Consider the following 109,216-nt stretch of genomic DNA (forward strand, 5'->3'; position numbering starts at 1 on the left):
TTCTTTTCACCAAATACTTTTTTACTTGTACTTGAGTACATTTTGGATGACTAATTTTAATTTTGTAATATTATTTTGAAGTAACACTACTCTTACCTGAGTAAATTGTTTGGCTACTCTACCCACATACTCTCAGTATGATATACTGGTTAATCTTAATAAACGCACGTTACTTAAATTTTATTATAATTCCGTTTGCACGTCACCAACAATATTCAAGATGACAACAAAACCTTTAGATAAAACAGAGCGACAGCTCTATCTACTGTTAACACTCTGTACTACAACACAATTGATGCCTGACCCCAGAAATAATGAACAGAAAATTCTGATTTTTTTTTTTTATCAATTTGAAAAGTTTACGAGGTCATTAAGCAAAATATATCTATTAAAAAATATATGCGTATATGTTCTCTAATTTGTATCAGAAATGATACATTAATCATTACCTGCAGTTCTAGTGGGGAAAAACACAAATAAGATTAAACACAATAAGGTTTTAAACACTTTTTTTTACAGCAATGAAGGCCAGAAATGGTTGTATCCAATTTCATACATTTGCCAATATGGGGATAAATCTTGAATATTCCAGAAACAAAATTTTAATAAGACCTATAAGTCTATTCACTCTTGACCACATGAAAACAACAGCAAGTGTAATGTGAGCGTTATTCCAATAGCAAAGTTCAGGATCAATAATGTCCCAAAAACCTCAACATGAATAGCTTTGGTGAGAAATGAGATACAGTAGCACAGAAAAACGGTACCATTTAGTGGTAACATTCATTTACTGCAATGCCCAATCTATTTTAATCCAATTCATTTATTTAGTATTCTGGTTGAGCATAATATGTTCAACGTCAAAGTGAAATTGAACATTAAAATTGGTCATCAAAAGTCACCACACTTCCAAACTAATTTCTCATCTTGGGATGAGCAGGATGCATCCTAGGGCAGCTTTAAAGGGATTTGTCCAGACACAATCAGTGACCAGTGTTGTTCAAGAATAGATGCGTTCCCATTCATAGGGTTTGCCATTCTTCTAAGGGCGTAGCTACCTAATCCAGGACAAAACCATTAGGCAACACTTCAGCACACAGGAAGAGATAGATTGACATTTTGTATTTAAATTACTGAGTAGGCTACTTCACCATGCATGCAAATGCAAGTGAGTAAATAGGTGGGTTGTTTGTGTATTTTTGTTTTCAATTTTACACAAAATATGCATAAAGTCTACCACATGAGAATCAAAATCATTTTCTGGACGTCTGAACAAAACTGGGGCTGTGTTGATAAGGCCTGTAACGCTAAATAAAATGCTAATACGGTGAGACCACTAGATGGCGATACAATTTTGTGTCAGTGCATAGATTCAGATGGAAAATAATACAAGGAAGTCATCAAAAAACAAGTGGAATGGGACTGTAAAATTAACTAAAGCCGCAGAGTCACGTGGTAGCATTTACTGCTATTTATTGAATTGAGAAAAAAAATAAATAAACAAGAGCAAGTATTTACTAGCAAGTGAAAGGTAAATATTTATCTTATGAGGGCAACTACTTTTATTATGCTACTTTTACTTCCTTTTTTTTGCCAGAGACGCCAACAGTGGCTCTCCCAGTTTCACCAATGAGACATCACAACAAAAAAATCACATGACCCCATTATACCAATCAGCATCAACCTTGCCGTTCTATGATCACGCCAGTCTGTTCAATCATGTGGCGGTTTTAAAGCACAAATAAGTATTTGACATCGAGTGTGGTTGTCAACATGACTCGAAGGTGCAGATTTTATTTGTCACCGATTGACCACGGAAAATCGGAGATAGGATGGTTTTAGTTTCCTAATAGGAAATACAGTTCCTACACTGGCGACGTAACCCAAATTTCCACGTAAATCAGCATTAACCCTTTAAGTACCTCTAAATCTCAGAATAACTATACAAAAAGTCCAAAAGTATTTTAGTTTGTTTAATGATTGGAGGATACGCTGCCCTCCGGTGGCAGCGTTGGGTCTGGCTGGACTGTCGCCTTATGACTGAGGAGCAGACTCTCATCTGAAATGGGTAAAGGACAGCTGACAGCTGCGCTCTGGTTTGGTCCACATATATGTTTGTGTATGCATTTGTAATTATGTTTAGACCAACAGTTTGTGGAGTTACGTGTGAGCGATTTGCTATGAGAATTGTAAATACGATAGCATTCAAACTAGCGGACATTTGTTAGGCAAATTAGGCTAATTTAATCTACTAAATTCACATATTGCTCAGACTAGATGGACGTTTGAACACCAATTGTTTTGTGTCAAGGGTTTTATTGTTAAAATGCATGTCGTTATAAACATAGGTGTTCATATGTGTGTTACAGCTTTACTTGTAAAGTAAAAAAAAAGATACTGTAAGGTACAATAAGGTATTGTTTACACGACTGAAACAAAAACCAACTGGAGACAAAATACGGACGAGACTCTGTCGTCGTTAAATCGAAATCACCTAAGTCGAGTACATCGTAATCCGGAGACTACCTGTTTCCTCCAATAGAGGAATCTTTGGAGGAATAATGCTTAATTTCTCTATTTTCTTTCTCTTGCCGGAATTCAATGTTTTTTGTTTTTGTTTTGGCTTAATGTGGTTATGTAATGTGTTATGGTCAAGTATAATAATGACAATTCATATCAATAACCTTGTGCTGAGAAAAAAATATTGTTTAAAAAAAAATTTTAATCATACATTATAAGCAGTTACTCGCAATGTTACTCATTACTTGACTATTCTTTTCACCAAATACATTTTTTACTTGTACTCGAGCACCTTTTTTGGATGACTACTTTTACTTTTGAGTAATTTTTTTTTTTTTAAGTAACGCTACTCTTACTTGAGTAACATTTTTGGCTAATCTAGCCACCTGTGATTATAAAAAATAATTTGAAAATATAAATAATATACATGATTTGTATGAAGCGGATTAATCATGACAAATGTTTGAATAGAAGAAAATTTGGATACCATTATGTAGTCAATGTTCACACTTTGGGGGATTTAAATTAGTAAAATAATGTTTGAATACGATGAATTACACACACAAAAAACAAGAAACTACTTCCCAAATTACTGTCAACATTTGCTGTTTGAGTTCCATAAAGTAGGACCACTGCAAGTCATTAAAATTAGTCATGTTTATTCTCTTCCATTGTTCCATGATAAACTGCTTCACAGTATGCTAGTGCTCATATACATCATCTAATAGTTTAAAACACACAGAAAATGATGTTTTTGTTGATTCCTGACTGAATGTTTTTTAGCCTTTTGCAAACAAATACAAGATTATCCTCATCCGAGGTGTGAATGTCCTGCCCATCTCGGACACTTCATAGCTCGTCAGCTCTACAAAACCTACAAATGGTGTTGAATGGCCCAAGAATCTCCTCACATGCTAAGCAGCTTCTCTTTTCGTCAGTTTGCCAATGGGGTTTCTCCTAATCCAACTTGTTTTCACGGTCTTACTGGGAAGCAAGAGTTGGCACATTAGCACTACATTAATTGGAACAAAAGATGTGCATTCCCGAAACTCACTTTCTGGTGTGAATGACATCCTGCAAAGTCCCCCTAAAATTCCAAATGGGTGCAAAATCTACAGAAAGGGAAACTTTAGTTATGCTTTCTTTCTTTCTTAGAATAAATTCTGCAGCTGCTGATTGACACATTTAAAGCAAATATGTCATTTATTTGGGGGCGCTCTTTTAATTCATGTAACTGTAAATAGGCTCAATTAGTTTTCAAACCAAATTGCAATTTTTGATTTAATATATGGTGGGCTATATGTTAGAAATTCTATTTGTATGTTGCCTATAAGCAGTGTTGTTTTTGGCAGCCCTTTTAATTTTCGTCCTAGTCTTTTGGATGAAAAAACGTATTAGTCTTCGTAATATTTTAGTCATCTCAAAATGTCTTTGTCATCGTCTAGTTTTAGTCGACGTTTACTAAAAAAATGTTTTCCTCTGTAAAACTTAAAAATACTCCCCAAAAAATATAGACACAAATGTTTCCAACTATTTCGAATGAACATTGACAGACGAGCACATATTGTAGCATCTACAAGAACAACACCAACTTGGTGATTACACACACTCAGCAGGAAAATAGTACGTTATTTTCAATTAATTATACCCACCTGGACGCCACGAAATGCATGTTAAATAAAGTTGTATGAGAGTTTAAGAGGACGTTCGCCGTTAGCATTAGCCTAACGCGAATGCTATGCTAACGTTACGAGTTATATTTAGTGTGTGATGATCACTCAGCACAGACTTTTAAAAGCTAAAGCAACACTGCATATTCTCTCTGGCCAAGAAAACAAATCTTACCGTGTGTGCAAGCCAGCATGGAGACTGGAGACGACACAATGGTGAGTCTGGGCAGCACGTCACGAGTGACACAACCAGACACTGATGGTAGCAGGCGAACCACACATAAAATGTCACACATAGTGAACATGTGACGAATAACATTCATCAAACGAAAACTGGCATTCATCTCGTTATGTTTTAGTCTCCCAAACGACGTTTTTAGCTCCTAATCAGTGTTGTTAATAATGGCGTTAAAGTATAACAGCGTTTCTAACCACGTTATTTTTGCCAGTAGTGAGTAATCTAAATAACTAATTTTCCCATCTTTGCAACGCCGGTACAGTTACAGAGGACGTGAAGGCGTACGTTACTAAAATTTGGTTGAATGACGAGAGATGTCAGAGACACAGAGAGAGCAGAGCTGGAGGCGGGAGGGGGTTGTGACACCATTGCAAACGCGATGCTAGGTGGCTCGGAGCGTTAGCATAGCAATGTTCTCACTAGCTCAGGTGGGTACAAATAATAAAAAATAATGGACTGTTTTCCTGTTGAGTATGCATTATCAACACCAAGTGCATGCTGACCTTGTAGATGCTACAATTTAATAATATTATTTGTTTTTTACTACCAAAATTCGTCACCTGCTCGTTTCTTGAATGACGTATCCCTAAACCGTATGTAATTTTTTTGTGTGTTTTAAATCAAAACAACTAGAGCAAAGATAGGAGACGGAAGAGATTCAGCGCCTCCACAGCATATTGAAAAATGTATCTATATATACTGTATTAGGGGTGTGATGCAAGTCACGGTTCAGTACGAACCTCGTACGGGGGTCACGGTTCGGTGCGGGTTCAGTACATCAGGACGAACAAAAAGGCTTTTTTTCTCACAGCATTTGAAAGTTAAAGTTTGAATGCCATTACACTCAGAGAAATTTAAGCAAAAATGTAAAAAGTGGGACCCATCTTTTTTTTTTTTTTAATCAAAAAGACAGTTCAATTCAATCAGTTAGTATAAGCTGGAAAACACTCAGGTGACTTGAAGTTCCACTCTGAGACCCCAATTTGGCCAAATTTCAAAATTGTCCAATATGCATGTGTGAAACATCATTGGGAAGCTTAAAATCTCGATTTTCTGGGGGAAGATAAATTTTGAACAGGAGGGCATTTCAAAAAATAACAATTTTTTAAACAGCAAAAACCTAACTGGAGGTGAGAGCACGCGAGAGCATAATTAAAGACGCCATGATTTTAATGAGATATTATCGCGTACTTACCTCTTTTCAATCCAAAAACTCCATGTGGCATGTATCACCGAGTGTCAAGACACAGCTGTGAATGGCCATAGCCGGATTTGGGGGGGATTTTATGGGTGAAACACGGTAATATAGCAAGGGTCGCAATGCAGAAATCGCAGAAATCAAGGAGTGGTCGAGATTTTCATTTTCATATATCTACCCTTTTAAACATTTTGTTTTTCAATTTTTCTTTGTTTGGATCGATTATTTATCATCAAAAATATTGAGGGAAATGCGACAGTAACGAACAAAAATACAATTAAGCGATAGTTATGAGGTAGATATCTGTGACTTATTTACAGCCGCTAATTTTTTTTCATTGTGACGTAATTTGTTTAAAAGTTTAAAATATGGGCGAGAATAATTTTTTAAACTAAATATTAGACATCAATTAATGATTCTAAGATAAAAATGACAGACATTTTGAATAATAAATACAATTACTTACCTTCTTTGTATGGCTAGGTTGAAACGAAAGTGTGACGTCTGTTAACGGGGGGTTACAGGGTAAAACAGAGAAATTTAACAACTATAATGTAGTTCGGGGGCTTAATGCGCCATGAATCTTCTATGGCAGCATATTGTTCTATCAAACACAACAGTTCTTTTGGCTTAAAATACAGCAGTTTATTTTAAAGAGGGGTGCAAGAGCAGAAACTGCTGTTTTTTCCGCCATAAACATATTTGATGTGAAAGACATTATAGAAAGGCTCATGTAATAACGCATAGAAAAATGAAAAGTAACGCGAGTTACTTTGCCGAGTAACTAATACGCTTCCATTGAGGTAACTGAGTTACTAAAGTGATTAAGTTTTGGGAGAAGTAATTCTTTAAAGTAAGATTAACAACACTGCCTGTAAGTAATTGTTTATTGCATGTAAGCTTCAATCGAATTTACTACCCAATACCCATTCTTTATTACTGATTCTTTATAAGAATCATCCAGTATCCATCAGTACTTGTTATAAATTGCAGTTTACTAATGATGATTAGATGAACACTGCATTTTATTCGTACTACTTTAGAAGGCGTCTTCTAAAACACAAAAATCATGCGTAAATCTTGCATAAACTTTACACGTTAAATTGATTTGATCGTAAGGATTATTTGCTGTGCATAGACGAGACCCTCCCCAACCCCCCCCCGCGGCGATCAGTCATTCTGCCCTCAGATAACGCGTCATTCCGTTCTCGATTACGCAGCGGGATTTACATGAAACTGTTAATTGTTTGCTCTTCAAATAGAGTCAGCCTGGAGCCAGTAGTCTGCCACAAGTTAAGGACCAACTCTCTGAGCGCCCACCCCCAACCCCTATCTCTACCTCTCCGTCCTCCATCAGCATGACAAAGCACTGGCCGGGGCACAACCTGATGGCACCACCCGCTCTCTCCCACCTGGACTCAAGCGGGGATGCGCGGATAAACTTTCCGCTCGGCAACGCAACACGGAGCTCCACAGTCCGGGACTGGGGCCACCAGACTCAAATGATCCCCCAGCACCGGCCGGCGAGCTTCGAAAAGCCCGCAGTTGCGCACTCGCTCAGCGGAGCACTCATGGATAAACTCGTAGCACCCGAGCCGTCGTACGGGAGCGCTCACGATGCCGACCCGAAACCCGAAGCGGCTCCCCGGGGTGCGTGGAGCGGTGACCGGGAGGCGACCGGTTCACGAGCCGGCAAGAAGAAAAACTATCAGCGGTACCCCAAACCACCGTACTCGTACCTTGCGATGATTGCCATGGTGATTCAACGCTCCCCAGAGAAGAAGCTGACTTTATCAGAGGTAAACACGAGTGTAAAACATGCACGTGTTAGGTTGTTAACACCCCATATCGCTTTGGGTGTGTTTTACGCACGAATGTGTTTGACTTTAGCAAGTAAATAAAAGTAGCACTTTCTTCAAAAAAACAAGATCCAGTTGTTACCGATAGTGACGACTGCCAGTCATGCCATTATTAGGGTTGCTGTGATAAGCTTAAATTGCAGTGAAACCAGTTGCTTATATGTATCAGAAGCTGGATAAGATACATGCATCTCAATGTGTCTCAAATAGTGGTGGATGAAGTACTCACTTTTTTTTTTTTTTTTTACTGGAGTACAAAATACAGGTGCAAAAAATTACTAAAGTAAAAGTATCTTAGAAAAAAAAATCTCAAGTAAAAGTACTTGCTTTAAAATATATTTTACAAGTAAAAAGTAAAAGTATTTTCTCCCGATGCAAAAATGTAATATATATATATATATATACATATATACTGCCAATGGGACAACCCATTGGCAGTGTATCAAATATTTGTTCTCCCCACTGTATACGCACATATATATATATATATATATATATATATTAGGGCTGCCAAACGATTAAACTTTTTAATCGAGTTAATTAAAGCTGAAAAATGAATTAATCGTAATTAATCGCAATTCAAACCATCTATAAAATATGCCATATTTTTCTGTAAATTATTGTTGGAATGGAAAGATAAGACACAAGACGGATATATACATTCAACATACGGTACATACCTAAGTACTGTATTTGTGTCTTGTAACAATAAATCTATGGAGGTAGTTGCTTCAATCAATTAAAAAGTTGCTTGAATCAAAAATGTTGTTTCAATCAAAAAAACTTGACTTAAAAAAAAAAATGAAATCAAAGAAAAATAGTTTTCAAATATTTTTTTGGGAGTTTCAAATTTATTTTTGCAAACACATTTTTTTTTTATTGAAGTGACTTTTTCTTCGATTGAAAATATATACTTTGATTGAAGCAACTTTTTATTTGATTGAAGCAACTTTTTTTTGGATTGAATAATAAAGACACAAATCGACCTCCATATAAATCAACAAGATGGCATTAACATTAATAACATTCTATTAAAGTGATCCATGGATAGAAAGACTTGTAGTTCTTAAAAGATAAATATTAGTACAAGTTATAGAAATTTTACATCAAAACCCCTCTTAATGTTATCGTTTCAATAAAGTTTGTAAAATTTTCAATCAAAAAATAAACTAGTAGCTCGCCATTGTCGATGTCAATAATTACACAATGCTTATGTGGTGCTGAAACCCATAAAACCAGTCGCACCCAAGCGCCAGCAGAGGGCGACAAAACACCGAAACACAAGTAACAAGTGGACATTACACTGTGCTGTCATTTTATTCTGTTTGAGCGGGGCATGTGCGTTAAATGCGTCAAATATTTTAACGTGATTAATTTAAAAAATTTATTACAGCCGTTAACGCGATAATTTTGACAGCCCTAACATATACATATATATATATATATATATATATATATATATATATATATATATATATATAATGATAATATTAAAATAAGGCAGTTTATTTTAAATAGGGGTGCAAGAGCAGGAACTGCTTTTTCAGCCTTGTCTGTGTTTTCTGCCATATAGCTTTTTGGCATGTGTGTTCAATGTTTTTATTCAGATTTAGCATTGGAAAGAGATACATATAAGAAATGTTTTTTTTCACTTTTTCCCAAAGTATAATTAAAAAAAATATATATATATACTGTATATATACATATATACACATATATACATACACACACACACACACACACACACACACACACACACACACACACACACACACACACACACACACATACAGTATATATATATATATATTTTTTTTTTAAATAAATGGTTTTTCACTTCAAATGTAATACTTATGATAAGTTTTAAACATGTTACTGTCCCAACGACTTAGTATTTTTAAACAAGAATAAAGTAGAAAAATGTTTGGCTTTATTGAATGCTTCAATGAGTGAGTCTACTCAAATCCTCTCAAGCTGCTCACTTACACACAACGAGTTGCCCTAACAACTTTTTAACGAGTTAAACGATGATTGACAAATGCGGCGATTTTGAAGTTTGTGACTCTGGCAAGATCAAACACAAACATCAGTCAACATCGTTAACTTTAATAAGCAATTCTAGTGCAGCGCCTGACGAACAAAGAGCAGGGAGAGGGAGGGAGGTAATGAGATTGAGTGTGAGACTACATTAGGCTTGAGACAGTTCGTCTAATTTTTTGTTTTTAATTGAAAAAAAATCTGCGATGGACTGAGGGCGCAAAGTTTGAGACGCGAAGTAGTCATAGTAGTATACATACAGAGATCTGAGTCAATATTGAATAAAATAACCAGAAAATTAATCGACTGCTCAGTTTTATTTAAAACTGTGCAGAATGGAAAAAAACAAGCAATACAATTGACTACACTGTAAACAGTAGCTTAACAACATCAAAACTTAGCTTAATGGCAGATTGCAAGCAACTATAAGGTACATGCTGCCACCTACTGTACATGAGTGTGGTGGTTTTTATTGGTCAACATCTTGTTCACCTGCCTAATCTTGCTTGTACTGATGTTGCTGCCTCTAGTGCTCGGTTCCGGTATAGTTACACGGGGCTTATGGGTTGTGCAGGAGGCATGAAAACGAAACTATCAATTCCCAATGAGAAAAAAAAAGAAAACAAACAAAAGTAACGTATAACACAGGCGACAATTTGATAAGTAGTGGAGTAAAAAGTACAGATACCTGCTGTGAAATGTAGTGAAGTGAAAAGTACCACTTCATTTTTGTACTCAAGTAATGCACAGATACACAAAAATGTACTTAAGTACAATAACAAAGTATTATTACTTCGTTACATTCCACCAGTGCAAATATAAGATTGACTCAGAAGTACTTGTTTGTCAATACCAAGTGAAATTGTCAGTGTCATGTGACTCATTTCTCATTGTATTGACTGATGCTTTGTTGGTTTGGTTTCAGATTCTGAAGGAGATCAGCACCCTCTTTCCATTCTTCAAGGGGAACTACAAAGGCTGGAGGGATTCTGTGAGACACAACCTTTCTTCGTATGAGTGTTTTGTCAAGGTATGTATAAGAACAACTTTCAGTGCCCTCCATAATTATTGGCACCCCTGAAAAAGATGTGGTTTTTAGCTTCTAATTTTTTCTTTTTAATTCAAATAATATGGGACCTTATTGGGAAAAAAAGAGAAAACTCCAACCTTCAATACAAGTGCATTCATTCAGTGGGGAAACAATCCCACATAAAGAAAAAATTATTTGACATCAATTAATGTGTGTCACAATTATTAGCACCCCTGGTGTTCATACTTTGTACAACCCCCTCTTGCCAACAAAACAAGGTCTGGGGACTGAGATGGCCATGGGAGGAGCTTGATTTTGTGTCTGGTGAACCATTTCCGTGTAGATTTGGCCATATGTTTAGGGACATTGTCTTGCTGAAAGAGTGGGTGTGTCCTGAGGTACAGACCAGAATGCAGTCGTTAATAAATTATTTATTATTTTTGTGATGCCCGGTAGCAAATGAGCGATGGCCCGGTACCGGTACCGGTCCCCAGCCCGGTGGTTGTGGACCCCTAGGTTAGGAGGCTCCAGATTAGTATTTCTTAATGTGTTTCTCCTATGTTATTGAAATCCAATGTTGGTGGTACTTGACAAGCAAAGCTTTCAATTATATCAGAAATTTCCTTAAACTATTTTTATTAAAGTAAGTTTTTGCTGTTTTCAGACAATTTAATTTGCACGAGCTCACTGTACTGAAACTATGGCCATGCTACGTCGATGAATTTTCTCCTAAAAACTCAAACCAGTTTGAAACTTCTATTTACTGGAGTTGTCCACTGTGAAGTGTGAATATTCATTATCCATTCATGTTTCCACGCACAGGTGTTGAAAGATCCCAGCAAGCCCCAGGGTAAAGGTAACTTCTGGGCTGTGGAGCTAAGTTGCGTTCCTTTGGAGCTCTTAAAGAGGCAGAACACGGCCGTGTCACGACAGGATGAGACCATCTTTGCTCAGGATCTGGCCCCTTACATTATGCAGGGACACAAGCCGGAATCTGAGCCAACTCCACCCACTGATCCGGTGACCACCGTACCTCCCGTGCGCCAACAGAACCTCTCCCCACCCCAAGAGGACTTGTTCCGACCCAAGCTGGATTCATCCTTCGCTATCGACTCTTTGCTCCACAGCCTTCACCCCAATGGTGGCTCGGGGGATGTGGACATGGGCATGAGAGACTGTTGGGGCGAATCTGAGCACCCTCATTTATCGCCACCTCCGCGCCCCCGCTACGCCTCTTCCGCTCGCAGTGTTTCTGCTAGTTCAGCTAGCCCAGCCTCCACCTCTTCGTCTTCCTCTGAAGAAGACTGGAAGGGAGCCTCCCTACATGGGAAGCGCCTCCCACCAGATGGTCAAGCCGGTTACGAGGAATATAAACCTCCGCTACAAAAGTCCGCAAGACGTGATGCCACCACTGCCCCTTGGGAGCTGCCCACCTCTTATGCAAAATACGCGCCACCCAATGCAGTCGCTCCGCCAAGCATGAGGTTCAACAGTGGGCCTCTCATGCCCCTACATGGCGGACTTCCTCTTTACAGCTACGGGAGCTCTCACGTTGCGCCCGGTCATTTTCTAAGCCATACTTACTGGCCCATGCTCCCCAGCGGACGAGTTTCCGTCCAACCTCCTCCTCTCATCATGGACTTGGACAACATGCTGCAGTCCGTGCCACCAAATAAAAGTGTGTTCGACGCACTAATGGCACCCAATCAAAACTCGCATTACCAACCACCCAGTCAGTACACCTTGCAGAATGGTTCGCCCCTAAACCGGTATCATCAGTATTGACTGCTTTGAGCTATTGACTCTTTTAAACGGTCACTTTACCGCATGCAAACCACATGACATTTCATCCACTGAAACATGACCTCCACTTCAGAAAAAGTACTCATCATCGAAGAACCTACCTCAAATTGTACAAGCTAGCATATCTACCTCAACCTTACAAGGACAACAATTAGCGTGAACCCACATACAGCTTCATCACTTCAGTTTTTCTTATGGGTAAAGGCCTTTTCACACTAGTGTCAGCCCAGTGTACGGCAAGCGCAAAAGGGAAGGAGCCGCGTTTCCGTTCCCACGTAAAATCTGATTTAAGATTTTTTCTTCCCAAATGTATCTAGCTCTACAGTTTTTGACCAAATAAGATAATTTACACATAAAAAAGGCCAGGACGGTAAGGGACATAAAAGTTGTATACGGAATTTGCCAGAAAAAAATTCGCCAAAAACTGTCCCATTCATTTCTAATGGGATGCCATTGACAGCCACGTACGTCCAAATTTCCCATTCATTTTCAATGGCAGGAAAACATAGATCCTTGTGATTTTCGACCATTTATCATGACAGCCCATTGACATTCAACTGGCGCCCAATTAAGTCAATGCCATTGATAGCCATGCATGTCCATGCCATTGACGGCCATGTACGTCCAAATTTCCTATTCATTTTCAATGTCAGAAAAACCTGTGTGGTTGTGTTTTTTTTTAAAAATTTTTATTTTTTTTTTAACCAAAATCTTAAGTACAACCCATTGAAATTCAATTGGCGCCCAATTAAGTCAATGCTACTGATAGCCATGCACGTCCATGCCATTGACGGCCATGTACGTCCAAATTTCCCATTCATTTTCAATGGCAGAAAAACCTGTGTAGTTGTGACTTTTTACCAAAATTTTAAGTACAACCCATTGAAATTCAACTGGCGCCCAATTAAGTCGATGCCGTTGATAGCCATGCACGTCCATGCCATTGACGGCCATTTATGTCCAAATTTCCCATGGCAGAAAAACCTGTGTAGTTGTGACTTTTTACCAAAATCTTAAGCACAACCCATTGAAATTCAACTGGCGCCCAATTAAGTCGATGCCATTGACGGCCATGTACGTCCAAATTTCCTATTCATTTTCAATGACAGAAAAACCTGTGTGGTTGTGTTTTTTTTTTAACCAAAATCTTAAGTACAACCCATTGAAATTCAACTGGCGCCCAATTAAGTCGATGCCATTGATAGCCATGCACGTCCATGCCATTGATGGCCATGTACGTCCAAATTTCCTATTCATTTTCAATGTCAGAAAAACCTGTGTGGTTGTGTTTTTTTTTAACCAAAATCTTAAGTACAACCCATTGAAATTCAATTGGCGCCCAATTAAGTCATTGCTACTGATAGCCATGCACGTCCATGCCATTGACGGCCATGTACGTCCAAATTTCCCATTTATTTTCAATGGCAGAAAAACCTGTGTAGTTGTGACTTTTTACAAAAATCTTAAGCACAACCCATTGAAATTCAACTGGCGCCCAATTAAGTCGATGCCATTGATAGCCATGCACGTCCATGCGACTGACGGCCATGTACGTCCAAATTTCCCATTCATTTTCAATGGCAGAAAATCCTGTGTTGTTTTGATTTTTTACCAAAATCTTAAGTACAACCCATTGAAATTCAATTGGCACCCAATTAAGTCAATGCTACTGATAGCCATGCACGTCCATGCCATTGACGGCCATGTACATCCAAATTTCCTATTCATTTTCAATGGCAATAAAACCAGTGTGGTTGTAATTTTTTTTTAACAAAACCTTAATTACAATCCTTTGAAAACTGGTGCCCAAGTAAGTCCAAAAGTTCATTACTTCAGGAAGCTTTGATTAGTCATTACTGCTCCCTTGGGAGAGACAATCAACCTCTGCTGCAACCTGCTGTCAACACTGTTGTCGTACAACATGCCTCCTAGCATGCATTGCAGTGCTACAGATTTAAACAAAATTCATGTTCCGTGCTAATTATTTCTTCAGTTACTGTTCCAGTTGTTTCATTAATTGCTAATTATGGTATTTGGTAACACTTTGTTTGACATGGCGCCATAAACTATCATGAGACAATCATAATTATGACATGACACTGTCATGAGCATTAGTGAATGCTTATGACAGATGTCATTTAGTGTCATACGGCAAATGATCTCACTTTTGAATGGATGTAAAAGACCCGAGCTGGACTCGTGACGCCGCTGTCAAATAAAGTGCCATCTATTAACCCAAATACACCAACAAATAAGCCACAATGGACTATAAGCCGCAGGATTCAAAATGAGGAAAAAAGGAGCGGCTTATAGTCTGAAAATTACGGTAATTTCACTATAAATTTGCGTCTAATGAGGGGTCAACCTCACGGAAGTCCTTATTTGCACTGTTTTTCTTCTTAGTGAGAGAATTTCTGACAGCTGAATGTCTTTTGTATTGAATTTTATGTGTGTATTCATCTTTAAACAGGGCTTAGAAAGCAGCTGTAATGCTCAGGTATATATTTTTTTCGGAAAAATTGGGCAACTACCTCATGTTTTAATGCTGTCAACAATACAAGCTTGCTGTGGGTTAACGTGCACTCTTTTGTCTATCAAATTCTTATAAATGTCAACAAGTGTCGACAGATGAATGTTTTTTATTATTAGATTTTTGTTCTAAACACTTCACTCAAGGCGGTCTTCAAGGGTGAATGTCATAGAGAATGTAAGGGTGCTGAACAGGGTCTAAAATAAAATACTACTTTAATACAAATGTCTTGTTCAGTGTTGTTTTCTTCTCCATATGAAGGTTAAACTTCAAAACAATCCTGAAAACAAATGCAGTAATTAAAGTATTTTGGTGTACAAGTCAAATATTGCAGAAATGTCATTAGATTGCTTTCCATTCAAAAATTGACATGTAATCTTGCTTAGGCCTGAATTAGTCCCGTTTGTTGATACAACAGCTCTTGTGAGCTTTGAGCTGATAAACTAAACGAGATAATTCTAGGCAGGCTCAAAGGAGGGCATGTCTCCAAAATGAATAGTGTCACAGATGGCATTTGAGCACAGGAATTGAGATCCATAAACAGGGAAGTTATCTTTGATCAAGCGTCCGCGGGCTCCGAATTGGAATTTGCCGCTCGTGCAAAGAAACCATCTGATTTACATCCAAAACCCAGCAGCCGTCAACCTCCTGCTGCTTCCTCCGCAGTGGTCGCTATCTCTTTATCAGCAGCCTACGCATGCCTGCACTCCCTCACCATGCGTCCCCCTGCATCATTCCTCAACCAAAAAAAAAGGGAGGAGGGAAACGACACTGCCCCCCGTCCACCACACCCAAATACAAAACAATGCCGGGCAATACCTCAGCAATCACTCACTCATTCAAATGTACGACTTTTCCTTGTTGCGCTTAGTTACAAGATTAAACACAATCAAATATTCACATGGAAGTTCAAGAGAGGAGCATGCATTTCGTAACATGTCTAAAGTGTTAACCTTGGAAATTGAAATGAATATATGTGGATGTCGGTCCAAGGACAAGAACTGCTGTAGGGTGTTTATGCAAAATCACAAATAATTCATTTTTCTTGAATTAAAAAAAAATTGTCCCAATTTTTTTTTTTGGGTGTGTATTGTGTTGAATCTATCGGATGATTTTGGGTCAAAAAATATGACCACCAATCGAGATTTTTGTATGAGTATTTTTGCAGATCCATTTGAAAAATGAATAGGAGCCGATGCTAGGTTTTGTGGGCATTGAATGCGCCACTGAAAAGGAACGGCGAAATGTTTTTGCCAAATTTTGGTGGAACTATGTTTTGGGACAAAGAAAATGAATAAGACTTTTATGTACATGATTTCTGGAGTTTTTGTGCAAGTAGGACAAACAATGTGGAATGTATACAGTGGGGCAAATAAGCATTTAGTCAACCACCAATTGTGCAAGTTCTCCTACTTGAAAAGATTAGAGAGGCCTGTAATTGTCAACATGGGTAAACCTCACCGATGAAAGACAGAATGTGGAAAAAAAACGAAAATCACATTGTTTGATTTGGAAAGAATTTATTTCCAAATTAGAGTGGAAAATAAGTATTTGGTCACCTACAAACAAGCAAGATTTCAGGCTGTCAAAGAGGTCTAACTTCTTCTAACGAGGCTCCACTCATTACCTGTATTAATGGCACCTGTTTTAACTCATTATCGGTATAAAAGACACCTGTCCACAATCTCAGTCAGTCACACTCCAAACTCTACTATGGCCAAGACCAAAGAACTGTCGAAGGACACCAGAGACAAAATTGTAGACCTGCACCAGGCTGGCAAGACTGAATCTGCAATAGGTAAAACACTTGGTGTAAAGAAATCAACTGTGGGAGCAATTATTAGAAAATGGAAGACATACAAGACCACCTATAGTCTCCCTCGATCTGGGGCTCCATGCAAGATCTCACCCCGTGGCGTCAAAATGATAACAAGAACGGTGAGCAAAAATCCCAGAACCACATGGGGGGGGACCTAGTGAATGACCTACAGAGAGCTGGGACCACAGTAACAAAGGCTACTATCAGTAACACAATGCGCCGCCAGGGACTCAAATCCTGCACTGCCAGACGTGTCCCCCTGCTGAAGAAAGTACACGTCCAGGCCCGAGAGAGCATTTGGATGAACCAGAAGAGGACTAGGAGAATGTGTTATGGTCAGATGAAACCATAATATAACTTTTTGGTTGAAACACAAGTTCTCGTGTTTGGAGGAGAAAGAATACCGAATTGCATCCGAAGAAGACCATACCCACTTTGAAGCATGGGGTTAGAAACATCATGCTTTGGGGCTGTTTTTCTGCAAAGGGACCAGGACGACTGATCTGTGTAAAGGAAAGAATGAATGGGGCCATGTAACGAGAGATTTTGAACAACATCCATCAGCAAGGGCATTGAAGATGAGAGGTGGCTCGGTCTTTGAGCATGACAATGATCCCAAACACACAGCCAGGGCAACAAAGGAGTCGCTTCGTAAGAAGCATTTCAAGGCCCAGGAGTGGCCTAGCCAGTCTCCAGATCTCAACCCCATTGAAAATCTGTGGAGGGATTTGAAAGTCCGTGTTGCCCAATGACAGCCCCAAAACATCACTGCTCTAGAGGAGATCTGCATGGAGGAATGGGCCAAAATACAAGCAAGAGTGTGTGAAAAGCTTGTGAAGAGTTACAGAAAACATTTGGCCTCCGTTATTGCCGACACAGGGTACATAACAAAGTATTGAGATGAACTTTTGGTATTGACCAAATACTTATTTTCCACCGTGATTTGCAAATAAATTCTTTAAAAATCAAATAATTTGATTTTCTGTTTTTTTTTTTTCCCACATTCTGTCTCTCATGGTTGAGGTTTAACCAAGTTGACAATTACAGGCCTCTCTAATATTTTCAAGTGGGAGAACTTGCACAATTAGTGGTTGACTAAATACTTATTTGCCCCACTGTATATGGTTCCGTCTCCATTCGAACAATGTCGCAATTCCGCATGAAAACAATGTAGTATTCATGCCAGGCCTTAGGGGGCAGTGCAGATTTACAAGGCGACAGCGAATGATGCAATTTGACCTCCTCAGGCCGGATTGCCCGCCCACTCCAAGCAATGGCATTTTCTTTTGTTCAAAAAGGCACAAAAATGTAAACATTCACCATTTTTACATTAAAAATATTATAAAACCAGTAAATTAAAGCTGACGTTCCGTCAGATTTGCTGTTTTTAATGTTTAGTAGCACTGCTGCGCACGCCCGTGTACGAGTGCTGACGTTATAGGTGCGGTCCCGCAGCGCGGCAGCTTTTGATATGCATGCGGAGCAAGCCCCCCTCAATCCCCCGCAATCTAATTCTTCCACTTTGGAGGCAGGATTCCAAGGTTTGCTTCTTTGCCTTCCGTCTTCGCCGACACCATACGAACGCGAGGCCACTCCGCATCACAGTCATTGCGTCTTCGTGTCGCAGAGTCGCCATGTAAACTGCCCGTAACTCGAGTATTCGATTAGAAAAAAAAAGATTTGAATTAAATTTTGCTGCTTCGAGTATTCGTTTAGTTAAAGTGGCGTTGTGATGGTTTGTTTTGAAAGTGTTTGCATTTAGTTTTATTGATTTGGGTGGATACACTGCCCTCTAGTCTGCTTCATTTCACGTGGCTGAATCCAGCTGCTCCCTGTTAAGACCAACAAAAGCTAAGTTTTTGTCAGTGCTAATGTTTTTTTAATGCATTCGTAATTTAGTTTATAGGTATATTCGGCTGTTTACATTATTATTTACATTGTTATTTTTTTAAACCCCCTCCCCGCTTTTGAGGTATATCGCTGTTGTCTCCTTGAAAAGTAGCTCACCCCTGATTTAGCCTATTATGGAACATGCATTGTATAAAAAAACGAAGAGGAATTTCATGCGTCCGTTTTTGTGTCACGCTGTCTTTGAATAGAAGTCAAGAAAAATCACATTTATTTATGTAGCTCTTAATCACAACAGAGTCGAAAGGGGCTTCACAGGCCCACATTTGACAATGAATGAATGATATGCCCCTGATGTAAGCCTCCCAAATGGGCAAAGAAAAGCTCAAAACCCCATTTAGGAGATAAAAAAAGAAGAAACCTTGAGAAGGGACCACAGAAACTCCACCTTTGAACACATAATCTTGTCATTCCATAGTTTCCGCTCTGTCACACTCCCTCTTGTGCCATGCGGTAGTCAAAGACACTGCCTCTCTCAGCGAAAGTGTCATTCAAGCGCCTGCGCTTTGTCTGGGGTCTTCCATTAGTTTCGTCTTCCTTCCCATACCCCCCTGCTCCAGGGGTGTATAGGCAGAACATGTCCTATAGCGGGGGAAACGCACACATGCGAAATTGATTGAGATGATGGATTCTGATTAAACAGATTAGATTATTTGGATATTGTTCTATTTGGATGTGTGAATCTCTAAAGTTAAAAAACTTCTGTTTTAATGCCAGTGTTGTATCTAATCACAAATTACAAGTCAATATTAAAGAGATTTTAATGTCATACCCCAGGTTCAAGGCTCACGCTGGTTTTTGCACCCAGATTGAGAATTCTACCGTCAACTTTGTGAAGCAGGTTCAATCCTGCAGCACCAGCTTCACCGCCTTGATCAAAAGAGAAAGAGAGTTTGACAATTTTCAACAAATACAGTGGGGCAAATAAGTATTTAGTCAACCACCACTTGTGCAAGTTCTCCTACTTGAAAAGATTAGAGAGGCCTGTAATTGTCAACATGGGTAAACCTCAACCATGAAAGACAGAATGTGGAAAAAAAAATCAGAAAATCACATTGTTTGATTTTTAAAGAATTTATTTGCAAATCATGGTGGAAAATAAGTATTTGGTCAATACCAAAAGTTCATCTCAATACTTTGTTGGCAATAACGGAGGCCAAACATTTTCTGTAACTCTTCACTCTTCGCTTGGTGTAAAGAAATCAACTGTGGGAGCAATTATTAGAAAATGGAAGACATACTAGACCAATGATAATCTCCCTCGAGCTGGGGCTCCATGCAAGATCTCACCCCGTGGCGTCAAAATGATAACAAGAACGGTGAGCAAAAATCCCACAACCTCACGGGGGGACCTAGTTAATAACCTACAGAGAGCTGGGACCACAGTAACAAAGGCTACTATCAGTAACACAATGTGCCGCCAGGGACTCAAATCCTGCACTGCCAGACGTGTCCCCCTGCTGAAGCCAGTACACGTCCAATCCCGTCTGCGGTTCGCTAGAGAGCATTTGGATGATCCAGAAGAGGACTGAGAGAATGTGTTATGGTCAGATGAAACCAAAATAGAACTTTTTGGTAGAAACACAGGTTCTCGTGTTTGGAGGAGAAGGAATACTGAATTGCATCTGAGGAACACCATACCCACTGTGAAGCATGAGGGTGGAAACATCATACTTTGGGGCTGTTTTTCTGCAAAGGGACCAGGACGACTGATCTATGTAAAGGAAAGAACGAATGGAGCCACGTATCGAGAGATTTTGAGTGAAAATCTCCTTCCATCAGCAAGGACATTGAAGATGAGACGTTGGGGCTGGGTCTTCCAGCATGACAATGATCCCAAACACACAGCCAGGGCAATAAAGGAGTGGCTTCGTAAGAAGCATTTCAAGGTCCTGGAGTGGCCTAGCCAGTCTCCAGATCTCAACCCCATAGAAAATCTGTGGAGGGAGTTGAAAGTCCATGTTGCCCAACGACAGCCCCAAAACATCACTGCTCTAGAGGAGATCTGCATGGAGGAATGGGCCAAAATACCAGCAACAGTGTGTGAAAAGCTTCTGAAGAGTTAACGTTTGGCCTCCGTTATTGCCAACAAAGAGTACATAACAAAGTATTGAGATGAACTTTTGGCATTGACCAAATACTTATTTTCCACCATGATTTGCAAATAAATTCTTTAGAAATCAAACAATATGATTTTCTGTTTTTTTTTTCCACATTCTGTCTCTCATGGTTGAGGTTTACCCATGTTGACAATTGCAGCCTCTCTAATATTTTCAAGTAGGAGAACTTGCACAATTAGTGGTTGACTAAATACTTATTTGCCCCACTGTATATTATGAAAGCAGGTTCAGCGTACTTACCCTCAAGGCCGTAAGGGCGCATGGCTCGCCTCTCACTCAGTACAGACAGGACCACTTTGTCCCTGAACAACAGTTTACGAATCACGCCGTCCCCTCCACGGTATTTTCCTGCACCTCCCGAAGAGGGTCGCAGGGAAAAATGCTCCAAAATCACTGGGTACCTATAAGCATAACAATCATTTAGTTTACAGATGTAACTGATAATTATAATTTCTGATAATTGTGTGGATTCAATTTTGTTTCAGTATGCAATGCTGCTTGTTAAAGGTACCTTTGTGGAAAAACAGGCCTAAACTATGTTTTGATTTTCTAACGTGCTATAAATCTTTTTTCTTTTTTTTTTTTTTTTTTGCACAACAAACCCAGAAAAATGAGTCAAGCCCAACCTCACAAAATCATACACGGCAAATTTATAACATATCAATCAGATTATTTTTCTTGAATCTTTTCAAATCATTTTCTTTATCTTCTTTGAGTGTTAAAGAGAAGTTAACAGATGAATGCACTGCTTCCGTTATTTTCTGTTTCGCCCCCCAAACTCTCTGCCACCACTGTAAATAGTGTAATTTGTCTATAAAATTATTATTATAAGTACACCTCTGCATAACATTGTGTCATTGTGTCCCCTTTTTATATTAAAGTAAAAAAAGTAGGGCTGTCAAAATTATCGCGTTAACGGGCGGTAATTAATTTTTGAAATTAATCACGTTAAAATATTTGACGCAATTAACGCACATGCCCCGCTCAAACATTAAAATGACAGCACAGTGAAATGTGTACTTGTTGTGTTTGTCGGAGTTTTGTCGCCCTCTGCTGGCGCTTGGGTGCGACTGATTTTATAGGCTTCAGCTCCCATGAGCATTGTGTAAGTAATTATTGGCATCAACAATGGCGGGCTACTAGTTTATTTTTTGATTGAAAATTTTACAAATTTAATTAATACGAAAACATTAAGAGGGGTTTTAATTAGGACTGTCAAACTTATCGCGTTAACGGGCGTTAATTTTTTAAAATAATCACGTTAAAATATTTGACGCAATTAACGCAGATGACCCGCTCAGACAGATTTAAATGAGGGTACAGTGAAACGCTCATTTGTTAATTGTGTTTTATGGAGTTTTGCTGCCCTCTGCTGGCGCTTGGGTGCGACTGATTTTACACGCTTCAGCTCCCATGAGCATTGTGTAAGTAATTATTGACATCAACAATGGCGGGCTACTAGTTTATTTTTTTGAATGAAAATTTTACAAATTTTATTAAAACGAAAACATAAAGAGGGGTTTTAATATAAAATTTCTATAACTTGTACTAACATTTTTCTTTTAAGAACTACAAGTCTTTCTATCCACGGATCGCTTTAACAGAACGTTAATCATGGTAATGCCATCTTGTTGATTTATTGTTATAATTAACAAATACAGTACTTATGTACCGTATGTTGAATGTATCTATCCATCTTGTGTCTCATCTTTCTATTCCAACAATAATTTACAAAAAAATATGGCATATTTTATAGATGGTTTGAATTGTGATTAATTGCGATTAATTACGATTAATTAAATTTTTATTCTTTAATTAACTCGATTAAAAATTTTAATCGTTTGACAGCCTTAGTTTTAATATAAAATTTCTATAACTTGTACTAACATTTATCTTTTAAGAACTACAAGTCTTTTATCCACGGATCGCTTGAACAGAATGTTGATAATGGTAATGCCATCTTGTTGATTTATTGTTATAATAAACAAATACAGTACTTACCGTAATTTTCGCACTATAAGGCGCACCTGATTATAAGCCGCCACCCACCAAATGTGACAGGAAAACGGCATTTGTTCACAAATAAGCCGCACTGGACTATAAGCCGCAGCTGTCCTCACTGTATTATGGGATATTTACACCATAAGATAATAACCGGTCACACTTCATTAGATAGCGGCATCATACGACGGTCAGAAGACCAAATGAACCACCATAAAGATTTAAACCAATTGTTTGCAAAGCTTCATTGCTTCAAGAAGCTTCATTTGGCCGTCACTGCTCCCTTGTGGGAGACGGTCAATCTTTTATGCCACCTGCTGTCAACACTGTTGTTGTCCAACATGCCTCCTAGCATGCATTGCAGCGCAACAGATGTAAATAACAATCAAATTACGTTTTTAAATGTTCTGTACTAATTATTTTTCAATTACTGTTCCTGTTGTTTAATTAATTGCTATGGTATTTGGTAACACTTTATTTGACAGTGGCGCCATAAGGCTGTCATTAGACAATTAGACATAATTATGACATGACACTGTCATGAGCATTAACAAATGCTTATAACAGTTATCATTTAGTTTTGTTCAGCAAATTATCTCACTTTGAATGGATTTAAAAGATCCAAGCTGGACATAAATGGAGTTGGTAACATAATTTTCTGGATGACACCTAATGACATCTGTCATAAGCATTCAGTAATGCCCATGATAATCTCATGTCATAACTATGACAGTGTTATGACAGTCTTATGACGCCGCTGTCAAATAAAGTGTTACCAAATACCATAACAAGCAATTAATGAAACTGGAACAGTAAATGCATAAATAATTAGCATAGAACATGAATTTTGATTGTTACTTACATATGTAGTGTTGCAATGCATGCTAGGAGGCATGTGTTGCCAATTAACCCAAATAAATCAACAAATTAGCCGCACTGGACTATAGACCCTACCCACGTGACGTCACAACTCCGCTCTCCTGAATGGTACCGCCCAATTGTCCGTCAAAACATAGTGTTAACCTGTTACGGCTACGTACATTCCTCCTATTTACGGCGTGTTTTTCTGCTCCTTAACATTAATAATCAAAATGGTGAAGGCGTGTGTGGCTGTTGGTTGCACTAACAGAGAAGACGGAAGGAGAGACTTGAAGTTTTATCTTATTCCGAGGGATCCAAAGAGGAGAGCGAAATGGACGGCTGCAATTCGACGTGAAAACTGGGCACCACAAAATCACCACAGACTATGTAGTAGTCATTTAATATCCGGTAAGATGCATTTAAGATATACTTAGAGGGTTTTGGGCTGACAAATAACCACAATTAAGATCATTGCTAGGCTAATCGCCGACAACATACACGTATGTATGTAGTGAGAGTGCTATCGCTAAACCATATAAACATTAAAAGCCTTAACTCCATTGACAAACGACATGAAATACATTAGACTTGACAGTGGATGTTAGCAAGAACAAAAGATTTTGAATTGAAAATTTCGTAACTCACCTTTCCAAGCACAAGATAGATTCCTGCCGAATTTTCGTGGACGAGGACCTGTTTCACCCAACCAGCAACGAAGTATTTATAAGCCTCCAAGCTCTTGAAGTTTTTCAAATTTTCGTGAGAATAGGCTGATTTTGTGTGGACAAGATAATTGTAAATATCAGCGTAGCAGATGTCAGGCAGACAGGGCGAAGACAGTGGGTCGAAAAACATCGATTTGGGCATCAAATATGGATCTGGCGACTGTATAGAACGAAGCTTTTCCACATAACGCCTTTTATGCAACACATCCAGTGAGTTTACGGCATCAGAAAGCACCGGGTCTTCCATGAAATGCATTTTAAATTCCTCGATCAATTGAAACCAATGCTAATACAGAGACAAAATGACGGACAAGTGGGCGGAACCATACAGCGAGCACGTGGTTTTGTGACGTCGGTGGGTAGGGTCTATAAGCCTCAGGATTCAAAATGAACGAAAAAAGAAGCGGCTCATAGTCCGGAAATTACGGTATGTACCGTATGTTGAATGTATATATCCATCTTGTGTCTCATCTTTCTATTACAACAATAATTTACAGAAAAATATGGCATATTTTATAGATGGTTTGAATTGCGATTAATTACGATTAATTAATTTTTAAGCTGTAACTAACTCGATTAAAAACTTTAATCGTTTGACACCCCTAAAAAAAAAAGTAATATAGATCAACTTATGATAAAGTATAACTATAGACTTCATATTGATATTGACGTGACACAGGGTGCAGGGCCGATTAATAGGGGGCCTGCATTATTGGCGTGGCCGTCAAAGCTGACTGAGTGGAATCAGAGACAAAAAACTTTTTATCGTTGAAAATTCTTGTGAATAAATGCTTAAATCCCTGAATTCTTTAAAGATATGGATGCAAAACAGCCGTGATTCTTGGTTAAGGTCAACAACAACAACAACAAAAAAATGTGCAGTTAGCATTTATTTTACGTAAATATGTCGAAGTACGATGCTAGTCTGTTAGTCAATGTGGCGGCCGCCAATGTAAACAGAGCTTTTTTCGTTGCAAATTATTGTGAATAAATGCTTAAATCCCTGAATTCTTTATAGGTACGGAGATAAAACAGTCTCGATTTTTGGTTGAAAGCAAAAGAACCGCGCAGTTAGCATTTACAGTGGGTTCAGTCAACCACTAATTGTGCAAGTTCAGTTCACTTTAAGTCAGAGGTTCCCTTTAAGAACATTTCTGACAAACAAGCTATTTTTTAAGATTAAATATACTAATTAATTGTTTAAAATAAATCTGTTAATATTTTTTTTAAGCTAGCTATTTTTATATTTCAAGAAATCTAAGCAAGTAAAATTTACTTGAAACACTGGCAGACAATTTCACTTACACCGAAAACAAGGGAATTTAATTTTAAAGAGGTGTGTTTTTCCAGTGTACCTACCGAAAAACAACTTATACTGCGAATTTGGGCATTTGTATGTACAGGCTCAAGGGCAGCCAGATATACAGACCACAGAAGAGTGGCCCTTGAGGGCACTTTCCACATCTGCAAAGGTTGGTTGCCATTCTTCTCTTAAGGTACACAGTGCACACAGCATTGTGTCCTGATTTTCCTTGCAGGCTGAGGGTATTGCTGCATCTCAGACTGTTATATCTTGGCAACAATGACTGTTCAGCTTGAGGGACAAGGTCATCTTGAAATTGCTGAGATCAAAAGCATGTGGCCACTCTTTTCATGAAGTTTATAGGACTTTCACACAGCACTCGATTTCCACAATACAAAGGCAGAAAAATTGCAGTTTTCAGTCGACAACTATCAGGGCTAAGAATGGGTTTGAGGTTATTTATTAGGAGTGGGAACCTCTTGTTACCTCATGATAGGATACGATTTGCGATGCAAAGCTCACGATAACGATCTGACGATACAACGATTATCGATACGCTGGTCATGAAATCATTCTAGGATATTCTACAAACAACTAATAAACAGAAGATTCTTCTGTGAATCGGAATGAGTTTATCACTAGTAGACGTCCAATCCATTTGAAGCGGGAGGGTGGCAGCGAATGAACGAATGTTCATTCGCTGCCACCCTCCCGCTTCAAATGGATTGAACGTCTATGGCCGTCATTGGCAGCCAGTGCCAGGCAGTAAGGTCATTTTGGGCCATTTAAGGTCATTTACCTGTTGATTTTCAGTTACTTCCTGTTGATTTTGGGGTATTTTATAGGTCACTTCCTTTTTATTTTGAGTTACAGAACAGCAAGTGACCTGTAAATGCCCCGAAAATCGGACAGAAATGCTCTGGTTTCGAATTACTGCTGCAATGACTGATCGATTACCTCGTGTATTCGATTAGGAAAAAAAAGATTCCAATTAAATTTTGCTGCTTCGAGTATTCGTTTAATTAAAGTGGCGTTGTAATGGTTTGTTTTGAAAGTGTTTGCATTTATTTTTATTGATTTGGGTGGCTACACGGCCCTCTAGTCTACCTCATTCCACATGGCTGAATCCATCAGCTACCTGTTAAGAACAGCATGAGCTAAGTTTTTGTTTGAGCTAATGATTTTTTTTAATACATTCGTAATTTAGTTTGAAGGTATATTTAGCCATTTTTTGTAGGAATGTGTCTGAGCCATTTGTTAAGAGCATTGTAAAAAGCGTTAGCATTTTATAGCATTTAAGCTAGCGGACTTTTGCTATGTAAGTTAGCCATTTGTTCTTTTGTTTTACATTGATCCTGTTTCTTTTTTTTAATACAGTGGGGCAAATAAGTATTTAGTCGACTACTAATTGTGCAAGTTCTCCCACTTGAAAATATTAGAGAGGCCTGTAATTGTCAACATGGTCAAACCTCAACCATGAGAGAATGTGGAAAAAAAACAACCCAGAAAATCACATTGTTTAAAGAATTTATTTGCAAATCATGGTGGAAAATAAGTATTTGGTCAATACCAAAAGTTAATCTCAATACTGTACTTTGTTATGTACCCTTTGTTGGCAATAACAGAGGCCAAATGTTTTCTGTAACTCTTCACAAGCTTTTCACACACTGTTGCTGGTATTTTGGCCCATTCCTCCATGCAGATTTCCTCTAGAGCAGTGATGTTTTGGGGCTGTCGTTGGGCAACACGGACTTTCAACTCCTTCTGCAGATTTTCTATAGGGTTGAGACCTGGAGACTGGCTAAGCCACTCCAGGACCTTGAAATGCTTCTTACGAAGCAACTCCTTTGTTGCCCTGGCTGTGTGTTTGGGATCATTGTCATGCTCAAAGACCAAGCCACGTCTCATCTTCAATGTCCTTGCTGATGGAAAGAGATTTTCACTCAAAATCTCTCGATACGTGGCCCCATTCATTTTTTCCTTTACACAGATCAGTCGTCCTGGTCCCTTTGCAGAAAAACAGCCCCAAAGCATGATGTTTCCACCCTCATGCTTCACAGTGGGTATGGTGTTCCTCGGATGCAATTCAGTATTCTTTCTCCTCCAAACACGAGAACCTGTGTTTCTACCAAAAAGTTCTATTTTGGTCTTATCTGACCATAACACATTCTCCTAGTCCTCTTCTGGTTCATCCAAATGCTCTCTCGGGCCTGGACGTGTACTTTCTTCAGCAGGGGGACACGTCTGGCAGTGCAGGATTTGAGTCCCTGGCAGCGCATTGTGTTACTGATAGTAGCCTTTGTTACTGTGGTCCTAGCTCTCTGTAGGTTATTAACTAGGTCCCCCCCGTGTGGTTGTGGGATTTTTGCTCACCGTTCTTGTTATCATTTTGACGCCACGGGGTGAGGAGGGAGTTGAAAGTCTGTGTTGCCCAACGACAGCCACAAAACATCACAGCTCTAGAGGAGATCTGCATGGAGGAATGGGCCAAAATACCAGCAACAGTAAGTGAAAAGCTTGTGAAGAGTTACAGAAAACGTTTGGCTTCCGTTAATGCCAACAAAGGGTACATAACAAAGTACTGAGATTAATTTTGGTATAGACCAAATACTTATTTACCACCATGATTTGCAAATAATTTTTTAAAAATCAAACAATGTGATTTTCTGTTTTTTTTCCCACATTCTGTCTCTTATGGTTGACGTTTACCCATGTTGACGATTGCAGGCCTCTCTAATATTGTCAAGTGGGAGAACTTGCACAATTAGTGGTTGACTAAATACTGTATATACCGTGTGAGGCTCAGCTCAGGTATTTTCATTTTTTTTATGTTCCTTATCTGATTACTCGATTATTTGAACTAAATAGTTCATCGATTAATCGACTACTAAAATAATCGATAGCTGCAGCCCTATTTCGAATGAATGAACGTTCCCACTCTAAATGGATTGGGCGTCGAGCACCGTCAATGGCAGCCTTAGAGTTACCTGAGACACTATTATGGTGGAAGATTTTGGTAGCAACTTGTTGGTCCCATTTTTTTTAAACATTATCACCTTTTTAAAACGATATCTCGATTCTTGGCAGGAGCATATCGATAACCTTTTGGGATACAAAGTATCATGATATATCACCATTTCGATATTTTGTCAGACACCTATTATTTGTACAGTATTTCCCCACAATTTACGGGAACTTGCTGTGAATTGTGAAAATTTTGTTAGCCTTGTGCAAAAGATCGGTAATAATCCCTGGTGCCCTCGGTCAGTTTAAGTGTGGCTCACGTTTTACCTCTTTTCCAAAATCTCTGGGTCAGTGATGCGAGTGTTGGTCATATGAGTGTGAACACCACTTCGGCCATTCCAGCTTGGCCCTGCCCCGGCACCTCCGGCGACAGTCTCGTAGTAGCCAACCTTCTCGCTGCCAAATGAAACGTTGTTCATGCAACCCTATCAACAATGATGTGGGTTGTCAAGTAGTATCACTTTAGAAAATCAATACGATCGTATCGCGGTCATCCTCACCTGAGAGGCGGCGCAGACCTCAAATGCCTTGAAAATGACATCCACAACTCTCTGAGATGTGAGCACGTTCCCACCAACCACAGCAGCATTCTCAGAGGGCTGCAGGATGGAACCTGGGGGGATGATGACTTTGATTGGGGCAAGACACCCCTAAAAAACAGAAAAGATCTTTTCTGGTTATGCTAAATGTGTCACAAACAATCCAAATTAAGCATGAAAGAATAACCGGACCTGATTGAGTGGGATGTCCTGTCCAACCATGCAGCGTAAGCAGTAGATGAGGGCAGAGAGGGTAATCGCTCGTGGAGCATTGCAGTTTCCCCAAACCTCTGTGCCTGTCCCAGTGAAGTCAAACACAGCAGTGCCCTGCAATGGTTAAAGACCTTTAATGTAGGGCTGCAGCTATCGAATATTTTAGTAATCGAGTAATCGACTGAAAATTCTATCGATTAATCGAGTAATCGGATATAACAAATATATTTTTAGGTGAAGAGCAATTATAAATATACATGACAAAACAAGACATTTCATCTAATCTTGAACCATTTTCAGTCAATCAATGTCTTTATTTTCGATGTATATTGTTGAAAACAGCCAACAATTGCATCTCAGGTATAACTAGAATTTTAAAAAAAAGACTAATTCCCTGCTACTATATATATACTATATATATACTATATATATATATGTAACGGGTACACGCAGGTCCAATGTGGAGCGTGGAAACCTCCCTGCCGATTCCTTCATGTAAGGACGCTAGCGGCTGTGCCATTGGCTTGAGTTTTATTGGCGCAGTGGTTACCGTCCTTGCCTGCCGAGTGGAAGCGTCGTGGCGCGCGGGTTCGCGTCCTGGCCTGGTCAGAGGTGGGAGCGGAACGCGGGGCGGCGCTGACACACCGGTTACACACACACATATATATATATATATATATATACACACCTAAAAATGCCTTTACGCTTGATAACACACATCACTTAGAAGTTAGGATTTTTTCCCTCGTGTTTCAATTGAATTTCTATTTGTGTCAAGCCATTTTTAAGTTCTAGTTAAGTATTAAGTTACTCTAAACTGTAAGACCTGATAGGATTTTGAGTTTTTGCAGTGTTCAAAATAAATGTATGATACAGGCTGTATTGGAGCACATTAGGGAGGGTTTTATCCAGCAATGACTACTGAGCTAAAATTGATAGTTAGCATTATTGAGTTTTTATTTTACACCCTCATCACTCCACAACGCTATGTTATGTTAAAGCCTGTATGTAAGACACGTTAGCCACGCATCGAAAGTGGTCATAATTAATAGAAACCTAGCCCTCCGCAGGGCTAACGTTACGTGAGCTAGTAGCGACAGTAACATTAATCTTATTTATTAGCGCTTAGCGCTCTTTATTAGCGCTTAGCGATCTACTGCTTTAAGATGGCGGCTGTTTACTACGCTGCCCAGACGTGGCCGAGTCTGTCATTTTGGATCTAGTTCAACATACATGTGATTTCTATGAGACTCATCAGACGCAACCTGCTACCTACTAGCATTGTGCGGGCTAGTATTTAGCAACGTCGGTGTCGTTTGTAGCGGCTGTCGGCTGCAGTAAGTTTTTTTTTTTTTGCTTATTCCTCTACACACGTGACATCAGCGCGTTGTCCCGCATTAAAAGTAGTCCGAGCAAAACGTGACGCTTAGAGCTGTCAAAATAAACGATTACTCGAAGTGAATAAAATTACTCGGATCAGTTTTTAAACTCAAGTTACTCGAGTTGCTGGAGTATTCGTTTCAGCTCTACTTTAATGCTAACATATTCATGCTGGAACCGATTCCACGCTAGTTTTAAACGAAAGCTTAAAGAGCACCATGGATAGAAAGATATGCAATTCTTGAAAGATAAATGTTAGTATGACATACTAATAATAATAATTTGACATTAAAACCCCTCTTAATGCTTTAGTTTTAATAAAATTTGTAAAATTAGTTGAACTAGTAGGTCGCCATTGTTGATGATGACACAATGCACTCTGAGAGGCAGACGAACGGAAAAAACAAGGCAATCATGCAACTAGCAACGAAGGGATATTTGTAAAAACTGGCAAAAAAATGGCAGCAAGTCAATTTCTTGGCAAGCCGCCTAGGATCGGTTTAAAGACAATGCTGATGAGCTGGAATTGGATGCAGGTACGACGTTGGGAACTCATCCCACAGCTCTGAGACAAAATAATCTGACCAGCAGCAGAATGTGACAAAATCATGCCAGTCGTCATACTAGCTTCACTTGCTAGCTAGCACAGCTATTCTCCCAGTCCAGCCCAACCATCACCCCCAGCATGCATTGCGCACATAGAACATGTCAGCCTCCGTAGGTCAAAACCTGCACTAAATATTTTAGTTTTTTAAATCAATGGCAATAATATATGTGATTTTATAACACATTTTCGTAAAAGAGAACAATTGTGGTTTATTAAATAGAGCCGACAAGACTTTAAGTCCGAGGTTCCCTTTAAAATTGTCTGTAGGCTGTTTCTTAACTACACATTCACTTTCTGGAGTCCGTACATGCAAGTGCAAGTTTTTGTGAACAACATCTTGATGCAATAAGTCTGTTCAGGTGTCAAACACATGGCCCGGGGGCCAGATCTAGCCCTTCACATCCTTTTGTGTGGCCTGATTCTTGTTTCTGCTGAAAATAACAAAACTTGTGTTCCTACAAGTACCATGTGTGATTCTGGACTTTTAAGAACAGAATTAAAACTAATTCCAGGTCAAGTTTTACGGACAACCTCACAAAAAATTCAATTCTTTATGTGCAAGAGCACAAGCCGTTGAATCGCAGTCGGAACAATTGTGACTTCATTTTTATTTACCGTGCGATTAACTCACATACTGCTTCTCGCAACAGGCTTATATGCCAACTACAGATGGAACAGTGAAAGAATCCAATTGTAACTAGAAACTGCAATTTCGGGAGAAATTACACACCTTGGTCTTTCCTCTGTGGAGATACAGATCTTAGCCCCACTCAGGTCTATCAATAGAATGGATCATAATGCCAGTCATTGGCACTAAACATAGTTAAAGCCATTAGAAAAGATTGGGAGAATTGGACGTCCATGTCCGTCAATGGCAGCACCCTCCATAATTGTTAATGGAATCGGGGAAGTTTGGGGGACACGTCCTATTGATATCTAGTCATTTTCTGTTGATTTGGGAAAAAATTCCCATTGAAAATGAATGGGAAAAATTTTGGACGTCCATGGACGTCAATGGTATCAACTTACATAAGCGTCAATGGAATCCAAGTACATTGGCATCAATAAAATGAACAAACATGAAGAAATGCCATTGGAAATGAATGGGAAGTTTGGACGTCCATGAACGTCAATGGCATCACCCTCCATAAGCGGCAATGCAATCGGGGACATTTGGGGGACACGTCCTAATGATATCTAGTCATTTTCTGTTGATTTGGGGAAAAAAAAAAAAAATCCCATTGAAAATGAATGGGAAAAATTTTGGACGTCCATGGACGTCAATGGTATCAACTTACATAAGCGTGAATGGAATCCAAGTACATTGGCATCAATAGAATGAACAAACATGAAGAAATGCCTTTGGAAATGAATGGGAAGTTTGGACGTCCATGGACGTCAAAGGCATCACCCCCCATAAGCGGCAATGCAATCGGGGACATTTGGGGGACACGTCCTAATGATATCTAGTCATTTTCTGTTGATTTGGGGAAAAAAAAAAAATTCCCATTGAAAATGAATGGGAAAAATTTTGGACGTCCATGGACGTCAATGGTATCAACTTACATAAGCGTCAATGGAATCCAAGTACATTGGCATCAATAGAATGAACAAACATGAAGAAATGCCATTGGAAATGAATGGGAAGTTTGGACGTCTGTGGACGTCAATGGCATCACCCTCCATAAGCAGCAATGCAATCGGGCACATTTGGGGGACAGGTCCTATTGATATCTAGTCATTTTCTGTTGATTTGGGGAAAAAAAAAAAAATTCCCATTGAAAATGAATGGGAAAAATTTTGGACGTCCATGGACGTCAATGGTATAAACTTACATAAGCGTCAATGGAATCCAAGTACATTGGCATCAAAAGAATGTACAAACATGAAGAAATGCCTTTGGAAATGAATGGGAAGTTTGGACGTCCATGGACGTCAATGGCATCACCCCCCATAAGCGGCAATGCAATCGGGGACATTTGGGGGACACGTCCTAATGATATCTAGTCATTTTCTGTTGATTTGGGGAAAAAAAAAAAATTCCCATTGAAAATGAATGGGAAAAATTTTGGACGTCCATGGACGTCAATGGTATCAACTTACATAAGCGTCAATGGAATCCAAGTACATTGGCATCAATAGAATGAACAAACATGAAGAAATGCCATTGGAAATGAATGGGAAGTTTGGACGTCCGTGGACGTCAATGGCATCACCCTCCATAAGCAGCAATGCAATCGGGCACATTTGGGGGAAACGTCCTATTGATATCTAGTCATTTTCTGTTGATTTGGGGAAAAAAAAAAAATTCCCATTGAAAATGAATGGGAAAAATTTTGGACGTCCATGGACGTCAATGGTATCAACTTACATAAGCGTCAATGGAATCCAAGTACATTGGCATCAATAGAATGAACAAACATGAAGAAATGCCATTGGAAATGAATGGGAAGTTTGGACGTCCCTGGACGTCAATGGCATCACCCTCCAAAAGCAGCAATGCAATCGGGGACATTTGGGGGACAGGTCCTATTGATATCTAGTCATTTTCTGTTGATTTGGGGAAAAAAAAAAATTCCCATTGAAAATGAATGGGTAAAATTTTGGACGTCCATGGACGTCAATGGCAGCACCCCCCATAAGCGTCAATGGAATTGGGGACGTTTGGGATATACGTCCTATTGATATCTGGTCATTTTCTGTTGATTTGGAGAAATTTAGTTTTTTCCCCATTGAAAATGAATGGGAAAAATTTTGGACGTCCATGTAAGTCAATGGCGGCACCCTTCATAAGCGTCAATGGAATTGGGGAAGTTTGGGGGACACGTCCTATTGATATCTGGTCATTTTCTGTTGATTTGGGGTAATTTTGTTTTTTCCCCATTGAAAATGAATGGGAAAAATTTTGGACGTCCATGGCAGTCAATGGCATCGACATCCATATAATCAATTGAATCCAAGTACATTGGCATCAGTAGATTCGACATGCATGGCCGTCAATGGCATCAATGCAATGTAAATTCCATTGGAAATCCCACTGGAAGTGAATGGGACTTTTCCCATTCGAAATGAATGGGATAGTTTTTGGCAAATTTCCGAGGAAGCGTAATTTTTTTCCAAATTCTGTATACAACTTTTATGCCCCTCACCGTCCCGGAATTTTTGATGCCCAAATTATGTGATTTGGTCAAAAATTGTAGGACTAGATACATTTTGAAACTTTTTTTTTTTTCACGGAAAATTGCCGTTTACGGACGAACGGAAAAATTTTCGGGGCCATTTGTAAAGTTTCCTGTGTCACGCGAAAATTCCGGTCGTACCGATACTTGAACGGTGCCGATCGGTCTAACGGTTCGGGCTGTGAAGCGCGCGTTTTTTTTCCATTCAAAATGAATAGGAAAGTTTTTGGCAAATTTCCGGGGAACCGTAAATTTTTGCCAAATTCTGTATACAACTTTTATGCCCCTCACCGTCCCGGAATTTTTGATGCCCAAATTATGTGATTTGGTCAAAAATTGTAGGACTAGATACATTTTGAAACTTTTTTTATTTTTCGGAAAATTGCCGTTTACGGGCGAACGGAAAATTTTTCGTGGCGGTTTGAAAAATTCCCATCGTCACACGAAAAATCCGGTCGTGCCGATACTTGAACGGTGCCGATCGGTGCTACGGTTTGGGCTGTGCGTTGGCTCAAAAAAACGCGGAGAATTATTGAATAATAATAATAAAGTTGTACAATAACATTACCTTGTTCTTTCCCTTGGAAAGACCAAGGTAATTTTTGGGCAGAGTTGTCTTATATTAATGATAATAATGACCAATAAAAGCAATTTACACAAATATCAGACACTACTGACATCAATTTTGAGTCAGTATGCATGTTGCCTTCAAAATGAATGAACAAGCCTTTTGCCTTCGTGCAAGGGCTGATCACAGCTTAAAACAGTAATTATACTTATTGATCATTCGACATCAACTAAAAACTAGAAACTGCAATTTCGGGAGAAATTACACACCTTGGTCTTTCCTCTGTGGAGATACAGATCTTAGCCCCACTCAGGTCTATCAATAGAATGGACCATAATGCCAGTCAATGGCACTAAACAAAGTAAAAGCCATGAGAAAAGATTGGGAGAATTGGACGTCCATGTCCGTCAATGGCAGCACCCTCCATAAGCGTCAATGCAATCGGGGACATTTGGGGGACACGTCCTAATGATATGTAGTCATTTTTTGTTGATTTGGGGGGGAAAAAAAATTCCCATTGAAAATGAATGGGAAAAATTTTGGACGTCCATGGACGTCAATGGTATCAACTTACATAAGTGTCAATGGAATCCAAGTACATTGGCATCAATAGAATGAACAAACATGAAGAAATGCCATTGGAAATGAATGGGAAGTTTGGACGTCCATGAACGTCAATGGCATCACCCTCCATAAGCAGCAATGCAATCGGGGACATTTGGGGGACACGTCCTATTGATATCTAGTCATTTTCTGTTGATTTGGGGAAAAAAAAAAAATTCCCATTGAAAATGAATGGGAAAAATTTTGGACGTCCATGGACGTCAATGGTATCAACTTACATAAGCGTCAATAGAATCCAAGTACATTTGCATCAATAGAATGAAAAAACATAATTAAATGGCATTAGAAATGAATGGGAAATTTGGACGTACATGGCCGTCAATGGCGGCGCCCTTCATAAGCGTCAATGGAATTGGACTAGTTTGGGGGACACGTCCTTTTGATATCAGGTCGTTTTTTTGTTGATTTGGGGGGGAAAAAAATTCCCATTGAAAATGAATGGGAAAAATTTTGGACGTCCATTGACGTCAATGGTATCAACTTACAATGGAATCCAAGTACATTGGCATCAATAGAATGAAAAAACATAATTAAAAATAAATGGGAAATTTGGACGTCCATGGACGTCAATGGCATCACCCTCCATAAGTGTAAATGGAATTGGGGAAGTTTGGGGGACACGTCCTATTGATATCTAGTCATTTTCTTTTGATTTTTGGAAAAAAAAAAAAATTCCAATTGAAAATGACTTTGATGCGGGAGGTCGTAGGATCGAACCTCTGTCAATACCAAGTTAGCTTTTGTCAATGCCTGTATCACATACATGATAACTTTATATACATATCACACAACACTGCATTTAGCAGATGGATAGCTCAGTGTTAATATCGCTGACCTTGGTACGAGAGGATGGTGGTTCGATCTCCGGTCAGTTTCCTACTTTATGCGTATACCTCAGAGTGGATTGGACGTCGCCGACGTCAAAAGAGCGGATGACGCCAACGTCCATCGAGAGGACGGCGCCGACGATCAACGAACGGATGGTGACGACGTCCAACGAGCAAACGGCGGCGACGTCAAAAGTTAGCGCGAGAGGCTGACGTCACCGACGTCAAAAGAGCAGATGATGCCGACATCCCACGTGGGACAGTGACAACGTTCAACAAGCAAACGTCAAAAGTGCAGAATGCGATGTCCAAGACGTCAAAAGAGCAGATGACGCCGACGTCCCCGACGATCAACAAACGGATGGTGACGACGTCCAACGAGCAAACGGCGCCGACGTCAAAAGTTAGCGTGAGAGGCCGACGTCAAAAGAGCAGATGACGCCGACATCCCATGTGGGACAGTGACAACGTTCAACAAGCAAAAGTCAAAAGTGCAGAATACGATGTCCAACGAGCGGACGTCATCGACGTCCAAGACCTCAAAAGAGCAGATGACGCCGACGTCCATCGAGCGCACGGTGCCGACATCTCACGTGGAACAGTGACGACGTTCAACAAGCAAACGTCAAAAGTGCAGAATGCGCCGTCTAACGAGCGGACGTCACCGACGTCCAAAGTGCAGAATGCGCCGTCCAACGAGCGGACATCACCGACTTCCAAACTGCTGACGGCGCCGACGTCCAACGAGCGGACGTCACCGACGTCCAAAGTGCTGACGCTGCCGACGTCCAACGTGGGACAATGACGACGTTCAACAAGCAAACGTCAAAAGTGCAGAATGCGCCATCTTACGTCCAACGAGCGGATGGTGACGATGTCAAAAGAGTGGACGACGCCGACGTCCAAAGTTTGGCGACGTCCAACGAGCGGACGTCACCAACGTCCAAGACGTCAAAAGAGCAGATGACGCCGACGTCCATCGAGAGGACGGTGCCGACATCTCACGTGGAACAGTGACGACGTTCAACAAGCAAACGTCAAAAGTGCAGAATGCGCCGTCCAACGAGCGGACGTCACCGACGTCCAAAGTGCTGACGCTGCCGACGTCCATCGAGCGGACGGTGCCGACGTCCAACGTGGGACAATGACGACGTTCAACAAGCAAACGTCAAAAGTGCAGAATGCGCCGTCTTACGTCCAACGAGCGGATGGTGACGATGTCAAAAGAGTGGACGACGCCGACGTCCAAAGTTTGGCGACGTCCAACGAGCGGACGTCACCGACGTCCTAATTGCTGTCGCTGCCGACGTCCAAAGTGCTGACGCTGCCGACATCCAACATAAAGACGGCGCCGACTTCCAACGAGCGGACGGCGCCGACGTCCAATGAGCGGACGGTGATGACGTCCAACTAGCAAACGTCGCCGACGTCCAACATGCGGATGACGCCGACGTCCAGTCGACGAAGTCCAACGTGCGGATGACGCCGACGTCCCATAAATTCCCATTGAAAATGAATGGGAAAAATTTTGGACGTCCATGGACGTCAATGGTATCAACTTACATAGGCGTCAATGGAATCCAAGTACATTGGCATCAATAAAATGAAAAAACATAATTAAATGCCATTAGAAATGAATGGGAAATTTGGACGTCCATGGACGTCAATGGTATCAACTTAAATAAGCGTCAATGGATACCAAGTACATTGGCATCAATAGAATGAACAAACATGAAGAAATGCCATTGGAAATGAATGGGAAGTTTGGACGTCCGTGGACGTCAATGGCATCACCCTCCATAAGAGGCAATGCAATCGGGGACATTTGGGGGACACGTCCTATTGATATCTAGTCATTTTCTGTTGATTTGGGGAAAAAAAAAAAATTCCCATTGAAAATGAATGGGAAAAATTTTGGACGTCCATGGACGTCAATGGTATCAACTTACATAAGCGTCAATGGAATCCAAATACATTGGCATCAATAGAATGAACAAACATGAAGAAACGCCATTGGAAATTAATGGGAAGTTTGGACGTCCGTGGACGCCAATGGCATCACCCTCCATAAGCAGCAATGCAATCGGGGACATTTGGGGGACACGTCCTATTGATATCTAGTCATTTTCTGTTGATTTGGGGAAAAAAAAAATTTCCCATTGAAAATGAATGGGAAAAATTTTGGACGTCCATGGACGTCAATGGCAGCACCCTTCATAAGCGTCAATGGAGTTGGGGACGTTTGGGGTATACGTCCTATTGATATCTGGTCATTTTCTGTTGATTTGGAGAAATTTAGTTTTTTCCCCATTGAAAATGAATGGGAAAAATTTTGGACGTCCATGGAAGTCAATGGCGGCACCCTTCATAAGCGTCAATGGAATTGGGGAAGTTTGGGGGACACGTCCTATTGATATCTGGTCATTTTCTGTTGATTTGGGGAAATTTAGTTTTTTCCCCATTGAAAATGAATGGGAAAAATTTTGGACGTCCATGGCCGTCAATGGCATCGACATCCATATAGTCAATTGAATCCAAGTACATTGGCATCAGTAGATTCGACATGCATGGCCGTCAATGGCATCAATGCAATGTAAATTCCATTGGAAATCCCATTGGAAGTGAATGGGACTTTTCCCATTCGAAATGAATGGGATAGTTTTTGGCAAATTTCCGAGGAAGCGTAATTTTTTTCCAAATTCTGTATACAACTTTTATGCCCCTCACCGTCCCGGAATTTTTGATGCCCAAATTGTGTGATTTGGTCAAAAATTGTAGGACTAGATACATTTTGAAACTTTTTTTTTTTTCACGGAAAATTGCCGTTTACGGGCGAAGGGAAAATTTTTCGGGTCCGTTTGAAAAATTCGCATCGTTGCGCGAAAATTCCGGTCGTGCCGATATTTGAACGGTGCCGATCGGTCAAACGGTTCGGGCTGTGCAGCGTGCGTTTTTTTTTCATTTAAAATGAATAGGAAAGTTTTTGGCAAATTTCCGGGGAACCGTAAATTTTTGCCAAATTCTGTATACAACTTTTATGCCCCTCATCGTCCCGGAATTTTTGATACCCAAATTATGTGATTTGGTCAAAAATTGTAGGACTAGATACATTTTTTAACTTTTTTTTTTTTTCGGAAAATTGCCGTTTACGGGCGAACGGAAAATTTTTCGGGGGATTTTGAAAAAGTCCCTGCGTCGCGCGAAAAATCCGGTCGTGCCGATACTTCAACGGTGCCGATCGGTGGTATGGTTCGGGCTGCGCGGCGCGCCGAAAAAACGCGGAGAATAAGATGAAGATATAATAAATAATAACTAGAAACTGCAATTTCGGGAGAAATTACACACCTTGGTCTTTCCTCTGTGGAGATACAGATCTTAGCCCCACTCAGGTCTATCAATAGAATGGATCATAATACCAGTCATTTGCACAAATCAAAGTAAAAGCCATTAGAAATGAATGGGAGAATTGGACGTCCATGGACGTCAATGGCATCACCCTCCATAAGCGGCAATGCAATCGGGGACATTTGGGGGACACTTCCTAATGATATCTAGTCATTTTCTGTTGATTTGGGGAAAAAAAAAAAATCCCATTGAAAATGAATGGGAAAAATTTTGGACGTCCATGGACGTCAATGGTATCAACTTACATAAGCGTCAATGGAATCCAAGTACATTGGCATCAATAGAATGAACAAACATGAAGAAACGCCATTGGAAATTAATGGGAAGTTTGGACGTCCGTGGACGTCAATGGCATCACCCTCCATAAGCAGCAATGCAATCGGGGACATATGGGGGACACGTCCTATTGATATCTAGTCATTTTCTGTTGATTTGGGGAAAAAAAAAAAATTCCCATTGAAAATGAATGGGAAAAATTTTGGACGTCCATGGACGTCAATGGTATCAACTTACATAAGCGTCAATGGAATCCAAGTACATTGGCATCAATAGAATGAACAAACATGAAGAAATGCCATTGGGATTTAATGGGAAGTTTGGACGTCCATGAACGTCAATGGCATCACCCTCCATAAGCGGCAATGCAATCGGGGACATTTGGGGGACACGTCCTAATGATATCTAGTCATTTTCTGTTGATTTGGGGAAAAAAAAAAAATTTCCCATTGAAAATGAATGGGAAAAATTTTGGACGTCTATGGACGTCAATGGTATCAACTTACATAAGCGTCAATGGAATCTAAGTACATTGGCATCAATAGAATGAACAAACATGAAGAAATGCCATTGGAATAAATGGGAAGTTTGGACGTCCCTGGACGTCAATGGCATCACCCTCCATAAGCAGCAATGCAATTGGGGACATTTGGGGGACACGTCCTATTGATATCTAGTCATTTTCTGTTGATTTGGGGAAAAAAAAAAAATTCCCATTGAAAATGAATGGGAAAATTTTTGGACGTCCATGGACGTCAATGGCAGCACCCCCCATAAGCGTCAATGGAGTTGGGGACGTTTGAGGTATACGTCCTATTGATATCTGGTCATTTTCTGTTGATTTGGAGAAATTTAGTTTTTTCCCCATTGAAAATGAATGGGAAAAATTTTGGACGTCCATGGAAGTCAATGGCAGCACCCCCCATAAGCGTCAATGGAGTTGGGGACGTTTGGGGTATACGTCCTATTGATATCTGGTCATTTTCTGTTGATTTGGAGAAATTTAGTTTTTTCCCCATTGAAAATGAATGGGAAAAATTTTGGACGTCCATGTAAGTCAATGGCGGCGCCCTTCATAATCGTCAATGGAATTGGGGAAGTTTGGGGGACACGTCCTATTGATATCTGGCCATTTTCTGTTGATTTGGGGAAATTTTGTTTTTTCCCCATTGAAAATGAATGGGAAAAATTTTGGACGTCCATGGCCGTCAATGGCATCGACATCCATATAGTCAATTGAATCCAAGTACATTGGCATCAGTAGATTCGACATGCATGGCCGTCAATGGCATCAATGCAATGTAAATTCCATTGGAAATCCCATTGGAAGTGAATGGGAACTTTTCCCATTCGAAATGAATGGGATAGTTTTTGGCAAATTTCCGAGGAAGCGTAATTTTTTTCCAAATTCTGTATACAACTTTTATGCCCCTCACCGTCCCGGAATTTTTGATGCCCAAATTATGTGATTTGGTCAAAAATTGTAGGACTAGATACATTTTGAAACTTTTTTTTTTTTCACGGAAAATTGCCGTTTACGGACGAACGGAAAATTTTTCGGGGCCATTTGTAAAGTTTCCTGTGTCACGCGAAAATTCCGGTCGTGCCGATACTTGAACGGTGCCGATCGGTCTAACGGTTCGGGCTGTGAAGCGCGCGTTTTTTTTCCATTCAAAATGAATAGGAAAGTTTTTGGCAAATTTCCGGGGAACCGTAAATTTTTGCCAAATTCTGTATACAACTTTTATGCCCCTCACCGTCCCGGAATTTTTGATGCCCAAATTATGTGATTTGGTCAAAAATTGTAGGACTAGATACATTTTGAAACTTTTTTTATTTTTCGGAAAATTGCCGTTTACGGGCGAACGGAAAATTTTTCGTGGCGGTTTGAAAAATTCCCATCGTCACGCGAAAATTCCGGTCGTGCCGATACTTGAACTGTGCCGATCGGTGCTACGGTTTGGGCTGTGCGTTGGCTCAAAAAAACGCGGAGAATAAGATGAATAAATAATAAGTACAACTAGAAACTGCAATTTCGGGAGAAATTACACACCTTGGTCTTTCCTCTGTGGAGATACAGATCTTAGCCCCACTCAGGTCTATCAATAGAATGGATCATAATGCCAGTCATTGGCAAAAAACAAAGTAAAAGCCGTTAGAAATGAATGGGAGAATTGGACGTCCATGGACGTCAATGGCGGCACCTTTCATAATTGTTAATGGAATCGGGGAAGTTTGGGGGACACGTCCTAATGATATCTAGTCATTTTCTGTTGATTTGGGAAAAAAAAAAAATTCCCATTGAAAATGAATGGGAAAAATTTTGGACGTCCATGGACGTCAATGGTATCAACTTACATAAGCGTCAATGGAATCCAAGTACATTGGCATCAATAAAATGAACAAACATGAAGAAATGCCATTGGAAATGAATGGGAAGTTTGGACGTCCATGAACGTCAATGGCATCACCCTCCATAAGCGGCAATGCAATCGGGGACATTTGGGGGACACGTCCTAATGATATCTAGTCATTTTCTGTTGATTTGGGAAAAAAAAAAATTCCCATTGAAAATGAATGGGAAAAATTTTGGACGTCCATGGACGTCAATGGTATCAACTTACATAAGCGTCAATGGAATCCAAGTACATTGGCATCAATAGAATGAACAAACATGAAGAAATGCCTTTGGAAATGAATGGGAAGTTTGGACGTCCATGGACGTCAATGGCATCACCCCCCATAAGCGGCAATGCAATCGGGGACATTTGGGGGACACGTCCTAATGATATCTAGTCATTTTCTGTTGATTTGGGGAAAAAAAAAAAATTCCCATTGAAAATGAATGGGAAAAATTTTGGACGTCCATGGACGTCAATGGTATCAACTTACATAACCGTCAATGGAATCCAAGTACATTGGCATCAAAAGAATGAACAAACATGAAGAAATGCCATTGGAAATGAATGGGAAGTTTGGACGTCCCTGGACGTCAATGGCATCACCCTCCATAAGCAGCAATGCAATCGGGGACATTTGGGGGACAGGTCCTATTGATATCTAGTCATTTTCTGTTGATTTGGGGAAAAAAAAAAATTTCCCATTGAAAATGAATGGGTAAAATTTTGGACGTCCATGGACGTCAATGGCAGCACCCCCCATAAGCGTCAATGGAATTGGGGACGTTTGGGATATACGTCCTATTGATATCTGGTCATTTTCTGTTGATTTGGAGAAATTTAGTTTTTTCCCCATTGAAAATGAATGGGAAAAATTTTGGACGTCCATGTAAGTCAATGGCGGCACCCTTCATAAGCGTCAATGGAATTGGGGAAGTTTGGGGGACACGTCCTATTGATATCTGGTCATTTTCTGTTGATTTGGGGTAATTTTGTTTTTTCCCCATTGAAAATGAATGGGAAAATTTTTGGACGTCCATGGCAGACAATGGCATCGACATCCATATAGTCAATTGAATCCAAGTACATTGGCATCAGTAGATTCGACATGCATGGCCGTCAATGGCATCAATGCAATGTAAATTCCATTGGAAATCCCATTGGAAGTGAATGGGACTTTTCCCATTCGAAATGAATGGGATAGTTTTTGGCAAATTTCCGAGGAAGCGTAATTTTTTTCCAAATTCTGTATACAACTTTTATGCCCCTCACCGTCCCGGAATTTTTGATGCCCAAATTATGTGATTTGGTCAAAAATTGTAGGACTAGATACATTTTGAAACTTTTTTTTTTTTCACGGAAAATTGCCGTTTACGGACGAACGGAAAAATTTTCGGGGCCATTTGTAAAGTTTCCTGTGTCACGCGAAAATTCCGGTCGTGCCGATACTTGAACGGTGCCGATCGGTCTAACGGTTCGGGCTGTGAAGCGCGCGTTTTTTTTCCATTCAAAATGAATAGGAAAGTTTTTGGCAAATTTCCGGGGAACCGTAAATTTTTGCCAAATTCTGTATACAACTTTTATGCCCCTCACCGTCCCGGAATTTTTGATGCCCAAATTATGTGATTTGGTCAAAAATTGTAGGACTAGATACATTTTGAAACTTTTTTTATTTTTCGGAAAATTGCCGTTTACGGGCGAACGGAAAATTTTTCGTGGCGGTTTGAAAAATTCCCATCGTCACGCGAAAATTCCGGTCGTGCCGATACTTGAACTGTGCCGATCGGTGCTACGGTTTGGGCTGTGCGTTGGCTCAAAAAAACGCGGAGAATAAGATGAATAAATAATAAGTACAATAAAGTTGCACAATAACAATACCTTGTTCTTTCTTTCAGAAAGACCAAGGTAATAAAGTTGCACAATAACAATACCTTGTTCTTTCTTTCAGAAAGACCAAGGTAACTAGAAACTGCAATTTCGGGAGAAATTACACACCTTGGTCTTTCCTCTGTGGAGATACAGATCTTAGCCCCACTCAGGTCTATCAATAGAATGGACCATAATGCCAGTCAATGGCACTAAACAAAGTAAAAGCCATTAGAAAAGATTGGGAGAATTGGACGTCCATGGCCGTCAATGGCATCACCCCCCATAAGCGGTAATGCAATCGGGGACATTTGGGGGACACGTCCTAATGATATCTAGTCATTTTCTGTTGATTTGGGGAAAAAAAAAAAATTCCCATTGAAAATGAATGGGAAAAATTTTGGACGTCCATGGACGTCAATGGTATCAACTTACATAACCGTCAATGGAATCCAAGTACATTGGCATCAAAAGAATGAACAAACATGAAGAAATGGCTTTGGAAATGATTGGGAAGTTTGGACGTCCATGGACGTCAATGGCATCACCCCCCATAAGCGGTAATGCAATCGGGGACATTTGGGGGACACGTCCTAATGATATCTAGTCATTTTCTGTTGATTTGGGAAAAAAAAAAAAAAATCCCATTGAAAATGAATGGGAAAAATTTTGGACGTCCATGGACGTCAATGGTATCAACTTACATAAGCGTCAATGGAATCCAAGTACATTGGCATCAATAAAATGAACAAACATGAAGAAATGGCTTTGGAAATGATTGGGAAGTTTGGACGTCCATGGACGTCAATGGCATCACCCCCCATAAGCGGTAATGCAATCGGGGACATTTGGGGGACACGTCCTAATGATATCTAGTCATTTTCTGTTGATTTGGGGAAAAAAAAAAAATTCCCATTGAAAATGAATGGGAAAAATTTTGGACCTCCATGGACGTCAATGGTATCAACTTACATAACCGTCAATGGAATCCAAGTACATTGGCATCAAAAGAATGAACAAACATGAAGAAATGCCATTGGAAATGAATGGGAAGTTTGGACGTCCCTGGACGTCAATGGCATCACCCTCCATAAGTAGCAATGCAATCGGGGACATTTGGGGGACAGGTCCTATTGATATCTAGTCATTTTCTGTTGATTTGGGGAAAAAAAAAAATTTCCCATTGAAAATGAATGGGAAAAATTTTGGACGTCCATGGACGTCAATGGTATCAACTTACATAAGCGTCAATGGAATCCAAGTACATTGGCATCAATAAAATGAACAAACATGAAGAAATGCCATTGGAAATGAATGGGAAGTTTAGACGTCCATGAACGTCAATGGCATCACCCTCCATAAGCGGCAATGCAATCGGGGACATTTGGGGGAAACGTCCTAATGATATCTAGTCATTTTCTGTTGATTTGGGAAAAAAAAAAAAAAATCCCATTGAAAATGAATGGGAAAAATTTTGGACGTCCATGGACGTCAATGGTATCAACTTACATAAGCGTCAATGGAATCCAAGTACATTGGCATCAATAAAATGAACAAACATGAAGAAATGGCTTTGGAAATGATTGGGAAGTTTGGACGTCCATGGACGTCAATGGCATCACCCCCCATAAGCGGTAATGCAATCGGGGACATTTGGGGGACACGTCCTAATGATATCTAGTCATTTTCTGTTGATTTGGGGAAAAAAAAAAAATTCCCATTGAAAATGAATGGGAAAAATTTTGGACGTCCATGGACGTCAATGGTATCAACTTACATAACCGTCAATGGAATCCAAGTACATTGGCATCAAAAGAATGAACAAACATGAAGAAATGCCATTGGAAATGAATGGGAAGTTTGGACGTCCCTGGACATCAATGGCATCACCCTCCATAAGTAGCAATGCAATCGGGGACATTTGGGGGACAGGTCCTATTGATATCTAGTCATTTTCTGTTGATTTGGGGAAAAAAAAAAATTTCCCATTGAAAATGAATGGGAAAAATTTTGGACGTCCATGGACGTCAATGGTATCAACTTACATAAGCGTCAATGGAATCCAAGTACATTGGCATCAATAAAATGAACAAACATGAAGAAATGCCATTGGAAATGAATGGGAAGTTTAGACGTCCATGAACGTCAATGGCATCACCCTCCATAAGCGGCAATGCAATCGGGGACATTTGGGGGAAACGTCCTAATGATATCTAGTCATTTTCTGTTGATTTGGGAAAAAAAAAAAAAAAATCCCATTGAAAATGAATGGGAAAAATTTTGGACGTCCATGGACGTCAATGGTATCAACTTACATAAGCGTCAATGGAATCCAAGTACATTGGCATCAATAAAATGAACAAACATGAAGAAATGGCTTTGGAAATGATTGGGAAGTTTGGACGTCCATGGACGTCAATGGCATCACCCCCCATAAGCGGTAATGCAATCGGGGACATTTGGGGGACACGTCCTAATGATATCTAGTCATTTTCTGTTGATTTGGGGAAAAAAAAAAAATTCCCATTGAAAATGAATGGGAAAAATTTTGGACGTCCATGGACGTCAATGGTATCAACTTACATAACCGTCAATGGAATCCAAGTACATTGGCATCAAAAGAATGAACAAACATGAAGAAATGCCATTGGAAATGAATGGGAAGTTTGGACGTCCCTGGACGTCAATGGCATCACCCTCCATAAGCAGCAATGCAATCGGGGACATTTGGGGGACAGGTCCTATTGATATCTAGTCATTTTCTGTTGATTTGGGGGAAAAAAAAAATTTCCCATTGAAAATGAATGGGTAAAATTTTGGACGTCCATGGACGTCAATGGCAGCACCCCCCATAAGCGTCAATGGAATTGGGGACGTTTGGGATATACGTCCTATTGATATCTGGTCATTTTCTGTTGATTTGGAGAAATTTAGTTTTTTCCCCATTGAAAATGAATGGGAAAAATTTTGGACGTCCATGTAAGTCAATGGCGGCACCCTTCATAAGCGTCAATGGAATTGGGGAAGTTTGGGGGACACGTCCTATTGATATCTGGTCATTTTCTGTTGATTTGGGGTAATTTTGTTTTTTCCCCATTGAAAATGAATGGGAAAAATTTTGGACGTCCATGGCAGTCAATGGCATCGACATCTATATAGTCAGTTGAATCCAAGTACATTGGCATCAGTAGATTCGACATGCATGGCCGTCAATGGCATCAATGCAATGTAAATTCCATTGGAAATCCCATTGGAAGTGAATGGGACTTTTCCCATTCGAAATGAATGGGATAGTTTTTGGCAAATTTCCGAGGAAGCGTAATTTTTTTCCAAATTCTGTATACAACTTTTATGCCCCTCACCGTCCCGGAATTTTTGATGCCCAAATTGTGTGATTTGGTCAAAAATTGTAGGACTAGATACATTTTGAAACTTTTTTTTTTTTCACGGAAAATTGCCGTTTACGGGCGAAGGGAAAATTTTTCGGGTCCGTTTGAAAAATTCGCATCGTTGCGCGAAAATTCCGGTCGTGCCGATATTTGAACGGTGCCGATCGGTCAAACGGTTCGGGCTGTGCAGCGTGCGTTTTTTTTTCATTTAAAATGAATAGGAAAGTTTTTGGCAAATTTCCGGGGAACCGTAAATTTTTGCCAAATTCTGTATACAACTTTTATGCCCCTCATCGTCCCGGAATTTTTGATACCCAAATTATGTGATTTGGTCAAAAATTGTAGGACTAGATACATTTTTTAACTTTTTTTTTTTTTCGGAAAATTGCCGTTTACGGGCGAACGGAAAATTTTTCGGGGGATTTTGAAAAAGTCCCTGCGTCGCGCGAAAAATCCGGTCGTGCCGATACTTCAACGGTGCCGATCGGTGGTATGGTTCGGGCTGCGCGGCGCGCCGAAAAAACGCGGAGAATAAGATGAAGATATAATAAATAATAACTAGAAACTGCAATTTCGGGAGAAATTACACACCTTGGTCTTTCCTCTGTGGAGATACAGATCTTAGCCCCACTCAGGTCTATCAATAGAATGGATCATAATACCAGTCATTTGCACAAATCAAAGTAAAAGCCATTAGAAATGAATGGGAGAATTGGACGTCCATGGACGTCAATGGCATCACCCTCCATAAGCGGCAATGCAATCGGGGACATTTGGGGGACACTTCCTAATGATATCTAGTCATTTTCTGTTGATTTGGGGAAAAAAAAAAAATCCCATTGAAAATGAATGGGAAAAATTTTGGACGTCCATGGACGTCAATGGTATCAACTTACATAAGCGTCAATGGAATCCAAGTACATTGGCATCAATAGAATGAACAAACATGAAGAAACGCCATTGGAAATTAATGGGAAGTTTGGACGTCCGTGGACGTCAATGGCATCACCCTCCATAAGCAGCAATGCAATCGGGGACATATGGGGGACACGTCCTATTGATATCTAGTCATTTTCTGTTGATTTGGGGAAAAAAAAAAAATTCCCATTGAAAATGAATGGGAAAAATTTTGGACGTCCATGGACGTCAATGGTATCAACTTACATAAGCGTCAATGGAATCCAAGTACATTGGCATCAATAGAATGAACAAACATGAAGAAATGCCATTGGGATTTAATGGGAAGTTTGGACGTCCATGAACGTCAATGGCATCACCCTCCATAAGCGGCAATGCAATCGGGGACATTTGGGGGACACGTCCTAATGATATCTAGTCATTTTCTGTTGATTTGGGGAAAAAAAAAAAATTTCCCATTGAAAATGAATGGGAAAAATTTTGGACGTCTATGGACGTCAATGGTATCAACTTACATAAGCGTCAATGGAATCTAAGTACATTGGCATCAATAGAATGAACAAACATGAAGAAATGCCATTGGAATAAATGGGAAGTTTGGACGTCCCTGGACGTCAATGGCATCACCCTCCATAAGCAGCAATGCAATTGGGGACATTTGGGGGACACGTCCTATTGATATCTAGTCATTTTCTGTTGATTTGGGGAAAAAAAAAAAATTCCCATTGAAAATGAATGGGAAAATTTTTGGACGTCCATGGACGTCAATGGCAGCACCCCCCATAAGCGTCAATGGAGTTGGGGACGTTTGAGGTATACGTCCTATTGATATCTGGTCATTTTCTGTTGATTTGGAGAAATTTAGTTTTTTCCCCATTGAAAATGAATGGGAAAAATTTTGGACGTCCATGGAAGTCAATGGCAGCACCCCCCATAAGCGTCAATGGAGTTGGGGACGTTTGGGGTATACGTCCTATTGATATCTGGTCATTTTCTGTTGATTTGGAGAAATTTAGTTTTTTCCCCATTGAAAATGAATGGGAAAAATTTTGGACGTCCATGTAAGTCAATGGCGGCGCCCTTCATAATCGTCAATGGAATTGGGGAAGTTTGGGGGACACGTCCTATTGATATCTGGCCATTTTCTGTTGATTTGGGGAAATTTTGTTTTTTCCCCATTGAAAATGAATGGGAAAAATTTTGGACGTCCATGGCCGTCAATGGCATCGACATCCATATAGTCAATTGAATCCAAGTACATTGGCATCAGTAGATTCGACATGCATGGCCGTCAATGGCATCAATGCAATGTAAATTCCATTGGAAATCCCATTGGAAGTGAATGGGAACTTTTCCCATTCGAAATGAATGGGATAGTTTTTGGCAAATTTCCGAGGAAGCGTAATTTTTTTCCAAATTCTGTATACAACTTTTATGCCCCTCACCGTCCCGGAATTTTTGATGCCCAAATTATGTGATTTGGTCAAAAATTGTAGGACTAGATACATTTTGAAACTTTTTTTTTTTTCACGGAAAATTGCCGTTTACGGACGAACGGAAAATTTTTCGGGGCCATTTGTAAAGTTTCCTGTGTCACGCGAAAATTCCGGTCGTGCCGATACTTGAACGGTGCCGATCGGTCTAACGGTTCGGGCTGTGAAGCGCGCGTTTTTTTTCCATTCAAAATGAATAGGAAAGTTTTTGGCAAATTTCCGGGGAACCGTAAATTTTTGCCAAATTCTGTATACAACTTTTATGCCCCTCACCGTCCCGGAATTTTTGATGCCCAAATTATGTGATTTGGTCAAAAATTGTAGGACTAGATACATTTTGAAACTTTTTTTATTTTTCGGAAAATTGCCGTTTACGGGCGAACGGAAAATTTTTCGTGGCGGTTTGAAAAATTCCCATCGTCACGCGAAAATTCCGGTCGTGCCGATACTTGAACTGTGCCGATCGGTGCTACGGTTTGGGCTGTGCGTTGGCTCAAAAAAACGCGGAGAATAAGATGAATAAATAATAAGTACAACTAGAAACTGCAATTTCGGGAGAAATTACACACCTTGGTCTTTCCTCTGTGGAGATACAGATCTTAGCCCCACTCAGGTCTATCAATAGAATGGATCATAATGCCAGTCATTGGCAAAAAACAAAGTAAAAGCCGTTAGAAATGAATGGGAGAATTGGACGTCCATGGACGTCAATGGCGGCACCTTTCATAATTGTTAATGGAATCGGGGAAGTTTGGGGGACACGTCCTAATGATATCTAGTCATTTTCTGTTGATTTGGGAAAAAAAAAAAATTCCCATTGAAAATGAATGGGAAAAATTTTGGACGTCCATGGACGTCAATGGTATCAACTTACATAAGCGTCAATGGAATCCAAGTACATTGGCATCAATAAAATGAACAAACATGAAGAAATGCCATTGGAAATGAATGGGAAGTTTGGACGTCCATGAACGTCAATGGCATCACCCTCCATAAGCGGCAATGCAATCGGGGACATTTGGGGGACACGTCCTAATGATATCTAGTCATTTTCTGTTGATTTGGGAAAAAAAAAAATTCCCATTGAAAATGAATGGGAAAAATTTTGGACGTCCATGGACGTCAATGGTATCAACTTACATAAGCGTCAATGGAATCCAAGTACATTGGCATCAATAGAATGAACAAACATGAAGAAATGCCTTTGGAAATGAATGGGAAGTTTGGACGTCCATGGACGTCAATGGCATCACCCCCCATAAGCGGCAATGCAATCGGGGACATTTGGGGGACACGTCCTAATGATATCTAGTCATTTTCTGTTGATTTGGGGAAAAAAAAAAAATTCCCATTGAAAATGAATGGGAAAAATTTTGGACGTCCATGGACGTCAATGGTATCAACTTACATAACCGTCAATGGAATCCAAGTACATTGGCATCAAAAGAATGAACAAACATGAAGAAATGCCATTGGAAATGAATGGGAAGTTTGGACGTCCCTGGACGTCAATGGCATCACCCTCCATAAGCAGCAATGCAATCGGGGACATTTGGGGGACAGGTCCTATTGATATCTAGTCATTTTCTGTTGATTTGGGGAAAAAAAAAAATTTCCCATTGAAAATGAATGGGTAAAATTTTGGACGTCCATGGACGTCAATGGCAGCACCCCCCATAAGCGTCAATGGAATTGGGGACGTTTGGGATATACGTCCTATTGATATCTGGTCATTTTCTGTTGATTTGGAGAAATTTAGTTTTTTCCCCATTGAAAATGAATGGGAAAAATTTTGGACGTCCATGTAAGTCAATGGCGGCACCCTTCATAAGCGTCAATGGAATTGGGGAAGTTTGGGGGACACGTCCTATTGATATCTGGTCATTTTCTGTTGATTTGGGGTAATTTTGTTTTTTCCCCATTGAAAATGAATGGGAAAATTTTTGGACGTCCATGGCAGACAATGGCATCGACATCCATATAGTCAATTGAATCCAAGTACATTGGCATCAGTAGATTCGACATGCATGGCCGTCAATGGCATCAATGCAATGTAAATTCCATTGGAAATCCCATTGGAAGTGAATGGGACTTTTCCCATTCGAAATGAATGGGATAGTTTTTGGCAAATTTCCGAGGAAGCGTAATTTTTTTCCAAATTCTGTATACAACTTTTATGCCCCTCACCGTCCCGGAATTTTTGATGCCCAAATTATGTGATTTGGTCAAAAATTGTAGGACTAGATACATTTTGAAACTTTTTTTTTTTTCACGGAAAATTGCCGTTTACGGACGAACGGAAAAATTTTCGGGGCCATTTGTAAAGTTTCCTGTGTCACGCGAAAATTCCGGTCGTGCCGATACTTGAACGGTGCCGATCGGTCTAACGGTTCGGGCTGTGAAGCGCGCGTTTTTTTTCCATTCAAAATGAATAGGAAAGTTTTTGGCAAATTTCCGGGGAACCGTAAATTTTTGCCAAATTCTGTATACAACTTTTATGCCCCTCACCGTCCCGGAATTTTTGATGCCCAAATTATGTGATTTGGTCAAAAATTGTAGGACTAGATACATTTTGAAACTTTTTTTATTTTTCGGAAAATTGCCGTTTACGGGCGAACGGAAAATTTTTCGTGGCGGTTTGAAAAATTCCCATCGTCACGCGAAAATTCCGGTCGTGCCGATACTTGAACTGTGCCGATCGGTGCTACGGTTTGGGCTGTGCGTTGGCTCAAAAAAACGCGGAGAATAAGATGAATAAATAATAAGTACAATAAAGTTGCACAATAACAATACCTTGTTCTTTCTTTCAGAAAGACCAAGGTAATAAAGTTGCACAATAACAATACCTTGTTCTTTCTTTCAGAAAGACCAAGGTAACTAGAAACTGCAATTTCGGGAGAAATTACACACCTTGGTCTTTCCTCTGTGGAGATACAGATCTTAGCCCCACTCAGGTCTATCAATAGAATGGACCATAATGCCAGTCAATGGCACTAAACAAAGTAAAAGCCATTAGAAAAGATTGGGAGAATTGGACGTCCATGGCCGTCAATGGCATCACCCCCCATAAGCGGTAATGCAATCGGGGACATTTGGGGGACACGTCCTAATGATATCTAGTCATTTTCTGTTGATTTGGGGAAAAAAAAAAAATTCCCATTGAAAATGAATGGGAAAAATTTTGGACGTCCATGGACGTCAATGGTATCAACTTACATAACCGTCAATGGAATCCAAGTACATTGGCATCAAAAGAATGAACAAACATGAAGAAATGGCTTTGGAAATGATTGGGAAGTTTGGACGTCCATGGACGTCAATGGCATCACCCCCCATAAGCGGTAATGCAATCGGGGACATTTGGGGGACACGTCCTAATGATATCTAGTCATTTTCTGTTGATTTGGGAAAAAAAAAAAAAAATCCCATTGAAAATGAATGGGAAAAATTTTGGACGTCCATGGACGTCAATGGTATCAACTTACATAAGCGTCAATGGAATCCAAGTACATTGGCATCAATAAAATGAACAAACATGAAGAAATGGCTTTGGAAATGATTGGGAAGTTTGGACGTCCATGGACGTCAATGGCATCACCCCCCATAAGCGGTAATGCAATCGGGGACATTTGGGGGACACGTCCTAATGATATCTAGTCATTTTCTGTTGATTTGGGGAAAAAAAAAAAATTCCCATTGAAAATGAATGGGAAAAATTTTGGACCTCCATGGACGTCAATGGTATCAACTTACATAACCGTCAATGGAATCCAAGTACATTGGCATCAAAAGAATGAACAAACATGAAGAAATGCCATTGGAAATGAATGGGAAGTTTGGACGTCCCTGGACGTCAATGGCATCACCCTCCATAAGTAGCAATGCAATCGGGGACATTTGGGGGACAGGTCCTATTGATATCTAGTCATTTTCTGTTGATTTGGGGAAAAAAAAAAATTTCCCATTGAAAATGAATGGGAAAAATTTTGGACGTCCATGGACGTCAATGGTATCAACTTACATAAGCGTCAATGGAATCCAAGTACATTGGCATCAATAAAATGAACAAACATGAAGAAATGCCATTGGAAATGAATGGGAAGTTTAGACGTCCATGAACGTCAATGGCATCACCCTCCATAAGCGGCAATGCAATCGGGGACATTTGGGGGAAACGTCCTAATGATATCTAGTCATTTTCTGTTGATTTGGGAAAAAAAAAAAAAAATCCCATTGAAAATGAATGGGAAAAATTTTGGACGTCCATGGACGTCAATGGTATCAACTTACATAAGCGTCAATGGAATCCAAGTACATTGGCATCAATAAAATGAACAAACATGAAGAAATGGCTTTGGAAATGATTGGGAAGTTTGGACGTCCATGGACGTCAATGGCATCACCCCCCATAAGCGGTAATGCAATCGGGGACATTTGGGGGACACGTCCTAATGATATCTAGTCATTTTCTGTTGATTTGGGGAAAAAAAAAAAATTCCCATTGAAAATGAATGGGAAAAATTTTGGACGTCCATGGACGTCAATGGTATCAACTTACATAACCGTCAATGGAATCCAAGTACATTGGCATCAAAAGAATGAACAAACATGAAGAAATGCCATTGGAAATGAATGGGAAGTTTGGACGTCCCTGGACATCAATGGCATCACCCTCCATAAGTAGCAATGCAATCGGGGACATTTGGGGGACAGGTCCTATTGATATCTAGTCATTTTCTGTTGATTTGGGGAAAAAAAAAAATTTCCCATTGAAAATGAATGGGAAAAATTTTGGACGTCCATGGACGTCAATGGTATCAACTTACATAAGCGTCAATGGAATCCAAGTACATTGGCATCAATAAAATGAACAAACATGAAGAAATGCCATTGGAAATGAATGGGAAGTTTAGACGTCCATGAACGTCAATGGCATCACCCTCCATAAGCGGCAATGCAATCGGGGACATTTGGGGGAAACGTCCTAATGATATCTAGTCATTTTCTGTTGATTTGGGAAAAAAAAAAAAAAAATCCCATTGAAAATGAATGGGAAAAATTTTGGACGTCCATGGACGTCAATGGTATCAACTTACATAAGCGTCAATGGAATCCAAGTACATTGGCATCAATAAAATGAACAAACATGAAGAAATGGCTTTGGAAATGATTGGGAAGTTTGGACGTCCATGGACGTCAATGGCATCACCCCCCATAAGCGGTAATGCAATCGGGGACATTTGGGGGACACGTCCTAATGATATCTAGTCATTTTCTGTTGATTTGGGGAAAAAAAAAAAATTCCCATTGAAAATGAATGGGAAAAATTTTGGACGTCCATGGACGTCAATGGTATCAACTTACATAACCGTCAATGGAATCCAAGTACATTGGCATCAAAAGAATGAACAAACATGAAGAAATGCCATTGGAAATGAATGGGAAGTTTGGACGTCCCTGGACGTCAATGGCATCACCCTCCATAAGCAGCAATGCAATCGGGGACATTTGGGGGACAGGTCCTATTGATATCTAGTCATTTTCTGTTGATTTGGGGGAAAAAAAAAATTTCCCATTGAAAATGAATGGGTAAAATTTTGGACGTCCATGGACGTCAATGGCAGCACCCCCCATAAGCGTCAATGGAATTGGGGACGTTTGGGATATACGTCCTATTGATATCTGGTCATTTTCTGTTGATTTGGAGAAATTTAGTTTTTTCCCCATTGAAAATGAATGGGAAAAATTTTGGACGTCCATGTAAGTCAATGGCGGCACCCTTCATAAGCGTCAATGGAATTGGGGAAGTTTGGGGGACACGTCCTATTGATATCTGGTCATTTTCTGTTGATTTGGGGTAATTTTGTTTTTTCCCCATTGAAAATGAATGGGAAAAATTTTGGACGTCCATGGCAGTCAATGGCATCGACATCTATATAGTCAGTTGAATCCAAGTACATTGGCATCAGTAGATTCGACATGCATGGCCGTCAATGGCATCAATGCAATGTAAATTCCATTGGAAATCCCATTGGAAGTGAATGGGACTTTTCCCATTCGAAATGAATGGGATAGTTTTTGGCAAATTTCCGAGGAAGCGTAATTTTTTTCCAAATTCTGTATACAACTTTTATGCCCCTCACCGTCCCGGAATTTTTGATGCCCAAATTATGTGATTTGGTCAAAAATTGTAGGACTAGATACATTTTGAAACTTTTTTTTTTTTCACGGAAAATTGCCGTTTACGGACGAACGGAAAAATTTTCGGGGCCATTTGTAAAGTTTCCTGTGTCACGCGAAAATTCCGGTCGTGCCGATACTTGAACGGTGCCGATCGGTCTAACGGTTCGGGCTGTGAAGCGCGCGTTTTTTTTCCATTCAAAATGAATAGGAAAGTTTTTGGCAAATTTCCGGGGAACCGTAAATTTTTGCCAAATTCTGTATACAACTTTTATGCCCCTCACCGTCCCGGAATTTTTGATGCCCAAATTATGTGATTTGGTCAAAAATTGTAGGACTAGATACATTTTTAAACTTTTTTTATTTTTCGGAAAATTGCCGTTTACGGGCGAACGGAAAATTTTTCGTGGCGGTTTGAAAAATTCCCATCGTCACACGAAAAATCCGGTCGTGCCGATACTTGAACGGTGCCGATCGGTGCTACGGTTTGGGCTGTGCGTTGGCTCAAAAAAACGCGGAGAATAAGATGAATAATAATAATAACTAGAAACTGCAATTTCGGGAGAAATTACACCTTGGTCTTTCCTCTGTGGAGATACAAATCTTAGCCCCACTCAGGTCTATCAATAGAATGGACCATAATGCCAGTCAATGGCACTAAACAAAGTAAAAGCTATTAGAAAATATTGGGAGAGTTGGACGTCCATGGCCGTCAATGGCAGCACCCTCCATAAGCATCATTGTAATTGGGGACATTTGGGGTACACGTCCTATTGATATCTGGTCATTTTTTGTTGATTTGGGCAAAAAAAAAAAATTCCCATTGAAAATGAATGGGAAAAATTTTGGACGTCCATGGACGTCAATAGTATCAACTTACATAAGCGTCAATGGATACCAAGTACATTGGCATCAATAGAATGAACAAACATGAAGAAATGCCATTAGAAATGAATGGGAAGTTTGGACGTCCATGGACGTCAATGGCATCACCCTCCATAAGCAGCAATACAATCGGGGACATTTGGGGGACACGTCCTATTGATATCTGGTCATTTTTTGTTGATTTGGGGAAAAAAAAAAAATTCCCATTTAAAATGAATGGGAAAAATTTTGGACGTCCATGGACGTCAATTGTATCAACTTACATAAGCGTCAATGGATACCAAGTACATTGGCATCAATAGAATGAACAAACATGAAGAAATGCCATTAGAAATTAATGGGAAGTTTGGACGTCCATAGACGTCAATGGCATCACCCTCCATAAGCAGCAATACAATCGGGGACATTTGGGGTACACGTCCTATTGATATATGGTCATTTTTTGTTGATTTGGGAAAAAAAAAAAAAATTCCCATTGAAAATGAATGGGAAAAATTTTGGACGTCCATGGACGTCAATGGTATCAACTTACATAAGCGTCAATGGATACCAAGTACATTGGCATCAATAGAATGAACAAACATGAAGAAATGCCATTAGAAAAGATTGGGAGAGTTGGACGTCCATGGCCGTCAATGGCAGCACCCTCCATAAGCATCATTGTAATTGGGGACATTTGGGGTACACGTCCTATTGATATCTGGTCATTTTTTGTTGATTTGGGAAAAAAAAAAAAATTCCCATTGAAAATGAATGGGAAAAATTTTGGACGTCCATGGACGTCAATGGTATCAACTTACATAAGCGTCAATGGATACCAAGTACATTGGCATCAATAGAATGAACAAACATGAAGAAATGCCATTAGAAATTAATGGTGAAGTTTGGACGTCCATGGACGTCAATGGCATCACCCTCCATAAGCAGCAATACAATCGGGGACATTTGGGGGACACGTCCTATTGATATCTGGTCATTTTTTGTTGATTTGGGGAAATACAAAAAATTCCCATTGAAAATGAATGGGAAAAATTTTGGACGTCCATGGACGTCAATGGTATCAACTTACATAAGCGTCAATGGATACCAAGTACATTGGCATCAATAGAATGAACAAACATGAAGAAATGCCATTAGAAATTAATGGGAAGTTTGGACGTCCATGGACGTCAATGGCATCACCCTCCATAAGCAGCAATACAATCGGGGACATTTGGGGTACACGTCCTATTGATATCTGGTCATTTTTTGTTGATTTGGGGAAAAAAAAAAAATTCCCATTGAAAATGAATGGGAAAAATTTTGGACGTCCATGGACGTCAATGGCAGCACCCCCCATAAGCGTCAATGGAGTTGGGGACGTTTGGGGTATACGTCCTATTGATATCTGGTCATTTTCTGTCGATTTGGAGAAATTTAGTTTTTTCCCCATTGAAAATGAATGGGGAAAATTTTGGACGTCCATGGAAGTCAATGGCAGCACCCCCCATAAGCGTCAATGGAATTGGGGAAGTTTGGGGGACACGTCCTATTGATATCTGGCCATTTTCTGTTTATTTGGGGAAATTTTGTTTTTTCCCCATTGAAAATGAATGGGAAAAATTTTGGACGTCCGTGGCAGTCAATGGCATCGACATCCATATAGTCAATTGAATCCAAGTACATTGGCATCAGTAGATTCGACATGCATGGCCGTCAATGGCATCAATGCAATGTAAATTCCATTGGAAATCCCATTGGAAGTGAATGGGACTTTTCCCATTCGAAATGAATGGGATAGTTTTTGGCAAATTTCCGAGGAAGCGTAATTTTTTTCCAAATTCTGTATACAACTTTTATGCCCCTCACCGTCCCGGAATTTTTGATGCCCAAATTATGTGATTTGGTCAAAAATTGTAGGACTAGATACATTTTGAAACTTTTTTTTTTTTCACGGAAAATTGCCGTTTACGGACGAATGGAAAAATTTTCGGGGCCATTTGTAAAGTTTCCAGTGTCACGCGAAAATTCCGGTCGTGCCGATACTTGAACGGTGCCGATCGGTCTAACGGTTCGGGCTGTGAAGCGCGCGTTTTTTTTCCATTCAAAATGAATAGGAAAGTTTTTGGCAAATTTCCGGGGAACCGTAAATTTTTGCCAAATTCTGTATACAACTTTTATGCCCCTCACCGTCCCGGAATTTTTGATACCCAAATTATGTGATTTGGTCAAAAATTGTAGGACTAGATACATTTTGAAACTTTTTTTATTTTTCGGAAAATTGCCGTTTACGGGCGAACGGAAAATTTTTCGTGGCGGTTTGAAAAATTCCCATCGTCACGCGAAAAATCCGGTCGTGCCGATACTTCAACGGTGCCGATCGGTGCTACGGTTTGGGCTGTGCGTTGGCTCAAAAAAACGCGGAGAATTATTGAATAATAATAATAATAATAACTAGAAACTGCAATTTCGGGAGAAATTACACACCTTGGTCTTTCCTCTGTGGAGATACAGATCTTAGCCCCACTCAGGTCTATCAATAGAATGGACCATAATGCCAGTCAATGGCACTAAACAAAGTAAAAGCCATGAGAAAAGATTGGGAGAATTGGACGTCCATGTCCGTCAATGGCAGCACCCTCCATAATTGTTAATGGAATCGGGGAAGTTTGGGGGACACGTTCTATTGATATCTAGTCATTTTCTGTTGATTTGGGAAAAAAAAAAAAATTTCCCATTGAAAATGAATGGGAAAAATTTTGGACGTCCATGGACGTCAATGGTATCAACTTACATAAGCGTCAATGGAATCCAAGTACATTGGCATCAATAAAATGAACAAACATGAAGAAATGCCATTGGAAATGAATGGGAAGTTTGGACGTCCATGAACGTCAATGGCATCACCCTCCATAAGCGGCAATGCAATCGGGGACATTTGGGGGACACGTCCTAATGATATCTAGTCATTTTCTGTTGATTTGGGAAAAAAAAAAAAATCCCATTGAAAATGAATGGGAAAAATTTTGGACGTCCATGGACGTCAATGGTATCAACTTACATAAGCGTCAATGGAATCCAAGTACATTGGCATCAATAGAATGAACAAACATGAAGAAATGCCTTTGGAAATGAATGGGAAGTTTGGACGTCCATGGACGTCAATGGCATCACCCCCCATAAGCGGCAATGCAATCGGGGACATTTGGGGGACACGTCCTAATGATATCTAGTCATTTTCTGTTGATTTGGGGAAAAAAAAAAATTTCCCATTGAAAATGAATGGGAAAAATTTTGGACGTCCATGGACGTCAATGGTATCAACTTACATAAGCGTCAATGGAATCCAAGTACATTGGCATCAATAGAATGAACAAACATGAAGAAATGCCATTGGAAATGAATGGGAAGTTTGGACGTCCCTGGACGTCAATGGCATCACCCTCCATAAGCAGCAATGCAATCGGGGACATTTGGGGGACAGGTCCTATTGATATCTAGTCATTTTCTGTTGATTTGGGGAAAAAAAAAAATTTCCCATTGAAAATGAATGGGTAAAATTTTGGACGTCCATGGACGTCAATGGCAGCACCCCCCATAAGCGTCAATGGAATTGGGGACGTTTGGGATATACGTCCTATTGATATCTGGTCATTTTCTGTTGATTTGGAGAAATGTAGTTTTTTCCCCATTGAAAATGAATGGGAAAAATTTTGGACGTCCATGGAAGTCAATGGCGGCACCCTTCATAAGCGTCAATGGAATTGGGGAAGTTTGGGGGACACGTCCTATTGATATCTGGTCATTTTCTGTTGATTTGGGGAAATTTTGTTTTTTCCCCATTGAAAATGAATGGGAAAAATTTTGGACGTCCATGGCCGTCAATGGCATCGACATTCATATAGTCAATTGAATCCAAGTACATTGGCATCAGTAGATTCGACATGCATGGCCGTCAATGGCATCAATGCAATGTAAATTCCATTGGAAATCCCATTGGAAGTGAATGGGACTTTTCCCATTCGAAATGAATGGGATAGTTTTTGGCAAATTTCCGAGGAAGCGTAATTTTTTTCCAAATTCTGTATACAACTTTTATGCCCCTCACCGTCCCGGAATTTTTGATGCCCAAATTATGTGATTTGGTCAAAAATTGTAGGACTAGATACATTTTGAAACTTTTTTTTTTTTCACGGAAAATTGCCGTTTACGGACGAACGGAAAAATTTTCGGGGCCATTTGTAAAGTTTCCTGTGTCACGCGAAAATTCCGGTCGTGCCGATACTTGAACGGTGCCGATCGGTCTAACGGTTCGGGCTGTGAAGCGCGCGTTTTTTTTCCATTCAAAATGAATAGGAAAGTTTTTGGCAAATTTCCGGGGAACCGTAAATTTTTGCCAAATTCTGTATACAACTTTTATGCCCCTCACCGTCCCGGAATTTTTGATGCCCAAATTATGTGATTTGGTCAAAAATTGTAGGACTAGATACATTTTGAAACTTTTTTTGTTTTTCGGAAAATTGCCGTTTACGGGCGAACGGAAAATTTTTCGTGGCGGTTTGAAAAATTCCCATCGTCACGCGAAAATTCCGGTCGTGCCGATACTTGAACTGTGCCGATCGGTGCTACGGTTTGGGCTGTGCGTTGGCTCAAAAAAACGCGGAGAATAAGATGAATAAATAATAAGTACAATAAAGTTGCACAATAACAATACCTTGTTCTTTCTTTCAGAAAGACCAAGGTAATAACTAGAAACTGCAATTTCGGGAGAAATTACACACCTTGGTCTTTCCTCTGTGGAGACACAGATCTTAGCCCCACTCAGGTCTATCAATAGAATGGATCATAATGCCAGTCATTGGCAAAAAACAAAGTAAAAGCCGTTAGAAATGAATGGGAGAATTGGACGTCCATGGACGTCAATGGCGGCACCTTTCATAATTGTTAATGGAATCGGGGAAGTTTGGGGGACACGTCCTAATGATATCTAGTCATTTTCTGTTGATTTGGGGAAAAAAAAAAAATTCCCATTGAAAATGAATGGGAAAAATTTTGGACGTCCATGGACGTCAATGGTATCAACTTACATAAGCGTCAATGGAATCCAAGTACATTGGCATCAATAAAATGAACAAACATGAAGAAATGCCATTGGAAATGAATGGGAAGTTTAGACGTCCATGAACGTCAATGGCATCACCCTCCATAAGCGGCAATGCAATCGGGGACATTTGGGGGAAACGTCCTAATGATATCTAGTCATTTTCTGTTGATTTGGGAAAAAAAAAAAAAAATCCCATTGAAAATGAATGGGAAAAATTTTGGACGTCCATGGACGTCAATGGTATCAACTTACATAAGCGTCAATGGAATCCAAGTACATTGGCATCAATAAAATGAACAAACATGAAGAAATGGCTTTGGAAATGATTGGGAAGTTTGGACGTCCATGGACGTCAATGGCATCACCCCCCATAAGCGGTAATGCAATCGGGGACATTTGGGGGACACGTCCTAATGATATCTAGTCATTTTCTGTTGATTTGGGGAAAAAAAAAAAATTCCCATTGAAAATGAATGGGAAAAATTTTGGACGTCCATGGACGTCAATGGTATCAACTTACATAACCGTCAATGGAATCCAAGTACATTGGCATCAAAAGAATGAACAAACATGAAGAAATGCCATTGGAAATGAATGGGAAGTTTGGACGTCCCTGGACGTCAATGGCATCACCCTCCATAAGTAGCAATGCAATCGGGGACATTTGGGGGACAGGTCCTATTGATATCTAGTCATTTTCTGTTGATTTGGGGAAGAAAAAAAAATTTCCCATTGAAAATGAATGGGAAAAATTTTGGACGTCCATGGACGTCAATGGTATCAACTTACATAAGCGTCAATGGAATCCAAGTACATTGGCATCAATAAAATGAACAAACATGAAGAAATGCCATTGGAAATGAATGGGAAGTTTAGACGTCCATGAACGTCAATGGCATCACCCTCCATAAGCGGCAATGCAATCGGGGACATTTGGGGGAAACGTCCTAATGATATCTAGTCATTTTCTGTTGATTTGGGAAAAAAAAAAAAAAAAATCCCATTGAAAATGAATGGGAAAAATTTTGGACGTCCATGGACGTCAATGGTATCAACTTACATAAGCGTCAATGGAATCCAAGTACATTGGCATCAATAAAATGAACAAACATGAAGAAATGGCTTTGGAAATGATTGGGAAGTTTGGACGTCCATGGACGTCAATGGCATCACCCCCCATAAGCGGTAATGCAATCGGGGACATTTGGGGGACACGTCCTAATGATATCTAGTCATTTTCTGTTGATTTGGGGAAAAAAAAAAAATTCCCATTGAAAATGAATGGGAAAAATTTTGGACGTCCATGGACGTCAATGGTATCAACTTACATAACCGTCAATGGAATCCAAGTACATTGGCATCAAAAGAATGAACAAACATGAAGAAATGCCATTGGAAATGAATGGGAAGTTTGGACGTCCCTGGACGTCAATGGCATCACCCTCCATAAGTAGCAATGCAATCGGGGACATTTGGGGGACAGGTCCTATTGATATCTAGTCATTTTCTGTTGATTTGGGGAAAAAAAAAAATTTCCCATTGAAAATGAATGGGAAAAATTTTGGACGTCCATGGACGTCAATGGTATCAACTTACATAAGCGTCAATGGAATCCAAGTACATTGGCATCAATAAAATGAACAAACATGAAGAAATGCCATTGGAAATGAATGGGAAGTTTAGACGTCCATGAACGTCAATGGCATCACCCTCCATAAGCGGCAATGCAATCGGGGACATTTGGGGGAAACGTCCTAATGATATCTAGTCATTTTCTGTTGATTTGGGAAAAAAAAAAAAAAATCCCATTGAAAATGAATGGGAAAAATTTTGGACGTCCATGGACGTCAATGGTATCAACTTACATAAGCGTCAATGGAATCCAAGTACATTGGCATCAATAAAATGAACAAACATGAAGAAATGGCTTTGGAAATGATTGGGAAGTTTGGACGTCCATGGACGTCAATGGCATCACCCCCCATAAGCGGTAATGCAATCGGGGACATTTGGGGGACACGTCCTAATGATATCTAGTCATTTTCTGTTGATTTGGGGAAAAAAAAAAAATTCCCATTGAAAATGAATGGGAAAAATTTTGGACGTCCATGGACGTCAATGGTATCAACTTACATAACCGTCAATGGAATCCAAGTACATTGGCATCAAAAGAATGAACAAACATGAAGAAATGCCATTGGAAATGAATGGGAAGTTTGGACGTCCCTGGACGTCAATGGCATCACCCTCCATAAGCTGCAATGCAATCGGGGACATTTGGGGGACAGGTCCTATTGATATCTAGTCATTTTCTGTTGATTTGGGGAAAAAAAAAAATTTCCCATTGAAAATGAATGGGTAAAATTTTGGACGTCCATGGACGTCAATGGCAGCACCCCCCATAAGCGTCAATGGAATTGGGGACGTTTGGGATATACGTCCTATTGATATCTGGTCATTTTCTGTTGATTTGGAGAAATTTAGTTTTTTCCCCATTGAAAATGAATGGGAAAAATTTTGGACGTCCATGTAAGTCAATGGCGGCACCCTTCATAAGCGTCAATGGAATTGGGGAAGTTTGGGGGACACGTCCTATTGATATCTGGTCATTTTCTGTTGATTTGGGGTAATTTTGTTTTTTCCCCATTGAAAATGAATGGGAAAAATTTTGGACGTCCATGGCAGTCAATGGCATCGACATCTATATAGTCAGTTGAATCCAAGTACATTGGCATCAGTAGATTCGACATGCATGGCCGTCAATGGCATCAATGCAATGTAAATTCCATTGGAAATCCCATTGGAAGTGAATGGGAACTTTTCCCATTCGAAATGAATGGGATAGTTTTTGGCAAATTTCCGAGGAAGCGTAATTTTTTTCCAAATTCTGTATACAACTTTTATGCCCCTCACCGTCCCGGAATTTTTGATGCCCAAATTATGTGATTTGGTCAAAAATTGTAGGACTAGATACATTTTGAAACTTTTTTTTTTTTCACGGAAAATTGCCGTTTACGGACGAACGGAAAAATTTTCGGGGCCATTTGTAAAGTTTCCTGTGTCACGCGAAAATTCCGGTCGTGCCGATACTTGAACGGTGCCGATCGGTCTAACGGTTCGGGCTGTGAAGCGCGCGTTTTTTTTCCATTCAAAATGAATAGGAAAGTTTTTGGCAAATTTCCGGGGAACCGTAAATTTTTGCCAAATTCTGTATACAACTTTTATGCCCCTCACCGTCCCGGAATTTTTGATGCCCAAATTATGTGATTTGGTCAAAAATTGTAGGACTAGATACATTTTGAAACTTTTTTTATTTTTCGGAAAATTGCCGTTTACGGGCGAACGGAAAATTTTTCGTGGCGGTTTGAAAAATTCCCATCGTCACGCGAAAATTCCGGTCGTGCCGATACTTGAACTGTGCCGATCGGTGCTACGGTTTGGGCTGTGCGTTGGCTCAAAAAAACGCGGAGAATAAGATGAATAAATAATAAGTACAACTAGAAACTGCAATTTCGGGAGAAATTACACCTTGGTCTTTCCTCTGTGGAGATACAAATCTTAGCCCCACTCAGGTCTATCAATAGAATGGACCATAATGCCAGTCAATGGCACTAAACAAAGTAAAAGCCATTAGAAAAGATTGGGAGAATTGGACGTCCATGTCCGTTAATGGCAGCACCCTCCATAAGCGTCAATGTAATTGGGGAAGTTTGGGGGACACGTCCTATTGATATGTAGTCATTTTCTTTTGATTTTGGGAAAAAAAAAAAAATCCCATTGAAAATGAATGGGAAAAAATTTGGACGTCCATAGACGTCAATGGCAGCACCCCCCATAAGCGTCAATGGAAGCAGGGAAGTTTGGGGGACATGTCCTATTGATATCTGGTCATTTTCTGTTGATTTGGTGAAATTTTGTTTTTTCCCCATTGAAAATGAATGGGAAAATTTTTGGACGTCCATGGCCGTCAATGGCATCGACATCCATATAGTCAATAGGATCCAAGTACATTGGCATCAGTAGATTCGACATGCATGGCCGTCAATGGCATCAATGCAATGTAAATTCCATTGAAAGTGAATGGGAACTTTTCCCATTAGAAATGAATGGGAGAGTTTTTGGCAAATTTCTGGGGAACCGTAAGTTTTTTCCAAATTCTGTATACAACTTTTATGCCCCTCACCGTCCCGGAATTTTTGATACCCAAATTATGTGATTTGGTCAAAAATTGTAGGACTAGATACATTTTTAAACTTTTTTTTTTTTTCGGAAAATTGCCGTTTACGGGCGAACGGAAAATTTTTCGTGGCGTTTTGAAAAATTCCCATCGTCACGCGAAAATTCCGGTCATGCCGATACTTGAACGGTCCCGATCGGGGCTACGGTTTAGGCTGTGCGTTGGCTCAAAAAAACGCGGAGAATAAGATGAATAAATAATAATAATAACTAGAAACTGCAATTTCGGGAGAAATTACACACCTTGGTCTTTCCTCTGTGGAGGTACAGATCTTAGCCCCACTCAGGTCTATCAATAGAATGGATCATAATGCCAGTCATTGGCACAAAACAAAGTAAAAGCCATTAGAAATGAATGGGAGAATTGGACGTCCATGGACGTCAATGGCGGCACCTTTCATAATTGTTAATGGAATCGGGGAAGTTTGGGGGACACGTCCTAATGATATCTAGTCATTTTCTGTTGATGTGGGAAAAAAAAAAAAAATTCCCATTGAAAATGAATGGGAAAATTTTTGGACGTCCATGGACGTCAATGGTATCAACTTACATAAGCGTCAATGGAATCCAAGTACATTGGCATCAATAAAATGAACAAACATGAAGAAATGCCATTGGAATTAATGGGAAGTTTGGACGTCCGTGGACGTCAATGGCATCACCCTCCATAAGCAGCAATGCAATCGGGCACATTTGGGGGAAACGTCCTATTGATATCTAGTCATTTTCTGTTGATTTGGGGGAAAAAAAAAAATTCCCATTGAAAATGAATGGGAAAAATTTTGGACGTCCATGGACGTCAATGGTATCAACTTACATAAGCGTCAATGGAATCCAAGTACATTGGCATCAAAAGAATGAACAAACATGAAGAAATGCCATTGGAAATTAATGGGAAGTTTGGACGTCCGTGGACGTCAATGGCATCACCCTCCATAAGCAGCAATGCAATCGGGGACATTTGGGGGACAGGTCCTATTGATATCTAGTCATTTTCTGTTGATTTGGGGAAAAAAAAAAAAATTCCCATTGAAAATGAATGGGTAAAATTTTGGACGTCCATGGACGTCAATGGTATCAACTTACATAAGCGTCAATGGAATCCAAGTACATTGGCATCAATAGAATGAACAAACATGAAGAAATGCCATTGGAATTTAATGGGAAGTTTGGACGTCCATGAACGTCAATGGCATCACCCTCCATAAGCGGCAATGCAATCGGGGACATTTGGGGGACACGTCCTAATGATATCTAGTCATTTTCTGTTGATTTGGGGAAAAAAAAAAAATTCCCATTGAAAATGAATGGGAAAAATTTTGGACGTCCATGGACGTCAATGGTATCAATTTACATAAGCGTCAATGGAATCCAAGTACATTGGCATCAATAGAATGAACAAACATGAAGAAATGGCATTGGGATTTAATGGGAAGTTTGGACGTCCCTGGATGTCAATGGCATCACCCTCCATAAGCAGCAATGCAATTGGGGACATTTGGGGGACACGTCCTATTGATATCTAGTCATTTTCTGTTGATTTGGGGAAAAAAAAAAATTTCCCATTGAAAATGAATGGGTAAAATTTTGGACGTCCATGGACGTCAATGGCATCACCCTCCATAAGCGGCAATGCAATCGGGGACATTTGGGGGACACGTCCTAATGATATCTAGTCATTTTCTGTTGATTTGGGGAAAAAAAAAAAATTCCCATTGAAAATGAATGGGAAAAATTTTGGACGTCCATGGACGTCAATGGTATCAATTTACATAAGCGTCAATGGAATCCAAGTACATTGGCATCAATAGAATGAACAAACATGAAGAAATGGCATTGGGATTTAATGGGAAGTTTGGACGTCCCTGGATGTCAATGGCATCACCCTCCATAAGCAGCAATGCAATTGGGGACATTTGGGGGACACGTCCTATTGATATCTAGTCATTTTCTGTTGATTTGGGGAAAAAAAAAAATTTCCCATTGAAAATGAATGGGTAAAATTTTGGACGTCCATGGACGTCAATGGCAGCACCCCCCATAAGCGTCAATGGAGTTGGGGACGTTTGGGGTATACGTCCTATTGATATCTGGTCATTTTCTGTTGATTTGGAGAAATGTAGTTTTTTCCCCATTGAAAATGAATGGGAAAAATTTTGGACGTCCATGTAAGTCAATGGCGGCACTGTTCATAAGCGTCAATGGAATTGGGGAAGTTTGGGGGACACGTCCTATTGATATCTGGTCATTTTCTGTTGATTTGGGGTAATTTTGTTTTTTCCCCATTGAAAATGAATGGGAAAAATTTTGGACGTCCATGGCAGTCAATGGCATCGACATCCATATAATCAATTGAATCCAAGTACATTGGCATCAGTAGATTTGACATGCATGGCCGTCAATGGCATCAATGCAATGTAAATTCCATTGGAAATCCCATTGGAAGTGAATGGGACTTTTCCCATTCGAAATGAATGGGATAGTTTTTGGCAAATTTCCGAGGAAGCGTAATTATTTTCCAAATTCTGTATACAACTTTTATGCCCCTCACCGTCCCGGAATTTTTGATGCCCAAATTATGTGATTTGGTCAAAAATTGTAGGACTAGATACATTTTGAAACTTTTTTTTTTTTCACGGAAAATTGCCGTTTACGGACGAATTGAAAAATTTTCGGGGCCATTTGTAAAGTTTCCTGTGTCACGCAAAAATTCCGGTCGTGCCGATACTTGAACGGTGCCGATCGGTCTAACGGTTCGGGCTGTGAAGCGCGCGTTTTTTTTCCATTCAAAATGAATAGGAAAGTTTTTGGCAAATTTCCGGGGAACCGTAAATTTTTGCCAAATTCTGTATACAACTTTTATGCCCCTCACCGTCCCGGAATTTTTGATGCCCAAATTATGTGATTTGGTCAAAAATTGTAGGACTAGATACATTTTGAAACTTTTTTTATTTTTCGGAAAATTGCCGTTTACGGGCGAACGGAAAATTTTTCGTGGCGGTTTGAAAAATTCCCATCGTCACGCGAAAAATCCGGTCGTGCCGATACTTCAACGGTGCCGATCGGTGCTACGGTTTGGGCTGTGCGTTGGCTCAAAAAAACGCGGAGAATTATTGAATAATAATAATAATAATAATAAAGTTGCACAATAACAATACCTTGTTCTTTCTTTCAGAAAGACCAAGGTAATAATAATAAGTACAATAAAGTTGTAGAATATCATTACCTTGTTCTTTCCTTTGGAAAGACCAAGGTAATAAAGTTGCACAATAACAATACCTTGTTCTTTCTTTCAGAAAGACCAAGGTAACTAGAAACTGCAATTTCGGGAGAAATTACACACCTTGGTCTTTCCTCTGTGGAGATACAAATCTTAGCCTCACTCAGGTCTATCAATTGAATGGACCATAATGCCAGTCATTGGCACTAAACAAAGTTAAAGCCATTAGAAAAGATTGAGAGAATTGGACGTCCATGTCCGTCAATGGCAGCACCCTCCATAATTGTTAATGGAATCGGGGAAGTTTGGGGGACACGTCCTATTGATATCTAGTCATTTTCTGTTGATTTGGGAGAAAAAAAAAATTTCCCATTGAAAATGAATGGGAAAAATTTTGGACGTCCATGGACGTCAATGGTATCACCTTACATAAGCGTCAATGGAATCCAAGTACATTGGCATCAATAAAATGAACAAACATGAAGAAATGCCATTGGAAATGAATGGGAAGTTTGGACGTCCATGAACGTCAATGGCATCACCCTCCATAAGCGGCAATGCAATTGGGGACATTTGGGGGACACGTCCTAATGATATCTAGTCATTTTCTGTTGATTTGGGGAAAAAAAAAATTTTCCCATTGAATATGAATGGGAAAAATTTTGGACGTCCAGGGACGTCAATGGTATCAACTTACATAAGCGTCAATGGAATCCAAGTACATTGGCATCAATAGAATGAACAAACATGAAGAAATGCCATTGGAAATGAATGGGAAGTTTGGATGTCCGTGGACGTCAATGGCATCACCCTCCATAAGCAGCAATACAATCGGGGACATTTGGGGTACACGTCCTATTGATATCTGGTCATTTTCTGTTGATTTGGGGTAATTTTGTTTTTTCCCCATTGAAAATGAATGGGAAAAATTTTGGACGTCCATGGCAGTCAATGGCATTGACATCAATATAGTCAATTGAATCCAAGTACATTGGCATCAGTAGATTCGACATGCATGTCCGTCAATGGCATCAATGCAATGTAAATTCCATGGGAAATCCCATTGGAAGTGAATGGGACTTTTCCCATTAAGTGAATGGGAACTTTTCCCATTCGAAATGAATGGGATAGTTTTTGGCAAATTTCCGAGGAAGCGTAATTTTTTTCCAAATTCTGTATACAACTTTTATGCCCCTCACCGTCCCGGAATTTTTGATGCCCAAATTATGTGATTTGGTCAAAAATTGTAGGACTAGATACATTTTGAAACTTTTTTTTTTTTCACGGAAAATTGCCGTTTACGGACGAACGGAAAATTTTTCGGGGCCATTTGTAAAGTTTCCTGTGTCACGCGAAAATTCCGGTCGTGCCGATACTTGAACGGTGCCGATCGGTCTAACGGTTCGGGCTGTGAAGCGCGCGTTTTTTTTCCATTCAAAATGAATAGGAAAGTTTTTGGCAAATTTCCGGGGAACCGTAAATTTTTGCCAAATTCTGTATACAACTTTTATGCCCCTCACCGTCCCGGAATTTTTGATGCCCAAATTATGTGATTTGGTCAAAAATTGTAGGACTAGATACATTTTGAAACTTTTTTTATTTTTCGGAAAATTGCCGTTTACGGGCGAACGGAAAATTTTTCGTGGCGGTTTGAAAAATTCCCATCGTCACGCGAAAATTCCGGTCGTGCCGATACTTGAACTGTGCCGATCGGTGCTACGGTTTGGGCTGTGCGTTGGCTCAAAAAAACGCGGAGAATAAGATGAATAAATAACTAGAAACTGCAATTTCGGGAGAAATTACACACCTTGGTCTTTCCTCTGTGGAGATACAGATCTTAGCCCCACTCAGGTCTATCAATAGAATGGATCATAATGCCAGTCATTGGCAAAAAACAAAGTAAAAGCCGTTAGAAATGAATGGGAGAATTGGACGTCCATGGACGTCAATGGCGGCACCTTTCATAATTGTTAATGGAATCGGGGAAGTTTGGGGGACACGTCCTAATGATATCTAGTCATTTTCTGTTGATTTTGGGAAAAAAAAAAAAATCCCATTGAAAATGAATGGGAAAATTTTTGGACGTCCATGGACGTCAATGGTATCAACTTACATAAGCGTCAATGGAATCCAAGTACATTGGCATCAATAGAATGAACAAACATGAAGAAATGGCATTGGAAATGAATGGGAAGTTTGGACGTCCATGGACGTCAATGGCATCACCCCCCATAAGCGGCAATGCAATCGGGGACATTTGGGGGACACGTCCTAATGATATCTAGTCATTTTCTGTTGATTTGGGGAAAAAAAAAAATTTCCCATTGAAAATGAATGGGAAAAATTTTGGACGTCCATGGACGTCAATGGTATCAACTTACATAAGCGTCAATGGAATCCAAGTACATTGGCATCAAAAGAATGAACAAACATGAAGAAATGCCATTGGAAATGAATGGGAAGTTTGGACGTCCCTGGACGTCAATGGCATCACCCTCCAAAAGCAGCAATGCAATCGGGGACATTTGGGGGACAGGTCCTATTGATATGTAGTCATTTTCTGTTGATTTGGGGAAAAAAAAAAATTCCCATTGAAAATGAATGGGTAAAATTTTGGACGTCCATGGACGTCAATGGCAGCACCCCCCATAAGCGTCAATGGAATTGGGGATGTTTGGGATATACGTCCTATTGATATCTGGTCATTTTCTGTTGATTTGGAGAAATTTAGTTTTTTCCCCATTGAAAATGAATGGGAAAAATTTTGGACGTCCATGTAAGTCAATGGCGGCACCCTTCATAAGCGTCAATGGAATTGGGGAAGTTTGGGGGACACGTCCTATTGATATCTGGTCATTTTCTGTTGATTTGGGGTAATTTTGTTTTTTCCCCATTGAAAATGAATGGGAAAAATTTTGGACGTCCATGGCAGTCAATGGCATCGACATCCATATAATCAATTGAATCCAAGTACATTGGCATCAGTAGATTCGACATGCATGGCCGTCAATGGCATCAATGCAATGTAAATTCCATTGGAAATCCCACTGGAAGTGAATGGGACTTTTCCCATTCGAAATGAATGGGATAGTTTTTGGCAAATTTCCGAGGAAGCGTAATTTTTTTCCAAATTCTGTATACAACTTTTATGCCCCTCACCGTCCCGGAATTTTTGATGCCCAAATTATGTGATTTGGTCAAAAATTGTAGGACTAGATACATTTTGAAACTTTTTTTTTTTTCACGGAAAATTGCCGTTTACGGACGAACGGAAAAATTTTCGGGGCCATTTGTAAAGTTTCCTGTGTCACGCGAAAATTCCGGTCGTGCCGATACTTGAACGGTGCCGATCGGTCTAACGGTTCGGGCTGTGAAGCGCGCGGTTTTTTTCCATTCAAAATGAATAGGAAAGTTTTTGGCAAATTTCCGGGGAACCGTAAATTTTTGCCAAATTCTGTATACAACTTTTATGCCCCTCACCGTCCCGGAATTTTTGATGCCCAAATTATGTGATTTGGTCAAAAATTGTAGGACTAGATACATTTTGAAACTTTTTTTATTTTTCGGAAAATTGCCGTTTACGGGCGAACGGAAAATTTTTCGTGGCGGTTTGAAAAATTCCCATCGTCACGCGAAAATTCCGGTCGTGCCGATACTTGAACTGTGCCGATCGGTGCTACGGTTTGGGCTGTGCGTTGGCTCAAAAAAACGCGGAGAATAAGATGAATAAATAATAAGTACAATAAAGTTGCACAATAACAATACCTTGTTCTTTCTTTCAGAAAGACCAAGGTAATAAGTACAATAAAGTTGCACAATAACAATACCTTGTTCTTTCTTTCAGAAAGACCAAGGTAATAATAAGAACAATAAAGTTGCACAATAACAATACCTTGTTCTTTCTTTCAGAAAGACCAAGGTAATAATAAGGCGAATAAAGTTGCAGAATAACAATACCTTGTTCTTTCCATAGGAAAGACCAAGGTAATGATGCTTGGGATTCGTTATGTGCGCAGAGCATTTGCATTCAGGATGCAAAAATGTATTGAACATTAAATGATTGGAAAATAATGAATCATCAACTCAAAACATACTGTATAACTACTACGTTACCAGAAAAAATAGTCCCTAAGAAAAGTAATGAAATACAAAAAAATTGAGTAAAACCTGAGCAAAATGCATCTTGGGAATCGTCGTTGCATCTGCATGTCCTATGATTGCCTGAGTGTATTTGTAATGGGTAAGTCGATCCCTAGTGGCTCTATGGGGTAACTACACTACACACAATTTAATTGTGAATGATTCTTTTTATTTAATCATGGACATTTTGGCTCATTTCAATTTGCATTATTTACATAGGACATTTATTTCCGATAACTACAGTTGAAGTTCTGTAATTTTTCACAGAATATTTATTTGCAAACCCTTAAACTTGTTACATTTATCATTAATAAAGTTAAGCACAGCAATTATGCCTATTGACTATTAGATGTCTCCAAAATAAGATGTTTGGGATTTGTTATGTGAGCAGCATCATTATTAAAGTATCCAATGTGGCATCACAATACAACTAGCAATAAAACGTTAAGTGTATATATTGGTACCGGTTTGGTATCGGATTTTTGGAGTTGGCCAATATCGGGATATCGTTAATCGGTTACAAAGTCATTATCGGACAACTAATCATTGACGCCATTTTGGCTCACAAAATAGAAAAAGACACTAATCGTAAAATTGTGTCCCACCCCACTTTCCTCAAAAACAACACAAGTATTTAATGTAAAACTGCCTTGCTATTTTAGCTAATGTTATTTAAGTTGTTAGGATGCTGTAAAAAAGGATCATTAGGAAAAATAAAGTTAGTGGGTACTTTTGCACGATTTGGAAAGCAGCCAGTAAGAAATTAAATCTAGTGGTGATGAAATACGAAGCCTAATTAAGATATTTCTTGAGGATAAAAAATGAGCGTTATGCCAAAGCAAAACAAACAATACCTGACAAACACTACATCCATAGGCGGATCTACTATTCAGGCAAAGTAGCCAATTGCCTTAGGCCCCCAACCAGCTGCCCTTGCCCCAAAGAGCAAGGGCTTGGGCCACCGGAGCCAGCAGCACCACCAACTATTCGTCATGTATAATTATGTCAGCATACCAAACAAACAAATAAAAAAACAAAAAAGAAATCTATTTGAATGCTGCATTTATATTACCCCCCCCACACACACACACACACGCACTACAATGGACTGTTCGACGACGACGGACTGAGAATCAGTCGCTTAGCTTCATTTAGCGCCGTTTATCTTCGCTCAGCTCCGTTTAGCATCGCTTAGCTGTTTGTTAGCCTCACTTAGGTCTCCCGCGTTTTCACGCCACTAAGCTCGCTATTTTTACAGCATACTTGCAACTATGCACGTCGGCTATCGTTTATTTCGAACACATGAGCGAACGTGCTCTCCATGAGAGCCAAAGTGCAGTGAGCGAGGGAGAAGTTGAGAACAGGTCGCTAATGCCTCTTTTAACCTTCTTCACACCGAAAATAAAATACACGACAGCACACCCTGTGGCGAAACAATGCAGTACAGTTCCAATCAGTCATGCAATAACACTCAACAGCTGGTTAACAGCATTTGCTAACGAATTTTTTTTTAAAATCTATTAGTGACACCACAAGCAATGACGAAGAATGTTTTTTTTTTTACGGAGTGTAAAGCTTTTGGTTAGCGGTTCAGCGAACGTACATCCGGTGAACATTTCAAAATAAAAGCATGTCATGTTCGTCATATAAATAACGATTTCTGGAGTTAATCCCACATACCTCAGAATTAATATTATAATATGTAGAGTAAATACTACAGAATACAGATTTTGCACTAAGAATAGCTTTCAAATGACACTCTATGACAAATATGACTGGCAATGAATAATTATTATAACTATTATACTACTATTATATTTCAGATTTTTTTTTTTTTAAGAATTGTTTTGAATAATGTTGGAAAGGCAAAGTCAGTGTTCTGAATCTGTTTACTTTCCATTCTTTTACACTAGTAAATGCTATCAGCATTCAACCTCATTGTTTATTTGTGATTAATTATTGTTATTTACATGATTATTTGTAAAGAAAATTATTAGATTAGTCGACTAATCGTAAAACTAGTCGGCTGACTAATCAAGAGAAAATTTGTCGTTTAGGACAGCCCTAGTGTACCGGAACATATTTCCTCCACACCCTTCTCACCTTTTTAACCCCTGACCCATGATATGTTCGCCTTAGGCCCCAAAATTGCCAAGTCCGCCACTGACTACATCATTACCTCTTCTTCATTAATCTGGACCCGCAGTCTGATTGGAGTGCCATCATCCATGAAATCCTCCGCCTGCACCTCTAAAGAGCCCGTCTGTTGCCGTCGACGACTGGCAAAGTTTCTCAGCATGTCCTTCACTGCCAGCTCTGCGTTACTCTGCAATATTGACATGCAACAACATCAGTGGAGATCAACGCTCTGCTGTTTGCTCTTGCGCCTATCATTACCTGAATATAGTTCATATAGGCCTGAACAACAGCGAGCCCATAGCTGTCAATCAACTCTCCCACCAGTTGACTGCCTCGCCGGTTGGCTGCGACCTGAGCGCGCAAGTCTGACAGGTTATCGTGGAGATTCCGAGTTCCTGAGGACTCCGGGTATTTAGCAGGGGCCATCAGGGCCTCGGTCACAGCTGCAGGGAAAGATTTGTATTATTTTACAAATCATTTTAACCTTACAATTCGATGCTATCCTATTCATAGCAACTAATATTTTCAAAATACACAAAAATTGCTCTTGTCCTACCTTCTTCCTGGAAGACTCCACCTGTGACCAATTTGAAGGAAATGAACACAGCGCCCTCTTGTTGCAAAGAAGTGGAATGTGGGGGCATGGAGCCTGGAGTGATGCCACCAATGTCTGCATGATGCCCCCTGCTGGCTACAAAGAACACTGGCCCACTAACACCTTTCCTAAACACCTGGAATTGAAGAAGCAAGTTTTGCAATTGGCTATAAGCGACAATGAAGAGTGATAGATTCCTTACTGGCGTGATGACTGTGAGGTCAGGGAGGTGACTGCCGCCAGCACATGGGTGGTTACTCAAAATCACATCTCCATCTTTTAATTTCCCCCGCAGAGCTGCGATCTAAACAGAAAAGAAAAAAATTGTATTTTGGTTCTCAACAGCTAATACAGTGATATGAAAAAGTATATGAATGTTTTCGAATTTCTCACATTTCTGCAAAATCACCATCAAATGTGATCCGATCTTTGTCAAAATCACACAGATGAAAAAACAGTTTCGGCTTTAACTACAACCGCCCATACATTTATAGGTGTTCATATTTTAATGAGTATAGTATGCAAACAATGACTGAAGGTGGTAAAATAAGTAAGTGAACAATCACATTTAATATTTTGTAGCCACCACTTTGGCAGCAGTAACTTCAACCAGACGCTTCCTGTAGCTGCAGATCAGTCTGGCATATCAATCAAGACTAATCTTAGTCCAGTCTTCTCTATAAACTGCTGTATTTCAGTCAGATTTCTGGGATGTCTGGCATGAATCGCTGTCTTTAGGTCATGCTTCTTGCACTTCTGAAACCATTCTGAAGTTGATTTACTTCTGTGTGTTGAATCATTATCTTGTTGCAGCATCCATCCTCTTTTTAGCTTCAACTGTTTGACAGATGGCTTCAGGTTTTCCCGCAAAACTTCCTGATAAACCTTTAAATTCTTTCTTCTATTAATGATTGCAAGTTGTCCAGGCCCTGAGGTTGCGAAACAGCCCCAAATCATGATGCTCCCTCCACCATGCTTCACGGTGAGGATGAGGTGTTGATGTTGGTGAGCTGTTCCATTTTTCCTCGACACATGACGTTGTGTGTTACTCCCAAACATTTAAACTTTGGTTTCATCAGTCCACAAAACATTTTGCCAAAACATCCGTGGAGTGTCCAAGTGCCTTTTTGTGAATATTAAACAAGCAACAGTGTTTTTTTAGACAGCAGTATCTTCTTCCGTGGAGTCCTCCCATGAACACCATTCTTGGCCATAGTTGATGTGTGCACAGATATTAGACTGTGCCAGATATTTCTGTAAGTCTTAAGCAGACACTCTAGGGTTCTTTTTTACCTCTCTGAGTATTCTGCACTGAACTCTTGGTGTCATCTTTGGTGGACGGCCACTGCTTGGGAGAGAAGCAAGAGTGCCAAATTCTCCATCCAATGAACATCCAGACTTTTAGAGATGGTTTTGTATCCTTTCGCAGCTTTATACAAATCAACAATCATTGATTGCAGGTCTTCAGACATCTATTTTGACCGAGCCATGATGCATATCAGACAATGCTTCTCATCAAGACACTTTTTACCAGGTGTGTGTTTTATAGTGGGCAGGGCAGCTTTAAACCCCTCATCAGTGATTGGGCACACACCTGACTTAAATTGTTTGGTAAAAATTGGCTTCAATTCCTCTTTAAGTCTCCTTAGGCAGAGGGTTCACTGACTTATTTTCCTCCTTCTGTCATTATTTGCATGCTATCCTCATTAAAATATGTAAACCTATACATGTTTGGGTGGTTTTAGTTAAAGCAGACAGTGTGTTTTTTTCTGTGTGATTTTGATAAAGATCAAATCACATTTCATGGTGATTTTATGCAAAAATGTGAGAAATTCCAAAAGTTTCAGATACTTTTTCATACCACTGTATGTTCAGCATGCCATGCAATGTTTCCACACCTGATACTGGACAGTCTCCTGCATGGCACCGAGATGGACAGGAATGTGGGGCGCGTTAGACACCAAACCGCCGTCCGGTCCAAATACAGCACAGGAGAAGTCAAGGCGCTCCTTAATATTGGTGGAGATGGAAGTTCGTTGGAGAACTCTGCCCATCTGTTCTGAAGGGTTATAAAAAAGAATATTCAGATTTTGCAAGCGGTGACAGGCGCTTTTGTCAACCAACCTGCAATGCTCATGAAGCGATGGGAGAAGATGGAGAGCTGCACCGTATTGAGCTCTGTGCCCACTGCACAGTGAGGGTCGGAACCAACTGTCATACGCACGTCACCCCCTTCTGTCAAACAGGCCTCACAGCTGGGCTCCACCAGGATGGTACTGAGAAAAAAGGTACAAAAAAAAAAATCATATAAAAGTGGTACTGCCTTAAAGATATTCATATTTGATTAAACATCATATTGTTTATGTTGTAAGAGTACTTAAGAATGTCAGTACCTATTCTTGTCAATGATGATGGCTGGTCCATGGATGGTATGACCACAATGAAGTTCCTCCCACAAATACACGGCAGTGTCATGGTAGCCATCTTCAAAGTAACATTTGGTCATCTACCAAGAAGAGCATTGATGACAAATTAAGCACATTTGTTTTCTAATCTACTGTTGACTGAATGATGTAAAGCTGAATAATATAAGTGAACTGAACCTTTACATACTTTTAATTTTAAATGGACTCAAGAGTCTGATTCACTGAAAGTTTGCACTCAAATATTGAGCCAAAACGCAAATGTATCAGACATAACCAGGATCGTGTCTGATAAACATGCTGACTTATTGTGCGCTTCATTTTGTGCATTCTGGTGGATATTTTTGCAAATAGTTTAATTATTACTGCGATCGGCTAACCACCGTGAAGTTGGCCCCCCATCAGACGGAATCGTTTGTGCTACATTTGTGCTAGATTGTGCTGAGATATTGAGATCATTTCGAGTGATGACGTCATACAGCCCCTCATTTATTGCAAAATGGACCTCAATTGGTGCCATTCGTTTATGCTATGTTCGTGCTGTACAAAATTTCGTTTGTGCTGCAACCGTTTTATAGATACAGGTGGTTACGAACGAGTTCCATTCCTACGCTGGCGACGTAACCCGAATTTCCACATAAGTTGGAATTAACCCTTTAAAATTCAAAATAACTATTCAAAAAGACCAAAAGTATTTTGTTTTGTTTAATGGTGGAGGATACACTGCCCTCTGGTGGCAGCATTGGGTCTGGCTGGACTGTCGTTCAATAATACTTACTGGTGCACGATAATTATTGGTCCGATAAATATCGGTCCGATAATAGGAATTATGACGTCATCCATAAATCCAGTAACATTATTAAAAGGACCGATAATACCGTATTGGCCCGAATATAAGATGGTGTTTTTTGCATTGAAATAAGACTGAAAAAGAGGGGGTCGTCTTATATTTGCAGTCTAGGCATCATACCCATTCACAACGCTAGATGACACCAGATATCATTGAAGCGATGTTCTGTCATGACAGATCTCAGCTACTCTCTTAGTTTTACCAGTTTGCAATTTAAAAATGATTGATGCATGCGGTGCTTTTGAAGCCTGTGACTCTAGCAAGATCAAACACAACAATCTGTCAACATCGTTAACTTTAATAAGCAACTTCAGTGCACGTGCACTGTCCGTCTGGGGAACAAAGAGCAGAGAGGGAGGGAGGGAGGGCGCGAGATCGAGACTAAGGGATCGGCTCGGGACAGCTCATCTGTATTTTTCTTTCTTTTTTTAAATGAAAAATAATCCGCGATGGACTGAGGTTGAGTTTGAAGCGCGAATTAGCGAGGGATCACTGTATTCATTTCGAGTGATGACGTCACTCGCAGCTTTTCCGTATCCAACTCCCGCGGCTGACGGAGCGTACTAACTCCCTCAATAACAGAGGGGTGTCCCAACAACTCGCACAAACGTAGCACAAACAAATGGCACCCCTTCGGGTCAGTTTTGCAGTAAATGGGGGGCTTGAGATATTAATTTCGAATGATGACATGACTCGCAGCCCCTCGTGTACCCAGTTCCTGTCAAATGTCAAAATGGGGCATATCTGACTACAAAGGTTAAGATGGCCCTGGGTCTATGTTTGTTTGTTTGTATAAGCAATGAGGAAACAAGGTGTTTGGTAATTCTGAAAGAAAGTCCAAATACCGTGACAGGTTTGGCCTGACCGCGCCCCTTCTTTGGTTTGCACATCAGTTTGATGCCCGACTTGCCACAGCCCCTCACTCTGATGTCATCTACCATAATAGGCCTCTCTGGGATTGTGAATCCAAACTCCTTTAGATACCTTGATAAGAAGAAAAACCTCAGCTCCGTGTTACACAGACACAAATGGTTGAACTCCTTACACTCATACCTTTGAGTAAAGGCCGTCCGGAAGTCCCCGGCTTGACAACTCAGCTCATTTCGGGGGTAACCGGTTGCAGTCACCATGAGAGCGCAGTCTGTGCCCTCATAGCGCAAGTGGAGAAAAACCTCAGTGGTTATTTGGCCGCTGTAGGGATAAGAAGGATTACTGTGACTAACTAGCAAGAAGCAAAAGTAGGCGCAAGGGCAAAAATGTGAGAAAGAACCTGTTGAATCCGCGTTCGCGCAGTGTGTCGCGGCAGCGTTTTGAGAGCACTTCCACTCTACGGTCAAGCTCAACAAAAGAGTTGTGTTCATATTGCAATGAGCAAGGCTCCTGAACCTCCTCCACAACGTCCGCAAGCGCTAGACCATAGGCTGACAGCACACCACTGTACCTAAAGAAGTGACAAAAAGTACTGTAAGGCATGATATTGGAAACTATCGAACTCAAGGTATTAGTTTTACTTATGTATATAGACGGTCTTCATCCCAAGGGCTCGGGCGATTGCACATGCATGCTGTCCACCGGCACCGCCGAAACATGCCAAAACGTGCTGAGTTGTGTCATGGCCCTTTGCCTAAAGCACATACATGATATACAGTGAAGAAGATAAGTATTTGAACACCCTGCTATTTTCAAGTTCTCCCACTTAGAAATCATGGAGGAATCTGAAATTTTCATTGTCAGTGCATGTCCACTGAGAGAGAGATAATCTAAAAAGAAAAATTCATAAATCACAAATGTATGATTTTTAAACTATTTATTTGTGTTATACAGCGGCAAATAAGTATTCCAGCACCTGAGAAAACAAATGTTAATATTTGGAGGTCAATTGCAGAGGTCAAACGTATCCTGTAGTTTTCACCAGGTTTCCACACACTGTAGGAGGGATCTTGGCCCACTCTTCCACACAGATCTTCTCTAGATCAGTCAGGTTTCAGGGCTGTTGCTAAGAAGCACAGAGTTTGAGCTCACTCCAAAGGCTTTCTATTGGGTTTAGGTCTGGAGGCTGGCTAGGCCATGCTAGAACCTGGATATGCTTCTTACGGCGCCTCTCCTTGGTTTTCCTGGCTCATGTTGGAAGACCCAGCGATGACCCATCTTCAATGCTCTGACTGAGGGAAGGAGGTTGTTCCCCAAAATTTCACAAATACAGGGCCCCAGTAATCCTCTCTTTAGTACAGTGCACTCATCCGGTCACATACACAGAAAAACACCCCCAAAGCATGATGCTACCACACCCATGCTTCACAGTAGGGATGGTGTTCTTGAGATAGTACTCATCATTCTTCTTCCTCCAAACACAGTTAGTGGAATTATAACTAGAGATGTTCCGATCACGTGATTTTCAATGTATCGGAATCGGCAAAAAAATATTGGACATGCCTTTTTTTAATATATACATTAAAAAAAAAAAAAAATCGTTTTCTAATTGTATTTAACGTTACAGACATAATATGTTACACTCATCTAGAGTCTTTAGTTTCAAATTTATCCCTTTAACGGCGGTAATTAATTTTTTTTTTTTTAATTTATCACGTTAAAATATTTAACGCAATTAATGCATGCGCTGCACGGCCCACTCACGCATTGTCGCGTTCAATCTGTAATGGCGATGTTTTACCTATATATAGAGCTAAAAGGCAGTGTAAAATTAGTAGAGTGAATTTTGGCAGCCTTTGGAGCCTATTTTTGATTGGCTAAAGTCTTACAATCCCTCTCCCTACGATTAGAAACATCGTGGGAAGCAATGTGGGGAAGAAAGGTAGTAATTAATCTTTTTCTTAACACCCTATGTTATTTCCCAACGCAGAGAAGATATATCAATTGGTACCACTACGCGCAGTCATGGATGCACTTCCCATCATGTATTTGGGCAGAACAGATGGCTACAGTATCATTTACTGAAAGCTCAACAAATACACTAGATGGCAATATTTAGTCACACTATACAAAGTCACATTTATCCTTTAAGAATTACAAGTCTTTCTATCCGTGGATCCCTCTCACAGAAAGAATGTTAATAATGTAAATGCCATCTTGAGGATTTATTGTCATAATAAACAAATACAGTACTTATGTACTGTATGTTAAATGTATATATTCGTCCGAGTTTTATTCATTTTTTTCTTAATGCATTGCCAAAATGTATATGATCGGGAAAAATTATCGGGAATGATTGGAGTTGAATCGGGGGCAAAAAAAAAGCAATCGGATCGGGAAATATCGGGATCGTCCATATCTATAAAGAATTCAGGGATTTAAACATTTATTCATAAGAACGTCAACGTAAAAAGCTCTTTGTGGTGACAAGGTAGCGCCACAATGACTGAAAGACTAGCAGCACATTCGACATATATACGTAAAATAAATGCTAATTGCCCGTTGTTGTTGTTTTTTTTTTTTTTGCTTTTAACCAAGAATTGAGACTGTTTTACGTCCATATCTATAAAGAATTCGGGGATTTAAGCATTTATTCACAAGAATTTTTAACGTAAAAAGCTCTTTGTGGTGTCAAGGTAACGCCACAATGACTTAAAGACTAGCAGCACATTCAACATAGTTACGTAAAGCAAATGCTAACTGCCCGTTTTTGTTGTTGTTGTTGTTGTTTTTAACTGTTTTACGTCCAGATCTATAAAGAATTCAGGGATTTAAGCATTTATTCACAAGAATTTTCAACGGAAAAAGCTCTTTGTGGTGATAAGGCGGCGCTACACTGGCTTAAAGACTAGCAGCACATTCAACATATTTACGTAAAATAAATGCTAACTGCCCGGTTCTTTGCTCTTTTAAAAAAGTATCCATACTGTTTTACGTCCATATCTATAAAGAATTCAGGGATTTAAACATTTATTCACAAGAATGTCAACGTAAAAAGCTCTTTGTGGTGACAAGATATCGCCACAATGACTTAAAGACTAGCATCACATTCGACATATTTACGTAAAATAAATTCTAATTGCCTGGTTTTTTTTTTTTTTTTTGCTTTTAACCAAGAATTGAGACTGTTTTACGTTCATATCTATAAAGATTTCGGGGATTTAAGCATTTATTCACAAGAATTTTTAACGTAAAAAGCTCTTTGTGGTGTCAAGGTAATGCCACAATGACTTAAAGACTAGCAGCACATTCAACATATTTACGTAAAGCAAATGCTAACTGCCCGTTTTTTTTTTTTTTTTTGCTTTTAACCAAGAATTGAGACGGTTTTACATCCATATCTATAAAGAATTCAGGGATTTAAGCATTTATTCACAAGAATTTTCAACGTAAAAAGCTCTAAGCAAATGCTAACTGCCCGTTTTTTTTTTTTTTTGCTTTTAACCAAGAATTGAGACTGTTTTACGTCCATATCTATAAAGAATTCGGGGATTTAAGCATTTATTCACAAGAATTTTTAACGTAAAAAGCTCTTTGTGGTGTCAAGGTAATGCCACAATGACTTAAAGACTAGCAGCACATTCAACATATTTACGTAAAGCAAATGCTAACTGCCCGTTTTTTTTGTTTTTTTTGTTTGCTTTTAACCAAGAATTGAGACGGTTTTACATCCATATCTATAAAGAATTCAGGGATTTAAGCATTTATTCACAAGAATTTTCAACGTAAAAAGCTCTAAGCAAATGCTAACTGCCCGTTTTTTGTTTTTTTTTTGCTTTTAACCAAGAATTGAGACTGTTTTACATCCATATCTATAAAGAATTCAGGGATTTAAGCATTTATTCACAAGAATTTTCAACGTAAAAAACTCTTCGTCTGCGTTTCCACGTGGTCAGCTTTGACAGAGATAGGCCTCCTATTAATTGGCCCCGCGCCCCGTGTCCCGTCAATATCATTATGAAGTCTATGATTTAGATACTCATATAAAAGTGTGCATCGTTGCTTCAGTACCTGCGTAAGGGCTCGAATTGGCCGACACATGGCCTCGTTTGCCACTCGAATGAATCCCATGGCCACGTCTTCCAAAGTCATCTCACATTGGCTTTTGGGTAGAGTGGTGTTGTTTGAGTGCTTTGTGCCATTTGCACCAGCCTGAAAACAAACAAAAAAAATTATTAAAATGAAATTCTACCTCATAAATTTCACTAACTGGCTAAAAAATGAGCAAAATTTTATAATGCAGCAACTGCAAACAGGCCCAGTGATGCGAAGTAAACAAATATGATTACTTGTGATTGGTTAGACAATAAGTAGTGGTTGATCTCTTGGGTCAAACGACGGAAATGACTCATTGTCTCCTCCTTGGATAGAGGTTCGTTTTCCTTAGGACCAAAGATCTTGGGAAAGAAGGAAGGGAGGAGGCGGCCTAAAGCTAAGTTTGCATCTGTTACAGTCAGAGGACCACCTAGGAAAATCAAACAAGGATTCGTTGTTCTAACATTTGACATTTCAAAGGTACTGGAAATAACAGAGAATTGGGCCACAAATGGTGGTTATGGTCATTACCCTTCCGATAGCAGGCCGGTCCTGGATGTGCCCCAGCAGACTCTGGTCCAACCATAAACATCGCCGACCTGAAAAAGAAGGAAAGATGAAAAGACACACACTTCACCAATGATGGATAAAATTGTGCATATTTTTTTACTGTACAGTATGCACACTACAACTAACACAATCTTATAAGGCCCAACGCAATAACTGTACAAGACTGTATAAGACGACCCCCTCTTTTTCAAGACTTAAGTTTGAAAAAAGACTTTTTGAACACCAAATTAATTTTTATGCTGAAAATAATTACAGTACATCTGAAACAAATGATTATAACAACACATTGGAGAGAAAAAGCATGTTATTTTGCCTCATTCTAATCTTAATATCTGAACATTTAAATATGGAAACCAAAGTGCAATCACATTCGTAAATGAATGGCTTCTGGTTTTTTAAATGTAAATACACGAATCTATTGTGATAAAATAACAAAATTGCAATAACTGCATTAACCATCAAAGTGAGGTCTAAATGTAACTGTCGTCTTGAAACAAATCCGAATAAGGAAAAACATTGCAATAAAATAATGAAACTGGTTAAACTTGAGAGTAGCTGAGATCTGTCATGACAGAACATTACTCCTCAAGTTCAGCATTCGCTTCAATGATATCTGGCGCCATCTAGCGTCGTGAATGGGTATAATGTCTAGATCCTGAAAATATGACGACTCCCACTTTTTCAGTCATATTTCAATGCAAAAAACACCATCTTATATTCGGGCCAATACGGTACTTAAATTCCCTTGTCTTCAGTGTAATTCCACAGGAAATAAGTGAAATTATCTGCCAGTGCTTCGAGTACATTTTACTCACTCAGATTTCTTGAAATGAGAAAACTAGCTAGCTAAAAATAAGCTTAACACTTATTTTAAGCAATAAATTAGTATATTAAATCCTGAAAATAGCTTTGAAATTTCGAAATGTTTTTCATTCAATAACAGATATTGTCCAAAACATTATTTGAAAGCAATTTTTTTTCTTGATTTAGGTGAAAAATGGCCAACTTTTAGAAGTATGGGCTTAATATGAATAAATAGTAAAACAGTGATCCCTCATTTTTCACGGTTAATGGGGATCAGAAGCTGCCGCGATAAGTGAAAAATTGCAAAGTAGCGCCCCCCACCCAAAAAAAGATATTTTTTTTTTTTTTTGTGTTCATAGTATTTATTCAGATTCAGCATTGAAAAGAGATACATATAAGACATGTTTTTCACTTTTTTCCCCAAAGTATTAAAAAATTAAAAAAATAAAACATATATATTAGGGCTGTCAAACGATTAAAATTTTTTAATCGAGTTAAATACAGCTTAAAAATTAATTAATCGCAATTCAAATCATCTATAAAATATGCCGTATTTTTCTGTAAATTATTGTTGGAATGGAAAGATAAGACACAAGATGGATATATACATTCAACGTTCGGTACATAAGCACTGTATTTGTTTATCATAACAATAACTCAACAAGATGGCATTAACATTATTAACATTCTAAACAAAGCAATCCATGGATAGAAAGACTTGTAGTTCTTAAAAGATAAATATTAGTACAAGTTATAGAAATCTTATATTAAAACCTTGATGTTTTCGTTTTTATACAATTTGTAAAATTTTCAATCAAAAAATAAACTAGTAGCCCGCCATTGTTGATGTCAATAATTACACAATGTTCATGGGTGCTGAAGCCCATAAAATCAGTCGCACCCAAGTGCCAGCAGAGGGCGACAAAACTCCAAAAAACACAAGTAACAAGTGGACATTGCACTGCTGCTGTCATTTTAATCTGTTTGAGGGGCATGTGGGTTAAATGCGTCAAATATTTTAACGTTATTAATTCAAAAAATTAATTCCCGCCCTTTAACGCGATAATTTTGACAGCTCTAATATATATATATATTTTTTAAATGGTTTTTAAGCACTTCAAATGTAAAAATTATGATGAATTTTAAACATGTTACCGTCCCGCCAAATTATTTTAAAACAAGAATAAAGTAGAAAAATGCTTGTCTTTATTAAATGCTTCATTGGGTGAGTCCACTCAAATCCGCACAAGCTGCTCACTTACACACAGTGAGTTGCCAGAGCAACTGTTTAACAAGTTAAACAATGATTGACGCATGCGGCGCTTTGAAGTTTCGGCTTCCAAGCATCTCTGGCAAGATCAACCCTTAACGTCTGTCACTCATCGTTAACTTTATCAAGCAACTCCAGTGCACTGCCTGCCCAAGAAAAGCAGCAGGGTGAGATTATGCGATCAGATCAGGACAACTCTATGAAATTCTGTATTTTTTTTTTTTTTTTTAAATTAAAAAAAAATAAAAAATTACGATGAACTGAGGGCGCGAAGTTTGAAGCGCGAAGTAGCGAGGGATCACTGTATTTACTTAAGGTAAGTGGAATAATCTGACACATGAATCTGTCAAATACTCTTTAACACTCAAACCAAAATGGAGAAAATTTGACATGATTTAAGAAAAATAATCTGATTACCGTAAGAAGTTATAAATTTGCAGTGTATAAACATATCATGTCACATTGAGGGATGGCAAATGTACTCACACACTGTACTCAAGAAAAAGTAAATACTTCTGTTGAAAAAAATAATAGTCATAATTAAGACCTGAAGGAGAGTTGTGAGCCTCCGCCAGCTGCTACGGTGTTGATGTCGAGCTGAGGCGCTTGCAGGGTGACTCCAGCTGTGGTCGCCTCAAACACATGCTCGAACTGACCCGCATAACGACTCACATCAGTGGATGTACCTGTACAGAAGATTTATAGTGGACATAGAGACGTATCCTTTGGTAGAACACAAATCTTTTCAATACCACAGACTTACCACCCATATCAAAGCCAATCACAGGTTTCTTCTCCATTTGGTTGTAAGAAGTGACAGCATAACCCACAACTCCCCCAGCTGGGCCCGACAAGATTGCGCGTGAACCGCAGAAGTGCTGCATGGGAGTCAGACCGCCGTCTGACTGCATAAACAGGACGTCAACATCCTGGTGACAAAAGGTAATTTATGATTAACGGGATGTTGGGATGCAACAGAAGCACATTTTTGCACTGTCAGAAAAAAATGAGCAGAACTTGATTTTTCAAGTCAACTTAATTCGATTGAATTTTCCAGTTTTGATAGATAACTCACAGTCAAGTTAGCGCCAACAACTCCAAATTTTAAGTAAACTGGATTAATGTTAAGTCAAGTGAAAGTTTCTGAGGAACCTGGATTTGAGTTAATAATGTTGACTTGATAAAATGAGTTGCAAATACTCAAAATAACAAGTTACATAAGAAAACCTGAGTTACTACTTAAAGTCTTAAAATAACATAAAAATAAAAAGGGGTTTCATATTATTACAGTGTGTCATTACCAGAGGTGGGGTAGAGTGTCCAAAACTTTTACTCAAGTAAGAGTAGCGTTACTTCAAAATAATATTATTCAAATAAAAGTCATCCAAAAAAATGTACTCAAGAACAAGTAAAAAAAAAAAAGGATTTGATGAAAAGAATACAGTAATTTTCAGACTATAAGGCGCCCCTGACAATGACTAAGCCACCACCCACCAAATTTGACACAAAAGCAGAATTTGTTCATAGATAAAACGCATTGGATCACGGTATCGTTGGATATTTACACCAAAAGATATTTAACCGGTAACACTTTATTTGACAGAGGCATCATAAGACCAAATAAAGCTTTGAATCAATTGGCAGCAAAGCTTCATTGCTTCAAGAAGCTTCATTTGGCCATCACTGCTCCCTTGGGGGAGACAGTCAACCTCTGCTGTCCCTAGCTGTCAACACTGTTGGCATCCAACATGCCTCTTAGCCATATGCGGAGTTTAAGGGGGGGTAAGCCAGCCCTGGTGGCCAAAAAGTGTCATTGCATGCAATTGACTTTCCTACATATGTATAAAAGTTGTGAAGCATTAAAGCAAACAACAAAATTGAATGAAATGAACAAAAAAATATATATACATATTCTTATAATGGGTAAAAAATGTATTTTTTTGAACAGATCATGTGACTAGCATCTTAGACGGTCATTTGCTTAGCATATTATTTTAAAATTAGGGTGGGGCAATTTTATTTTTCAAATGATTTTTTTCTTTGTTTGAAAATATTTGGGGGGGATTGAAGCAAATTTTGGGGGGATTGAAAGATTTAGACACAAATGTCCTACCCATAATATGGCCCAAAAACAAAAAGGATTGCTAAAATCAAAGAAAACTTTTTAATTAAAAATTAAAATGCAAATATTTGAGTCTCAAATATATTTTTTCATTCAAAAACTTTTTTTCAATGATTTAAATTTTTCTTTTTTTGATTGAAGTGATCTTTTGTTTGAAAATATATTTTTTTGGTTTGAAGCAACTTATTTTTGATTGAATAATAAAGACAGAAATGGCCGAGCCAAAATGTGGCCCAAACGCAAGACAAAATTACTTCAATCAAAAAAGTTGCTTGAATCGAAAAGAAAAAAAAATAATAATAAAATAAAAATCTGAGAAAAATAGCTTTCAAATGCATTTTTTTTTTGTTTCAAATTTATTTTTGCATTCAAACACATTTTTTGGATCGAATAATAAGGACACAAATCTTAGCATCTTAGCTCTTAGCATGAATTGCAGCGCTACAGATGTAAATGACAATTAAAATTCATGTTCTGTACTAATTATTTCTTCAGTTACTGTTCCAGTTGTTTCATTAATTGCTAGTTATGGTATTTGGAAACACTTATTTGACAGTGGCGCCATAACACCGTCATAAGACCATTATAATTATGACATGACCCTGCCATGAGCATTAATGAATGCTTATGACGGATGTCATTTTGTGTGATCCGGCAAATGATCTTACTTTTGAATGGATGTAAAAGATCGCAAGGATGGAGTTATTGACATAATTTGCCTGATGACACTGTTACCTATTAGTCCAAATAAATTAACAAATAAGCCGCACTGGACTTTAAGCTGCAAGTTTCAAAATGAGGGAAAAAAGTTGCGATTTGTAGCCCGAAAATTACAGTACTCAAGTCACTAGTAATATTGTGGGTAACTTCTTACGACGTTAGATATTTTTTTTTTAACAATGTTATTTATTTTTTCTCAGCACAAAGTTATATATACCAACGAACGACCCACTCAAGCATTGCCGCGAACAGACTACAATGGCGCCGTTTGAAGTATATTGAGAGCTAAGGGCAGAGACAAGCAAGTGGAGTGGACGCAGGTGTTACCAGCACCCGCCAAGGGGGCCGCTGTTATTTTCGATATGACCGGCATTGTCAGTTTGAGCAGTGAGGGAGAAAGTGGTCGAGCGAGATAGGGAGCAAGAGAGTAGGGAAAGTGCGCAGTTAGCGCAGGCTCAAGTGCTGCGTCCCCCACATGCTTTTGTTTTGTTAATAAAAGTACCCACAAAAAGCCATCCAACGCCTCTCGGTGTTTATATGTACGCCGCCGTTTTCCTCAGGAGGAAATCGGACAAACTGAGCCAAACGACGACAACGAGCCAACATGAATCGCCGATCCATAGCACTGCCAATTACCAAGAAGGGCGAATTGGTAACGCAGGCATTTATTGGAGCCGCGCTATTTAATGGAATAAGCGGTGGCATCTCTTCCACAACTGTGATAACTATTATGGCAAGCGACATGGAGAAGAATAACTGGAGATGATCTTTTTCTTAACATCATGTATTATCCTCAACGCAGAGAATATATACCATTTGCAGCAACCACTGTGACTCATGGTTGCTTAAATTCCCATCATGCATTTGGGCAGTTAAGAACATTTAAGTCGCTACAGTATCATTTAGTGAAAGCACAACAAAAATAATATTTTTATCTCTCAAAAATAAAATAATGTTCACAAAAAGAAAAAGCGCTCAATGCAAAGAGAGCTGGCATTCCCAATCAAAATAGCTATGCAAAATAATACTCTATTCAAACATTAAGCTTAGCTCAACAAATACACTAGACGGCAATATTAAGTCACAATATATAAACGATCAAAATTACTATAACTTGTACTCACATTTATCTTTTAAGAATTACAAGTCTTTCTATCCATGGATCCCTTTCACAGAAAGAATGTTAATGTTAATGCCGTCTTGTGGATTTATTGTTATAATAAACAAATACAGTACTTATGTACAGTATGTTGAATGTATATATCCGTCTTGTCTTATCTTTCCATTCCAACAATAATTTACAGAAAAATATGGCATATTTTAGAGATGGTTTGAATTGCGATTAAATTACGAATAAATAATTTTTAAGCTGTGATTAACTCGATTAAAAATTGTAATTGTTTGACAGCCCTAATACCAACTGTTATTATTATTTACTATAACCTATTATAGAACCACATTAAGCCAAAGAAATACAATTTAAAAAATCATTGAATTCCAGCGAGAGAATAAACAATCTACAGAAAGGAAGCATCATTTATCCAAAGATAATGAGTGCCCTCAAGTGGAGAAAATAATTCTTAGTTTGAATAGTTGAATAGTAGTTCCATCACAGTTCCAATTATGCGTGAGCATAGAACGGCAATCTTGAGTCTGATTGGTATAATGGAGCCATGTGATTATTGTTGCAACGTCTCATTGTTGAAACTAGTTGAGCCACTGTTGGCGTCTCTGGTAAAAAAAAAAAAAAAAAAAAAAAAAAAGTAAAATCTAATACTCCATGTAGAATAGAGAGGAAAAATTTAGCGGCTAGTGTAGCCCAAAGTAGCATAGTAAGAGTAGCGTTTCTTCTTCACAAATCTACTCAAGAAAAAGTAAAAGGTATGGCGTGGTAAAACAACTCTTTGATGTACATTTTTCTCAAAAAGTTACTCAAGTTTCTCGTAGGCACGGTCAAACTGTTTGCATTACTCGAACACACGTAATATAATCAATCAGGGAATAGTATCATTTCTCATATTCGCTGTAGGACTGCACTACTCTAACACACCTAATGTAAAATAAATAGCACACCATAGTTTAAAGAAACAGAATAGATACACAACGCCATCTTATCACAGAAGCCCAAAATGTGTGCGCCACGAGCAAGATTGACGCACCAAACTCTGGCAATCAGTCCTCCCGACAAACGAACAAGGACAAAGACCAGCGCGCTTTGTCCTAAAACAAATAGTGCCAGCCCGGATAACAAAGTTGATAGCAGGCGCTTATGACATCAAGACCAGTGCCGGTCGCTGTGGCAACCACATCCCATCCACGCACGAACCTAAACAGCCCGAAACCGGCCAGAGAGGGATGATCCCAAAGCAACGCCTGGACACACCTTCGGCCGGCTCACGGACTTAAAAAACACTGGACACTGAGATAAGACAGATTTTGCTGCTCGGAAACATGTAGCCTTGTTTTGGATCCAGAATTGTCCCTCTGTCATCTGTTTTTGCCTTGTTTTTGACCATTGTCGACGAATAAATTGTCAACCTGCTTTCGGCGAGTCTTTTTCAAACTTTTGGAACATGGAGTCAGTACAAAGGGTTAAAATAAGAAGAGAACGCGCGAAGTTCCGCCTTCCCGGTTGGCGCACGCGGAGGCAGCATCGGCAGAGCGGCACTTTGTTCGGTTGTCGCTGTTTCCTTGCGCCTTGGCCGGGGGGGGGGGGGGGGGCAATTTCAACATTCCTGAATATGTTGCAAGTATAAAATCTAAAACTAATACAAAATGACTTGTGCTACTTTACTGTAGACCAGTACTTCTCAAATACTGGGGCGCGCCCACCCAGGGGGGCCCAGAGCGATGCCAGGGGTGGCACGTGTGACCTCGGGGAACATGTTTTTTTTTGTTGTTGTTTTTTTTGCCGTACTAGAATAAAGTGTACTTGCACATCCACTCAGTTGGTGGCAGTGGCGCTCTCATTTTCAAAGTGCGCACAGTATTTTTGAGGTAAGCAAGAGCACACAGAAGAGACTCATGAAGAGCTGGAGAGCTGTGCGCCGTTTTCGAAAGCCGTTTTCCGGCCGGACTCACGCAGTGACCCACTGTCTTCTCCGGGTCTCACGTGACCGCCCAAGAAGTGCCATTTTCGGCTTGGGATCGTCACGACGACCGCCCTCACCTACGGTTCTCCCTCGGCCGCCGAGAATGCGCTTTTTTCGGGCCGTTTGCCTTTTCGCTTTGACATTTAATACAGTGGTAGACGAGGAAAGACCACTGTTTACTGTGTCTAAAAATGATTATAACAGACAGCCGGAAGCCAAATCAAGTAAGACGCCACTTAAAGACATTAGACCCCAATCTCATTGATAAGCCGCTTGGTTGTTTTTCAGCGAAAACGTGCCAAATATTGCCAACAATCGTCCCGCTTCGTCATCGTTATATCAGTAAACCAGTGAGTACTGTTAGCATGCTCGGTGCAATATAACCCCACATCATTGCAAACTGGAGGTGACACTGGGAGCAGCGAAAATAAAAACTGTTCTTCTGTCTAATGACACTTTTTTTTTCTTCTTCTTCTATTCAGTTTTGTTTTTTCGGTCAAATTTTTTGTCATATTGTCCTCATGAGATAATGTTTCTAATCAATTTGAATTTGTTATTATTTACTGATTTTATTTTTCAGTATCAAATGGTCAAAAATGTACCATGAGTGTATTTTTACAGTTTGGATGTGACTTTTTTTGTTTTTGTTTTTAATTCAGGCAAATTGATGCGCGTTGTCTTTTCTGTTACAAACAAAACAATGTTAATAAAGTTATACTATATAAGTTGATCTGTTATTTTCCCTAATAGAAAAAAAAAGATACAATGTGAGGCAGAGGCGTATTATAATAGTAATATTATAGACAAATGATACTATTTACAGTGACGGCAGAGTTTGGGGGGCCACGAAACATTTCCATCTTCCTAGGGGGGACGTAACAGAAAATAATTGAGAAGCACTGCTGTAGACTGTACAATTGGAATTAAAAGAGCATACCTTTAAAGCACCCTTAAACCCAGAGGTAAAACCTTTAAGGTACTCCCGGATTTTGGGTGTGAGGTAGGCATCAGCGCAGACAGTGTAACCTCGAGGAACCGCCCTGACCATGGGCATGATCTCGGAGGACAAAGATACTTGGGTGAAGCCCAGTTGACGAGCCAGGGCGCCGACGGCTTTCTCATGGTCGGACCATCTGAGGAGACAGTGAGGGGAAACTGTCATTGACTAAATGAATAAGGCTAATAAAGACTAATCCCTCGTCATCTGCGCTTTGTCAAATTGTTGTATATAGTTGAATCATCTCAAAATATGATTCTAATTCACATAATAATGCTATTTAAGACTTTTATTTTTATCCTGTAGTACGCACTTTAAGTACAGTAACAAAGTAGTTTTACTTCGTTACATTCCACCACTGCTTTTTGGACAGATCTTTTGGCCTCGCTGGATGTCTTTTTTTTTTTTTAAACATTTGTGAACATGTGGCCTGAGATAATAAACGTGGCTCCACTGACGTGTAGGAGTGAAGCAGAAGCACAGCCAGACTAGTGATCCCACGAGACAGGACTCCTCTCAAGTCCTTCTCCACACATTCCAGATTGAGCTCTTGCCACACTTCCAGACTATCCCCTGTGCTGCCTGGGGACAACGAAAAAGCAAATACATTCATATGAGACAAAAAAACATTACTCAATTTGGTATCTTATTATTCAAATTTGACTGAAAACCAAACCAACTCAGAGACTATTTGTTGGCGGGACATTATTGTATGTTAGCGGGATATAGTGCTGCAACAATTCATCGATTAACTCGAGTATTTCGATTAGAAAAACGCTTCGAATCATATTTTGGCGCTTCGAGGATTCGTTTAATAGCTTTCCGCACGAATGCTATTTTTAGAACGTGACGTCGCCATCGTGACACGGAAGTGGGACCTTATAGACACGCCCTCACATACAACCCATGTTATTACTGCTTGTTTTCTCCGTTAATCTTTCAAAAAAAAAAAAACATTCCGATCAAACACTGCTGCTATGGAACTTGTATAAAATTACTCTAGACATTACGACATATGAAGGATGTTTTCTTCATACATTTCCCGAAACCAAAAACCCGGAGGAAAAAAATGAAGAAATGTGAAATAAATTATAGAATTAATTGACCAGTGAATTTGGCACCATCTCGTGGAACATCTCGTTCGTACACTATTTCCACTCATTTACTATTGGGGACAAACGGGAGGTTGACCCGCCTAGCGACAATTGCTAATGTCATGAATATTAATGAGCAAAACTGACGTGTTGTTGCGGTACGCCACTAGAGTGGCGCTGTAATGGTTTGTGTTGCATTTAGTTTTATTGATTTGGGATGATACACTGCCATCTAGTGGCAACAGGGAATATGCCATGACTCGTCTAACATGGATGAATTCAGCTGCTTCCTGTTAAGCCCAACATAAGATTTGGTTTTGTTTGAGCTAATATGTTTGTTTATGCATTCCTTATTTAGTTTAGAAGTATACTTTAGTATTTTTTGTGGCAATATGTGTTTGAATGATTTGTTAAGAGAATTGTAAAAAATAAGTAAATAAAAGTTAGCATTTTATAGCATTTAGCTAGCGGACTTTTGCTTTGCAAGTTAGTCAGTTGTTCTTTTGTCGAAATTCGATCCTCATCTATTTAATTTTATTTCGTATTCACATTTTATGCTCATTTGAAAGTGTAACCTTGACAAGCGAAAATAAATAGGCTATTATTGCTAGCATAAACTTTTTTGTTTTACATGTTTGTTGATGCATTTATCATTTTGATTAGAAGTATATTTAGCATTTTTTGTGGGTATTTGTGTTTGAATGATTTGTTAAAAGCATTGTAAAAAAATGAAAGTAAAAAAAATGTTAGCATTATATAGCATGTAAGCTAGCGGACTTTTGCTATGCAAGTTAGCCAGCTGTTCTTTTGTTGTACTTCAAACCTCATTAATTTATATTTTTTATATCGTTTGAGGCGAAACTCAGGTACTTTAATTCATTACTAAATGAAAGTGCAATTCTACATAGTTTGAAGAAACACTCAGGAATTTTATTTTGTATTCGCATTAAATGCTCTTTTGAAAGTGAAACGCCAAATAAATGTTATTGCTAGCATAAACACTTGATTTTTTTACATATCCTAAAATTTATTCTGCAACGCATTAAATGTTCGTAATCCGTTAACTCGATTATTCGAACTAACTAATTGATAGATTAATCGATTACCAAAATAATCGATAGCTGCAGCTCTAATGCGATACGAACTTTACAATAGCTAACAAATGCTAACATAGCCTATTAAGCAGGGGAAAAAAAAGCCTTTTATATTGAAAAATTGTATAATACAGTATCTGCATTAGTATGAAACATATCCTTTTATCTCTAAATATCCGCACGAAATCATTGTCAAAGATGCCTCTGATCTGATCACATGACCGGAAATGGGACCCGATTACGTCATTTTCAGTGGATCGGAACTAGATGAAGGTTTTAAAAATATATTTTCATTTAAAAAGTGCTACAAAGCAACAAAATAATCCAGAGATATGAGCATACTGCCCAAAGAAACAAAGATATATACGTGTTTATATTAACATACTATAGGAACACAGCAGCAGCTCTGAACTCAAGAGTTTAAAAGATAAACATGCAGATTTTTTTCTTCTTGCACCTGTTACAACACGCTTGGGGTCTTTCCTGGGTAGCTTGCAGCCATCTTGCTTGAGGACGACGCGCTCATCTACCTCAATAACCTCCTCATACAGCACGTCGGGCAATGACACCTCCTACAAATATACATACGCAGATTATAAATTACTTCAAAATGAACATTAAGAAGAAATAGAGTACAGTCCCTGACAAAAGTCTTGTCGCTTATCCATTTTGTAGAAACAATTGCTAATAACCTGACTTTTAATTATTCAATTGGTTTCAGAAATGCCTCATATGGAAGCTAAGACCCTCCCAAATGATGTTGAATGTACAAAAATTAGGGCTGTCAAACGATTAAAATTTAATTACAGTTAATTACAGCTTAAAAATTAATTAATCGTAATTAATCGCAATTCAAACCATCTATCAAATATGCCATATTTTTCTGTAAATTATTGTTGGAATGGAAAGATAAGACACAAGACGGATATATACATTCAACATAGGGTACATAAACACTGTATTTGTTTATTATAACAATAAATCAACAAGATGGCATTAACATTATTAACATTCTCTTAAAGCGATCCATGGATAGAAAGACTTGTGGTTCTTAAAAGATAAATGTTAGTACAAGTTATAGAAATTTTATATTAAAGCCCCTCTTAATGTTTTCGTTTTATTAAAATTTGTAAAAATTTTCAATCAAAAACTAGTAGATCGCCATTGTTGATGTCAATAATTACACCATGCTCACTCATGGTACTAACCCATAAAATCAGTTGGACCCAAACGCCAGCAGAGGGCGCCAAACACCAAAAAACAAGTAAACAGCGGACATTACACTGTACTGTCATTTTAATCTGTTTGAGCAGGGCATGTGCGTTAATTGCGTCAAATATTATAACGTGATAAATTTGAAAATTAATTACCACCAATTAACGCGATAATTTTGACAGCCCTAACAAAAATATATTTGTTTCATTGAAAAAAGATTCATCATTTAATGAAGACATAAAGGTCAAATTTTGGCAAGACAAAACTTATGTCGTCTACAGAAAGTAGTGTGAAAATTGAACAAAAAATGTACTTCAAATACAATAATATGTTACATAACATAAGCGAATTAAGTAGTGGTGTTGTGAGATCCAAATTTAATATTTTGTATGACTTCCATGGGCTTGAAGGACTGCATCAGTGCGGTTCGGCAAGGTTTCATACAATTTATTGATGAAGTCATCAGGAACATCATAGAAAGCAGTCTTGCATGCCTCCCAGAGGTTCATCAACATTCTTGGGTTTCGTCTTCCATGCTTCCTCTTTCATCCTATCCCAGACATGCTCAATGATGTTCATGTCTGGTGACTGGGCTGGCCAGTCCTGGAGGATCTTGATCTTCTTTGCCTTGAGGAACTTTGAGGTAGAGATTGAAGTATGCGATGGAGCACCATCCTGCTGCAGAATTTGTCCCTTTTTATGGTTAGGAATGGAAGAAGCAGCTAAGATTTGTTATTCAGACTATTTATGTTGCCTTCCACCCTGCAAATCTCTCGCACACCCCCATGATTTCGCCACCACCAAACTTCACTGTTTTCTGAGTGAATCTCGGATCCATGCGGGCTCCAGGAGGGGCTCCTGCAATATTTGCGACGACTGTGGTGTAATTCAATGGAAGATTCATCTGAAAAATCCACCTTTTGCCTTTTTTCCAGCGTCCATCCACAGGCTGTGGGCCTTGCCAAATGCCACATGGTTTTATTATTGTTTGCACCCTGAGAGATCTGCAGGGTGGAAGGCAACATAAATAGTCTGAAATATCAACAAATCTTAGCTGCCTCTTACATTCCTAAGCATAAAAAGGGACAAATTCTGCAGCAGGATGGTGCTCCATCTCATACTTCATTCTCTACCTCAAAGTTCCTCAAGGCAAAGAAGATCAAGATCCTCCAGGACTTCCCAGCCCAGTCACCAGACATGAATAGGATGAAAGAGGAAGCATGGAAGACGAAACCCAAGAATGTTGATGAACTCTGGGAGGCATGCAAGACTGCTTTCTTTGATGTTCCTGATGACTTCATCAATAAATTGCATGGATGCAGTCCTTCAAGCCCATGGAAGTCGTACAAAATATTAAATTTTGATATCACAGCACCACAACTTAATTTGCTTGTGATGTAATATATTTTTTGCATTTGAAGTACATTTTTTTGCTCAATATTCACAATACTTTCTGTAGGCGACAAAACTTTTGTCTTGCCAAAATTTGACCTTTATGTCTTCATTAAATGATAAGTCTTGTTTCAGTGAAACATATTTTTTTGTACATTCAACATCATTTGGGAGGCTCTTAGCTGTCATATGAGCCATTTCTGAAACCTATTGATTAATTAAAAGTCAGGCTATTACCAATTGTTTCTACAAAATGGATAAGCGACAAGACTTTTGTCAGGGACTGTACATCTCAGTTGTTCTTTTGTTTTTTGTTTAGCTGTAAACTGTACATAAGGCACTTTACACAATTACAAATGACTTCTGCCTAACCTTCAAAGTGGAACCCTCATAGATAAGCAACTACTGAACCATTAATGGTTCACTTTTCAGAGGGCAAACTCTACAACAGTTCTTTGAATAATGATAAAACAACATAGCTTTTCCCCCAAACCTACCAAAGCACCATACACTCTGTGAATGACAATGTTTGACTATGTGTTGAAGTTTGAGAATTACCAACCAAGTCAAACAGTTTAGGCCTGGCCTGAGTTCCAATATGGAGCAAGTCTTTAAAGCCTTTGGTGACCAACAGAGCTGTCCTTTCCCCTTCTCTCTCGAGGAGTGCGTTGGTGGCCACCGTGGTGCCCATTCGAATCCAACCGATCAGAGACGTGTCGACGGGCTGGTCGCGAGGGAAAGTGTGGCCTGTTTCCTGACGGTGAAGGCACAAATTTGCAAATTCAGTCTAAAAACATACAAATAAAAATATGTGATATTTTACACAATATTATTCCAAGTCCTTTTATCATCTTCTATTGGATAGCGACCACACTAGGGTGCAACCCACCACTTACCCTAAATCACCTAGGAAATCCACTACCAGGAAGAGCAGTTGAAATTGCCTTCAATACAGTGGGGAAAATAAGTATTTAGTCAACCACCAATTGTGCAAGTTCTCCTACTTGAAAATATTTGAGAGGCCTGTAATTGTCAACATGGGTAAACCTCAACAGAATGAGGAAAAAAAACAGAAAAATCACACCGTTTGATTTTTAGAAGAATTTATTTCCAAATTAAAGTGGAAAATAAGTATTTGGTCATCTACAAACAAGCAAGATTACTGGCTGTCAAAGAGGTCTAACTTCTTCTAACAAGGTCTAACGAAGCTCCACTCGTTACCTGTATTAATGGCACCTGTTTTAAATCATTATCGGTATAAAAGACACCTATCCACAACCTCAGTCAGTCACACTCCAAACTCCACTATGGCCAAGACCAAAGAGCTGTCGAAGGACACCAGAGACAAAATTGTAGACCTGCACCAGGCTGGGAAGACTGAATCTGCAATAGGTACAGTAAAACGCTTGGTGTAAAGAAATCAATTATGGGAGAAATGATTAGAAAATGGAAGACATACAAGACCACTGATAATCTTCCTCGATCTGGGGCTCCATGCAAGATCTCACCCCTTGGCGTCAAAATGATAACAAGAACGGTGAGCAAAAATCCCAGAACCACATGGGGGGACCAAGTGAATGACCTACAGAGAGCTGGGACCACAGTAACGAAGGCGACTATCAGTAACACAATGCGCCGCCAGGGACTCAAATCCTGCACTGCCAGACGTGTCCCCCTGCTGAAGAAAGTACACGTCCCGGCCTGTCTGCGGTTTGCTGGGGAGCATTTGGATGATCCAGAAGAGGACTGGGAGAATGTGTTATGGTAAGATGAAACCAAAATAGAACGTTTTGGTAGAAACACCGGTTCTCGTGTTTGGAGGAGAAAGGACACTGAATTGCATCTGAAGAACACCATACCCACAGTGAAGCATTGGGGTGGAAACATCATGCTTTGGGGCTGTTTTTCTGCAAAGGGACCAGGACGACTGATCGGTGTAAAGGAAAGAATGAATGGGGCCATGTATCGAGAGATTTTGAGTGAAAATCTCCTTCCATCAGCAAGGGCATTGAAGATGAGACGTAGCTGGGTCTTTCAGCATGACAATATTCCCAAACACACAGCCAGGGCAACAAAGGAGTGGCTTCGTAAGAAGCATTTCAAGGTCCTGGAGTGGCTTAGCCAGTCTCCAGATCTCAACCCCATAGAAAATCTGTGGAGGGAGTTGAAAGTTTGTATTGCCCAACGACAGCCCCAAAACATCGCTGCTCTAGAGGAGATCTGCATGGAGGAATGGGCCAAAATACCAGCAACAGTGTGTGAAAAGCTTGTGAAGAGTTACAGAAAATGTTTGGCCTCCGTTATTGCCAACAAAGGGTACATAACAAAGTATTAAGATGAACTTTTGGTATTGACCAAATACTTATTTTCCACCATGATTTGCAAATAAATTCTTTAAAATCAAACTGTGATTTTCTGTTGTTTTTTTCCCCACATTCTGCCTCTCGTGGTTGAGGTTTACCCATGTTGACAATTACAGGCCTCTCTCATCTTTTCAAGTAGGAGAACTTGCACAATTGGTGGTTGACTAAATACTTATTTGCCCCACTGTGTATACATCGGTTCTGTCGTCTTTTCAGAAAATTGAAGGCTTTTAGATTGAAGGCATTAATTGTCCACTATGAATCCCCCGTCATCAGACGATTCACTCGGGGGGGGGTTGGGTTCCCGTTTACACTTATTGGACCCGTGCCCTGCTCACATTTGTTCCGCCACTGCAAGGTCATACTTTTAACATGTTAATGGCTGCTTCTAGCTATGACAACATGTGCTCATACATAGCGCTGACCTCTTCCAAGATTCTGCGGATACCCTCGGTGGGGGCGTCCTTGTAATTCTGGGGGTCACGGGACAACAATTTGAGGACCCTCTCCCGGCCATCTGGAAGGCGAGCGAAGACGTCCGTGAAAGTTCCTCCTCGATCGATGGCAAAGTCAAACTTTCCTTGAGTTTGGGCCATGCTGAGCAGGGTGGACACCTGGCACGTGATGGGAGAATAGTCGCAGAATGTAACTTAACTTGTGTGGGTGTGTTCAGGGTGAGTGCAACATTGAAGTTAAATAGTAATCCTCACCTGTTATTTATCATTTTCATGCACGAAACGCTACAAGCTAAAATAGCAGTAGGTAGTTAAAAATGATAAGTTTGATTATTCAGTGCATTTTAGAAGTGTTTTCTTGCGCAATGCACGTTACATATTTACGATGCTTTGACAGCTGAAGACGAATGACACCGTGGGGGACGACTGCAGAAGTTGTTGCAATGTCAGACGCACATTGCATAAGACGAATTTTCGAGACTTCTGCAGAAATGTTCCACGTGTATTCAGTACATCTTTTTGGTAATTACGTTAACATTCTGTCTTTGTGCGACGCGCGAGAATGCACGAAAGGCTTAGATTAGAAACTCGAGGTGCTGCTCGACTATTTATCTCGTGTTAACATATTATGTAGACTTCGATGCAGTCGCGTGTCTAATCTAGCGAAGAGAAGTGATTAAACTCACCGCTTGTTAATCGTTGAGGCGTGTAGCTTCTCCCGTCAAATGTCTCGCAGATTCACGCACACGCCAAACTGTAGCTCCGCCCCCTTCGTATTGTATTGGTTCTCGTTTATCCCTGCTGTCCCTGCTTAACCGCCAGAGGGCGGTGCTAAACGTTTTAACCACTGTGATGTAAATTTGTGTCTAATGATGGTTGATTCAAGTACTGTATTTTTCTTCGGGGTGTCAAACGATTAAAATTTTGAATCAAGTTAATTACAGCTTAAAAATTAATTAATCGTAATTAATTGCAATTAATCGCAATTCAAACCATCTATAAAATATGCCATATTTTTCTGTAAATTATTGTTGGAATAAGACACAAGATGGATATATACATTCAACATACGGCACATAAGCACTGTATTTCTTTATTATAACAATAAAACAACAAGATTTCATTACCATTACTAACATTCTGTTAAAGCGATCCATGGATAGAAAAACTTGTAGTTCTTAAAAGATAAATGTTAGTACAAGTCGTAGAAATTTTACATTAAAACCCCTCTTCATGTTTTCGTTTTAATAAAATGTGTAAAATTTTCAATCAAAAAATAAACTAGTACCCGCCATTGTTGATGTCAATAATTACTTACACAATGCTCATGGGTCCTGAAGCCTATAAAATCAGTCGCACCCAAGCACCAGCGGCAAAACGCTGAAAAACAACAAGTACACATTTCACTGTGCTGTCATTTTAATCTGTTTGAGCGGGGCATTTGTGCGTTAAATGCGTCAAATATTTTAACGTGATTAATTTTAAAAATTAATTACTGCCCGTTAACGCGATAATTTTGACAGCCCTAATTTTTCTATAAAATAATTAACCATCATTGTATTTTTAGTACATATTTTCTAATAATTAAAAAATGACACAATTTTAATAAAGGTAAAATGTATAAAATCAGGAATACTATCTGATTGGAAGAAAACAAAAATTTGTGGTGTGTTCAATGTATTTAGTCATATTTAAAGCAACACTAAGTAAATGTTCAACCTTTGTAAAATATTTTCACAACAATTGTGATTATATCTCGACTGACAAATAGTTGAATGACACCTCTTTTATATCTTGAGGGGGTCTGTATCGCCTTCACCGGCAATAATTAACTTTGTGGAGGGTGGCAGGAACCCTGGCACACAAAAAAAACTACAAATGTGCTGACTGCTGTACGGCATACGCCATTCCCCCTTTCATGATAAAGACATAGGTTGATGCGAATGCTTTTGTGCGAATTCTGCTAAGATGACAGAGCAACAAAAGTGACAAAAAGTTTTGTCCGAGGAGGAAAAAACAATGGGAGGCTCCAAGAGATAAAAGGATACTGAAGAATAAACACTTGCCCGCCTTTCACTCGCTGGCATGACCTCCACCCACGTATTAGCAACACTAAGCCGCACGGTTGCTAATCGTCATGTGCTATTGTTTTGCCACAACTGGATTCATTTCTGTTTCCCTGATGACCGATAGCCATTGGAGGGCCCCCGCTGGCCAGCCGCACGCCAGTGTCCTGCTCCTCCAGCACAGCGGGTTCAAATACAACGACGGCGGGCAAATGCGCATGCGGCTTCCTGGAAACAGAAATGTCGTTTAATCTATCTGCAGGCGATCATGAGATTAGGATTTTACGACACTGTGCGGGTGTGCGCTGGTCCCCATGGTACATGCAGTCTTCCTTAACGCAAAACACAACAGCTCGTGTCCACCGGCATCGCTAAAATCAACCAAAACTAAAAAGTTACCTAGTGTCGCTTTAACAATTTGCAACAGCGCGTTGCCTACAAGAAAAAAAAAGTTAATAAGGTACTTTTATTTTATTTGAATGAACAGGACTTTTGTCTGATTTATGTACAGAGAAATTATTTTCATGCTTTATACTCAGAACCTTTATTAAAAACTATGTACTGAAAACAGTAGTTTTAGACTACAGTTGTCAGGAAGCTGTAATAAATATTGAAAGAAATAGTCATCCATTTTGTCTTCATTGTTACTTACAACATGCCTAACACAACTTCAAGTTAAATTGTGAAGGTAATTGAAAAAAGTGACATTTGTTCGATTGTTTAATTAATCATCCGATTAATCGGTTATCATCATTAGTTGCAGCCCAAATTGAAATTGGTATTTGTACCCAAGGGTGTAGGTTTGCATAGGGATGGTGGGGATATTACACGAACAACTTTTCAGGATTGTCCCCACCAATTTTTAAGCCACCTCATTTGCATTGTATAATGACATCGGTTATATAGGTAATTTAGATTGTTCCCATATGTTGTAAAAATACAATTGACCCTACCATTATTAAGTGAATTTTCATCATGTTCAGACCTACACTTACCCCTTTTCACTTGCTGAATGTGCCAGTCCATTTTTTTCCTCTCAAACGCACGTTTGATTGGCTGATGACTTGACCTCGCCTCACACAGACTCAGAGCCTCCTAAGAGAAGGGATATTAGAAGTTTTTTTCAGCCAGCAGCAGCACCAGCAGCCACTGTAAAAAGATGTTGTGGAGGTGGGGAACACACCACTAATTTTGCTACTGAAAGTCCGACCAGCATCAGAGTTAGCATAACATTAAACTGTTTGAATTTGCTAACCTGCAAAACTCGAGTAGGAAGCTGCTTAGAGAAAAGTGTCCTTCTGTATGTTTTTCGATGTGTTGCTATGGCCATAACTCAAAAACTACGTGGTCAATTATTATTATTTTTTTTTTTTAATGTGACTTTTGAGACAGTGAATAATGCATTTAATACAATTCAACAGAGTAAAACACTCAAGAACGAAATCCGAAAAGCTCTTCAGCTACCCTTTAACGTTAGACTGTGTGAAATGTAGTGAACCGAGGTTCACCCCTTTCTCCTTAATTTTTTATTTTATTTACGTGGTCTTACAGCAGAAGGAAGCTTTCATTTCTTGCTGAGTTTGGCTGTGTTTGTGGACAAAAGCAGTAGAGTTTTACCTAAAGGAAGGCTCAATTTTTATTTTTGTTACTCCCTGACCAAGACGTTTTTTCAGTTAGATCTAATTTCTTTACTTAAATAATGTTGAGTGGTCTTAAGACAAATGTTTTTTAGTTTGCATTCCTGTATAACTAAGAGATAATTAACAAGTTTGTATGTATTGTGTATGCTAATATAATTGAAGTTCAAATATTGCAATTTCAATTTGCTAATAAAATCCAGACAGTTATTGTGGAAGTTTACAAAATGTTTCCTTAGTAGTTTTTGAATACAAAGGTTTTAATTGAATGGTGCATCACCTGAACCAATCCATATTAAAGTTAATATACAGATTTATTTTTCAATGATCATTTAGCCTCTTAATGAATTAGTTTCATATTAGTGAGAAATGTAGTCGGACCCCCGTTAACCCAATCATTTTGGTATTATTAATGTCACGTCCCCAGCAAAAAGTTTACACAGAGGTAATGCTTATCATTGTTAGAAACAATAATAATTTCAGTATGCTTTATAGAACACTTTCTATTGAGTTTGAGAGCAATACTAAAATTTGAATGAGCTACAGATACAGTGGGGCAAATAAGTATTTAGTCAACCACTAATTGTGCAAGTTCTCACACTTGGAAATATTAGAGAGGCCTGTAATTGTCAACATGGGTAAACCTCAACCATGAGAGACAGAATGTGGAAAAAAAACCCAGAAAAATCACATCGTTTGATTTTTAAAGAATTTATTTGCAAATCATGGTGGAAAATTAGTATTTGGTCAATACCAAAAGTTCATCTCAATACGTTGTTATATACCCTTTGTTGGCAATAACGGAGGCCAAACGTTTTCTGTAACTCTTCACATGCTTTTCACACACTATTGCTGGTATTTTGGCCCATTCCTCCATGCAGATCTCCTCTAGAGCAGTGATGTTTTGGGGTTGTCGTTGGGCAACACGGAATTTCAACTCCCTCCACGGATTTTCTCTGGGGTTGAGATCTGGAGATTGGCTAGGCCACTCCCGGATCTTGAATTACTTCTTACAAAGCCACTCCTTTGTTGCCAAGGCTGTGTGTTTGGGATCATTGTCATGCTGAAAGACCCAGCCACGTCTCATCTTCAATGCCCTTGCTGATGGAAGGAGATTTTCACTCAAAATCTCTCGATACATGGCCCCATTCATTCTTTCCTTTACACAGATCAGTCCTCCTGGTCCCTTTGCAGAAAAACAGCCCCAAAGCATGATGTTTCCACCCCCATGCTTCACAGTGGGTATGGTGTTCTTCGGATGCAATTCAGTATTCTTTCTCCTCCAAACACAAGAACCTGTGTTTCTACCAAGAAGTTCTATTTTGGTTTCATCTGACCATAACACATTCTCCCAGTACTCTTCTGGATCATCCAAATGCTCTCTAGCGAACCGCAGACGGGCCTGGACGTGTACTGGCTTCAGCAGGGGAACACGTCTGGCAGTGCAGGATTTGAGTCCCTGGTGGCGCATTGTGTTACTGATAGGGGTGTTAAACGATTAAAATTTTTAATCGAGTTAACTACATCTTAAAAATTAATTAATCGTAATTAATCGCAATTCAAACCATCTATAAAATATGCCATATTTTTCAGTAAATTATTGTTGGAATGGAAAGATAAGACAAGATGGATATATACATTCAACATACGGTACATAAGTACTGTATTTCTTTATTATAACAATAAATCAACAAGATGGCATTACCATTATTAAAATTCTGTTAAAGCTATCCATGGATAGAAAGACGTTCTTAAAAGATAAATGTTAGTACAAGTTATAGAAATTTTATATTAAAACCCCTCTTCATGTTTTCGTTTTAGTAAAATCTATAAAATTTTCAATCAAAAAATAAACTAGTAGCCCGCCATTGTTGATGTCAATAATTACTTACACTATGCTCATGGGTGCTGAAGCCTAAAAAAATCAGTCGCACCCAAGCACCAGCAGAGGGCGGCAAAACTCCGAAAAACACAACAAGTACAGCTTTCACTGTGCTGTCATTTCAATCTGTTTGAGCAGGGCATTTGTGCGTTAATTGCGTCAAATATTTTAACGGGATTAATTTTAAAAAATTAATTACCGCTCGTTAACGCGATAATTTTGACAGCCCTAGACTTCCTGATAGTAGCCTTTGTTACTGTGGTCCCAGCTCTCTGCCCTACTGTATTTGTACAAATTTGGATATTTTATTGATAACTTGTGATTTATGAGGCATCTCATAAATACTCGTGAGTGGTTAAAGGGTCTTTAATGAGCATCAAGGCACACCAGACAACACACCGATGACATTTGATTACATTTTAAGACAGTGCAGTATTTTTTTATATGGCTTTTCAGTGCAAGACGTGTTTCAGGAGGTACCGTGTTTACGGAGATTCTCTTTCTTCAAAGACGGCACTTTTTTGAAAGTACTCAGTGTTTAAAAATCATGCAAATCAAGCAAACGATGGAAGGAAAACCCTCAGATAAATACAATAGGTGGGGAATACTAGCTTATACACCGTGTTTATATTAGACCATTAATTAATATGCTACTTACCCAGTAGACATTGAGTTCCACATTTAACTTTTCTGCTTCTTCATCCGCTATAATAGTATGTCAAACAGAGACATTGTTTCCATTCATCAGGCAGGAAATCAGATTATGGAATAAAGCACATATGCTTCAAAATCTGCATTGCACGGGGCAGACGGATTAACACCCTGATTGAGAGTTTGTGCACAAGTAAAAGGCAACTGTGGTGTAATGTATTGCATCTTAGTAACACACACCTGAAAGGCTACTGTTGCAGAGGAAATCATTGGAAAGGCACAGCATGCAATTCATTACAATGTCATGATTCTCCATCAATGAGAATTTCTTGTGTCAAAAAGCTCAACCGTGATGGTAAGAAACAGTCAACAAAACTTGGCCATTTTATGTTACAACCCCTAGCAAAAAGTATGGAATCACCAGTCTCGGACGAGCACTCACTCAGACATTTTATTATGTAGAACAAACTCAGATAAAAATCTTGAAAAAATAATGAATTAGTTCAAAAGTGTAACTCTTTAGCATTCAGAAACACTAAAATAAATGAATAAAAAACGTTGTGGTGGTCAGTGAATGTTACTTTTATAGAGCAAGTGCAGGGAAATACATATAGAATCACTCCATTCTGAAGAAAAAAATATGGAATCACTCCATTTTGAGAAGAAAATACAGACACACCCAGTCAATTTCCTTTCCTTAATTGGGCCCCTGCCTCAGATTAGATCTGCTCGTTAGTCAGCAGTTAA

At 39.4% G+C, this 109,216-nt stretch overlaps 2 protein-coding genes across 3 annotated transcripts; one reads left to right on the forward strand and one right to left on the reverse strand.

Annotated features, from left to right (window-relative positions):
• Window positions 1-4,382: 4,382 nt before the first annotated feature.
• foxh1 (forkhead box H1) lies at window positions 4,383-12,519 on the forward strand. The gene is made up of 4 exons (XM_057825071.1): window positions 4,383-4,406; window positions 6,889-7,425; window positions 10,448-10,552; window positions 11,375-12,519. The coding sequence occupies exons 1-4, from the start codon at window positions 4,383-4,385 to the stop codon at window positions 12,335-12,337; spliced, it is 1,629 nt and encodes a 542-aa protein (XP_057681054.1). The 3' UTR covers window positions 12,338-12,519.
• A 6,281-nt stretch (window positions 12,520-18,800) lies between these two features.
• Window positions 18,801-103,031, reverse strand: oplah (5-oxoprolinase, ATP-hydrolysing). Of its 2 annotated transcripts, XM_057824952.1 has the most exons (28): window positions 102,920-103,031; window positions 102,204-102,392; window positions 99,978-100,169; window positions 97,266-97,380; window positions 95,079-95,202; window positions 94,561-94,756; window positions 88,453-88,618; window positions 88,237-88,375; window positions 85,577-85,644; window positions 85,300-85,475; window positions 85,022-85,162; window positions 81,592-81,704; window positions 81,351-81,521; window positions 81,134-81,271; window positions 80,926-81,064; window positions 79,201-79,313; window positions 78,932-79,083; window positions 78,706-78,866; window positions 77,010-77,111; window positions 76,769-76,943; window positions 76,471-76,655; window positions 76,253-76,399; window positions 29,378-29,512; window positions 29,147-29,296; window positions 28,914-29,071; window positions 20,973-21,133; window positions 19,385-19,482; window positions 18,801-19,194 (listed from the first exon to the last, which is right to left on the reverse strand). In XM_057824952.1, the coding sequence occupies exons 2-28, from the start codon at window positions 102,372-102,374 to the stop codon at window positions 19,042-19,044; spliced, it is 3,939 nt and encodes a 1,312-aa protein (XP_057680935.1). In that variant the 5' UTR covers window positions 102,375-102,392; window positions 102,920-103,031; the 3' UTR covers window positions 18,801-19,041. The 2 variants fall into 2 exon arrangements, with proteins under 2 accessions (XP_057680935.1, XP_057680936.1); XM_057824953.1 differs by lacking the exon at window positions 102,204-102,392 and having other exon boundaries at window positions 102,920-102,965.
• Window positions 103,032-109,216: the final 6,185 nt, after the last annotated feature.

The sequence above is a fragment of the Corythoichthys intestinalis genome, chromosome 20 (assembly GCF_030265065.1).
Source record: "Corythoichthys intestinalis isolate RoL2023-P3 chromosome 20, ASM3026506v1, whole genome shotgun sequence".
Lineage (NCBI taxonomy): Eukaryota > Metazoa > Chordata > Actinopteri > Syngnathiformes > Syngnathidae > Corythoichthys > Corythoichthys intestinalis.

Bases quoted from the DNA above. Each gene is read 5' to 3' on its own strand.
- foxh1 (XM_057825071.1), top strand. From the start codon at position 4,383: ATGGAGACTGGAGACGACACAATG. The intron at 7,426-10,447 runs GTAAACACGAGT...GTTTGGTTTCAG, and splicing joins AGAAGCTGACTTTATCAGAG to ATTCTGAAGGAGATCAGCAC. The intron at 10,553-11,374 runs GTATGTATAAGA...TTCCACGCACAG, and splicing joins CGTATGAGTGTTTTGTCAAG to GTGTTGAAAGATCCCAGCAA.
- oplah (XM_057824952.1), bottom strand. From the start codon at position 102,374: ATGGCCCAAACTCAAGGAAAGTTTGACTTTGCCATCGATCGAGGAGGA. The intron at 88,619-94,560 runs GTATGCTCTTTT...TTTTGTCACCAG, and splicing joins GGTTTAAGGGTGCTTTAAAG to GATGTTGACGTCCTGTTTAT. The intron at 85,476-85,576 runs GTAATGACCATA...TGATTTTCCTAG, and splicing joins ACCGGCCTGCTATCGGAAGG to GTGGTCCTCTGACTGTAACA.